The 144,179-nt window shown below is 41.7% G+C and overlaps 1 protein-coding gene across 4 annotated transcripts; it reads right to left on the bottom strand.

The window, feature by feature from the left end:
- Window positions 1-28,591: 28,591 nt before the first annotated feature.
- macc1 (MET transcriptional regulator MACC1) lies at window positions 28,592-81,122 on the bottom strand. Of its 4 annotated transcripts, none has more exons than XM_072253367.1 (6): window positions 80,953-81,122; window positions 46,529-46,646; window positions 46,091-46,201; window positions 43,429-45,491; window positions 30,032-30,220; window positions 28,592-29,936 (listed from the first exon to the last, which is right to left on the bottom strand). In XM_072253367.1, exons 3-6 carry the CDS (start codon window positions 46,188-46,190, stop codon window positions 29,727-29,729), a joined length of 2,562 nt encoding a protein of 853 aa, XP_072109468.1. In that variant the 5' UTR covers window positions 46,191-46,201; window positions 46,529-46,646; window positions 80,953-81,122; the 3' UTR covers window positions 28,592-29,726. The 4 variants fall into 4 exon arrangements, with proteins under 4 accessions (XP_072109468.1, XP_072109470.1, XP_072109467.1 ...); XM_072253369.1 differs by lacking the exon at window positions 80,953-81,122 and adding an exon at window positions 80,740-80,926 and having other exon boundaries at window positions 43,462-45,491; XM_072253366.1 differs by lacking the exon at window positions 80,953-81,122 and adding an exon at window positions 80,740-80,924.
- Between the last annotated feature and the right edge of the window lie 63,057 nt (window positions 81,123-144,179).

The raw sequence follows: 144,179 nt of genomic DNA, 5'->3' as shown, positions 1-144,179 counted from the left end.
GATTACTCTGAATAATAACAGGGGTCTATTGGGTATTGTAGAGATACATTTTTAAAACACGGTTCCTTCCTGTTCATTTTGTCTAGGCCTCTAGGTCATCACATAAACCAAATTCCACCTGTAATCCCCACTCCATTTCCCCTCACCCTGCTCTAGGGTTTAATCCAAAGACTTAAACCCCAGCCAAGCCAGTTTTCCTGATACCTAAATTTCTTGATTCTTGACAATATTCCTGCCAATTTCCTCTATTTCTTTGGAAGCATCACGTTGTGCTAATAGTAAAGAGAACTGCATTCTGTATAATACCTGTGACCTTAATACAGCTTTTTCAGCAGTTATAACATGAGCTCCCACATCTTATATGCTTTGGCAAGAGCCTTATCTGCCTTCTGTTTCTGTATCAACAGGATGTACGTATGTGTGTAAGGCCAAGGTCATATAAAAATCAGAGATACAAGAGATTGCAGATGCTGGAATTATCAAGGATCTTCCCTCCCCCCTTATCTACTTCCAGCTGTTTGCCCAGCCAACACCACTGTCTCCCAACACCACCCTTGCCCATCCAGCTCCTTCACCTGGTTCCTTATACCCATCATGTCATCCCTACTCATCACCTACAACCCTGACTCATTCCTCCCCACTCCTCTTTTTACTGACTGTCTTCCTTCTGCACTCAGTCCTGATGCAAGGCCTCAACCCAAAATGTGACAGTTCCTTTTCCTCCACAGACACTGCTCGACCGGTTGGAAGACAGAACAGTACAGCACTGGACAGGCCACTTGGCCAATGATGTTGTGCCAATCTTGGTGCCAATGTATACTAACTGTTCTCCTCATGTATCAAGTGTATCCCTCCATTTTCTTCATACTCATGTGTCAATCTAAAAGCACCTTAAACTCCACCAGACTGCCTCCTTCCCTTACTACTGCTGTGGAAAGTGGCCAGTGAGTGAGTGGGTCAGTGAAGGAGTGGAGCTTTAAGGCTTTGACTTGAGAGATTCTGGCAGTTTTGGCAGTTGGTCTGTGCAACCAAGTCAATCGAGATTTGAATAGATCAGCAGAAAGCTGTTGATTAGACAATCATGATTTGAATAGATCAGAATCGGCAGAAAGCAGCTGATTGGGCAGTCAAGGTCAGGTGACCAAACATTTTGAAAAGCTCAAACAGATAAATAGAGGGATAGCTCAAGAGAAGCGGCCTGTGGAAAGCGGCCAGTGATTGAGTGGGCTGGAGAAGGAGTGGAGCTTTGAGGCTTTGACTCGAGAGGCTTCAACGAGAAGAGACGGAGGACAAGCTTGCTCGCAGTTAGTCTTTACAATGTCTCCTGAGACGGTGATGTGCCTCTCATTTGAGATGTGGCAGTCTTGGGGGAACGCCCGTCTCCCGCAGAGTCACATCTGCTAGAAGTGCATACGGCTGGACGATCTGGAAGACCGTGTAAGGAATCTGGAGCAGCACCTGGATGACCTTCGACTCATAAGGGAGAATGAGGCAGTTATAGATGAGAGCTACCGGGAGGTAGTCACACCTAGGCTGTCGGAAGCAGGTCGTTGGGTGACAGTCAGAGGGGGGAAGTGAAGGTGAGCAGACAGGTAGTGCAGAGCACCCCTGTAACCATTCCCCTGAATAGTAAGTTTACCGTCCTGGATACTGTTGGCGGGGACGACCGACCAGGTGTGAGCCACGGTGGCAGGGCCTCCGGCACTGAGTCTGACCCTGTGGTGCAGAAGGGTGGGACGGAGAAGAGGAGAGCTGTCATCAATGGAGACTCTATAGTCAGGGGAGCAGACAGGTTTTGTGGACGTGAGAAGGACACCCACGTGGTTTGTTGCCTCCCGGTTGCCAGGGTCCGGGATGTCTCTGACCGGGTGCATGACATCCTGGTATGAGGGGGAAAGCAACCAGAAGTCGTGATACATGTTGGGACCAATGACATAGGCAGGAAGAGGGATGTGGTCCTGAAGTGTGAGTTTCGGGAACTAGGCAGAAGGCTGAAGAACAGGACCTCAAGGGTGGCTTTCTCAGGATTGCTGCCAGTGCTAAGAATTGGAGGAGATGGCAGTTGAATGCGTGGCTGAGGAGTTGGTGCAGGGAGCAGGATTTTAGATTTTTGGATCATTAGGATCTCTTCTGGGGAAGGTGGGACCTGTACAGATTCGATGGGTTGCACCTGAACTCGAGGGGAACAGTATACTTGCAGGTAGGTTTGCTGGCATGGTTCGGGAGGGTTTAAACTAATTTGCAAGGGGATGGGACCCAGAGCGATAGAGCAGTGAAAGAAGTGCATGGAGTAAAGCCAGATCTAACATATAGAGAGGCTTTGAGGAAAGAGAAGCAGAATAAACGGTGTAAAGACAGTAAGGTAGAAAGGCTGAAATGTGTGTACTTCAATGCAAGAAGCATCAGAAACAAAGGTGATAAACTGAGAGCTTGGATACATACATGGAATTATGATGTAGTGGCCATTACAGAGACTTGGCTGGCACCAGGGCAGGAATAGATTCTCAATATTCCTGGATTTCAGTGCTTTAAAAGGGATAGAGAGGGCGGAAAAAGGGGAGGAGGGGTGGCATTACTGGTCAGGGATACTATTACAGCTACAGAAAGGGTGGGTAATGTAGCAGGATCCTCTTTTGAGTCAGTATGGGTGGAAGTCGGGAACAGGAAGGGAGCAGTTACTCTATTGGGGGTATTCTATAGGCCCTCTGGTAGCAGTAGAGATACAGAGGAGCAGATTGGGAGGCAGATTTTGGAAAAGTGCAAAAATAACAGGGTTGTTATCATGGGTGACTTTAACTTCCCTAATATTGATTGGCACCTGATTAGTTCCAAGGGTTTAGATAGGGCAGAGTTTGTTAAGTGTGTCCAGGATGGATTCCTATCACAGTATGTGGACAGGCCGACTAGGGGGAATGCCATACTAGATCCAGTACTAGGTAATGAACTGGGTCAGGTCACAGATCTCTCAGTGGGTGAGCATCTGGGGGACAGTGACCACCGCTCCCTGGCCTTTAGCATTATCATAGAAATGCATAGAATCAGAGAGGACAGGAAATTTTTTAATTGCGGAAGGGCAAATCATGAGGCTATAAGGCTAGAACTTGCGAGTGTGAATTGGGATGATGGTTTTGCAGGAAAATGTACTATGGACATGTGGTCGATGTTTAGAGATCTCTTGCAGGATGTTAGGGATAAATTTGTCCCGGTGAGGAAGATAAAGAATGGTAGGTTGAAGGAACCATGGGTGACGAGTGAGGTGGAAAATCTAGTCAGGTGGAAGAAGGCAGCATACATGAGGTTTAGGAAGCAGGGATCAGATAGGGAAACAAGAAAGGAGCTTAAGAAGGGGCTGAGAAGAACAAGAAGGGGGCATGAGAAGGCCTTGGTGAGTAGGGTAAAGGAAAACCCCAAGGCATTCTTCAATTATGTGAAGAAAAAAAGGATGACAGGAGTGAAGGTAGGACCGATTAGAGATAAAGGTGGGAAGATGTGCCTGGAGGCTGTGGAAGTGAGCGAGGTCCTCAATGAATACTTCTCTTCGGTATTCACAAATGAGAATGAACTTGATGACGGTGAGGACAATATGAGTGAGGTTGATGTTCTGGAGCATGTTGATATTAAGGCAGAGGAGGTGTTGGAGTTGTTCAAATACATTAAGATGGATAAGTCCCCGGGGCCTGACGGTATGTTCCCCAGGCTGCTCCATGAGGCGAGGGAAGAGATTGCTGAGCCTCTGGCTAGGATCTTTATGTCCTCGTTGACCATGGGAATGGTACCGGAGGATTGGAGGGAGGCGAATGTTGTCTCCTTGTTCAAAAAAGGTAGTAGGGATAGTCCGGGTAATTATAGACCAGTGAGCCTTACGTCTGTGGTGGGAAAGCTGTTGGAAAAGAGTCTTAGAGATAGGATCTCTGGGCATTCAGAGAATCATGGTCTGATCAGGGACAGTCAGCATGGCTTTGTGAAGGGCAGATCGTGTCTAACAAGCCCGATAGAGTTCTTTGAGGAGGTGACCAGGCATATAGATGAGGGTAGTGCAGTGGATGTGATGTATATGGATTTTAGTAAGGCATTTGACGAGGTTCCACATGGTAGGCTTATTCAGAAAGTCAGAAGGCATGGGATCCAGGCAAGTTTGGCCAGGTGGATTCAGAATTGGCTTGCCTGCAGAAGGCAGAGGGTGGTGGTGGAGAGAGCACATTCAGATTGGAGGATTGTGACTAGTGGTGTCCCACAAGGATCAGTTCTGGGACCTCTACTTTTCGTGATTTGTATTAACAACCTGAATGTGGGGGGAGAAGGGTGGGTTGGCAAGTTTGCAGACGACACAAAAGTTGGTGGTGTTGTAGATAGTGTAGAGGATTGTCAAAGATTGCAGAGAGACATTAATAGGATGCAAAAGTGGGCTGAGAATTGGCAGATGGAGTTCAACCCAGAAAAGTGTGAGGTGGTACACTTCGGAAGGACAAACTCCAAGGCAGAGTACAAAGTAAATGGCAGGATACTTGGTAGTGTGGAGGAGCAGAGGGATCTGGGGGTACATGTCCACAGATCCTTGAAAGTTGCCTCACAGGTGGATAGGGTAGTTAAGAAAGCTTATGGGGTGTTAGCTTTCATAAGTCGAGGGATAGAGTTTAAGAGTCGCGATGTAATGATGCAGCTCTAGAAAACTCTGGTTAGGCCACACTTGGAGTATTGTGTCCAGTTCTGGTCACCTCATTATAGGAAGGATGTGGAAGCATTGGAAAGGGTACAGAGGAGATTTACCAGGATGCTGCCTGGTTTAGAGAGTATGCATTATGATCAGAGATTAAGGGAGCTAGGGTTTTACGCTTTGGAGAGAAGGAGGATGAGAGGAGACATGATAGAGATGTACAAGATAATAAGAGGAATAGATAGAGTGGATAGCCAGCGCCTCTTCCCCAGGGCACCACTGCTCAATACAAAAGGACATGGCTTTAAGGTAAGGGGTGGGAAGTTCAAGGGGGATATTAGAGGAAGATTTTTTACTCAGAGAGTGGTTGGTGCGTGGAATGCACTGCCTGAGTCAGTGGTGGAGGCAGATACACTAGTGAAGTGTAAGAGACTACTAGACAGGTATATGGAGGAATTTAAGGTGGGGGCTTATATGGGAGGCAGGGTTTGAGGGTCGGCACAACATTGTGGGCCGAAGGGCCTGTACTGTGCTGTACTATTCTATAATCTATAACTCATTCCAGACATCTACCCTTCCCTGCATAAAAAACTTGCCTTTATACTTCTGCCCCTCAAACCTTAAAAGTATGCCCCTGCCAGTGTTTGACGTTTTGTACTCCCATGAAAAGATTATATCTATCCTATCTATGCCTCTTGTAATAAAATTACCCACCCTCTTCCATCAGTCTCCAAACCCTCAGTGCAAACAATCCAAGTTTGTCCAATTTTTTTTTATATATAACTCATTCCCTCTAATCCATGGAGCATCCTAGTAAACCTATTCTGTACCATTTTCACAATCTCCATATCCTTCCTATAGTGATGTCCACCATCACGTGCATAATCCTTCTCACCATCAATGACATCTTTATGAGGCGGTGCCTCAATGATTTTCGCCATCCAGAACATACCCTCTTCTTGTTATTACTGTCAGCGAGGAGGTACAGCAGTCTGAGAACCCATGTGCGATGATTTAAGACCAGAATAATAGACCCCTCTGTTACCGGATTTCTGAATGGTCCTTGAACATGACTTCATTGTTCCTTTTATGTTACACTATTTATTTATTTTGTAATTGCTAGTAATCTTATGTCACTCTATTCTACTGCTTCCCCAAAACAACGAAATTCTCATCATCTAGACACTGATAATAAACCCAATTTTGATGGGATAACCAGAACTTCCGGTAAGATGGTGGTGTGTGTAGACGCAGCTGCTTCTTGGTGGTATACCAAAGACGCTGTTTACTTTAGTAAATGTGTTTTTTTTATTGTAAGTCTATACTGGAGTCCACTAACTATGAGTACAGCAGGTCTACCGTATCGGTGAGCTGCTCATTGTTCGGAGTAGCTGGTCAGGTTCTCATAAGAACCCAATAGTGGTTCAGAGAAGGGGAGTCAGGCTGGTGGGCCTTGACGGGAGAGTCGAGTTGGATTCAGAGGAGGTAACTCGAAGGCACAGGAGTTGGTTCAAGAAGGCCGTGTGCAGAGAAATCGTGAGTGACTGTCTTGGACATTTCTTCTGTGATCAAAAGACCTTGTTGGGCATTGATTGCTGCAGGCCTGTTTCCCTTGTTTGGTGCAGATACAGGAGGCACGGCAGCAGTGTCGCCTCTGTTGTAGTGAGGACTAGGCCTCAAGCCGTGGGCTTGCCTGTGGCTGCAGTCCAGGTGAGGAGGAGACGCTGAAGACAGTGTAACGTGGCATTTGTGCTCAGTTGGGGATAGCCTCTCCTGTTGGTGCTGCCCTCCAGTGTTGGATCTGTGGAATTACAGGCTAGACTGCCAAGAACCATCAGTTCATGGGACTTGTTTCTCATAGTCTTGGACTGAAAATGTGTTTTCTTGCGTGACTACGTTCTTTTTTTTTCTCTCTAATTACTTTCAATGCACGTGTATGTTTTTTGCATCTTGGCACCAGAGGAACGCTCTCACTCAGCTGTATCTGTGTCTGGCTTGAATGATAATTAAACTTAATTTGATTTGATTTTTTGCTGTTGAAGTAGAGTGGCCTGTGGGGGTGTGTCTTATTCTGATTGTCAAAGGTCACTTCTGTTGTGATTGGTTAGTTTAGAAGCTGCAGCTGTTTTTCCCATTGGATAGATACCTGGTGTCCAGTTTCAAATATCCTGGGTATATAAAATAGCACATGGAAAGGATTTGCTCTCTTCTTCCTTTGTTTAAGGTATTGAGAAGGTATGCTCTACGTGCACTTTTAACTAAGTATGATTGTTGAATATATGCATGTTTGTTGACTATTCAGTTTTGTAGTGTCTGTAACTTGGGGAACATGAATGTTCAGTCAAATCTTTACTGTTTGTAAATAAATGATTAATATGCCTATTCAAAGTCAGTGCATTTCCTATCACACTTGCCAGACGCATGAATCTAATTCAACAGTACAGTTGGCGCTGCGAGCAGGGTACGGCTTTTTGAGCCGAAATGCAAAAAACATACGCGTGCATTGGAAGTAATTAGAGAGAAAAAAAGGTTATTTAAAAGAGGGGACACTCCGTTTGAGAGATGCAAAGTCCCAGGCTGGTCAGATAATAGTGCAGGCTTTGGAAGTCTTGCTGATGGGTTATGGAATGCCTGTAGATTGCTTTGACTGGTTAGATTTTTCCAGGGTAGAAATGGGACGTCATGTTTTTCCTATACTTAAATCATTGGGTTTTCCCATGGGGAAAGAGAGCCAGCAGGATGCTTTCTGGCTGTTTGTAACAATTATAAGACATCAGTGTAAAAGGATAGCGAGTCTTAAGAATGAATTGGAAGATCTCAGTCAGCGCTATATTATTCTGAGTGAATCACTATTGATGGCTCACAGTAGAGCTATAAAGTTAGAAGATACAAATGTCAACTTATGACTTTAGAGGCCATTTGGGAGCCTGATCCCGTTAAGGTTCGAGCCACGTTGAGACAGGGTGATGATCCTACTGTGGGGCTAGGAGATTGGGATGTCTGGCTGGATGATGAAAACTAAAAAGAGGGAGTGGAGTGGAACCCTCAGTTTAATCCTTGAGATGATTGCCCACGCCTTTCTGTGTCCAAAACAGTATGGGCCAGGCCAGTGATTACCCCTACTGTGGGGTCATCAGCCTACAGCTTCTTCATCACGGGGGGTGGGGGGAGGGAGAGGAGGCTCGGGAATGTGTGGGGGTTGGTGTAATGGACACCTTTGAAACAACAGAGCTCAGAGAATTCTCTACTAAGGAATTGGCAAATTCAGGGGATAAGTACAGGCGAAAGGCTGGGGAGTCTTTGGCCACGTGGCTATTGAGATAAAGGGATGAGGGAGCTACCAAGGTGAGCCTAACTAATAGAGAGATAGATGCCTAAGGGAGCCTATTATCCTAACACATGTTCAATAATACCCTGAGAACACAGCTTGTTTCTCCTGAACAGAATGCATCACTATGGATTTGGGTAATTGCAACAGTTAAATTTAGATATCCCACCCTTACTGAATAGAGTTTAAAACCCCAAGCGGAGTGGGGCACTGAGGAGAATACTAAAGTTTTATGCCAGTGTGCTCTTATCACAGAAATATACTGCGATAGTGGTAGCCCACTAGAGAATGTTGAATTAACTTCTGGAATGGTAGAACACATGGTTACAGTGGCAATTTTCCCAATAAAAAGGGTAGCATTGTCTTTAATAGCACCAGCTGTTGGTCATCTTATAAGTACAGCAATTCAATTATTACAAAGTTTAGAGAATGTAGAAGAGGGTGCACATAGCCAAGTACAGAATGTAGATAAGCAGTCAGGTAGTGGGCAATCCTGCATATTCCATAAAGAAATGTTTTTAGTGTTGCTTAAAGCTGGGGTTCCGGAGGAGCAGGTAAATGGGGTTCCTACCCCCACCCACTATGCAATGCAGAGGAACTTCTGTACAGAAAAGCAAAAAGGGAGAGACTGTTGAGGGTAAGGGTCTTTCTTCAAGTCCTCTGCAGAAAAAGGTTCATTTTGTCCTTTGCAAGATTCCTTGCATTCCATTCAGGGTTCCCTGCAAAGGATTTCGGTTAACGTTCGCCAGCAGTGTGAATCAAGAGGCTGGTTAGTGCATTTGCGCCTCATTGTTGTGGGGAGGGGAGGCGGTTATTCAACCTGCAGCCCTCTTCTCTGTAAATAGAGTGTGAATGACTTGAATGTGTGAGGTGCGGCCAGACACGTCAGTTTGCCCACGTGTGTGTGTGAGAGGACTTTGCCTTTAAGTGACTCTGTGAATGTGTTGGGTCCCGCCCAGTTGCTTGTTCCATATCAGTTGTACTCTGATAAGCACCATTTCTCTGTGAGATATTAACTGTCTGTTTTAAGCATTTGTAGTTCCATAGGTAGCTATAAAGAAGAGGAGTATGCCTGGGCTTTGTGATTTGTGTTTATGTTTAATCTGTTCTTTTGTTTCTTATGTTCATTTAATCAGTTACTTGTTTCTCATTTTCTAAATCTGTTATGTGTTTATTGTCTTAACATGTTACTTTGTTACTTGTTTCCCATATAATTTGATTAGGGATGACTCATTTCATACTGGCCATATGAAATTTGAGTTGAACTTTGGTAGCAATTTGGGCAACTTTATTCTGGATATGGGATGCCCACATTTCAGAGGGAATTGTGCATTTGGAGAGCAATTCTTGCAGTTCTGTTGTTTTGTTTTCTAAATGTCCAGTAAGTAATCAGGCACGAGTGCACTTGTATCTTCCTGCATTACAGAATGGCAAAATAGTGGACACTGATTTGTGGTGGGATATCCTATGATACATTCCTGGAGATGATGTTCAAATTTGCACCACTGAAACAATGGGTCTGACTGCTTACTACATCACAGAAGGGAAGCCATTGGTATTGGTCCCTTTCATTACAAGAAAAGACTTTTGGGGGATGTTATCTGGCTTCTCAGGTTTGGCTTTCTGTTTTGAGGGGCCTGGGGAGGAGTAGTTTAATCCAGATAATCTTGACCCAGAGGATGGTAACAACCTTAAGGGACATGAGTCTTAATAGCCCTGGTGGAGTACGTACTTTAGGGGCTGGTAATTCTCTACGTATCATTTGTTTAATTGGAAGGTGCTGACTCCTAGTGATTTCCCCACCTGACAGAGTGTTGGTGCAGTTGGTATGTTGTGTACAGATACAAGGGGCAAGGTGGATGGCAGGTGTGAGCAGGAACACTGTCCTGGGATGGTTTTGCTTATGCCAAATGTTGCTGTGAAGCTGGGTACTCATTAGATGCTGAATTGCACTTACTGGATATGCAGTTCCTAAGCCTCCCTGTGGTTCCACAGAGTGGTGAGGTGGTTATGTGGTGCTGTAAGTATGCCACCCGAGTGCCCTGGATGAACACCCTGACCATGCTGACCATGCTGGACAGTAGAAGGGCTATACAAAGGAAGGGTGTTTTAAATGTTAGCTGTTCTCAGGATGGTACAGCCAGATTTCCCAGGAACTGGTACCTTGGGTTACCTACTCACCAAGGAAGATGGCACTTGTACTGTCATCGAAGTCGAACTCGAAGACGAACGCGATGTCGAACTCGAACTCGGACTCGAAGTCGAACTCCATCTCGAAGTCAAACTCGAAGTCGAACGCGAACTCGAACTGGAACTCCTGTACTACTTGTACAATCCTGGTGGGCTGAACATCACTCACCTGGTTGATCATATCTCACGGTCAGTGTATAAAATTAAGTGGAGGACCAGCTCATTGGCTATTATACTCCAGGGTGGGGTGGTGTCCCTCTGGGGCTCAGGGAGGTTGGTGGACTACTGGGAGGAGACTATTGGGTTTACGGTACTGGGTATTGCACTCTTGTGATTTATGTATAACTCAGTTGGGAATTCGTGAGAATCGTACCACTCTGAGGGTTAGATCATCACGTTTGCAACTTTCGAAGTGTATAAGTGTCCTTTGGTGGGGGGGTGGGGTGCCTTATTCTGATTGCCAAACGTCACTTCCATTCTGATTGGTTAGTTTAGAAGCTGCAGCTGTCTTTCCCATTGGATAACTGCCTGCTGCCCAGTTTCAAATATCCTGGGTATATAAAATAGCACATGGAAGAGATTTTTAAAATGCAAACAACAGGAATTCTGCAGATGCTGGAAATTCAAGCAACACACATCAAAGTTGCTGGTGAAGGCAGCAGGCCAGGCAGCATCTCTAAGAAGAGGTACAGTCGACATTTCAGGCCGAGACCCTTCGTCAGGACTAACTGAAGGAAGAGTTAGTAAGAGATTTGAAAGTGGGAGGGGGAGGGGGAAGATCCAAAATGATAGGAGAAGACAGGAGGGGGAGGGATGGAGCCAAGAGCTGGACAGGTGATTGGCAAAGGGGATATGAGAGGATCATGGGACAGGAGGCTCAGGGAGAAAGACGGGGGGGGGGGAACCCAGTGGATGGGCAAGGGTTAGGGTTACTCCTTTTTCTCCCTCTGTCCCTCTGACTATACCCCTTGCCCATCCTCTGGGTTCCCTACCCCCCCCCCCCCCCACTTGTCTTTCTCACCAGACTTTGTAGTGTCTGTAACTTGGGAAACATGAATGTTTGGTCGAATTTTTACTGTTTATAAATAAATGATTAATATACCTATTCAAAGTCAGTGCATTTCCTGTCTCACTTGCCAGTCCCACGAACCTAATTCAACATCACATAGGGTCTGCCTAGATTTCTATATAGCTGTGACACAACTTCCCTGCTCTAATACTCCACACCCTTACCAAAGATGGCAAGCGTTCCATATACCTTCTTAACTACCTTATCCACTTGCATCACCATTTTCAGTGGACATGAACCCAAAGTTCCCTCTGTACCTCAAAACTATTAAGTGGTCTACCATTAAACACATATATCTTCTTTTATTTGACCTAACACTTGCCTAGATTAAACTCCATCTACCAGTTCTCTTCCCATATCTATAAATATATAATGTATATTTATATACAGTACTGTGCAAAACTCTTAGGCACATATAAAAATTCAGTAAAGCGAAAAAGCTTTCAAAAATAATGAGGTTTCTAAATATCTATAAAAAAACTATAAAGAGCAGTAAACAGTAAAACAAACTGAAGCAAATCAAGCCCTGACGAAGGCTCTCAGCCCAAAATGTCGGCCTGGCCTGCTGTGTTCTACCAGCATTATGTGTGTGTTGCTTGAATTTCCAACATCTGCAGATTTTCTCGAGCTTGCATAAAGCAAGTCAATATTATTTTGATTCTTTTACGAATTTCCGGTTCAGTTAATCAGTTTAGTTCATTCAACTCATTGTGTCGTTAATCATTTGCACCAGTTTATTATCTGCTTAATCATGCACACTGGGCCATATAACTACAAAGTAATCAAGTTTTTATCTGAGAAGTGTTCTATGACTTAATTTACTTTCTTTAATGAAATGCAAAAAATTCCCTGTGACTTTTTTTTTGAAAATGAATATTTGGAAATCTAAAATGCCAACCCACTAAAGCAGAAAACAAAAAAAAACATCTAAAACTTAGAACTGTATATACACGACATTTCTAAACCAAACTTGTATTTCATTCTGGAATGCATATATCTTTACTTTCTGAATCAACCTACCATGAGTACTATGAGAGTCCTTATCAAATGATTTACTGAAGTCCACATAGTTAAGTATCTACTGCCTTATTAAGCGCCACTGTCACTTTCTGGAAAAACTCAGAGCGACACACACAAAATGCTGGAGGAACTCAGCAGGCTGGGCAGCATCTAGGAAAAAAGAGTACAGTCGAGGTTTCAGGCTGAAACCCTTTGGCAGGACTGGAGAAAAAAAAAGCTGAGGAGTAGATTTAAAAGCTGGGGTGGAGGGGTCAGTGGTGGGAGAGAGAGAGAGAAACACAAGGTGATAGGTGAAATCTGAAGGGTGAGGGGATAAAGAACATAGAATATAGAATTCTGCAGCACATTACGGATCTTCGGCCCACAATATTGTGCTGACCATGTAACCTACTGTGGAAGCAGCGTAGAAATTCCCTAGTGCATAGCCCTCTATTTTTCTAATCTCCATGTACCTGTCTAAGAGGCTCTTCAAAGACCTTATTGTATCTGCTTCCACCACTGTCACCAGTGATGCATTCCATGCACCCACCACAACCGACATCTCCTCGGCCAATTCAGCCCTGGGAAAAAGCCCCTGGCTATCCACATGATCAATGCTCCTCATCATCTTATACACCTCTATCAGGTTACGCCTCATCCTCTGTTGCTCCAAGGAGAAAAGACCGAGTTCACTCAACCGATTCTCATAAGGTACGCTCTCCAATCCAGGCAGCATCCTTGTAAATCTCCCCTGCACTCTCTCTATAGTATCCACATCCTTCCTGTAGTGAGGTGACCAGAACTGAACACAGTACTCCAAATGGGGTCTGACCAAGATCTCATATAGCTGTAACATCACCTCACGGCTCTTGAATTAAATTCCACGGTTGATGAATGCCAATACACCATACACCTTCTTAACAACACTGTCAACCTGCGTAGCAGCTTTGAGTGTCCTATCGACACGGACCCCAAGATCTCTCAGATCCTCCACACTGCCAAAAGCCTTACCATTAATATTATGTTGTCTTCAAATTTGACCTACCAAAATGAACCACTTCACGCTTCTGATGTTGATGTCCATCTGCCAATCCTCAGCCTAAGTTCCGGCCTAATAGCATCATATTTCTCCCCACCCCAATTAAGTGTTTTTCCACATTGTCTGCTCCTATCCCTCTCTAGTGCTATGGTTAAGGAGATAGAGTTATGGCCACTACCTCCAAAATGCTCTCTCACTGAGAGATCTGACACCTGACCAGGTTCATTTCCTAATAGCAGATTAAGTACAGCCTTTCCTCCAGCTAGCTTATCTACATATTGCGTCAGGATACCTTCCCAAACACACCTAACAAACTTCACCCCATCTAAACCTCTTGCGCTAAGGTGATGTCACTTATTGCACTGTTCCAGAATCTACCTCCCTATCTGCTCCTTGATATCCCTGTTACTATTGAGGGGTCTATAAAAACACCCAGTAGAGTTATTGCCCCTTCCCTGTTTCTGAATTACACCCAGACTAACTCAGTAGACCATCCCTCCATGACTTCCTCCTTTTCTGCAGCTGTGACACTATCGCTAATTAGCAATGTCATGCCCCACCACTTTTGCCTCCTGCTCTGTTCTTTTTAAAACTTCTAAAGCCTGGCACACTCAGCAGCCATTCCTGCTCCTGAGACATCCAAGTCTTTGTAATGGCCACAATGTCACAGTTCCACATATTGATCCACGCTCTAAGTTCATCCGCCTTGTTTATGATACTTCTTGCATTAAAATAGTTACAACTCAAACCATCAGGCTGAGTGCATCTTTGCTCTAACATCTGCTTATCCTTCCTCACAAACTCCCTACAAGCTGTTTCTACTTGTGCGGCAACCTCCCCATCCTCTGCCTCTTCACTTCGGTTCCCACCCCTCTGCAAATCTAGTTTAATCCCTCCCCAATAGCATTAGTAAACCTCACCACCAGGATATTGGTTCCCCTCAGATTCAAGTGCAACCCGTCCTTTTTGTACAGGTCACACCTGTCCCAGAAGAGGTCCCAGTGATCCAGAAATCTGAATCCCTGCTCCCTGCTCCAACCTCTCAGTCACGCATTTATCCTCCACCTCACTATATTCCCGTACTCACTGTCTCGTGGCACAGGCAGCAATCCCGAGATTACTACATTTGAGATCCTGCTTCTCAGCTTCCTTCCTAACTCCCTGTATTCTGCTTTCAGGATCTCCACCCTTTTTCTAACTATGTACGTACCATGACCTCTGGCTGATGACCCTCACATTTCAGGATATTGTGGACACACTCAGAAACATCACAAACACTGGCACCTGGGAGGCAAACTACCATATTTGCTTCCTTTTTGCACCCACAGAATTGCCTATCTGTCCCCCTAACTATAGAGTCCCCTATTACTGCTGCCCTCCTCTTCCTTTCCCTACCCTCTGAGCCACAGGGCCAGACTCAGTGCCAGAGACGCAGCCATTGTTGCTTCCCTGAGGTGAGTCCCCACCCCACCCCCCAACAGCACTCAGAATAGAGTACTTATCATTAAGGGGGACAGCCACAGGGGTGCTCTCCACCGCCCTTCCTTCTCCTGACGGTCACCCACTTATCTGACTCCTGTGGCCCTGGGGTGACTACCTGCCTGTAGCTCCTGTCTATCACCTCCTTACTCTCCCTAACAAGTTGAAGGTCATCCAGCTGCAACTCCGGTTCCCTAACTTGGTCACTAAGGAGCTGCAGCTCGATACAACTGGCATAGATGTGGCCATCAGGGAAGCTGGAAGTCTCCCAGACATCCCGCATCTGACACCCAGAACAGAAAACTGGCCTCGCAGTCATACCCACTATTCTTGTTAGAGCAGGGAAAAGAAGCATCCTACCTTGCCTAGGCCCATCCTCGCCAAAGCCCCGATAAACCAAAGCCCTACTACTCTGACTTACACAACTTCAACGACCGCTTCGCTAGATAGTGTCTCTCTTTTATTTTGGAGCTTTCTCAGTGTCTTTGCGCAATGATGAGCTCTGCGTCTGCACACTTCTCCTCGACCTGTGCAAAGCGACTCTCTCTCCGAATCGATTAGTCTGCTGCTAATGTGCCGAGCACCGTGAAATGCTCCTTTTTCAAACTTTTCTCCCCGACCTGCGTGAAGCTCACTCTCTCTTTGAATCAATTGGTCCGCCACTAATGCCAAAGTAACGAGCTGGGAAGTAAATTGGTGAAAGAAATGGAAGAAAGAAAGGGAGGAAGAGCACCAGAGGGAAGCGATAAGTTCAAGGATAAGTACCAGGAGGGAGATCAGTGGGGAGGGATGAAAAGACAAGGGATTTGTGGAGGACGCAACTCCTGCAGAAAGCAGAAAGTGGTGGGGAGGGAAAGGTGTGCTTGGTGGTGGGATCCCTTTGGAGGTGGCGGAAGTATTGGAGAATTATGTGCTGGATGCGGAGGCTGGTGGGCTAGTAGGTGAGGACAAGAGGAACTCTATTATTGCTAGAGTGGCGGGAGGATGGTGGAAGTGCAGACGTGCGTGCAATGGAAGAGACATGGTTGAGGGCAGCGTTGATGGTGGAGGAAGGGAAGCCCCTTTCTTTGAAAAAGGAGGACATCTCTTTCATTCTAGAATGAAAAGCCTCATCCTGAGAGCAGATGCGGAGGAATTGAGAGTAGGGGATGGCGTTTTTATTAGTAACAGGGTGGGAAGAAGTTAAGTCCAGGTAGCTGTGAGAGTCTGTGGGTTTGTAATAGACTTTGGTGGATAAGCTGTCTCCAGAAATAGAGACAGTGAGATCAAGAAAGAGGAGAGAGGTGTCGGAAATGGACCAGGTAAATTTAAGGGCAGGGTGGAAGTTGGAAGCAAAGTGAATGAAGTTGACAAGTTCACATGGAAGCAGAACCAATGCAGTCATCGATGTAGCATAGGAGAAGTGTGGGACAATCACCACTGTAGGCTGGGAACACCTACTGTTTCATGTAGCCAAAAAACAGGCAGGTATAGCTGGGACCCATGCAAGCACCCATTGCTACACCTTTTGTTTGAAGGAAGTGGGAGGAGACAAAGTAGAAATTGTTAAGAGTGAGGACTAAGATTGTAAGAGCTATAAAACAATTACAACATTGCCCTGCTTAACCAAACTGCTCAACACTGCTGCCAAGGATACTATATTAGAGGAGGGAGTGTTTTAGCCGGTTGCAATTCAAAGGAAAGGTGATAGTTATTCTTTTGAACCTGTGTGTTCGGTGATTAAATTGATGCTTTAGTAGCTTGAACAAGCCAAATATTCTCCCCATTGTCAAGCCACACTTCCTGATGAATTATTTGACAGCATGTAAATGGTAGTGGGACTAGTGCAGTATGGTCCCAATAGTAGTCTCCTCATGACACAGGCATTTTGTCTTATGACAACAGTAATTTCCAAAATACACTTTATTCAGCAGGCAAGATGACGTTTCTTCAGACCTCGTCACTGCCATGCTGAGATTGTGGATTGTGCTGGCTGATATTTAAAGATTAGGTGGCAATTATTAGTAACCATAAAGCTAGCAACTTTAATTCTCCACACGTGTTCCAACCATTGATCAAATTTCAAAAACACAACCTTAGCTGGAAATGAACACTTAGCTCAATATTTCACCATTCTTACTGAGTGGAACATCTCATGATCAAGTGTTGTAAATTTTATCTGCCGCAACAGTTTTCAGCCATCATCTTGCTGGTGGTGTACATCCCACCTCAGGCCTGTGTCAAACTGGCTCTAGACGAACTGAGTGACATAATCAACAAGCATGAAACAGCCCAACCTGATGCCTTCCCCATTATTTTGGGGGTTTTAACCAGGCCAGTTTGAAAAAAATCTCTCAATAATTATTACCAACAAATCACTTGTAGTATCAGAGGAAATAACACATTGGACCACTGTTACACCACAATCAAGGGAGGTTACCGTGCTATCCCACACCCACACTATGGAAAGTCTGCTAACCTGACTGTAATTCTACCCCCTGAGTATAGGCAGGGACTGAAGACTGCAGCACCGGTAGTGAGGACCAAGAAGGTACGGACAAGGGAGGTGCAGGAGCACTTACAAGACTGCTTTGAATTGGTGGACTGGACTGTGTTCATAGATTCGTCTTCGAGTCTGAATGAGTACGCCACACCTGTCACTGACTTCATTAAAACTTGTCTGGATGAGCGTGTGCCTACGAGAACATACTGTACATACCCAAATCAAAAGCTGTGGATGAAGCTGGAGGTTCGCAGTCTGCTGAGTGCTAGACCTGTTGCATTCAGGTCTGGTGACCCAGGTTTGTACAAGAAAACCGGGTACGATTTGCAGAGGCTATTTCAAGAGCAATGGAGCAATTCCGAATGAGGTTGGAGGCAGTATCGGACACACGTCAGCTCTGTCAGGGTTTGCAGTCTATTACCTCCTGCAAAGCAAAACGGAACATCCTGAATAGCAGTGATGCCTTAGCTCTAGATGAGCTCAACACCCTTTATGCACGCTTTGAAAGGGAGAGTAATGCTACAGTCATGAAGATCCCTGCAGCACCTGGTGACCCCGTGACCTCTGTCTTGGAGGCCGACATCAGGCTGTCTTTTGAGAGAGAGAACCCTCGCAAGGTGACAGACCGCAATGGGGTATCTGGCAGGGCCCTGATAACTTGTGCCGACCAACTGGCAGGGGTGTTCAAAGACATTTTCAATCTCTGATTGCTGGTCAGAAGTGAAAAGGGCTTCAATTATACCAGTGGCCAAGAAGAGCAGGATGAGATGCCTTAACGACTATCGTTCAGTAGCACTCACATCTACGGTGATGAAGTACTTTGAGAGGTTGGTAAAGTCTAGAATTAACTCCTGTCTCAGCAAGGACCTGGACCCACTGCAATTTTCCTACTGCCACAATAGGCCTACGGCAGATGTGGTCTCATTAGCTCTTCTCATAGTCTTGGATCACCTGGGCAATACAAATACGTATGTCAGAATGCTGTTTATTGATGACAGCTCAGCGTTTCACACAATCGCTCCTACAGTTCTGATTGAAAAGCTCCAAAACCTGGGCCTCTGTGCCTCCCTCTGCAACCGGATCCTCAACGTCCTAACCGGAATACCACAACGTACGTGGATTGGGAATAACACGTCCACCTCGCTGACAACCAACCCTGGTGTGCTTCAGGGATATGCGTGTAGCCCACTGCTCCACTTTCTCTATACCTATGACAGTGTGGCCAGGCACAGGTCAAATGTCACCTATTGATCTCCTGATGATACGACTATTGTTGGCAGAATTTAATAAGGTGATGAGAGGGCATGAAGGAGCACGATATACTAACTAGTTGAGTGGCAAGAACCTTGCACTCAATGTCAGTAAAACCAAAGAACTGATTGCAGACTTCAGAAAGGTTGAGGGAATGCATACCAGTCCTCATAAAGGGATCAGAAGTGGAAAGATTTGTAAATACTTCCAAAAATTCCCTTTATCTACAAAATTATATTTCCTGTGCAAATCCACAGATGACAGACATAAAAATCCCATTCTCTTAGAGATCACCTACTGTATTTACACCTTTAATCTTCCATTCTTTCCAGTACACCATTCTTTTCCCAATGCATATCTCAGGGTTATTCCAGGTCGAGGAGTATAACTGCTTTCACAGTGAGAGCAAAGTGCAAGACGCATGGGATCAATTTTGGTTGTATGTTAATTAAAACAAATTAGAACTTCTTTCTGTTCTTCTTTAAGTTTTATTTGTTTTCCTGTCATGGAATGGCTGTGTAAATATGTTGTACTGTATCTGCTCTAAGATATGCTGTGCTGCTTTGTAAAATAAGAATAAATAATAATAAAAATTTGAATTATATAAAAAAATGAACTGGAAAGATTGAGCAATTTCAGGTTCCTGGCCGTCACTATCTCAGAGGACCAAACCTGGACCCAACATATCGGTGCAGCTACAAAGATGGCATGACAGTGGCTATATTTCATAAGGAGCTTGAGGAGATTTGGTTTGTCACCAAAGACACTGACAAATTTGTACAGATCTACATTCTAACTAGCTGCATCAGCATCTAGTATGGGGTGGGGGGTGCTACTGCACAGGAACACTTGAATATACTATGAGGATACATAAGCACAAATGTATGTCAAGTGAAAAAATGTAGAGCAGCCATATTGTTGCACTGAACTATTGGGCCCAGTACCTCATGGGTCTAGCACTATTTGCACAGGCTGACACTGTATTGGAGAAAAGGAACTCATAGGGTTAATTAGTACTGCACTGCCAGGGGAAGACTTACTGACTCACTTGCTTGAGCTCTCCACGATGCTGAAGGTGAGAAGCATGCCAGAACACAGGCATACGAAAGGCCAACGGCAAGAAGCAAGGTACTCTGCCATCCAGCTAAACAACATTACATTGCCTAGAGTACTCCAATATGTTGGTAAGAGAAATGGTTAGGCCATGATCCAAAGAGATGAATTTAATGCAGACATAATTTAATGGATATGAATTTAATTCCTACATGACAAGCAGAAAACTTAAATTCAACAAATTAAATAAATCTGCAATAAAAAGCTAGTACTTGTCCTGGTACATGTGAAATGAAAGGGTTGTCATAAAAACACACTGAACCGACCAAAGTACTTTAAAGAAAATCTGCCATCTTTAACTTGGCTGGCTTCTGTGCGAAATCCATCTGTTTGATACTTTATATGATTCACCAATGTCGTTGACATTTTATCTGTGTCCTTGGATCATGGGAGGGCAATAAATGTCCTGTGAAGGTTTAGATACAAAGATAATTTTTATGATATACGTAAGGGTGATAAACATATTGTGGTGGAACTCATTCCACAGCCTACTGATACGCTGCTATAAAGTATGACATAGAGAAGAATGGCTTCCAAGGAATACTCAAAGAATTTCTATTTGAACAGACACAAGCACAGCTGTGGCAGTGACTGCAAGAGTGCAGTCCTATATACCTCTATTCATTGCACAAAACAAATGAGATTATCTCAGACATCTGCTTCATTTCAGTGAATATAACAAGCAGTACATTGAAACAACATTTCCTTTTGTCTCTCCCCAGTGCCTCTTTCCAGTAATACCGGGCTCCCCCTGCAACCCTCAGTCTAGATGGAAAGCATTCATACAAAGTTCAGGGTTTATCCTCAGAACAAACATTTTTTTTACTACAAGTTTTTGTCAACAACGCAGTCACTTATCCTGGAATGAAAGCTCCCCATTTCAAAGTTTCCATTATTCTCATATTATTTCTTATCAATTTTCCCCCTATATCTCTACCCTGGATGCACTGTTCATACTTTGGTGAGCCACACTGCGTGCAGTATCAGGTTTCAGTACTTTGTGTGCTACATGATCCAGCTGCAGTTCTGTCTTTACCTTATATGTACAATTGTAAGCCTGTGGCCTGGCTTACGGGATAGTTGTCACATTGGTAGCCAGGCACAGATTCACTATAGTTCACTGTAGCCTGTAACCTGTGGTTCATGTGGGTTTGAACTAGTTCCAACTACTCTTGTCTGGTATCTGCCCTGCAGAGTCCAGCTACCCATCTGGTAGTTCCAGCTACCTGTCTGGTATCTGCCCTGCAGATTACAACTTCCCATATCTGGTGTCTGCCCTACAGGTTCTAACTACCGCTGTCTGTTATCTGCCCTGTGGATTTCAGCTACCCCTATCTGGTAGCTGTCCTGTGGATTTCTCCTATCTGTCTGGTATTTGCCCTGAAGAGTCCAACTTCCCCTGTCTGGTATCTGCCCTGCAGAGGCCAGATACCCCTATCTGGTATCTACCCTGCAGGGTCCAACTGCCTCTCTCTGGCAGTTCTAGCTACCCCTAACTGCTATCTGCCCTCTGGAGTCTAGTTAACCCTGTCTGATATCTGCCTTGTAGAGTCCAGCTACCCATCTGTTTGCTCCAGCTACCCATCTGTTTGCTCCAGCTACCCCTGTCTGGTATCAGACCTGCAGAGTCTCATTACCTTTCCAGGGCCATCCTACTATTTTCCCTGCTGTACTCATCCTAGGATATTGAACTCACCTGCTCCCTGTCCCATAGAGCTCCCAATTGGCCCAGACTCTGACTCACCTTTTTCCATACACAAAGGCCAACCCAAACTAATCCTTTTTCCTTTAAGAACCCAACAGAGGCTCTGACTGCCACACACTCTCTCCAGTCACACAGTTGCTCACCTGAGTCCCTGATGCCAGTTACCAGTAAAATTCTGCTTGGTGAGTTGACCTTACCACAGGTCCTAAATGAACTTACAGCCAATAGAGCTCTCTACATTGCCAACACCTACACATTTTCCGGACACAGGTTCAGCTCAGGTTTGTAGCTGTTTGCTGGTAAAATTTGGTACACCCATTTAGTAGAGTGAAGGTCTGAAGTTTGCAGTGGAAAAGCATTATAGAAAATAGCTGTCAAGTCTTTCCAATAAGCATAGAGTACAGATATTAGGACAGACTAAGATTTCTACAAACTGCAGAGTTAAAATGGGAAGCTGTCTCCATCTAAAAGGTGTACATCTCAACTTTTAAACAGAGAATATATATATTGGAACAAGGTTAAAAGAGGTAAGTATAATAAGGCATTTCAACTGCTAACACCCTTTTTTGTACCAGGCAGGCAACAAAAGTCAAAATGGAATGGAGGGTTGGAATTCCTTCCAGTATCATTTAATAAATATATTGTTTACATGACTTGGCAATGCACGTGTGCTATCAGATCCTAAATTAGAAAAGAAGGATTTTTAAAATTTACTGTGTTATTTACTTTTAAATGATCAAAAATGTGAAGAATATACAGTACATAAGAGAACTTGGCACTTTTTTGTAACTTATATTTTGTGATTGCTAACTTGCTGATGGAGTTTTTACTGGCTCTATTTGGAGAATGCAGTTGAGAGGGATAATAAATCAGCAATGATCAAATGGTGGAGCAGACTTGATGGGCTGAATGGCCTAATTCTGCTCCTATGTCTTACGGTCGAATGACATACTAACTATTAAATTGTCCCATTTTTCAACTGTTATTTTCTTATTTGGCAGTAGTAAAAGCTCTTCAACTTGTGAGGTCCGAATATTATCCATGTATATAAACTAAAATTAGCATATCAATGACATATGAATATATTGATTCAGGTGCATTCTTCATGTAACAGGAAATTCTAGAAAATTAACACCACCCAAGGGATCAAATCCGAAACAGCTCGGTCAAGTTCATCTAGCATACTTGCAGCTGTCGTTACAGAAGAAACATGACACTCAATCATGTTAACACATTACAGAGTCACTATGTGTATGACCCATTAGATAAAGAGCAATTTGATGGCATTTGAAGGAAGCAAATTAAATAATTGCTAGTAACACTGCTGATATTATTTTCATTTATGGTTATCGTTCCAAAGTTTTTCACTATTATACAAAGAAATATAAACACCACCACTAATTTTCTTGACAAAAAGGTGCAAGCTATAAAGAAAGCTGTCTCCATTTGATTCAAAATGCAAGATTGCCTTCATTGGTTTTGGATATGTGATTTGGAATTAAGGAAAGATACCTTAATTGTAAATGAAGAAAGATCCCACGATTTATGTTGATAAACATAATGGTAAAAGATGTTATGAATATAAAAATTGTGTTCAGTTAATCCCATCAACATTTTGTGCTGACATCACTTAGTAATAAAGTTAAATGCTTACTATTTGTAGAGTCATACAGCAGGGAAACAGGCCATTTGGGCCATCGCATGCATGACAACCTGTGTGCAATCATGCATTTTAATTCCATCTTCCATTCCTTGGCTCATGGCCATCATTTTCAAGTGCCTGCCTGGACACTTCTTAAGCAATTCTGCTCCCACCGCTTTCTCCAAAGGTATCTTCTGGCAATTCACCACTCTCAGGATGAGAAAGGTTATTCTCAGGTCCCGCTACATCTGATTTTCAAACTCGCTCCTATACGCTGATTCATCACCACCTTTGATATAGCCAGCGACAGAGGTGTCATTAGCAGACATTAGTATGGCTTTGGTGCTGCACTTAGCCTCATCAATACCTATGGGTCATAAATTTTTGGTAATATTGGTAAACATTTAGTAGATATATTTTGAAGTTTTTTATTTATCATCAATCCTTAAGATATTGTTGCACCCATGTGTTTACTCTTGTCCCCATGACATGGTTATGGAGTACTGCATGTGTGTATTACCTTAGTTAACACTGATTACTAGAATAATCAACAGGATTAATAGATTCACAGACACGATTCTGTATTGAATTTAACACACATTTTACTTTCTGCAGTTTCACAAGATCTTATTAAAAACCCAAAGACAGCTTCCAGCAGCTTTATACGTACGCAATGTGAAGGCAGTAGAGCTTGTGTGCCCCTGTGTATTAATCAGTACAAGCTAACTGGTATGTAGATTAAGGAGGAATATATATGTTGACCTTTATTGCAGGAAATTTGATTACAAGGGTACCAGTTGTATAGAGCCCTGGCAAGACCACATCTGAAACATTGTACATCTGATAGCTTTGAGAAGTTAGAGGTTTTCTCATTGAACCATACAATATTCTTACAAGGCTTGACAGAGTAAATGCTAGCTCATGTTTTTTTTCCTGGATGAACCGTATAGAAGCAGGAGCCAGAGTTGATCCTTCAGGAGAGAGACAATCGACAATAGGTGCAGGAGTAGGCCATTCGGCCCTTTGAGCCAGTACCACCATTCACTGTGATCGTGGCTGATCATCCACAATCAGTATCCAGTTCCTGCCTTGTCCCCATTACCTTTGATTCCGCTATCTTTAAGAGCTCTATTCATCTCTTTCTTGAAAGCACTCAGAGACTTGGCCTCCACAGCCTTCTGAGGCAGAGCATTCCATATATCCACCACTCTCTGGGTGAAAAAGTTTTTCCTCAACTCGTACTAAATGGCCAACCCCTTATTCTTAAACTGTGGCCTCTGGTTCTGGACTCACCCATCAGCGGGAATATGCTTCCTGCCTCCAGCGTGTCCAATCCCTAAATAATCTTATATGTTTCAATAAGATCCCCTCTCAGCCTTCTAAATTCCAGAGTATACAAGCCCAGTCGCTCCAATCTTTCGACATATGACAGTCCCGCCATCCCGGGAATTAACCTTGTGAACCTATGCTGCACTCCGTCAATAACAAGAATGTCCTTCCTCAAATTTGGAGACCAAAACTGCACATAGTACTCCAGGTGTGGTCTCACCAGGGCCCTGTACAGCTGCAGAAGGACCTCTTTGCTCTCATACTCAATTCCCCTTGTTATGAAGGCCAGCATGCCATTAGCTTTCTTCACAGCCTGCTGTACTTGCATGCTTGCTTTCAGTGACTGATGTACAAGAACACCTAGATCTCATTGTACTTCCTGGTTTCCTAACTTGACTCCATTTAGTTTATAATCCGCCTTCCTGTTCTTACCACCAAAGTGAATAACCTCACATTTATCCACATTAAACTGCATCTGCCATGCATCTGCCCACTCACCCAGCCTGTCCAAGTCACCCTGTATTCTCATAACATCCTCCTCACATTTCACATTGCCACCCAGCTGTGTCATCTGCAAATTTGCTAATGTTACTTTTAATTCCCTCATCTAAATCATTAATATATATTGTAAACAGCTGCGGTCCCAGTACCCCACTGGTCACTGCCTGCCATTCCCAAAGGGACCCATTAATCGCTACTCTTTGTTTTCTGTCAGCCAGCCAATTTTCAATCCATGTCAGTACTCCGCCCCCAATACCATGTGCCCTAATTTTGTCCACTAATCTCCTATGTGGGACTTTATCAAAGGCTTTCTGAAAGTCCAGGTACACTATATTCACTGGCTCTCCCTTGTCCATTTTCATTGTTACATCCTCAAAAAATTCCAGATTAGTCAAGCAAGATTTCCCCTTCGTAAATCCATGCCGACTCAGACCGATCCTGTTACTGCTATCCAGATGTGTCGTAATTTCATCTTTTATAATTGACTCCAGCATCTTTCCCACCACCGACGTCAGGCTAACCGGTCTATAATTCCATTTTCTCTTTTCCTCCCTTCTTGAAGAGAGGGAAGAAATTAGCCACCCTCCAATCCAAAGGAACTGATCCTCAATCTATAGAACATTGGAAAATGATTACCAATGCATCCACGATTTCTAAAGCCACCTCCTCAAGTACCCTGGGATGCAGACCATCAGGTCCCGGGGACTTATCAGCCTTCAGACCCAACAGTCTATCCAACACCCTTTCCTGCCTAATATAAATTTCCTTTAGTTCATCCATTACCCTAGGTCCTTTGGCCACTATTATATCTGGGAGACTGTTTGTGTCTTCCCTAGTGAAGGCAGATCCAAAGTACCTGTTCAACTTGTCTGCCATTTCCTTGTTCCCCACAATAAATTCACCCGTTTCTGTCTTCAAGGGTCCAATTTTGGTCTTAACTATCTTTTTCCTTTTCACATACCTAAAGCAGCTTTTACTATCCTCCTTTATATTCTTGGCTAGTTTACCTTCGTACCTCATTTTTTCTCTGCGTATTGCCTTTTTAGTTACCTTCTGTTGCTCTTTAAAAGTTTCCCAATCCTCTGGCTTCCCACTCGTCTTTGCTATGTTATAGTTCTTCTCTTTTATTTTTATACTGTCCATTACTTCCCTTGTCAGAGGAGGGAAGAAATTTCATTATTTGGAGAGGAGTGAATATTTGGAATTGTGTAAGAGTATAGAATTCCAAGAATGCTGTGGAGGTGCAATCAGTATATTCAAGAAACAAATCAGCTTATTTGGAATACTAAGGCAAGGGTGGTTAATGCAAGGAAGTGATCAGACATGTATGAAGGGCAGTGAAGCAGAAATACAGGCCTATTTGACTGCTCCTGTTTCAATGTTCTAAATTCCATTAAACAGTTTACCTGGACAGCTTTGTCTAATTCCTGTCCTGATTGCATGAGTGGTAAAAAATCTGCACAAGGTCATGGAGAGAAGATTTCTTCTTTGTGGACTGATGTCATTTCTGATTGTCACTTGCTGACAATGACCCAAACTCCTGATTCAGTAGTGAAGGTGGTACCGCTAACTATGGCTGGCCAGTACTATGGCAACACTAATGCCACTTCCAAAATCTGATGATGCGGTGGCAATTTCTATCAGCATCTGAAATTTACATCGGTGTTTTATTATTACAGTCTACCCTGTTTCTACCCTTAATTTAAGTTGTATATTTTATCTAATCTTTTGTGACTGACAACAGCTATGAGGAAAAAGGAATTATCAACATTTCTGGCCAAGAACTTGCAGTAGATATCTCCCTCCCGCTCCTCTTCCCCCCTCCCCAACCACTGGAATAGTAGGTTATCTAGAACATGAAATTCTGGATTTTCACATTTAGAAACACAGAAAACCTACAGCACAATACAGGCTCTTCGGCCCACAAAACTGTGCTGAACTTGTCCTTATTTTAGAAATTGCCTAGGGTTGCCCGCAGCCTTCTGTTTTTCTAAGCTCCATGTACCTATCCAGGAGTCTCTTAAAACAGTGGTCCCCAATCACTGGGCCGTGAGGAAACGATAAGATTTGGCGATATGAACCGATATGAGTCAGTTGCACCTTTCCTCATTCTCTGTCATGCACTGCTGAACTTGAACACCTCCCCCTACCCCCGTCAGCCAGTCCGCAAGAATATTGTCAATATTAAACCGGTCCGCGGTACGTAAAAGGTTGGGGACCCTCGTCTTAAAAGACCCCATCATATCTGCCTCCATCACAGTCATCGGCAGCCCATTCCACACACTCACCACTCTCTGCGTAAACAACTTGCCCCTGGCATCTCATCTGTACCTACTTCCAAGCACCTTAAAACTGTGCCCTCTCATGTTAGCCATTTCAGACGTGGGAAAAAGCCTCTGATTATCCACACAATCAATGCCTCTCATCATCTTTTACACCTCTATCAGATCACCTCTCATCCTCCGTTGCTCCAAGGAGAAAAGGCTGAGTTCACTCAACCTATTCTCAAAGGCATGCTCCCCAATCCAGGCAACATCCTTGTAAATCTCCTCTGCACCCTTTCTATGGTTTCTACTTCCTTCCCGTAGTGAGGCAACCAGAATTGAGCACAATACTCCAAGTGGGGTCTGACCAGGGTCCTATATAGCTGCAACATTACCTCTCGGCTCTTAAACTCAATCCCACGGTTGATGAAAGCCAATTCACCACATGCCTTCTTAACCATAGATTCAACCTGTGCTGCAGCCTTGAGTGTCCTATGGACTCGGACCCCAAAATCCCTTTGATCTTCCACACTGCCAAGTGTCTTACAATTAATACTATATTCTGCCATCATATATGACCTATCAAAATGAACCACCTCACACTTATCTGGGTTGAACCCCATCTGCCCAGTTTTGCATTCTATCAATGTCCCACTGTAACCTCTGACAGCCCTCCACACCATCCACAACACCTCCAACTTTTGTTTCATCAGCAAATTTACTAAACTACACTTCCTCATCCAGGTCATTTATAATAATTACAAAAAGGGGTCCCAGAACAGATCCCTGAGGCATACCACTGGTTACTAACCACCATGAAGAATATGACCCATCTACAACCACACTTTGCCTTCTGTGAGCAAGCCAATTCTGGATTCCATAAGGAAATGTCCCCTTGAATCCTATGCCTCCTTATTTTCTCAATAAGACTTGCATGGGGTACCTTTATCAAATGCCTTGTTGAAATCCATATACACTACATCTACTGCTCTACCTTCATCAATGTGTTTAGTTACATCCTCAAGAAATTCTACCAGGCTCGTAAGGCACAACCTGCCTTTGAAAAAGCTATGCTGACTATTCCTAATCATATTATGCCTCTCCAAATGTTCATAAATCCTGCCTCTCAGGATCTTCTCTATTATCTTACCAACCACTGAAGTAACACTCATTGGTCTATAATTTCCTGGGCTATATCTACTCCCTTTCTTGAATAAGGGAACAACATGTGTATTTAATTATCATGTGTATCACATGATGTTGTTGTAGAATTCACTCCAATAATCATAAGCATGGTGAGATGCTAGCTGCTGTTTAATCTGGACAATTAAATTATAGATAAATGTCATTTGTAAAACTTTTATTGATAAACACTTAAATATTACAATTGCCCCATAACATTTTTGCACAATACCTGCATGAAAAATGGTTTCATTCATAACCCCATTAAGTCCTGTTATACCTAGTACTGTAAGATGCAGTTTGTGTATGCTGTGCATCAAAATAGCTTTTACATATTATAAAAATGAGACATTTCTGATATTCATATTTTCTAATAATAAGATACATTATCTTTATTAAACTCAAAAGTAGATAATCTTGTCCTAAAGTACAACCAGGAATAAGGGAAAATGAATAAAATAGGTGAACACAAAAATGAATACAACATTATCTTTCACAAATTATTTTGAAAAGATTTTAAGCCATTCTCCTGCACACCTGTTAATGAAAGTCAGCATAGCCAATTGGCAGACAACTTTTCAGTTAGAAATGCTACAAATCAGGCATGTCAGTAAAGGTGGAAGCAGTTACCAAAAAAAACAATTTGTCAAATGTCCTCCACATCTCCATTTTCTCTGTAGTTCAATTTGCATTTTATTTCTACTTTAGTAAGTTCTGGGAAATAACTTAAACCCACTATTCACGTTTTTGTGTGTTTCATCCAGCACATTAGATATTTTGGCAGTAATCATCTGGACGCAATGGAAAAAAACAAGGGGATTATCATGGTAATTCATGACCCAAAGATTTATAACAAGTTCAGGTAGAAGCCTGGTTGGGAATAAGTATCAACATGAATACATACAGTAGCTATAATTGCACATATAAATCAATAGTCACACACACATATAAAGCCAACATATTAGTAATATCAAGTAAAATTGCAAAAAAAGCAAACTTGAGTTAGGTGGAATAGGTGATCATCCTGTTTAAGACCAGCAATTGCATGCATGTACAGTATAAAAGATCTTTGCATGCTTCCATTACTTTAAACATTAGGAACATCAATGTTTAATTTGAATGTAATAGTAATTTTCTGAACTTAAATGTAAATTTTAAAGAGCAAATGTGGCCCAAAAGAAAAGTGAAACTGAATTGCACATAGCCACTTTTCCCTTGTGTTTTCCAAAGCATGGTAAAATGCTTCCTCAATAAAATGTCATCCTACATGAAAGTTGAACTGGAAATCGTTAAGAATACCAGACTCAACTAAATTTTTTAAATTGATGACTTTCAGCTGTTCATTCAAGTCACAGCAGGCAAATAGGTATCCAAAATCTCAACCCTATTCATACTCTAAATCTAAATCATCAACCAAGCAATTACATAAACTTTCTCATTCTCCAGAGGTTAAGAACTGATATTGTTTGTATTTCATAATGATTTAAATAAATAATCTATTACTCTTCCCGTCTGGGGAACGCACTGGCCCTTAATATTTCCAAACAATTCACCAAAATGAGCACACCAGTTAGATGTCTCCAATGCCTTGTAACTGGGCTTTTCATTTTATCCAGAGCATTTTGTAGTTCTTGTAGTACATCTTGGTATCCATCTCCAAACTTTATGCTCCACGTGTAAAGAAAGTCATGTGCAGGTTTCCACATGGTCTAGAAAAAATAAACAAATAGTGTATGAATTTTTTTGAAGAAATAGTAATAGTTGCACAATCTATAGCACGGAATTGCAAAAATCAGCATCCCACCTCCTGACTGACTTCTCCACTTCTAGTTCTGTGAGGCGCTTCATATGCATCTATTTGATGTTTTGAGAGTTTGGCTAGCTTTTCTGCCAGCTCCCTCCAACGAACACCGAGCTCCACGGCTGCAGAAAGCATAACAACATCCTGCAGAAGACGAACCACTATCCCTTGGTAATCTAGTTTTAACAATCCCTAAACAAAAGAGCATCAATCAGCAAAATAAGTTAGCACAAAGTTTAAGTCTGTTTATCTTTGTGATTTCTAGATCAAAAACTTTGTTTATAATCACAACCACTGGTTAGCAAGAAAAGTGTGCATTTAGCTGAAAACATCACAGCAACATCAAGTCTATTTTCACATTCAAATCAAATTAATTTAGCTTATTGAACTCCAGATTCTTAGAGTTTGGAGGTGCAAAGGAATGCAATTATTAATTTAAATATGGATATTTCCACAGCATACGCTTTCAATCACAGTCTCTTGGGATTCTTCCCCCTCCCCCCCCCAATATTTTCTCTACAACTGATGCAAGTTTACTGGCCTGAGGTTTCTGTCCATTTCTCTTTTTTTGTCTGTTAGTGTCTGGCTGCAGTTATGAGAATGGATCGCAGGTCAGTGCATGCTCTTCATGCAAGCAGTGCTAGAACGACAGTCTCCCCGATAGCTGCATCTGAGAGAAGTGCATCTAGATGCAACTCCTTACAGTGCGTGTCAGGGAACTGGGGCTGGATGACCTTCCCCTCATTCAGGAGGATATGGAAGTGATAGATTTGTTTACCACAGTTCTTGGGGAGACATTGGACTGCGTGGAGGGAGGGAGAGCGAGTTCAAAAGCGAAAGGGGTGAGTTGGGACATTGTGCACACCATAGTTCCCAAGATGTTGGATTGTGCATAATTAGGCACTTGGCAAGGGCCAACAGAAAGTTAGGTTTAAGTGGAGGGGCAATTGTTCGCGTGGGCCAGTGTTACCGTGGGGAGTTCAAGCCTTGGCTCAGAGCTTCGGAGAGAAGGCTGTAGGTAGATTTTTTTTCCCCTCATTGCAGAGTTAGAGCAGTAGGGATGCCAGGCAGGAGAGTGGAATGCTCTTCTTGCAGGATGTGGAAAGGCAGGGAGACCTATGGTGTCCTGATACCTGCACCTGCAAGAAGTACATTCAGTTGCAGCTTCTTTCAGGACGTGTTAAGGAAAGGGAGCGGGAACTGGATGAACTCCACAATCAGTAGAGGCGGAGGGGTTTATCAACAGGACATACAGGGAGGTAGTTACACAGCGAATTGGGTGACCATGAGGACAGGGAAGGGGATAGGCCGCCTGTGTCCAGTGCCCTCACAACCACTTTGGACCTGTTGGGGGTTGGGTGGGTGGGTAGGTGGGGTGAAGAAATATGACCTAGCAGAGGAAAGCCACAGTGGTTAGGTCTATGGCAGAGTCTGATCTTGTGGCTCAAAAGGGAAGGTGGGAGAAGAGGATAGCTGTAGTGATAGGAGATTCACTGGTTAAGGGAACAGACAGGCAGTTCTGTGGACAAGAGCGAGATTTTGGGATGGTACATTGCGGATCAAGCCCATAGCATTCTTAAGTAGAGAATAAGCAGCCAGAGGTTGTGCGACATATCAGTACCAAATTCATAGGTAGGAAGGTTGATGAGGTTCCATAAAGTAAGTTCAGGGAGCTAGGTGCTAAGTTAAAGGACAGGATGTCCAGGGATGCTACCCATGCGACATGCTAGTGAAACCATAAATGGAAAGATCATAGAATTGAACATGTGGCTAAGGAGGTGTGGCAGTAGGGAATGGTTCAGATTTTTGGATCATTGGGCTCTCTGCCAGGGACGGTGGGACCTGTACAAAAGAGGCTGTTTGCACCTGAAGAGGGGGACAAATATCCTTGCAGAAACGTTTACTAGTGCTGCACAGGATCAGAATTAATATCACCGGCGTATGTCATGAAATTCATTAGCTTTATGGCAGTAGTACATGGATCAGCACGTGGAATTATGACACTATAGCAATTAAATAGGCTGGGTTGCGGGGGGTGTGGGATTGGCAGCTTAAAGTTCCAGGGTTCAGCTGTTTTAGACACAAGAGTGGGAGGGACTAAATGGGGAAGGGTGACATTACTAGTCAGGTCATGGGAGTGCTCAGACAGCAGAACTGGGTAAAACTATAGAATAAAGGGATAACCATGTTAATGGAATTATATTAAAGACCACCCAACAGTCCGTGGGATTTAGAGGAGCAAACTTGTAGAGAGATCACAGACTATTGCAAGAAACAGAAGGTTGTTATAGTAGGTGATTTTAATTTTACACGTATTGACTGGAACGACCTTACTGTAAAAGGACTAGATGTGGGGTGTAGAGTTTGTCAAATGTTTTCAAGAAAGCTTCCTTAATCAATAAATATACACAGGGTGGGTGGTAGATATTTGTTTAGGGAAACACTTTGCATCTAATGATCATAATGCCATTAGTTTCAAGATAGTTATGGAGAAGGATAGGTCTGCTCCTTGGGTTAGATTCTAAATTGGAGAAGGACCAATTTTGATGGTATTAGAAAGGGTGTGGCAAATGTGAATTCGGACAAGATATTTTCTGGCAAAGGTGTACTTGGTAAGTGGGAGGCCTTCAAAAGTGAAACTTTCAGAATACAGAGTTTGCATGTTCCCATGAGAATAAAAGCAAAGGATTAAAGGTTTGGGGTACCTGGGTTTCCAAGAGATATTGAACCCCTGATTAACAAAAAGGAGATGCACAGCACATACAAGAGAAAAATGAATTACTTGAGCAGTACAAAAATGCAAGGGAATACTTAAGGAAAAAGATGACATGAGATTGCTCTAGTAGACAAGGTGAAGGATAATCTCAAAGGCTTCTACAGATATTGTAAGAGAAAAGGGATAGCAAGGGGCAAAATTGGTCCTATGGAAGGTCAGAGCAGTTATCCATGCATGAAGCCAAAAGAGATGAAGGAGATCATATATGGATATTTTGCATCTATCGGCGTTTGGGAGATGGACACAGTCTATAGAAGTGAGACAAAGCAGCAATGAGGTCATGGATCATATGTGGATTACAGAGCTGGAGGTAATTGGTTTCTTGAGATAAATTAGGATGGACAAATCCCCAGTGCTCAACAAGGTGCTCCCTTGGACCCCTTGGGAGGCTACTGCAGACATTACAGGGGCCCTAGCAGAGATATTTAGAACATCTTTGTTGAGGTGACAGAAGATTGGAGGATAGCTAATGTTGGTTCATTGTTTAAGAATGGTCATCCGAATAGGACAGGAAATTATAGGACCTTAAACTAGAGATCAAGAGAACAATAGTGGATAAGTTATTGGAAGATATTCTAAGGGACCGGATATACAAGTATTCGGATAGATAGGGACTGATTAGGGACAATTAACGTGGCTTTACGTGTGGAAGCTTGTGTCAAAGTGAAAGTACATATATCTCACCATATACAACCCTGAGATGCGTTTCTTGCGGGCATACTCAACAAATCTATAGAATGGCATCAATGAAATAGTATCAATAGACCAGGATCAATGGAAGTCCACCCAACTTGGGCATTCAACCAGAGTGCAGAAGACAACAAGATGTGCAAAATAAGTAGCATTAAGTATGAAGAACATGAGATGAAGAGCCCTTGAAAGTGAGTCCATGGGTTGTGGAACATTTTAATAATGAAGTAGGGTGAAATTATCCCCTTTTCTTCAAGACCCTGATGGTCGAGAGGGAGCAACTGTTCTTGAACCTGGTGAACTAGACCCGAGGCTCTTGTACCTGAACACAACAGTGAGAAGGCAGCATTACCTTGGTGGTGGGGTTTCCCTGATGATGGATGCTGTTTTCCATCAACAATGTTTCCTATACATTAGAAGAGCTCAATGGTTGCGAGGGCTCTACCCATGATTGGCCGGGCCCTGTCCACAACTTTTAATAGGATTTTCTGTTCAAAGACATTGATGTTTCCATACTGGCTGTGATGCCGAGAGTCAGTACACTCTCTCCAGCACACACACAACATAGAGAACCTACAGCACAATACAGTCCTTTGGCCCACAAAGCTGTACTGAACATGTACTTATTTTAGAAATTACCTAGGGTTACCCATAGCCCTCTATTTTTCTAAGCTCCATGTTCCTATCCAGGAGTCTCTTAAAAGACCTGATCGCATCCACTTCTACCACCATCACCGGCAGCCCATTCCACGCACCCGCTGCTCTCTGCGTAAAAAAACGTACCCCTGACATCACCTCTTTACCTACTTTCAAGCACCTTAAAACTGTATCCTCTCTGCTAGCCATTTTAGCCCTGGGAAAAAGCCTCTGACTATCCACACGATCAATGCCTATCATCTTATACACTTCTATTAGGTCACCTCTCATTCTCTGACCTTCCAAGGAGAAAAGGCCGAGTTCACTCAACCTAGTCTCATGAGGCATGCTCCCCAGTCCAGACAACATCCTTGTAAATCTCTTCATCTTTTCTATGGTTTCCACATCCTTCCTGTAGTGAGGCGACTAGAACTGAGCACAGTACTCCAAGTGAGGTCTGACCAGGGTCCTATATAGCTGCAACATTACCTCTCGGCTCCTAAACTCAATCTCACAACTGACAAAGGCCAAGATACCGTATGCCTTCTTAACCACAGAGTCAACCTGTGCAGCAGCTTTGAGTATCCTATGGCCTCGGACCCAAAGGGTTTAGTTTAGTCACATCCTCAAAAAATTCAATCAGGCTCATAAGACACAACTGCCTTTGACAAACCCATGCTGACTATTCCTAATCATATTATGCCTCTCCAAATATTCATAAATCCTGCCTCTCAGGATCTTCTCCATCAACTTACCAACACTGAGGTAAGACTCACTGGTCTATAGTTTTCCGGGCTATCTCTACACCTTTTCTTGAATTAGGGAACAATATCTGCAACCCTCTAATCCTCTGGAACCTCTCCCATCCCCACTGATGATGCAAAGATCATCACCAGAGGCTCAGCAATCTCCTCTCTCACCTCCCACAGTAACCCGGAGTACACCTCCTTTGATCCCAGTGACTTATCTAACTTGATGCTTTCTAAAAGCTCCAGCACATCGTCTTTAATATCTACATGCTCAAGCTTTTCAGTCCGTTGTAAGTCATCCCTACAATCGCCAAGATCCTTTTTTGTAGTGAATACTGAAGCAAAGTATTCATTAAGACCTCTGCCATCTCTTCGGTTCCATACACACTTTTCCACTGTCACACTTGATTGGTCCTATTCTCTCACGTCTTGTCCTCTTGCTCTTCATATACTTGTGTACATCTATAGAAATTCATCAAAGTTTTAGATGTCATGCCAAATCCCTGTAAACTCTTAGGAAGTAGAGGCATTGCAATGCTTTCTACACAATTGCACGTACTGAAATAGTAATACCTAGGAATTTAAAGTTGCTGACCCTCTCCACCTTTGCTAAGGACTGGCTCATGGATCTCTGGTTTCGCTCTCCTGAAGCCTACAATCAGTTCCTTGGCCTTGCTGACCTCGAGTGAGAGGTTGTTGTTATGATACCACTCATCGAAATTTTCAATCTCTCTCCTATGCTAAATCACCACCACTTATGACTCAGCCCAAAAACAGTGGTGTCATCAGAAGACTTGAATATGGCATTGGAGCTGTACATAACTACACAGTCCTAAGTGTAAAGCAAGTAGAGCAGGGGGTTAAGCACGCAGTATTGTTGCACGTGTTGGTATAAATTGTGGAGGAGATGTTCCTAATCTGAACTGACTGGGGTCTACAAGTGAGGAAATCTAGGACCCAATTGTACAAGGAGGTATTGTGGCCAAGGTCTTGGAGTTTATTGATTAGTTCTGAAGGAATGATGGTATTGAATGCTGAGCTGCATTCAATAAACAGCATCCTGATGTATGCATCTTTGCTGCCCAGATGTTACAGGATTGAGTGAAGAGCCAACGAGGTGGCATTTGCTATGGGGCTGTTGCTCCCGTAGGCAAATTGGAGCAGATCAAGTCGCCTCAGAGGCAGAAGCTGAAATTTTCCATTACCAACCTCTCAGAACACTTCATCTCGATGGATGCCAGTGCGATTGAGTGATATTCATCTTGAGCTCCTGCCTGAGGCAGGTGTGTGCCACACTCTGCCAAACCAAGAGGTCAAAGACGTCTGTGAACACTCTAGCCAGTTGATCAGCACAGGTCTTTAGTGTGTGGCCAGATACCCTGTCCAGTCTGGATGTTTCTTGTGGGTTCACCCTCCTGCAGGCAACCCACATGTTCGCTTTAGAGACTGAAATCTAAGAGGATTTGGGAGTTTGCAATGGCACCTCCATGTTCTGATGGTCAAAGCGAGCATAGAAGACATCGAGCTCATCTGGAGGTGAAGCCCTTCTGTCTCCCATGTCCATTGATTTAACTTTATAAGAGGTGATAGCACTCAAACCCTGCCACAACTGTTGAACATCCCTCACTGATTCAAGTTTGGTCCAGAATTTCCACTCCGCCTATTTGGTTGCTTCTTGGTTGGTGCATTCTCGACCTCACAGGCATCTTTGTATGAAGTTCTGCAGGCATCCTTTTCATACAAATATTTTAAAGATATCTTTCTCCTCTTTATTCTTTAGTTCCACTGTGCCACAGTGCATCTCTGCTCTTCGGAACAAAGTTTCGATACCACTGTTGTGTGCATTTGGGGGGGGGGGTTGCTGTACTAATTTAGGACCTGATCTGGACGTGTTTCCTTATGATAAATGGAAGTTTCCAAAGTGCTGTCTGTTTCTATTAACAATCACATCCAAAGAATGCTAGTTTCCCCTTGGTTTCTGTTTCCATTGTGAACTTAATATCGTTGAACACATCATTGATCAGTTTACAAGTTCTTTCAATTTCTCTGTCTTTTACTATTGCAAAGGTATCATCAATGTAACACACCCAAATTTTAAAGTTTATGATTGGCAACACTGCCTTTTCTAACTTTTGTATGACAGCTTCTACTATGAATCCAGAAATGGAGGAACCCATTGGTGTCCCTTTCAGCTGTTTGTAAAGCATATTGTTAAATTTAAAACAGGTGCACATGAAGAATTCTGCCAGTTTGCATATGCTGACTTGGCATAGTCTCTCATTTAGTTCTCTGGTGCAGTTCCAGAGTTGAAGCAGTTTTGTAAGGAGGAATGGCTTAAAATTCCTCTGAGCAAGACTGATCAACAGTTACCTGAAATGTTTGGTTGAAGTTATTGCTGTGCAAGGTGTCACACCAATTATTGAAAGCAAAGGTTCACATACTTTTTCCAACAAATACATTTGTTTCTTGAGATTGTTTTTCTCAAGAAACAAATGAACTATAATGTTTTTTGTTTTATTTATTTAATTGGGTTCTCTTCATCTAGTTTTGGGACTAGTGAAGATCCATCACATTTTAGGTCATATTTAAGCAGAAATAGAGAAAATTCTACAGGGTTCACAAACTTCCTAGCACAACTGTATGCTGGTGGTATTTGGGCAGGGTTTCCTTCAAACAAGTCTATGATTTGCAATGTGTCAGGATGGGCTGTTTCTTGCTTAGATAGGGCACCATGCAGTGGCGTGGGCATTTGATTTTAGTCGGCCATTGATGGTATGCAAATTGCAGTCAGGATTACGAGAATTCCCTTGGTAAGTAGAATAAGCAGCATTCGATCATTAGGTATTCAAGTTTGGGAGAACACAAGTTTGACAAAATCGTCACATCAGAGCACCAATGAGAGTATATAAAACACACACTTTCCAAATCAGCAGTTTAGTCCATTCTGTAAATTGAGATTTCTTCTGCTTTGACTGCTGAAACCGGCGTAGCCAGAGAATGCCATGCTTCAATAAAGCATCCAATAGACAGGCTCTCTGTTCTCTTCAATAGATTAGTCTTGCTCTCAGGTCCTCAATTTTGTTCTCCAGTGTCTGCACATTTTCCAATGAGATCCTGTGTAGAATGCCTCATCTCTGTTTCAGCCTGGTTTCGCATTTCTTCCCCCACCCGCCACCCCCTCCTGCCTCACGTTCAGTCATGGTGATAACCCTTAAAGATGGTGTGCCTGATTGGTCAGGGTTTTTCAGCCCATCCTGAGGTATGAAGGTCATTGAGTTGATTTTCAAGTACATTGCTTGACAGGAAACAACATACTGCAGACTGCAGTGAAATTAATTCCAGAGCCGAATAAACTTCCCTCGGGCTTCCAGCTGGGTACAGGTATCGATTATAACTGATGTCTTGATGAAAAAAGTATCTTTTTCAGGGATGTCACCTGGGCAAGTCTAGTCCAGTGGTATTTATACCCCTGTATTCCATCCTGCTTGATAGGTTACTCCTTATCCAATCAGGTTTCCGCTCTCCTAGCTTGTTTACAATTGAATTCCAGTTCCGAATTAGAGTGAGACCTTTGTCTTTGTTAAAATTCTTTTTCTCTCATTTTATTTCAATGGCTTCCTTAACCAAGTGGACCCAAAAGCCATTGGCGCGGCACAGTAGTTCTGTGCCATCAAAGTCAATCCTATAGCCATTGCAAAGACAGTGTTCTACCACCAATTTACTCCAGGTAACCCAAATGGATAGACCTCCTGTGCTCCTTGATGCAGGTTTCCACCATGCATCCCGTCTGGCCAATACACACTGCTCTGCATTCACAGCGAATCCTATAAACGCCAACCAATATGAGTCTCAGGTCAGCTTTGACCTGCATAAGCTGTGACTCGAACTTCTTTACAGGTTCGTGGCTGGTATTAATCCAGTATTTCTTCAGGACCCCGGCGATCCTTCCAGAAACCATGAAAATGTACGGAAGACAGGCAGTGGCAATGGGTTCCTCCTCGTTAGTAGGTTTCCTGGTTTTTCCCAAAAGAGGTATATTGAAGAGAATTTTTGGAACAATTTCCTGCAACCGACAGAACACCAATGCTTGCCTGTGCCATCTTGTCCTGTGTCTAACCAATTTTATAAAGAGTTTTTCCAGAAGGTTATCAGGAAAGTGGATGAAGGCAAGGTAGTGGATGTTGTATACATGGACTTTAGCAAGATATTTGACAAAGTCCTAGATGAAAGTTTGGTCAAGAAGATTCAGTCACCTGGCATTCAAAATATGGTACTAAATTGGATTAGACATTGGTTTCATGAGAAAAGCCACAGAGTAGTAGTGGAATAGTTGCCTCTCTGACTGGAGGCTTGTGACTCATGATGTGCTACAGGGATCAGTTCTGGGGCTAGTCTGTTGTTGTTTGTCATCTACATCAATGATCTGGATGATAACGTGGTAAACTGGCTAACATAAGAGGGCACAGTTTTAAGGTGCTTGGAAGTAGGTACAGAGGAGATGTCAGGGGTAAGATTTTTTTTTAAATGCAAAGAGTGGTGAGGTCATGGAATGGGCTGCCGGCGATGGTGGTGGAGGCGGATACGATAGGGTCTTTTAAGATACTCCTGGATAGGTACATGGAGCTTAAAAAAATAGAGGGCTATGGGTAACCCTACATAATTTCTAAAGTACGTACATGTTTGGTACAACATTGTGTGCTGAAGGGCCTGCATAGTGCTGTAGGTTTTCTATGTTCTATGTTTCTATACAAATACAAACATCCCTCTTTCTAGATCAACTTCAGTCTATATGCATGCAAATATTGCAATGATTGTTTTCTTGATAGAGTTTTGAACTCATGTTGGAATGTTACTTCCTTTAGCTCAATATAGGTATGTCTGTTGTGGAGAATCTTTGTTTGGTGAATATATTCATGGTCCAGGTAGGGTCATCAGTACTGACACACCCACCACCAAGATCAATTTTCAAATGGAAAAATCACACTTAGTTTGGTTTAACAGAGTACTGTCCACAATCAATGTCAAATTGCACATTATCCAACACCTTCATTTGTCAAATAATCTCTTCATTTAGTAATACATCCCCAGATTACTCAGTACTTTGTTTTTGTGGCTGAACATATAACATATAAACATGAACAAATCATGGAAACAAAGTACAATTAATACCCAACATGCAACTTTGAAAGCTGAGAAAGGAAATTTATCATGCTAACCAGAATTAGCTGAAGTATCTACAAGTAGTCAGTAATAATTTTCTGGTCCTCCTTTTAACTTTTGTTTACAAATCAAACATTGCTCTTTACCTGCCTGTGACTGGACTGGATCAAGTGAAACAGAGTACATCAATTGCCATCAATTCGTTAAGTCTCATATCCAAACATCAACACAAGATAAATTATAAACATAACACTGCTGGTTGCAAGAAGTAGAAGATAAACATTTCTTGTTCCAGTATTAACAGTGAACTCGTTAAAAAGATGTGAGTGCTTCTGTATAAAATTAAGTTTTCTCTTGAACATTGCTAGTTTAAGATGCAGGGCATAGAGTTGCAAATCGAAATATTGCACTTGGAAAGTTATTCTTTAAATCAGAATTGTACAGTATAGAAATGGATCCTTTGGCCTACTACATCTATGTTAACCTTTATACTCACCTTGACTAATCCCACGAGCAGCCTGAATCGGATCCATTCGGCTCTATGACTTGTCCATTCAAGTACTTGCCTAAATATCCCTTAAACATAGTGATTGTATCCACCATCTCCTCTGGCAACAAATTAGTTAGCAACCACTTTTTGTAGGAACTGTCCCCTCAAGTCAGCTTTAAATCTCATTACTCCCACCTTACATCTATGCTCCCCATTTTTGATACTCTTAACAATGGGAAAAGATTCTGATTACTTACCTATTGATGTACATGACATCCAGTCACCCCACCACTTCCTTTGTTCCAGGGAAAGCAAGCCCACATATCTAATCTCTCTCCCCCCAAAACTGAAGCCCTCTAACCCAGGCTACATCCTGGTGAATTATTTCTGCACTCTCTCTAGCACAAGCACATTTTTCTTATGGTGTAGTGAGCAGTACCATATACAATTCAACCAGTGTTTCTAATGTTGCATTCATTTTCTCTTCTTTTAAAACTTTATTAAAACAAATTTGCTCCAATGAATTGCTTTGGAATGTATTAAACATTAAGGGCTTTTATTATTAAAGAAATCCATGTTGTTGTGATTGTGATTGACAGATACAGACCAAGACAGTATTTGGAAACTGCAGCATGGTTAAAATTAGTTGAATCCACTCATGCATTAATTATCTTTAATTGCTATTTTTGAAATATCTGAAAGGAACTCAGTCCTCATGCAAGCTCATTTTGAAACTTGAACAAACAAGCCTTGATAATGCAGGTAAAATGCCCATGTTCAGATTCTGTTTAAATTCTCAACACTTGCAAATCTGCTGTTGGCAACTAGTACATCAGAAGTTATCAAATTTTAGAATTTAGAAATTTTCCGAGGTGATACAGAAAGTTCCATTGGAGTATATGGCTTTTCTGGGGGAAAAAATCTTCTTGATTAAGATATCTTAACGTTAGGTTTCTGATATCAGGCAAATCATAAGGCATTGAGCAAGACATTACTATCGGCATACCAAACTAACCACATCATCTTGAGCCTAGACAGGTTCTTCACTTGCATCGAGTACTAAGTACAAAATTCTCTCATTTATCATCAGATGGTATTTTTCACCAGCTCAGTGATTATTGTCTTTGAAATGCATGACTACATTATTGCACAAAAGAATTCATCATACATTAAACCACATTGAACTGTGGTACTGGGCAAAATTAAAATATGCCCATGTTCAAACACAAACAACTCTAAAACATGAACGAACAGTTTCCCTTCTCAACCATTTTCATTACCAAATTTAGTGTACTGTATATTTTGGAATATACACTATATTCAGGAAGTGTTTTGTTGGTAAAACAGAGCCCAGCAAAACCCTACTGATTTGGTAAATAACAGAATATTTAACCCAAAGGTTGCTCGGTCAAAGTAATTTTACCTCGTAGTGAACAAATCGCACGAAACAAATAGCATGAATACAAAGTGCAAGAATGCAAATAACAAAAAGGTTGGAGCTCTCACTCAATGGATAACCATTCACAGAATCTCAAATCTTTCAGCTTGGATGTCCATTTGGCCTAATGTCTCTATCAACTCTGTGCAAGACCATTCCAGTTGGCCGCAATCATCTGCCCTCTTCCACAGCCCTGCAAATTTTAACCTCTCAGATACTAATCCAGTTTCTTTATAAATTTCATAATTGAATGTGCCTTCATTACGACATCTGGCAGAACATTGCAGACCACAACCATTCATTTTTAAAAAAAAGGTATCCCACATTAATTTAAAGGATAATAGTAGTATTACATTCATTTGTAATAATTTCTATTATGGTTACTTAAATATGTCACCATTAAATCTACTTTCTATTTCCACTAATTCATTTTCAAGCTAATTATCAGCAAAGATACCAATATGCCATTATATATCTTTGAGTTAAGGACAAAAAGAGCTAGGGTGTAAAGCTAAGGCTTTACAAGGCATTGGTCACAATGCACTTGGAATATTGAGAGCAGTTTTTGGCCTCTTACCTAAGAAATAACGGCACTGGTGAGGGTTCAGGAGGTTCACGAGAATTATTCTGGAAATGAAAGGGTTAATGCACAAGGAACATTTGATAGCTCTGGGCCTGTATTCACTGGATTTTAGAAGAATGAGGGAAAAGTCTAGGACCAGAAGGCACAGGGGAATTTCTTCAGCCAGAGGGTGGTGAATCCATCAATTCACTGCCACAGACAGCTCTGGAGGCCAAGTTATTGGGTATGCATAGAGCAGAGGTTGACAGGTTCTTGATTAGTAAAAGTGTCAAAAGTTATGGGGAGAATGCAGGAGAGTAGGGTTGAGAGGGATAATAAATCAGCCATTATTGAAATCGAAAGCAGTCTCAACGGGCCAAGTGGCCTAATTCTGTTCCCATGTCTTATGGTCTTATCTACCTTCCTCTGACACAAAGATATGAGAATTAGGAATGGCAGGCTCTCTTACCTTTCAGTCCACGTCGCCATTTATTACTATGGCTGATAGACGTGCTGGTCTCAATTCTACTGACCTGACTCATCTTCATAACATTTATTCTTTTTCTGCAGTCCAAAACATCTCTGAACCATGAACACACTTCGTGATTCAACAACTCTTCAGTTTTAAATAGGTAATCTTTTATCCTTTGAATTATTTCTATTAAGTGAATGCGATTGCTATTTTCCCCACATAGCAATGTACCACAAGCAGCAATAAGATTAATGAGCAAACCGGTTACTTTTGTGAATTCGCTTTGGGAAAAATAACTTGGATAGCCACAAAATGCCATATCATGCAACCTTTACTATTGACTGAACCACTTAAGTATTTCCAACTAAAGTTGCACCTAATATGCTGCCAGCTGCAATGAAGTGACAGACTTATTAAAAATACTTACCAGAACAACCTCATGCAGAAACTTTCTCTTTACCTTGTTACCACTAGCGTGGCAGTCTTCTTTTAATTTCTCCAGTATACATGCAACTCTTTCCAATTCGCTCTCAACTGGAGTCCTGGGGACTATATCCAATGGGAGATCAGTGTATCCAAGCACTTCAGCAAATGGCTTCCAACTAGTAATATTCTCTGTGATGATTTCACGGACAGATGAATACATATATGTCAATCTTTTAAAAGGAATGGTAACTTGATCAAGGAGAATCTTGGTTGTAACCTTCACTTCTGAATAGTCCATGACCTGCTCCTTAGAAATCACCTTCACATTTTTGCAATGCACAAGGCCAACCTTTCCACGCAAGACACCAACATACCATTCCTTGATCCTGGTTTGACCTATTACTTTGACTTTGTCCAACCCAAGAAGTGCTATAGTGTCACCTTTAAAATATTCCAATAAGTATTCAATTTTTGGTTGTCTCAACACAGGTTTCAGTGCCACTCCATAATTAATAATATTGATCTCTCTGTCCTTAAATACAGGATGCTTGACAGGTGAAGGTTCACGTGAAGTGATATGTGTCGGTGATTCTTTCCGTTTTTGATAACGTCTTTTCATACTTGACTTGCCTGTTGGCATGGGTGTCTGGATACTGAACTGTGTTATAAGATCGAGGTTGGTACCTTTAACCTGAATAACAAGTTGAAATGAATTAACTTCTCCAGTTTTACACATAGACAACGAGAATGGCTGTCGAATTGTCTTGCCCAATGTTAGCAAAGATTTATCAACTTGCATAGTCTGATCAGTTTCCTGTACTTCATACTTTGCCTCGGTGGGAATAACAGAAATTTGAATATCTTGTGGTCTGTCTAAATGAAACTGATGCTTTCCCCAAAGTTGAAGAACAACCGGCGGTAAATTTCTATTGTTTCTTTTCATATCTGTAAGTCTCTGTGGGATTTCATTGTGACAAAAGATTGTGCAAACTGCAGTAAAAACTGGATGAATGTGTTTGGGGCCATAAACACCAATAGTAATCATTTTGTCAAGATAATCCCATACTGTCAATGCTGAAGGATGAATACATCTTGCTTCAACCGCTGGTACAACATACATACAAGGACTCAATTTTTCAAGTTTTACTTGCATAACATCTTTGTATATGTAAATATTGTGCACCTTCTCAAAAGGGCCCTCTTTAGCATCACTACAAAGACATGCAACGTCAGTCATAACTTGACTCATCGGATCAGTTTTCACTTCGGCTGTCACCTTCATTTCTAAAGAAATAGAACCTTTAGTGTTGAAATTGCTTAGTTTCATCTCCAGTAATGGCCCAATTGTTGTACAAAAATCATTGTTAAGCAACTGAGGTGGTTCAAGCAAGGCCTTTATTGCCAGTTCTTGGATTTCACCAGGTGGAACATGACCTTCAGGTACATGGACACTTACATCTGATTCAGGCAAATGAAGTGATCCCCCTTTATGGTCTATCTTACAGACAATACATGTTTCAATAGCCTGAGTCTGCCCCCATCCAGGATTTTGACTCACCATGTCCAAATCAAGGCATGATCTAGTTAATTGTCTATGGTTCAACCATGCTGCTTTGTAAGCTTCTCTATCATTTTGAAAAGATTCTAAATTTGGGGCAATAAATTCACTCAATGGACGATTATTCTGAAGAACATCTTCTTTGTTTGAAAAATCCAAAATATCTGAAGCACTTTTCCACCTTCCATGCTGCTTTGCAAATGGTCTTCCAATATAGATCAGGTTGTCAACATCCAATTCATCAGCTGAGGAGCTAATGGACTCTGTAGTCCTTGGGTTTTCAAAACCCAGTGCATTCTCATTTAATGCAGATGATGGCTTTACGACATTATCATCACTTTCTTTGGCAATATCATCTAAAAATGGGTTTGATCCTGACAGACCATTCCAAAAAGGATTTGTGCTCTGAGTAACAGCATGGTTAGGCTGGTCAAATACTAGCAAATCCCAGTCTTGTAATAGATTAGATTCTTGTCCTTTTGAAATTCCTAGAAGATTGTTATTTTCTACAGAGGATAAGGTTGGAAATAAAATGTAGAAGAAAAACATGAATAAGTAATAAAGTGTCAGATGCCAAAAGAAAAATATGAATGCAAACATTTATTAAAAAAAACACCCACAAAATCCCAATTCTTTATTACAAAAACTGTATTTGGATTCTTGCCCAGGGTACAGAAACTTAACCGCCCTGATCTATCAGGATAAATAGAGTCCTACTCCTTACTTAGATTAGGGAGCTGCAGATCACCACTAAATTTGGCGATGGTTCACCAGTGATGGGACCATCAATCTCAGGCTGCAGCAAGACTGTCATCAGTATCTGCCCAAGTCCTACTGAGGGTAACAAAAATAAAATCAGCATTTGGGCAGATCCTGAGATGTTGGGGAGAAAAACCAAACACACAAGGACATCCCACTACCAGGTTGGTATGCATTGCCCTGATAATAAAAAAAAAGCAGGAATTTAACTTTCTGCAGCTAGATATTTAATCAACAGAAAATGAATCAATTAATTATTTATACACACACACACACACACACGTATCTCCAGAGGTAAACCAGAACTACATTAATAATTTATCATATAGTGTAATTATTTCAGTACCTTTTACAAACATGTGAGTTGACGGGCTCTCATCCAGGTCAATTAGCGTTCCTTCAGACTTACTGCGTGTATGTCTAGGAGAATGTGTTCTGACAGCCATTTTGATTGGTTCTGTTAACAAAGGGAAAACTAATAAGCATTTTTATTGTAATAGAAAAAAATGGATATTTAGCCAAATGTTTTATATTCCTGAAAATATTTTTAGCAGAACAACCTACTTTTAGTATAACAAATTTGCTGTTAAGTTACTCTTTTTAATGAAAACAGTCAAAAATTTCAAACCATACCATTAGAGATCAATTAAACTGACTCACATGATGATTCACACAATATTAACGTATCTGTTAAGTACATGAGCAAACAGCTGGAACAAAATGGCATAACTTCTGAATTCTGCATGTACCAGTATTTATACCAGAGATTAAAACATGACCTCACCAAATCTATCTGCTGCGCAGCAAGTCAAGATAGCTGTGAATGAACGACTGGGCACGGAAACAGGGCAGCTAATGATCTTCTGGCTTTTCCACTCATTACAGTCTTGGACTTAAGTTACCTACAGAGCAGACACAAGATCTGTTTGATCATTTTATGATATTTTATTAAATATTTTAAGTACACAACACATCCATATGGAAAAACTCTGCTTTTTAATAAACTAAAAACAAACTTTTTTAAAAAATTAAACAAACACATTAGGCTGTATATAATATACACTCCATTTATTCATTTATTTGTGAAAATGACTATAACCTCTTCCCACTCTGTCACTCGTAAAAATGCTATTCTTGTCTCTCAGTCCCTGTCTCCACCACACCCGTTCTCAGAATAAAGCTTTCCATTTCAGAGATGTCCTTCTCCCCCCTCCCCCAAAGAATACGGTTTTCCCCCATTGAAGCTGCCCTCGCCTCCATTCACCACACATCTGCCCTTACCCCAAACTTATAACAGAGATAGAGTTTTCCTTGTCTTTACGTATCACACCACAAGCCTCCATATCTAGTATGTCACTCTCCATAACTTCCACAACCTTCCTATAATGAGGCAACCAGACTAAACACAGCAACACACATAAAAGTTGCTGGTGAACGCAGCAGGCCAGGCAGCATCTCTAGGAAGAGGTGCAGTCGACATTTCAGGCCGAAACCCTTCGTCAGTCCTGACGAAGGGTCTCGGCCTGAAATGTCGACTGCACCTCTTCCTAGAGATGCCGCCTGGCCTGCTGCGTTCACCAGCAACTTTTATGTGTGTTGCTTGAATTTCCAGCATCTGCAGAATTCCTGTTGTTTGCGAGACTAAACACAGTGTTCCAAGTGTGGTCCAATTATGGTTTTATAAAATTCCAACATTACCTCATGGGTCCAGAACCGAATCAAGTTGATAAACTTGAGTACTGAAGACTAAAAGCTGATTTATACTTGTGCGTCAAATCGACGCCATAGGTACGACGCAGCTGCAAACCCTATGCAGTGCCTACGCGGATCCCTACACCGTAGCCTGATGCACACCTCTCCCAAAATGTAACTATGCATCGAGGCAACGCAGGCTGCAACAACTGTGATTGGTCCGCTTGGTAGCATCACATTTCCTCCTACACTGCAATAGCTTCCCATTGGGCGACTGAAGGGCAGGGAAGGAACTCTAGCTGCAATGCTTTCCATAAAGCTTTACAGACCACCGAAATTATGGAGGACACATTTCGCTTTTATGAAAAAAGATGCTCACTTTAAGCTTGTTTACCCCGAGAAAGTCTACCATGACCATGAAGCCTTGCACAGGCAGGTGAATACACATGCGTGACGTGCCCGAATTGCAGAGCAACGCAGACACACCAATGCACAAGTATAAGTGCTCATAACGGCGTAGCTCACTTGCATAGGCTACGGCGCAAGCTAGTATGCACAAGTGTAAATCAGCCTTAACACCCCATACACGTTCTTCACAACCCTATCACCTTCCACGGCAACTTTGAGGGATCAGTAGACGTGGATTCCAAGATTTTACCCTTCTACTTCCTCATCCACGTCATTTATAAAATTACAAACTGCACAGGTCCCAGAACAAATCTCTGCAGAACACCACTGGTTACCAGGAAGAACGTGCTCCACCTACAACCACCCTCTGCTTTCCATTGTTGCTTTCACGCAAGAAACTGATGGAGGCAAGAGAGGATTGCTAGACCTTTGACAGACATATTCATTGCTGTGGAGGCAACGCGAGAGTGAAAGGTTCTTCATTAGTAAAGGTGTTAAAAAAGTTTCAGGAAGAAGGCAGTAGAATGGGGTTGAGAGGATTTAAAATCAGATACAAGCGCATGGCGAAGTGGACTTGATGATCCAAATAGTCTAATTTCACTTCGAAGTTTTAGGGTCTTATTGTATGCTTGATGGTTGGCATTTAGACAGCCATCTAAGGGGCCCTTTTTCTGTGATGATGATGTTTCAAACAGGGTGGGTTTCATCCACAAGTATGTGATAATAGTCATCAGCATACAGCACAGATACAGGCCCTTTGGCCCAACAAGTCTAGGCCAACTATGGAGCCCACCCAGCTAGCCCAAGTTTCCTGTATTCAGCCCACATCTGTCTATGCCTTATCCCTCATGTACCTATCCAAGTGCTTTTGAAATTATACTACTGTACCCGCCTCAACCCCTTCCTCCGGCAACTCATTCCAGGCTAGGTCGTTATTCTTTTGGAACATAACAGAATAAGCGATGACCTTATATTGTCATAGATCAGACAGATGGAAATTTTCTCCCATGGTAGGGGAACCCAAATCTAATGGACAGAAGTTCAGTGGTTGGTAAGATGTTGGAGTCCATTATTAAGGACGATGTTTTGGAGTACTTGGACGCACATGATAAAATAAAACAGTCATAATTATCTTAAGGGGAAATCTTGCCTGACAAATCCATTGGAATTCTTTGAGGAAATAACAGGCAGGATAGACAAAGTAGAGTCAGTGGATGTTGTTTACTTGGATTTTCAGATGGCCTTTGACAAGGTGCAGAACATGAGGCTGATAAACAAGGTGATAGCCACTGTTATTACAGGAAAGATACTAGCATGAATAGAACATCAGCTGACTGGCAGGAAGCAAAAGAGTGGGAATAAAGAGAGACTTTTCTGGTTGGCTGTCAGTGACTAGTGGTGTTCGGTAGGAGTTGGTGTTGGGGCCGCTGCTTTTCATGTTATAGGTCAATGACTTAGATGGTGGAATTAATTGCTTTATGGCCAATTTGCAGACAGGACAAAAATTGGTGGAAAGGCAGGTGGTGGTGAGGAAGTACGGAGTCTGAAGGAGGTCAGTTTTAGGCCCCCTATTGAAGAAAGAATGTGCTAGCATTGCAGAGAATTCAAAGGAAGTTCATGAGAATGATTCCATAAATTAAAGGGTTAACGAATGAGGAGTGTTTGATGGCTCAAGGGCTGTACTCACTGGAGTTTAGAGGAATGGGGGGGCAAGGATGCAATGGCGGAGCAAATTCGATGGGTCTAATTCTGCTCCTATGGCTTATGGCTTGTCCTTTCTGCCCATCATATACAACAGAACAACCTTAACTATCTTCAGAAACTTGACCAGTGGCTAACAATGAAGCAAATATCTCCAAAGGCCTACACTTTCTTCTTTACCCTCCCACAAAATCTAAAAATGCACACAGTCAGGCCTTGAAGATTATCCACCTTAATTTACTGTAAGGCTGCCAAAATCCCCTCCTTTGTAATATGAATGCCCTCCTAAGCACTAAGGAGAAACATTCCTTAAATACCAGGGCTTCCTCAATGATATATAAAGTAGAGGAATCATTGTGGCAGAGGTTTAATGGCTTGGATGGACTTGAATAAAATTAAAAAACTCAGCATGGAAACACATATTGATGTCCATTATACTGAATATCAACAAATAATACTTGCATATCTTGTGTTCAGGAAAAAGCCATACTGGTAATCTCTTAATTCACTTCTCTTCATCAATCTGTTGTGTAGTTTGTTTCTTGTTTTTTGGTGCAAGCATTGAAGCCACTTGATTTCACCTTTAAGCTTCAATAAGTGTAACTAATTGGAAAAATAGGGGCTGCGTGCGTGATGTTGAAATAAATACATGGAAAGACTTGCAACATCATTCAGATATTTGTGGCTTTTTGCAGTTGACTTCCCTCACTGCAATTACCTTTCATGCTTGATTCCAGTTTGGTCACAATAACGTATATAAAGTAACAAGATGAACAGAATTAAGTAAAGGGCATGAGGACTACAAGAGCCCGAGATTCAAGAAAGGTGGAAGCTTAGAGAAATGAGATATAGATAATTAAGACCTCTTTCAAGCAAATCCTGAACTCTACTTTGTGCCTCTCCCTGAGCTGTGCTCTCAGATTCCCCTTCAAAACCTGCCCTCATCATTTTTTTGTTAAAATCCTTTGGTTTATCACCTCTGAAGCCTTTTTTTCCCCCCAGTGTTCTTCAGTACAACTTTGTATCTTCCTATCATTCTGCTCATTCATAGCCAGTATTCTACCTTGTCATTTCCCATTAACAATTTCAAATCACTTCTACCTTCTTCCAGTACTTCTTTCTACATCCATCAAAAAAACTGCACTTTCACAATATTATCCGTTTATCCTTTGGTCACAAATTAAGCATCAAAATCAGATTTATTATCACTGACATACGTCATGAAGTATGTTTTGTGGTAGCAGTAAAGTGCAAGACAAAAACTATTCAACATTTCTGCAGCTGTTGACGTGTATGATATTTCTTCACCTACAACTCTCCCATGTAAATTGCACATACTTGATTCTTCTTCAAGCATGGTCAAATATGATGGCAGAATATAGTATTAATGGTGAGACTCTTGGCAGCGTGGAGGATCAGAGGGATCTTGGGGTCCGAATCCATAGGACTCTCAAAGCAGCTGCACAGGTTGACTCTGTGGTTAAGGCAGCGTATGGTGTATTGGCTTTCATCAATAGTGGAATTGAATTTAGGAGCCGAGAGATAATGTTGTAGCTATATAGGACCCTGGTCAGACCCCACTTGGAGTGCTGTGCTCAGTTCTGGTCGCCTCACTACAGATAGGATGTGGAAGCCATAGAAAGTGTGCAGAGGAGATTTACAAGGATATTGCCTGGATTAGGGAGCATGCCTTATGAGAATAGGTTGAGTGAACTCGACCTTTTCTACTTGGAGCGACGGAGGATGAGAGGTGACCTGATAGCGGCGTATAAGATGATGAAGGCATTGATCATGTGGATAGTCAGAGGCTTTTTCCCCAGGGCTGAAATGATTGTCATAAGAGCTCACAGGTTTAAGGTGCTGGGGAGTAGGTACAGAGGAGACGTCAGGGTTAATTTTTTTTTTTACTCAGAGAGGTGAGCGCGTGGAATGGGCTACTGGCAACGGTGGTGGAGGCGGATATGATAGGGTCTTTTAAGAGACTTTTAAATAGGTACATGGAGCTTCAAAAAATAGAGGGCTGTAGGTAAGCCTAGTAATTTCTAAGGTAGGGACATGTTCCGCATAACTTTGTGGGCCGAAGGGCCTGTATTGTGCTGTAGGTTTTCTATGTTTCTAAGCTGTTCTCCTCCAAGAATGGAAATATTAGAATTTAGATTTTGCCATTATGCACCACGTCTTTAAAAATACTCCTGTGGTACTGGCATCATATTGTGAATGCACTGTGATCTTCTTCAGTTTCATATCACTATAACCAAAGCCAATTTTTCATCAATCTTGCCAAAATTTTAGTCTTCTGCCTCAGACCCTCAAAGGTTGTTTCCAGAACGTTGTTTCAATGCTTCTATTTAATTCAAAGATGACATGGTTCAGAACATTCATTTCCAACCATAGTGAGCGAGGTTCCGCTTCAGCTGAAAAGGCTAAAAGTTAATAAATCTCCAGGGCCACACAACATATATCCAAGGTTCTTCAAAAAGGTCTCTGATTATATATACAAACTCATAACTTGTATTTTTCAAAAGTCAGTCAAGACTGGTGCAATCTCAAAGAACTGGAAATGGGCTAGCATTTTCCCAGGATACAAGAAGGGTGGCCACAGTGACTCTGGTAACTTATAGACCAGTAAGCTTAATGTGTACAGGTGTCCCCCGCTTTTCGAACGTTCGCTTTACGAAACCTCACTGTTACGAAAGACCTACATTAGTACCCTATTTTCGCTTTCAGAAGGTGTTTTCACTGTTACAAAAAAAAATTCAGCACACAATAAAAGGCAACACGCCCCGGGCAGCCGCTCTCCCCTGGATTCTCGCCGGCATTGCTTAAACACGAGCCTATGAGCGGCTGTTTGCGAGATGAGTTCTATGGTATCTGAAAAGCCTGAAGGGGGGCTCATAAGGGTGTTACACTTAGGGTAATACTAGACATAATTAAGCGATTTGATCGTGGTGAACGGAGTAAGGACAGCTTAAGTTTGGCTTGTGGAAGTTGACGAAGATGTTGTTGAAGAGGTTTTGGCATCCCATCACCAAGAACTGACAGATGAAGAGCTGATGCAATTGGAAGAAAAAAGGATAACAATCGAAACCAAATGAGTAATGATAAAGTATGACTTTAATTTTGAAAGGGTACGTCGGTTTAGGAGATATTTGCAGGATGGTCTGAGTCCTTATTAAAGAACTGTGTGATAGAAAAATACGCGAGGCTCAGCAGTCAAGCAAGCCTTCCACATCAGCCACAGCAGACGACAAACCTCGACCTTTGACATCGAGGAAGGCAGTCATAGGAGATGAGTTGCCTGTTCTAATGGAAACAGACAACGAGATGACACCCCAGTGTCCCACCACCCCAACCCCCAGGCCACGGACAGATACCGATTCACGGAGAATGCAAAAGTAGCTGGGAGGCACACAGCACATCTTTAAGAAAAAAGCCGAAATAAACATGCTAATTAATTAGGTGCCGCCGACACGTAATTGTTGGCCCAGATCACAGACGACGCAATCAGATATCGGCACTGATCTGGGCCGACAATTACGGGCGGCACCTAATTAATTAGCATGTTTGTTTTGGCTTTTTTCTTAAAAGATGTGCTGTGTTCCTCCCGGCTACCGCTGGACCCCTGCGTCCTTCGCAGCAATGTATCGCTCAACGGCCTGGAGGGTGGGGGCTACTGCACCACCCAAACTCCAACAACTTTGTCTAACACACCATCATCAGTGTGCTCGGCGCTGTCCCGATTCCCATAAGTGATACTACACTGTACATACATTATTTCTACTTTATACTGGCTGTGTATTTTTATGTGTTATCTGGTATGATTTGGCAGCTTCATAGCTTAAAGGTTACTGGAGAGAGTGTTTTTGCCGAGAGCGCTTGCGTGAGATTTTCGCTACGGAGAACAGTTCAGTAATGATTGTGGAGAAGTATTTTTACTTTATATAGGCTGTGTATTTATCATATCATTCCTGCTTTTACCATATGTTACTGTTATTTTAGGTTTTATGTGTTATTTGGCATGATTTGGTAGGTTATTTCTGGGTCTGCGAACGCTCACAAAATTTTCCTATATAAATAAATGGTAATTGCTTCTTCGATTTACGACATTTTGGCTTACGAACCATTTCACAGGAACGCTCTACCTTCGGATTGCAGGGCAAACCTGTATTGTAGGTAAGATAATGGAAACATTAATAAAGAATGAGTTGGAAAAGCAGTTGATAAGAACAGGCATGTTAGCAGAATGCCAGCACAGGATCAGAAAGGGGAAATCATGTTTTACCAATATGCTAGAGTTCCATGAGGAGGCAACTAAAATGCATAAAAACAGTAAGAGCGGTTGATATCATTTACTTGGACTTTCAAAAGGCTTTTGACAAGGAATCCCACAAGAGTTTAATAATCAAATTACAGGAGGTAGGGATTTCGGATAAGGAGTACAAATGGTGCAGATTCGGCTCAAAAACAGAAAAACAGTTATGGTAAGAGGATCATTTTCACACCTAGAAGATGTTATAAGTCGGGCTCCGCAGTTCTAGGGCCGCTGCTGTTTTTAATCTGCATTAATTATTTGGATAAGTCAGTAGAGGCTGCAAAATTGGGGGAATGGGCTGATAACATTCAGGCAGCAGAAACAATACAGTTAGATCTAAACAAAATCCAGATTCGGGCAGATAAATGGCAGATGAAATTCAAAGTAAATGTAGAGTATTGCATATGGGAAGTAGAAATATTAGATATAAATATACAATTGGGGGTATTGAGTTGGACAGTGCAATGTATGAGAAGGACTTAGGTGTCCCGGCAATCTCATCACTATCAACATCTAAACAATGCAAACAAGCAATTAGGAAGACCAATAGAATGGTTGGACCATCTAATGCCCTCACTGGAGTTCAAGTTTACAGACATTCTCCTCAAGCTGAATAATGCACTTGTGAGAACACACTTTGATATTGTGTACAACTTTGGTCTCCATATTTCGTGAGGGACGTAAAGGCACTGGAGAGAGTTCAGAGCAGGAAGACTAGAGTCATTCCAGGTCTACAGAGTACAAGCTATGAAGAAAGATTAAAAGAATTAAACCATTTTAACCCAAGTAGACATAAAATGAGAGCAGACATGATAGAAGTGTTCAAAATCATTAGGGGTACAAGTAAGGAGGATGCTAGCAGCTACTTCAAAATTAATCCATCAACAAGATCTTGGGGCCATAGGTGGAGACTGGTTAAAGAGAGATTTCAGACAGACATCAGGAAGCATTTCTTTACACAGCAAGTTGTGGACACATGGAACAAACTACCTAGTTGTGCTGTTGAGAGTAGTACCTTAAAGACTTTCAAATTTAAACTTGATAGTTATTTCAACACACTATGTGAATAGGAATTTGGCAAGCTTTGTTGGGCCAAAGGGCATGTTCTTGTCAACAATTTTCTAATCTTCTAATACTGGGAATCCAACAGTCGTTCCAAGTAAAGCAATGAGTTCACTTGATCTTTGGTCTTGCTTTTGAATGATGCTGCTTCAACACAATTCCACGGTAACCTCTGTCCATAGTTGGTAGCCTCAGGATTCAATTCCAGCATTCTGATTTCTCCTATCCTTTTAAACTCAACATTTGCCTGATCTCTAACACTTCTTATCTAGCTGCAACTTTTCTGGTCTAACCACCATAATTTTTGTTTCATATACCATCTTTCTCACATATTCTTCCTGCCAGTTAAAAACATTAAGTTCCTCGTTCAATACACGTACAACTCAAGGATGTATAGTTGGCCCACTGCTCAACCCTCTATACTCATGGCTGTGCGGCTAGACATAGCCCAAATGCCATCTATAAATTCAGCAATGACACAACTGTGGCTGGCCGAATCTCAGATGGTGATTTGGAAGTGTACAGGAGTGACATAGATCGGCTGTGTGGGTGGCATTGCAGTAATAGCCTTGCATTCAATGCCATCAAGACCAAAAGACTGATTGTGGGCTTCAGAAAGAGAAAGTCATGAAAACACACAGCAGTCCTCATTGAGGAGTCAGTAATGAAAAGGGCGAGCAGCTTTAAGTTCCTTGGTGTCAACATCTGAGAGGATCAATCCTGGACCAAGCAGAATTATGCAATCCAGAAGGCATGTTAGTGACTATACTTCATTATGTGTTTGAGGAGATTTGGTATGTCAAAGACTCCAACAAATTTCTACAGACGTACCACGGAGAGCATTCTAACTCAGTTACATCACCACCTGGTATGGTGGCTTCCACGCACAGAAATCGGAAGAGGCCGTACAGCAGAGGTTCCTATCCTGGGGTCCATGGACCCCTTGCTTAATGGTAATGGTCAAAGGCAAAATAAAGGATGGAAACCCCTGCTGTAGAGGGTTTTAGTCTCAGCTAGTTACATAATGGGCACAAACCTCCTCATACCCAGGATATCTTCAAAAGGCAGTGCCTCGAGAAGTAACATCCATCATTCAGGACCCTCACCATCTGAGACATGTTTTCTTCATCTTACTACCATTAAGGAGGAGTTACAGGAGCCTAAAGATGAACACTCAATATTTTTGGAACAGCCTCAGCCCCCCCCCCCCCGCCCACTCCCACCATTAGATTTCTGAACAATCCATGAACTCATGAACACTACATCACTATTCCTCTTTTGCACTATTTTTACTGTAACACAATAGTTTTAAGTATTGCACTATATTACCTGCCGCAAAACAATAAATTTCAGAACATAGGTCAGTGATAATAAACCTGATTCTGACTTTGCTCAATATGCTTTACCTTTTTATCTCCCCCCACCCCCGCCCCACCTTCACTGACCATTTATCCATTTCCTAGACATAAAACACATTCCAAGTTCCATGCATGCAAGACATTGGAAGCCTGTTTGCTCTGACTAACTGGTCAATGTGCAATACAATGCACAAAGATATAGCTGATAGCATTGTCTACTCATGTTGCTTTTAAGCCCAAGGAGCAGAAATTTAAAACAGTCTGCACCCGTTCAATTCAACAGTTGAGTAATCAAACATTCATGCAATTTAAGTACAAGGGCATTTGAAACCGTTAAAGATTCACTTGGATGTTGAAATGCATTTTCTCTCTACAAGAATAGAAGTGTTCCTGGAGAAGGGTCTGCTAGATTATTAAAATTATGTACAGTTGCACTTTAGAACCTTCTGCTGCGTTATCTTGGACCTCCTGTTAGCCAGCTGCAAAAGAACAATGGTATTTTTCCACTAAGCCTTTCAGCCTGTGGTGTTATGGCTTACTTTTGAATAACAAGCCAAAAATTGTAATACTCAGATTTGTTCAGCTCACCAGAAATCCTTACAGTTGACATATTCTCATTAAATAAAAGAAAATTCAACTAGATTAAACACTCAAGCAAAACTTATGCTACCACTTTTCTGCACTTTTAATCATATTCATCCAATGATTTTTACTAGTTCCAATTTACCATTAAATACTCAAATTACAAAGAAAAATCATGACTAATATTTTTACTTTTATATATCGTCACTTCATAGTCTCCAAACATTTTGCTCCATGCAGAGACTAACGGCTGGTTACAGAAAGGAATCTTAAAACTAAATAATCACTATATATTTAGCAGATATTTGGGGTAAACTATATAACTTTTTAACTGGGGATAAATATGCAGAAAGATTGCCACTGGCATGGTATGAAGATCACATTTTTAAAAAAGTCTATGAATAACCCAAGACAAACAAAAATTCATTCAAATTTTGCAGATGCTACAAGCCATAACTTTCTGTATGGCAAACGACAGACATCAGATTCTAACATGTGAAGCTGTCTTATAGATCAATTCCTTCCCCATCTATAGGTACAAGTTCCTGAGAGGTGGGACTTGGAGTGATCTGATGGTATCACATGTCCAGCACACACATGCACACAAGTCCTGGCCATAAAACACTCAATAATCTCCGGCAGAACCTTTAAGCCATGGCCTCATTCCCGGATATTCAAAAGTATGGAACTGATAAACTTTTCTGATACTGTGCCTGATATAATGTAGCAGAGGTTCAGTACATTAAAAAAAAACAAGCTATTGCAGCAAACGGATTCTGTAGTTAAACTTCATACAGAATCTACGGAACACAGTCAGCACACTCATTGAAAAGGCGGCGGCAATATTTACATGAAAATTCTGTTCTTGAGTGTAGTTGTGCAGAGAAATAATTACAGATGGCACTAAGTGCCTATATTTCCCAGTAAATTTTAGCTTCATGAATACTGCACTGAACTGCTGGGTATTTCAGGGAAACAGGTGATCAGTTAATATTTCAGGCTGAAGACAAACTGTCTTGATCCTGAAATTAACTATTGATTCTGATTCCACAGGTGCTGCCTGACCTTCTGTTTCAAATGTATTCAAAATTTACATGACATTATTTTGATCAAAGTGGGGAACAGAGCAATCACATACTGCACATTTAAAGATTTTCAAAATTACTGTAGCAAGATGATAAATCACTTCAAAAAGATACACATTTAAGTATAGGAAATTGAATAAAATAACATAGCTATCCTGCTAAACTAAGTCAATCAGTCGTTTAGTTCAGCAGACATCCCATCCTGCAAAAACTCATTTCAGGGAGGTAGCACCATCAATTTGCGGGAGACTTCCGGGAGAGGTGGGATGTCTGCAATAGAGTAGCTCCTTAGCGGCTGGCCAGCTAGTTTAAATAATGTTAGCTATGCTAATGAATGAATTACACCTGTTAAATTCACCTCAACTTGTCTTTTACAGTCTTAACCCACCATGGGCAATAAAAAAGTCACTGTTGCAAACAGTGCAGCGAGCAACACTGTCATTATTTTGACCCCTATTAGGCAGGGGTACACTTTAGTGTAGTCTGGGGTCCGGGTGATGTACGTTTTATATATTTTTTTGGAACAATCTGCCATGGCGCGCTCTCGCTCTCTCTCAAGTGCTCCCACCTGCTTTCTCGCTCTCTCTCCCTCTCTCGCTTTCGCTCTTGCTCGCTTTCTCTCGCTCGCTTTCACTCGCATGCGCTCTCTCTCGTGGTCGCTCTTGCGCTCTCTCTTGCTTTTCTCTCGCTCGCTCTCAAAAAAATTGATTTCCGTGATATTGTATATAATTTGTGGGCATCAGGGAGCCACTATTCATATGCGGGAGACTCCCGGAAGTTCCAGGAGAGGTGGGATGTCTGGTTCAGTGGGACCATTCTTTGCATCGCAATTTAGGAAGGAGAAAGTGATCTTGGAAAAGTTTTCATCTGAGTAAATTTCCTATTTACAATCAATCAGGGCCTCCATTATGGGGAGAAATCAAAGCATTGAGGTTGCTTTCTTTAAAGCTCGAGGAGATTGGCAGACGGCAGGGGATCTGTAGTAGTCGTGAGGACTAGGCCTCAAGCCTTGGTGTCGCCTGTTTACAGCTGCCCAGGAGAGCCTGAGGCAGAGTTGGTGCATTCCACCGGCATGCTGGAGTCAATGCTGCTCTCTCTGGCTGTAGACTGTTGCAACATTTATGGACTCAAGGACTTGGGATTTCAATTTTGTTTATGTGTGACTGCATTTTACTGATATCTTATTGTGCTATATGTGGGAGGAAGGAGAAGACGGTGGCGCGACGCAACGCGCACGGCCATTCCGAATGAACGTGCATCAATCCGGATTTGATGGGGACAGCCGTGAAAGCGCAGAGGAACATCTGGAGCAACTTCTGAAATGCCTGCTGCGCTGCCGCTGCTACTGTGTGATCGAGAATCTCCGGAGACGTAGGCCCCAAATCCTCGGCTTTGTGTATCGCCTGTTGCCGGGGCCGGGGTCAAAACGCTCGGCAGAGATGGTGCTCGGTGCATTGGTGTCAGGAGGTGGTCGGATGCTTGGAGTTTTTCGGACGGACTCGGAGTCGAACTGTGGTCGGATGCTTGCGGGATGCCGCATCGGCAAGTTGGCGGCGCTGAGGGTTTACCGTCTGCGTGAGATGATGGGACTTTGAGAGACTCTGAGACTTCTACTGTGCCATGGTCTGTTCTCATCAAATTACGGTATTGTTTTGCACTGTTGTAACTATATGTCATAATTATGTGGTTTTTGTTAGTTTTTAAGTTGGTTTGTCATGTGTTTTCGTGATATCATTCTGGAAAAACATTTTTATCATTTCTTAATGCATTCATTACTAAATGACAATAAAAGGGGACTGCGTGTCCTCATAATCATAATAAACATGTGCCTTCTGTTGGTACTGTGTTTTGCTCCTTGTCCGCGGAGTAACACTGTTTCACCTGGCTGTATTCATGGGTATTTATGTATGGTTGAATGACTGAGAATCATAACAACACAAATTATGACTTTTGTTTTTGTCCCAGCAAAGAGGTAAGTGCACAATACAATTAAAAGAACAAGTATTTTGATACACATTTCAAACGCCTTTACTCAAAAAACTCATACACATTAGAACTGCTACAGTAATGTTTCAAAGCTTTAATGTTCTGCATCACTTGTTTCTCTCCAAACCAAAATTTAGTTAAAGTACTAATACTACCAATGGAAGGAAAACACTAATACTGCCTAAAATTATTTTGTTTGATTTCCAAAATATGCATTACAAAATGTGCACCGTGATTGTGTTGGGAGCATCCACATTTGCTGTCTGCCATGTCTCCTCTTAACTAGTTCCATTTATAACCATCAAGATTCAGATTTATCACTTGTACTATACATCAAAACATACAGTGAGGTGTGTTGTTTGCATTGACAATACAACCCAAGGATGTGCTGGCAGCAGTCTGCAAGTGCCATCACACATTCTGGCACCAACATAGCAAGCCCACAATTTTCAGCAAAACAACACACACAACAATTAAACAACAAAACAAGCCCCCTTCCTTCCTCCTGCCCAGTGATGCACACAGACTGTCCTCCAACACGAGGACAGGCCGCCTCCAGCAGACTTGTAGTCATCGGGCCTCTGACTTCCCCAGTGGACCAGTAGACACAGGGCTTTGGCCATCAACTTCCGGACTTCTGATCAACCTTCGTCTTCAATCTTAATGAACCCAAGGACCCAAAACTCCAGACCTCAAACACCTGACTTGCCCACTTGCACACCTAGGTGGTTACGTCCCTTATGCCTTCTGCCCGCCTGGACCACTCATCCCTGGACCCACCAACCAGGAGGTCTCACTGACCAGCCCTCGTCCTCGTTGTTCTCTGTCCACAGCACTTGCCAGCCCGACATCCACCTATGGATGTCCTTTGCCATACGTCTACATCGCTGGCTTTCTAATGTGGAGTGCAAAGTGGAGGCCTAGACTCTGGCCTAACCTCTACCTTCCCCACATCCCTGTTCCTAAACTTTAACCTAACTCTCCTCTATACCCCCAAAATCATCCCTATAAGCCTAGCAAACAATTAAGTCTAAGTTATGATCTCAACAGAGTATGCAGCTAGGGTTGCCAACTGTCCCATTATCAGCCAGGACATCCCATATATTGGGATAAATTGGTTTGTCCCATACAGGACCACCCATGTCCTGTATTTCCCCCGCTAAGGTAGAGCGTTCCGATGAAACTGTTCGTAAGCCGAAATGGCGTATAGTGCAGAAACAATTACCACTAATTTATATGGGAAAAATTTCTGAGCATTCCCAGACCCAAAAAATAACCTACCAAATCATACCACTAACACATAAAACCTGAAATAACACTAACATATAGTAAAAGCAGGAATGATATGATAAATACATAGCCTATATAAAGTAGAAATAATGTACATACAGTGTCTCAGAATCGGAAAGATTAAGCCAAATCCGATTTGTAGAGAAAAAAAATCGACACGTACACGCATGTGCACATCATGCATGCGCAAGGCTTCATGGTCATGGTGGTCTTTCTCGGGGTAAACACAAGTGTCCTGTATTTGACTGCTACTTTTGTCCCTCATTTGGGATTGAGAAAGTTGGCAACCCTATTTGCAGCTCAGCACCATCTTGACCAAAACAATATTATTATACACTTGGAACACAAGAAATTCTGCAGGTGCTGGAAATATGAATGAACACAAACACACACACACACACAAACACACACACACACACACACACGTGTGTGCTGTGGAACTCAGCAAGCCAAGCAGCATCTATGGAGGGGAATAAACAGTCAACGTTTCAGGCTGAGTCTCCTTATCAGGACTGGAAAAGAAGGGGGAAGAGTTCAGTTACTTGCATAATTTCAGGTCTCCAGCATTTAATCAAATTGGTATTCAGCTTTTTTTTTAAAAAAGTTTTTAGAAATGCTTTTCCACATGCTGCTGATTTTGTGCATTCCATTTATATAACTCAGCATTTCAGGGTTGAAATTAGAAGCTGTTGTTTGCATGCACAAAAGATAGTGGCATTCAGTACATCGTTACATGGGCATGGATTTGGAGAACACAATGAAAAGTTAACAGCTGCGGGGGAGAAAAAAAAGACAGATAAATCAGTCGACTGAATTTCGATGTAAAGAGTATTCAGTGAGAAGTATTCAATGTCTTGTTAAAGGAATAGATGTACCATGATTATTGTGGTTCCCATATCTTTTGTCTGAATGAATCTATGACAATGACACATCTGTTGCACACAATTATAGGAATTTGAAAAATGTTGGGTTTCTGAATAAAGAACAGCTAAATCAATATAGACTGTTTTTAAGCCTGTTGCTTCACTTTCTGCTTCATTTCCCAGACTTAACAAGCTATGTAATACATTCCACTTCATTTAAATCACTGAACCACTTAGTCTACAGAAAGTTAGGTTTAGTAACATGCAGAATTTACCTGAAAAGATAAATATACAATTTCTCATTGTTTCTAAAAACATTTGAGTCAAATCTCTGAAATAACCACTGAATTCATTCATGTAAAATTACCAGTTTCTTCAAGGCCACTATAGGATACATTGCTATAATCAAGATTTTAGCCACAAAGCAACTATATAGACTTCTTACTGCTTTCAAAAAAAAAGTAATGTATGCAAGTGCAAAGAATGAGCACAATAATTGTCTAAAAATACTTTGTCTATATTGGAGAAGCACATAAACATTTAACTTCTTTCTCCAAGCATGGACAAATTTAAATTCCCAAAAGCACTTGATCACTACTTACCTGACTATGATAAGGCAATTAATATCCGAAATTTTTATTTAAATTGACAGCTAACTAAAATAAGACTGACCTCTGCAGATTTAAGTAGACAATGTCTGAGAATACACTTCCCCTGTCTACAGCTGTCTAACGTGGTTCTCAGAAATAGAGGTGAATTGTGACTGAATGAAACAACCCTGCAAGTGACAATCCAAAATGAGATTAAAAATCAGCCTGTTTCAATGAAACCATCATGCAACATATCCTTCTGACAATGTTACAGATAATGAATTCTCAAATCGAAAATTTAATATACAAAGATTAAAGCATCCAAGTCAATACTCTTCCTCGATTACAATCATACAAGGTTAGAGCTTTTAACCAGGTTAATACAAATATCCAGATCCCTGAAGGAAAGCTATACATAGTCAGCAGGTTCAAAACTAAATGCAAGATCCAGGGGATATTTTTTAAATTTCGCAAACAATGCAACTCCTGCAAATGTATAATCATACATTTTACTACACCTCAAAGACCACTGATTTTCATTACATTAATGAATTGCACTTGAATTTGAGTCATTGGTATATAGCTTTCAAAATCCTTAAAATATGCCAATCACACAAAAGAAGGATAGTAATGGATCTCAAGGGATTACACCTGGCAGAATCAGCAAATGCATGGCAGAAGATTAACACAGACAATACAATGCTACATTTTAGTAATAATGAGATGAAATATAAACCAGAGGGGAAAAAGATAAAGGGTTCAAGACTACCATTTTGGAAGGGAAAATTGAGAAAGTAGTTAGAAAATATCTGAGATACTGATCTTTTTATTATAAATACAGAACAAAAGCTCTGATGACCTTTCATGAGTGGTACCCGGATCACATAGTATGACAAAGGATAAAGGAAGGAAAAACAGTAAAGTCAGAAAATGATGGGGAAACTGGAAAACTCTGCAAGGAAGAAAATACAGTAGATGTGGAGCTCATCAAGTGCTTTTGAGAAATTTCTTAATTCAAAGCAGTCTGGAAAAAGCAAAGAGCAGGCCGTACCAGATCTTGCGCTGTGCATTGTGATGGGGTCGATGAATGACTTCATTGTGAAGGCTTTCTTGAGTGATTGAGCAAGTCCTCCATTGGCCAGGGCGACCATGGATGTTGCGTCATAACTGTCTAGATATGCAAGCCTGAGCAGTACGATATGGAGAGCAAGCTGTTGACCATGTAGCAAGCTCCCCCTCTCCATGCTTCCGATAAATTCAAAAGAACAGCAGAAACCAATACAGTTTGGTACCAGCAGCGTCACAGGAGTTGCCAGTCAGCGTTGAACCCAACATAGGACTGCCTTAGGGACTTGAACTCCAGATTTTTCCCCATACAGTTTATCCTTGAAGCCTTCCCCGTGAGTGGGTATCGCCGCAAGGCAGGGGAGGTTTGAGATCAGAGCTTTCCTTCTTCTAGGTCAACTGCCAACCACTGTTAACGAGCTCCATCAGTCCGAAAGTCTTTCTTAGATAGCAAGGATCTGACTGGAAAGGGGCAATCCAAGAGCAGTATTTTAAAATTAAATAAAGGTATCCTCAGTAACGTGAAAGCAGACCTCAGTAAAGTGACCGTTCCAATTAGGTTAAGGGATCAGTCACTGTAAATGAACAGGAAAAACTTGTAGAGTAGATCTTTCAGAATAGAAAGAATAAATTAAATTCCATAAAGAAAGAAAAAAAAATCCTATCATGACATTTATAAATATTAAAATACCTCCAATGTCTGCAACCCTGCAAGGTCATCGCACTTCCAAGGTAAAATAATAATTGCACCAAGGCAGGTGGCAAATCATAAGATTGGAGTGAATACAAAAAACACAGCAGCAAATGATAAGGTTAATAATAAAAATAGAATGAAATAAAGCTACATAGAAATAGAAAAACAGATGGGCGTTATGGGCATTTAAAAAAAGAAAAATAAACAAAATGAATGGTGGTCATATAGAAAGTGAACCTGGATTATAATGGAAAATAAGGAAATGGCAAATGAAGTATAGATACTTCGTATTCATTTTCACTACAGAGGATATACAGCTTAGAAATAATTATAATACAAGAATCGGAAGGAAGGATGAAGGAAAAGTTCCAATCAAAGAGGAAGAGGTATTGAGCAAATTACTGAAGCTTTGAACTGAGAAGTTCCAAATTTTAATACATATCATCCAGATGTCTTAACAGTAATGGTTAGTGAGATAGTTGATTAGTTGTCTTTAATTTTCTAAAATTCCCTACAAATGGAGTAAGCTCCTTTTGATTGGAAAACAGCAAATTATAGTAACTCAAAATGGGCAAGGGCAGAAAGCAGCAAACTACAGACCATTAGGATAATAGCCACATGAGGAAAATTATTGGAGGCATTATATCTTGATCAATGAGTCAAATCAACTTGTTTGGCTGAGGCGGCACAAGTTTTAAAAAGAGCTCAGGGCCTTTTGGGACTTTATGGCGATCTGGAATCATAATGATATATGAGGTGGTGTGTAACCAAAGTAACCATCGTAAGAGAAGCCACTGTGGGAGTGGACAATATTAGAGTGGTCAGGCTTTGGCCTAACAGGCTTGGGCAAGAACAGGTAGAGGTTCTAAGTAAGTTTCTAATGAGCTCTATTTTTCTCCAGTTCTGTCTTTCAGTACGTATCTAGTGCAGTGAGAATAAGTCCAGGGTTTGTGGCATGTTCTTTGAGTGAGATGTGAGAACTCGTGGAGGCCGCCAGAGTTCATCTGCATGAAATGCACAGAGCCACAGTTCCTTCGAGAATGCTACGGAAATGAAGCCATAGCTCAGTAATATTCAGCTCATACAGGAAAATAAATAGGGATGACTATCTCCCTGTAGCTTCCAAGTTGCAGGAAGCAGGTACCTGGATGACTGTCAGGAGGGGAAAAAGGGGTACAGGCAGCCAGTGCAGAGAACTCCCGTGGCCATTTCCCTCAATGAGTATGCCATTTTGGATACAGTTGGGGGGTACAACCTGGCACTGAGTTTGGCTCTGTGGCTCAGAAGGGAAGGGGGAAAGAGGAGGAGTGCAGCAGCGAGAGGAGCAGACAGGAATTTCTGTGGACATGGAAGAGGCAACTGGATGGCACGTTGCCTTCCAAGTGTCAGGGCCAGGGATGTCTCAGATCAGGTCCACTGCACTCTAAAGGGGGAGAGTGAGCTATCGAAAGTGGTAGTACATATGGGTACCACTGATATTGGTAGGAAAAAAGAGGAGGTCCTGAAGTGAGAATATAGGGTAGTAATCACTGGATTTCTCCCTGTGCCACACACCAGTGAGGGTAAGAATGGGATGATTGGGCAAATGAACGCATGGCTGAAGAGTTGATGCAGGGGGCAGGGATTCAGATTTCTGGATCATTGTGATCTCTTCGAGGGAAGGTAGGACCAATATCCTTGTAGGCAGGTTTGCCAGAGCTGTTGGCGAGGGGGATAAATTAATTTGGCAGGTAGATGGAAACTGAAGTGATAGGACTGAGGATGGGCAATTGGCATACAAGCAGATGCAGTAAGACAATAGGGCAAAATTGCAGCCAGTGGAATGAATTGAAGTTTAACATGAGTCAAAATTGAAAAGGCTGATGAATATAGGATCAAAGGTATTATATTTAAATGCACACAGTATACAGAGCAAGGTAGATGATCTTGTAGTACAGTTAGAGATTAACAAGACAAAAGTCTACAAAAAAAGGTACTAGAATGGATGGAAAATTGACTGACAGGCAGGAAGCAAAGAGTGGGAATAAAGGGGCCTTTTCTGGTTGGCTGCCAGTGACTAATGGTGTTCCACAAGGGTCGGAGTTAGGACCGCTTCTTTTCACATTATACGTCAATGCCTTGGATGACGGACTTGATGGCTTTATGGCCAAGTGTGCAGACGATAGGTGGAGGGAAGGGTAGGTAATATTGAGGAAGCAGGGAGTCTGCAGAACTTAAACAGATTGGTATAATGGGCAAAGTAGTGGCAGGCGAAACATAGTGCAGGGAAGCGTATGGTCATGCACTATGGTAGAAGGAATAACGGTGTAGTCTTTTTTCTGAACGGGGATAAAATTCAGAAATCACAAGTGTAAATTGCCCTAGGTGCCTTCACGCAGGATTCCCTAAAATTAATTTGCAGGTCAAGTCGGTGGTAAGGAAGCCAAATGCAATGTAAGCATTCATTTCTTGAGGACTAGAATCTAAAAGCAAGAATGTAATGCTGAGGCTTTATAAGACCTCAGTCAGACTGGATTTGGAATATTGTGAGCTGCTTGGACCCTTTGTCTAAGAAAAGATAAGGCATTGGAGAGGGTCCAGAGGAGGTTCACAAGAGTTATTCTAGTAATAAAAGGATTAATATTTGAGGAGCGATTGATGGCTCTGGACCTGTACTTTTGGAACTTAGAAGAATGAGAGGTGATCCTATTGAAACTTATCAAATATTGGAAGGCCTAAATAGAGTGGATGTGGAGAGGGTGTTTCCTATAATGGGAGAGTCTAGGATCATGGGGCACAGCCTCAGAATAGAGGGACATCCATTTAAAACAGAGATGAGGAGGTATTTCTTTAGCCAGAGGACCTGTGGAATTCATTTCCACATACGTCTGTTGAGGCCAGGTCACTGGGTAAATTTAAAGTGGAGGCTGATAGGTTCTTGATTAGTCAAGGGCATCAAAGGGTCTGGGGAGAAGACAGGAGAAAGGTGTTAAATGTGATGCTAACTCAGCCTCAATGAGTCAAATGGCTTAATTCTGCTCACATGTAAACAGTCAACATCCCTGGTCAGCAGCTCTTTGCCAGAAATGGGAAAAGTTAGAAATTAATTTCCAGTAAGAGAGAAGGTAGAGGAGGGACATATAAAACAAAAAGTGAATGTTTGTGGTGAGGCAAGTTGAAATTGCTTAAAGGGCAGAAGTTACCAACACCAAATTTCTTGGCCTATTAATGTTAAGGTTTTTGAATCTGCCTGGTTAGCCTAACAACCATGCTAAGAAAAATTGAGACACCATGATATAAATGCAGAAAATGGAAAACCAGAAACAATGGGAAAACAATTCAGCAAGTTAGGGAGCATCTGCATGAATCTACTGGAATTTAGAATGAGGAAAATGAAAGGAGTTTTCACTTAAATATTAAAGTTTGAGGAATCATGATAAGCTGAATGTGGAGAGGATGTTTACTCTTTAAACATGAACATTACACCACACTACAAGCCTTTCAGCCCACGATATTATGCCAACATTTAAACTACTCTAATCTAATCCTTCCCTCCTACATAGCACACAATTTTTCTATCATTCATGTGCCTAAGGGTTTTTTAAATGCCCCTAATATATTGACCTCTACTACCACATTTGGCAGGGAGCTACACACACAAACCACTCTGTTAAAAACTTAACTCTGCCATTTCCCCTATGCTTTTTTGAATCACTTTAAAATTATGCATCCTTGCATTAACCACTTTTGCCCTGGAAGTCGTCTCTGGCTATCCACTTGATCTATGCCCCTTATTTTGTACACCTCAATCAAGTCACTTCTCATCCTCCTTCACTCCAGAGGAAAGCCTTAGCTCACTGAATCTATCATAGAGATGCTGTCTCATTCAGGCAGCATCCTAGTAAATCTCCTCTGCACCCTCTTTAAAGCTTCTACATCTTTCCTATGAGATGATTGTAACTTGGGCCCAGGGATTTTTCAAAAGTCACCGCACTTCCTCTTTCTTAATGTCAACATGGTCTAATATATCAGTCTGCTTTATGCTGATCTTACAAACATCAAGGATCCCTTCACTGGTGAATTCTGAAGCAAAGTATTCATCAAGGACCACCCCACGTCCTTTGAATCCAGGCACATGTTTCTTCCACTATCGCTGATCAGTTCCTACACTTACTCTAGCCATCCTCTTGTTCTTCACGTACATATTTTCAAAGCCTTGGTATCTTCCTTATTTGTACTAGCCAGGGCCTTCTCATGCCCCCTTCTTGCTCAAGAACTGTTATTCATCTCCTTCCTGTCTACCTTATAACTCTACAGAGCCCTGCCTGAGCCTTGTTTCCTAAACCTTAAGCAAGCTTCATTCTTCCTCTTGACTAGATATTCAAGATCTCTTGTCAACCATGGTTCCTTCACCCTACGACCTTTCTTCTTCCACAATTGGACAAACGTATCCAGAACCCCATAAGCAATCTCCACATTTCTAAATATGCATTTCCCTAAATACATCCGTTCCCAATTTATGCTCCCGTTCCTGTCTAATAACATTATCATTCCTCCTCCTCCAATTAAATATTTTCCATATCTCTGCTCATTTCCCTCTCCGAGGCTGTGGTAAAGATCAGGGAGTCTCCAATACACTGACCCAACAGATCTGACACTTGACCTGGGTAATTTCGCAGCACAAGAACCAGTACGGCTTTGCCTCTAGTCGGCCTGTCTACATACTGTGTCAAGAAACCTTCCTTCTCGTAGAAAATCTAGATCTTGGGAGTCACCGCCTAAAAATAAAGGTTTATGACAGAAACAGTGAATTTTCTTTTTCTCTCAGAGATTTAAGAGTATAATGAACCCTTCCTCAAAGGATAGAGGAGTTTTAGGATATTGCGAAGGCAAAAGGTACATAGATAGTTGATTAGTTGAACCTTTCCCATGGATAAACGGGCATATAGAGATGATGTGACAATCAGATTAGTCATGATCTTAACTCAATTTTGTATGTTTGGTCTTAAAATATTAGTTTAGCCACAAATGAATTCTGTTTTGCTTGCCAAAGCTCTGGATGGATGTGAAGGTCATATAAAAGGTGTAGAAGAAGCTTTTTAAAATTAACCCAGAGATGAGGAACTTGTCACAAACAAGAGAAGATCTGCAGATGCTGGAAATCTGAGCAACATACACAAAATACTAAAGGAACTCAGCAAGCCAGGCAGCATCTATGACTCTCCTGGCCTGCTGAGTTCCTCCAGCACTTTGTGTGTGTTGATGAAGAACTTGTGTTTGTTGGGTGCAGAGAAACTGGGCTTGTTTTTTCTTGGAACAAAGCAGGATAAACAGGAATTGCTGATGCATGTAAAACTGTGAAGAATCTATGAAAAGGAGATGAAAAGAAACTTCATGGCATGAAGCTTAAAATAATGGGTGTCTAAAATGTGAAATGCATCATCAGGTGGAGCAGCAGAGGCAGATTCAATTGTGCTGTTCAAAAGGGAATGGGAAAGGTATTAGAACAGAAACATTTGCAGCACCATGAGGAGAGTGTTACATTGTTCTTGTCCAGAGCCCGTGAAGCTTTCATGGATTAAGTGGCTTTTTTTCATGCTGTAGCCTATGATGCTGTAATGTTTGTTTTAAAAAAAATGATTGCCTTATAGGATGGATGCACTTTAATAGAGCTAACCCTGCAAATGACAGGCAATTATCGCAAAAATTATTGCAGAAGCAGTCAAATAAAGTGATAAGGCAAACCAACAACAGAAAGGAAATGCAAATAGTCAATGTGTCAGACAATACCAGCAAATTTGAATGTTATGCAAAATTAAGTTGACTAATAACTCCACTTTGCTATCTGTAGTCCTGTGTACTTGAGGTTGGCTCCTGTATCTACCTCAAACAACATTGAACAAATAGATTTGTTGTCATGTATACATTCCGTCTAAATATGGTGACTAGTTTCCAGACCACTTTTGTCAAGTGGCTTCCTTCCAATAGAAACTAGTTTTTGTTTATACAGCTGCACCTTAAAAATCACAACCACTGCCTTTGAACTAAATTTCACTCCAAGCAGTTGGTTAGTGAGTTTCATTTGTTTTTAGGCCTTTCAATGCTTTAATATGTTCATTATGTGCCCTTGGGACAAGATAGGGTACATTTACACTTAGAAGTACAAAGGAGAAACAATTAGCCATATCCGCATTTTTGTTATCTAGGGAAAGCATCTTATCCTTCACAGATAACAAGGACTCAATGTATTAACCTTATTCATATTTCTCCTAGGCATTTGCCTAGACAGGGAAAATAGCACTAGATATCTGGTTTCATATCAAATTACAAAAAAAACACCATACACACCAGCAAGTTTAGACAATTCAAACAGCTGCCTGCTCATTCCATTTAACTTATCTGTGACTCCTAAAGCTGTTTACATCAGTTTAAAATACATGGCAGCTGCCCTACCCATTTGAGTCACTCTGAACCTCCAGAATTCATAAGCACTATTTGCCAACTGAAAGCACTTTTTGTAAACTACAATTTAGTGATAAAGCAACAATGGATTTTTGTAGAGCAAAATCCAGTGGGGAAATTTCTCAAAAAGGATGATGGTTATTTCAACTTCCCAATATTAGCATTTGAAGCAAATAAATTCCTGCTAAAATATCAAAAATGATAACCTAATCTGGAATTCTGGGGGGAAATCCTAACATAATGCAACACTATAAGACATTGACCTCAAGGACATGAAGGCATTGAAGTGAGCATTGAAGAAGAATTATAAGAGAGTAATTCCTGGGGTTAAAAACTACAGTTTCAGGGATAAATTGGACAGGAGAAAGCTGACAAAAGATCTAATGGAACAACTTGTGATCTAGTGAAATAATGAGGTTCAACCAACTGAAGAAGTTGAATACAAGATAACATGGGAATAAAGGAAAGGGATATGCCTGTTATAAAGGAATACCTTTTTACCTCCCAATGTAATGCTTTCTGATCAATGCAACCTTAAAGAGGGAATGGGATAAATACATGGAGGAAAAAAGTGATAAGGTTATGAAGAATACACTAGTGTGTGGAACCATAAATTTGCTCTTATAAAGACCCTGTGTGGGTATGAATGGTCTCCTGGGTTGTAACTATTAATTGAAGAATGTGGAAGATCAGCAAAGGACAGATGAAAGGAAGCAACTACAAAAGCTAGAAATTGGAAATAAAAGCAGAAAATGCTGAGAGTACCCAGCAAGTTAGATGGCACCAGCTTTTAACTCAAAACATTGACTGGTTCACATTCTTTCAGCGTTGCCTAACCAAGAGTATTTCTAGAATAACAGAACAGGAAAACAGAAGCCTCAACCATTTGATGATAAAATTTCATTGAAATATTTTGCTATAGACTTCAGCCCAGCAAATGACTGAATTACCTAATCTGTATTTTGGGAGAATAACCAAGTGGCATGAGGCAACCCTACCAACGGCAACATAACAAGCGGTTTCTGTGGTACAATTCTGAGAGACAGGATAAAAAGGCGATTTGAGCAAAAGGCTGAAAGCTTACTTGTGGAGCTTGTGATAAACACTCCTACATCACACTAGCTGTGCTGAAAGAACCAATTAACCTATGAATTAGCATCTGGTTTATTATCACTGATATATGTCATAAAATTTGTTGTTTTGCAGCAGTAACTCAGACCATGGAGCTGTCATTTAAGGATAGATTTCTCTTTGCTTTATATTTTAAAACAGTCAAGACTGTGTCCTTCAATCGCAAAGTTTTAAGTCAACCAGATTCTTTTTAGGAATCGGTCATGACTGAATGGTAGCCTCATACCTAACTGAAAATTGGTTTAATCTCCCCTTTGCAGATATGAACAAACTATTGGAGGATATTCCTATATAGTATTAAAGGAACATGGCATTGCCAGAAGTGCTACCACTTGTTCAAATTAAAATGTTGACATCATTTATCCTCAATCACCATGCTGACAAACTGAAGCTATCTGCAGCGTATAACCAATATTTTTGCCCTGTTCAATACCACATACATGTTTCCTGTCATTGTAATGTTAATATTCTTTGACCTTTGATATGCATATATTGGGTGCCAGATTTTCCATGCACAAATTTTACTTGAAACATCCTTTACCACATTGTACTCTAGATTAACAAGAACACAATGCTGCAAAGGATATAAACCAAATGTACTGGAACTACTCATAAAAATTGTAGCAATCTGCACTGTTACCCTCAGGTAGGAGATATAGAAGCCTGAAAACACACACTCAGCAATTCAGGAACAGCTTCTTCCCCTCTGCCATCCGATTCCTAAATGGACATTGAACCCGTGAACACTACCTCCCTTCTTAAATATACCATTTCTGTTTTTGCATGATTTTTAATCTATTCAATATGTATACTGTAATTGATTTACTCATTATTTTTTCTTCTGTATTATGTATTGCATTGAACTGCTGCCGCTGAGTTAACAAATTTCACAACACATGCCAGTGATAACAAACCTGATTCTGATTTCTCCAATTACCACTGTTGTTCAACGTGTTGAATGTTTCCTGCAAATTCTTTACATTTCAGATTCAGTAGTATTTCAGTTTGCAGTATGTTGTTTGTTGTAGGATATTGACGACTTTATTTATACAATGCAAGTTATGAAGGTCAACACTGACTTTCACTACTAATTATTTCACCACTCTAATATTATGCTGGTTAAACTGTTTATTGTTACAACCAATCAGCTGGGGGATGAATGGCATGGAAGAACTCTCAAATACCTTTTATGCATTCATGATTTTGTCACTAGTCCAAGTATTTTTATTTTTATGCTATTACTATGCTTCCCTATCACTGTTGACAGTCCCAGAATTGCAACCATATATTAGTCAGTTCAAGTTATACAATACAAAATAGTTACCATTGTTGAGTGTTGGGCTGTATTATCAATGTGGTTACGGTAACAATGCATCAGAAATTACTGATCCAGGCCTGCTGGTGAACTAAACTTCCAATCCCAAATCATTCATAGAAGCTTTTGCGAGTCAAAATCCTTTCTTTGACACTCAAACACATTGTAAAATAATTTCAGTACCCCATTTATTGATTGAAAAATATTTTAAAAGTTTGGCAAAAAATGCAAAGAATAAAGAACCCTGCCTTCAGCGTTGCTACATAGAGCGACGTTCTTGATTTCCATGGCAAGAAAGTGCACTGATAAAATTGAAGATATCTGTCCTTCATTAAGTTTCTGACTTGTGTTTTTAACTCTGCATGTGTCAAATCCTAGATTTTCTGCCATTCAGAAATACCTGCAGTTCCCTTTGAAACTATTGATAACTATCTGGGAGCAAGATGCAGTTCAATATCTCAGTTAATTCTCACAATCTCTTCTAATGGATAATTTGTAACTAAACAAAAACGTTTCTAAAACTTCTCACTATATCAAGAGCACCTTAGAATCTTCTTTAACTCAATTTCACTATCAGAAAAGTGAAAAGTAGAAAGATGATTGCAAGAACTAAGTCAGACTGACATATCAATAGGGAATCAACTTGTCAACAAGCAATGGGACAGGGACCAAGATAATCTTCTCCCTTCATTCTCAGTCCTGAAGAAGGGTCTCAGCCCAAAATGTCAACTATCTGTTCATGTCCATAGATGCTGCTGACCTACTGAGTTCCTCCAGCATTTTGTCTGTGTTGCTTTATATTTTTACAGATGATTAAACATACAGTTTGTCCTAAAACATTTTAACTGAGACAAAACTACAAGATGGGGAACAGACAGGATTAAGAAGTGTTATAAAAATGGAATTAGGGCCAAGTCTTTGAGAATTGTTGCGAGATGGAGATAGCTGAAGATTCTATAACTACTGATGACACACATAAAAAGGTGAAGAGGACCAAAACATATGGTTGAAATTAAAGGTGAGGGCAAAATTCAATGATGTGAAGGAAACACATAGTTGGAGTTGAAGACATACCACTCTTTGTAAAAAAACTTTTCCCCTCAAGTTCCTATTAAATCTTTCCTTTCTCACTTTCAACCAATGCCTTCTAGTTCTTGAATCCCAAACCCTGGGAAAAAAACAAAGTATATTCACCCTATCTTTGTTCCTCATGATCTTATACACCTCTACAAACCACCACCATTCTCCTACAATCTAAGGGAAAAATAAAGTCCTCGCCTGTCCAACAACCCTATAACACAGTCTCTCTAGTTCCAGCAATACCCCTAAGTCTTTTCCGTACTCCTTCCAGTTTAATACATCTTTCCTATAGCAATAATTCAGTGATAATGTGTCTTTAAATATCAAGGGTCAATGCCTGAAATCTCTTGTTAAGTGGTCATTGTTTGGCATTTTTTGTGGCATGAAAGATATCTGCCAATTGTCAGACCATGTCGTTTTAATATGACGTGGCTCAATTCTAAGCCCACTGCACAGGATTATTTCACTCCTAAATGCGCTATTAGCCTATGGTGATTGTGTTTCACTCATTAAAAAAAATCATCTTGCAAGCCACGTTGAAAATCTATTCTCTTTTTATGCTGTGTACGTTAAGTTTCTAGCACTGGTTGAGCATCCCTTGTCCAAAGTGCTTCAGGCCGGAAGTGTTTCAGATTTTGGAGCATTTGTGTCTATATAATGAGATACCTTGGGAATGAGACCCAAGTCTAAACACAAAATCAACTTACATCACATATGCAGCATATGTACAGCAGGTGTGGGGCTCAGAGTGCACTGTCTGCAGCCACACAGACAGTGTGTGATGTGATGGGGCTGGGTCCTCCACAGACCGGGTTGAATGACTAACCCCAACTGTATCTATTACCAGGTTCCAAAGCTGTGACTGAAATCTGTGTCTGATAGGAAGCCAAACAGCCACCTGTTCCGTAGTAACTATGAACGGAGGGTAGCTTTGTATAATATTCTTAATAATTTTGTGAATGAAATAATTACCTCATATTGTCAGTTCATCCTGAGAGATCTTTGCTTGTTTCATGATCAGCATACAGTTAAGCAGCTTATGATCACTGGCACTGGTGAATTGGTACAAGACTGATCACTGGTACAAGACTGAGATTCTTCATTTTTCGCTCCATGCTACGTTTTTCTATTTTTCATTAACTTTTGGTTGCTACATACTTGAGGTCACTTCTTAGAACTGTGTGGCGTGGAGAGAACTGTGCATCGCCTGGGACGCGCAGTTCCCAGCGCCTTGTGGAATTTTAAATTTGTGACGTCATGTCAGCACTTTTTTTAAAAAAATCTGGATTTTGGAGGTTTTTCAGGTTTTGGAATTTCAGATCAGGGGCACTCAACCTATACTAACAAATCTCCACATTCTAATCTGATGTTAAATTACCATAATGTTCAAATGAAGAACATACATTTCCAAATATCTAGGTATGTGTAGATATTCAATGAATTTTCTGATCACGAAATGTAGGTACAAATAGAACACAGTCGTTTGGGCTTTGTGGGCTTGGGTACCAGAGCTCACAAGTCATTCTGTGACAGATGTCCATGCGATTTAATATATACATTTTTGTTAGTAAATATTGATATTTGTGTTAGTAGTATGGTCCTGTGTACCATTGCTTTAGGTATATGGTACCTTTGTTACGTTTACACTGGTGAGATTGTTCTACGAACCCACAACAAACAGAATTACAAAATAAATGTTAAAACGATACCAGTGCTGAACAGAACATCGACTTTCTCACGCACAACATAAACATTTCCAAACGAAAATGATGAAAGCTCTGTCAGAGGGTTTATGACCTGTAACATGGACTCTTTCTCTTACCACAGATCTTGCCTGCCTTCTGACTATTTCTTGTATTCTCCACTTTTTGCTCCAGTTTTCTAATATTTGTAGTTTGATTTTCACATTACAGAGTTTGCCGTGTCATTTTGATGACTATTAACTTGGCAGTCTAAGTGTTTATTTTCTGTAAATAGTCTCAAAATAGATAAAAGTACAAAATCAAATAATGTCATTTGAACATTTTGCATTTTAACAGAAATGACAAATGAAACGCTCTGTGCAGTTAGTTAATCAAGAATAATTAGCAAACTTTTATAAGTTGATGTTTCATGTGTTATAATGATAGAATTTCTTCCTTAAAATACTAAACCCTTAAACAGAATGTAAATTGCAAAATCAAGGTAGGTGCACATTTCTAACTAGTTATACCTTTTTACATGAGGGAGGTTGTGAAACCATTTAGTGGATAATCAATCTGCCAGATTCCTGTGTTTATGGCATCTGGACAGTAGCAAGTAAATGAGCAAATATCAAATCTCAATGATATCTCTTAAATAATCAGACTTTTCAGGAAACTGATCATAAAAATAATTGTTATATTACCAACCTTGCATACATTTCTATCTTAAGGTACAAAAATGAAACGTTTGCCTTTGTGAGCAAGCTTTTAACACAGCTGTTCAATTCTCTGGCTGAGAACAACTCAATTTAATAAAAATAAGTGACTTAAAGGCTTCACAAAACCCCTTCCCCCATTAATGTACAATATTCACTGTCTTAGAAACCAATTTCTAAGAAACTCAAAGTTTCTTAGTAACTCAATTATTTAAATGAACCTCCTAACATCTGAGAACAATTTCAAGACTCTTCCTCAACAGCATAATCTGACAACTTTGACTGAGGGGTTTGACCAATTTACCAATGACTAATCCCAACAAAATGAATCTTAAACCAGTATTGCTTTTGTGTTCAGTTCATTAACATTTAAAAATTCATAATCACTTAGTTCGCTCAACTGATTCAGTAGGTTCTGCTCAATACATCTGCTGGAAACAAGGGAAAACGAGACCACAAGGTTTTTATAGTCATAGAGCACTACAGCACAGAAATAGGTCCTTCAGCTCATCTAGTCTGTGCTGAACTATAACTCTGCCTCGTTCCATTCGGCTGCCCTTCATACCCCTCTCATCTATATAGATATCCATACTTCTTTTAAATATTGAAAATGAATCTGCATCCACTACTTCTGCTGGCAGCTTGTTCCACTACCCTCTGAGTGAAGTTCCGCCCATGCCTCCCTTAAACATTTCACCTTTCACCCTTAATCCATGACCTCCGGTTCTCACCTTACCCAATTTCAGTGGAAAAAGCCCGCTTGCATTACCCTAACTATTCATAATTTAATTATCATTATGCAACAATTTGCTTCTTCTTACAATCAGTGAAACAAATGCATTAATGCAAACAAGAGTTTCAAGCACGAAAAATTTCAGAACATGGGTACAGTGCCTATAAAAAGTATTCAACCCCATTGGAGGTTTTCATGTTTTATTGCTTTACAACATTGAATCACAGTGGATTTCATTTGGCTTTTTTCTTGACACTGATCAATAGAAAGAGACTTTCATGTCAAAATGAAAACAGATCTCTACAAAGTAATCGAAAATAATTACAAATATACAACACAAAATAATTGATTGCATAAGTATTCACCCTCCCCCCACTTTAATATGACACACCAAATCATCACTGGTGTAGCCAATTGGTTTTCGAAGTCAAATTAGTTAAATGGAGATCACCTATGTGCAGTCAAGGTATTTCAACTGATTGTAATAAAAATATACCACAACTAGTGAGTCAGTATCCTGTCAAAAATTATACCACGAGGTCAAAAAACACTCGAAGCAACTCTGTGAAATGGGTATTGAAAAGCACCAAGTCAAGGAGATAGATACAAGAAAATTTCCCAGACCCTGAATATCCCTTGAAGTACAGTTAATTGAATCATCAAGAAATGGAAAGACATGGCACAGCTGTAAATCTGCCTAGTGTAAACCGTCCTCAAAAACTGTGCGACCGTGCAAGGAGGGACAAGTGATGGAGGCCACCAAGAGAACAGAAGGCAACTCTAGAAGAGTTGCAGGCTTCAGTGGCTGAGATGGGAGAGACTGTGCATACAACAACTGTTGCCCGGGTGCTTCACCAGTCGCAGCTTTATGGGAGAGTGGCAAAGGGAAAGCAACTGTTCAAAAAAATAATCACATGAAATCTCGGCTAGAGTTTGCTGGAATGCATGTGGGAGACTCTGAAGTCAGCCAGTAGAAGATTCTCTGGTCCGATGAAACCAAAATTAAGCTTTTTGGCCATCAGACTAAATGCTATGTTTGGGGTAAGCTAAGTACTGCACATCAAAAACCCACGATTCCTACCGTGAAGCATGGTGGTGGCTGTATCATGCTGTGGGGATGCTTCACAGCAGCAGGCCCTGGAAGGCTTGTGAAGGTAGAGGGTAAAATGAATGCAGCAAAATACAGGGAAGTCCTGGATGAAAACCTGATGCAGTCTGCAAGAGAACTACAACTTGGGAGAAGATTTGTTTTCCAGCAAGACAACCCCAAGCATAAAGCCAAAGCTACACAGAAATAGCTCAAAACAACTAGGTTAATGCCCTGGAGTGGCCAAGTCACAGTTTAGACCTCAATCCAATTGAGAATTTGTGGCTGGACTTGAAAAGTGCTATTCACTCACGATCACCATGCAATCTGACAGAGCTTGAACAGTTTTGTAAAGAATGGGAAAACTTGCAATGTCCAGTTGTGCAAAACTAACAGAGACTGATCTACACAGACTCAAGGCTATAATTACTGCCAAAGGTGCATCTACTAAATACTGACTTCAAGTGGGTGAGCAATTATGAAATCAACTTTTGTTTAATAATTATAATAAATTTAGACCAATTTGTAGAAATTTGTTTTCACTTTGCCATGAAAAGAGTTTTTTCTGTTGATCAGTGTGGAAAAAAAATAGACAAGGAACACAATTATTAGAACTGTAAACAAGAAAACTAACTCCTTTGACAGGCAGGTCAATATCTATAGGTCACAGACAAAAATTAATTGGAAGAAGCATTTGAAAGTTTTTTTTCACCCAAAGATTAGCATCATCTGAAAGGAGAGAAAAACCAAAATCATTAAAAGAAAATCTGAACAAGCACTGGAAAAAAAACCCTAGCTTGAGCAGCAACAGACTGACACCTGGAGAGTAGATCACGTAAAATCTCTTGCAGATCTGATTCTTTGATTGACACTGTTTCCTATTGTCTGCAATAACTTCCTAGTGTTTGGACTGAACCCTCTATAACAGAATGGTTTCTTTCAACTTTCCCCTTGGATTTCAATGCCATTCAAGAAATGGGTGTGAATGTTTTGATTTCAAATATGGCAAACATTTTGAAATTAATTTATCTGTTTCTCAATTATTGGCCCACACAAACATACAAATGAACATTTCCTGCACTTATAATGTAAATTAGACCGTGTAAAGTTGGGAATCAAGCTAAGTTCTACATTTGCCTGAATACTTCAGAACTTTGTCTTCCATGTAGAAATTTACCAAAGTTATTTTACGAGGTAACACAATGTCAAAATTCCTGGTCTAGTACTAAAATAAAGTCACCTCGATAACTTACACTAAGCAGTAATAAACTCAGAATAATCCAGAATTACGTCATGAATTTTAAATTACCCTTGCTCCTCCTTTCTATAGCACAAAACAAGATCCAAGAAAGGGATTAAGTACAAGTTTGTCCGTCTTGTTGGACAATACCTCTACACTTACATCACATCCTGATTGATAAATAGATATTCTACACAAATATCTTAGGAAATAAAATCAGACGGCATCTGTACCGCTAGATACAAAAGCCTAACAGTTGATGGACTTTCTGAAATGATATATAAATTTTCCTTTCAATGCAAATGTTTAAAATCTCCGGTTATTTAATTGTCAACTCTTGCACGATTAAAGTGAACTCCAATACAATCCATCCTCATTTACTAACTTCACGGAAAAAGCAGAAAGTGACTCGGCCTGTTGTTGACAGAACGTGCCATGTTGTAATAACCTGAAAAAAGTACGAGATTTGTTTTCGACCAGCACAGTAGTACAGTAGTCTTTCATTTTGTATTTCAGATCTTAAAAAACACCCAAATCATTTAAAACGATCTTGGCAACATACAAGAAAGGAAAGTTTGGAAAAGTGGCTGAAAACCCAGACGTCCAAAAAAAAGGGAACCGAAATAATCGCCTCCTCGTTACCACTACAGCTATCATTAATCCAAAGTAATTTTCACTTCAAATTTACATAGAATATTTTAAAATCAATTTCCGATCACAAACACAACGTTAAAAACATAGAATTGACGAGAAGCATGCAGCAATGTCGTAGTTCACCATTCTCCTTACTACAAAAGAGTTCTTCATAGACTAACTTTAAACTCAGTGTTCTGGTAGATTAAATACCACTATGCAGCGCGGAGACTACTTCCCGGGACTTACCTCACATCTAAAACCCCATCGATCACCCCCACCCCCTCTCACTCGCGATGTTTTTTCCACTTCAATGAGGAAGAGTCCCTTAAGGTGCGGTTTCCGCCATGGTGATTTCCTCGTGGTATGCAGATTTTCGCTTCACCGCAATACTGACAACAGTGAACGCACCCAAATCCAGGTGAATGCGCCAACCGCACCCCGCTCACGGCGTCTGCCTACCTGCATCGCGCCCAGATGCATTGTGGAACTTAGAGTTCATTCACATTGATCCGCTGAGCGGAACAGCATCGCCATTCGTCAGTTTCAAACTACAAATCCCAGGATCCTCTGCGCGACGTAGTAACACACCTGGAAATGGGATGGGCATCGGAGAACTTTTGTTACGTGCCACTGAAGTACATTATCGGCACTAGTCAATTATGGTCTGGAGAAACAAGGATGAGTCACATACTCTGCTGTATGAAATATGTCGTTCTGTCGGAGAGGAGGAATAATAGTAGTTTGGAATTTAAAAAGAAATATATTTTTTTCACTCTAGCAGCGACCACACTAAAGTAATTCACTTTGTAACTCTTTAGACTTTACTGCATATGTGATCTCAGCCAGGCTTTGTAGAGTTGTAGCAAAGTTTGTTAATTTTTGTTCAGATTTCTTATCCACACGTCCATTAGTTCAAAACTTTAAAACATTAATGTAATCTTCCTGAACGCTTCCATCGTAAGCCTATTCAAAATTTGGCATCATGATTTCAGCATCTACTTTTCTTTTGTCTTAACCTATATCCTGTTCCATTCTTATCTTTTCTGATCTTCCGAAGTCCTAAAGCATCCAAAATAATGTCATTTTCCTTCCTTAAGGACTTGAATATGGACTACAAGACTGGATTGCTGTAAATTTTCTTCTCAAAGCTTTCATCCTTTAGTTGATAATAGAACTTGTTAAAACTTAAACAAAAATAACTTATTTACTATATTTCTTTCGTTAGTTAAAAACATTTTGAAACATCAGTTTATTCAACCTTCTGAACTCGTTATGCTTTCATTGATTTTGGTTCTGTGCACGGGGTTTGTGGGGGCAGGAAAGCAAAGCAAAAGGTAAAATCTGAAGTCGTGGTTAAAAATGAGCACATTTTATTTTCTAATGTCAATTCATTTAGATCTTGTGCAAAACCCCTGAGGGGTAATCAGCTTAATCAAGTTGTTGCAATAATAGTAAACTAATTGTGAACAACCTCAGACGTACTCATTAGCTCTATATTTTCCATTATCAGAAAATTTAGCAAGCAATGTTTGTTCTTATATGTGAAGTATGAGGGAAGTCATTTTGGGAGGGGAACCCAGCATAGTAGACACACAGTAACTGAATAGGCCCTAGGTAGTGTTGATGAACAGAGAGACTGTTTAAGTTTACTGTTAAAAGTTTACTGATCTCTGAAAGTGGAAAAACAGGTTCATAGTATGCTTGCCTTCATGGGGTATAGAACATAATCTTATGACTTCATTAAACATGGCTTAGGCCACAACTGGAGTATTATGAGCAGTTCTGGTTGCCACAGTATAGAAAGCATATGATTGTGTTGGAGAATATGCAGTGGGGACTCACTGGGACATCTGCCCAGATTGGAGCATTTCTCAGTAGAGACTGGATGGACGAACAGCAGAAAATCTGCAGATGCTGGAAATCCAAGCAACACGCAAAATGCTGGAAGAACTCAGCGTGCCTGGTAGCATCTGTGGAAAAGAGTACAGTCGACGTTTCAGGCCTAGACCCTTCAGCAGGACTGGAGAAAAAAATGATGAGGAGTAGTGTTAAAAGGTGGGGGAAGGGGAGGGAGAAACACAAGGTGATAAGTGAGACTGGGAGGGGGAGGGGTGAAGTAAAGAGCTGGGAAGTTGGTGAAAGAGGTACAGGGCTGGAGAAGGGGGAATCTCATAGGAGAGGACAGAAGGCCCTGGAAGAAAGAAAAGAGGGGTAGAAGCACCAGAGAGGTGTAGGCAAGAAGATAAGGTGAGAGAGGAAAAAGGGGATGAGGATTGGTGAAGAAGAGGAGGGGCATTACCAGAAGTTCGAGTAAATTGATGTTTCACAGACTAAGTTTGTTTTCCCTATGAAGGGAGGCTGTAGATGAACTGATAGAGGTATATAAAATTATTTGTCCTGTGGACATGGAAGACTTTAAAAATCTCTTTGTAATGGTGGTGGTGTCCAAGTGGGCATATGTATAAGGTAAGAGATAGGAAGTTTAGTGAGGTCAGAGAGATTTTTTTTCACACTAGGGTACTTGGAGTCTGGATTGTGTTACCTGAAGAGGTGATGGAGGCAGGTACTCTTACAACATTTAAGAAGCATGTGGACAAGTAACTGAATGACAAAGCTATTGAAGGCTTCAGACCTGATGTAAGTACGAGAATAATGTAGATAGATGGTCCTGGTTTTTGTGCTGTTCCGTATGACTTTGTGACATAAGTAACTTGACACTATTCGTGCTGTAAAACATGTTTTCCAGGAGAGATTCTGCACACTATCCAAAATAAAGTAAATGTTTTGCCACCTCAAAAGAAATAAATTTTGCCTTTGGTTTATTGAAGACATTTATTCAGTTATTGAGCAGATTCGAGAGTAATGCGTTTCTATCACTATGTCAGTTCAACAAAAAGAAGCTCAAAATGGTTCCTGAATAAATTAGCTCCCAAGGCTAATGCTTCCAGTATGTCCTTCCCATGTGCTGCCCATATTACTTGACTAGAATGTGGTTAACCACACTATCATTTCTGTCTTTTCATCTCAATAGGTTCCAATAGGTACATTTAATGTCAGAGAAATGTATACAATATACATCTTGAAACATCCACAAAAACGGAGGAGTGCCCCAAAGACACCAAAATGGCACTCAAATATTTTAAATCAGCATTGTCTGGTCTTCCAATTAAACGTGGTCCATGGTTCTTAGGAACCTACTGTTCAGAGCTGAATTTTAAATTTAATCTACAGATAACATTATATTGAAGGTTGTTGGCTGAAGTTAGTTGTTTAAGTTATTTGCGATATGTGCTAACCCCATCAACACCCTTAAAAGGCGTGTACTTGGGCATTTGTGTTCCTATACCAGGCCGTGATGCAACCAGTAAAGATACGCTCTCTGGTGCATCTCTAGGAGTTTGGCAAATTTTAGGTGAAATGCTTAATCCGCACAAACTTCTAATAAAGCAGAAGTGCTCTCTTGCTTGTTTTGTAATGGCGCTTACTTGCTGGTCACAGGAAAGATCCTCTGAGAAGGTAATGCCAAGGAATTTAAAGTTGCTGACCCTCTCCACCTCTGATCCCCTAATGAGTATGGCTCAGGGACCTCCAGATTTTGCCTCCTTATTAGTCAATAATTAGCTCTTTAGTTTTGCTGACACAGAGAGAGAGAAGTTGCTATTGTGGCACCATTCGATCAGATTTTCAGTGTCCCTTTATATCATTGTCGTACCTAAATTATTGTTGACTCAGGAGGCAAAGGCCTGCACAGATACAAAGCTGCACCAGGAGCTATGGATAATCATGGAATTCAATTTACAATGAAATGTTTGTATTATTAGCATGTTGTTTGTTTTGAACCATTTCTTAATTAGTTTAGATAACTAAATTAAATTTAGTTCATATGTGTTTACATATTAGATTCCCAGAAAAGGAAACTAATGTCTTGCCATGTATGTAATTATATTACCACAAACTTGGAAATGATTTTATTACTGTCATACTAGTTGGGAGGCTTTTATCTCATTAGAAAAAATATACAGAAGACAATATGTCTCTTACAGCTTGTAAATGACTCTTGATTTCTCCTTCAATATCCAGCCAAATTATTATTTAAAAAATCATTGATAGAAGAAAATATTCTTAGGAAACAAAGAAAATGAGGTTTGTATCATTGACCATTGCATTGATAATTGGAGTTTAGCACATATTTACTGTTATATTTTACTGTTAGGAGATGGAGCTAAAGAATTTTTGCCCAGTCATGATTGCTCCACTTTGTCACTATTGTGCCTCAACCATCAGCCTCACCTAATCCTTTGGCAACTAAATGAAGCAGATCCAGATCATACACAGTTTTGAATTTTATTTGACCCTGATAAAATTTTGGATCCTGTAACCAGGTCATTGTTAAAATCATCCACATTTTCTTCAGTAACCTTACTCCCATTATGCACTTCCAGAGATAATTTGCTGTTTAAGCCATCATCTATACTTTATGTGTAGACTTGTTTATTCCATTTCACTACTTGTTGAGTTTCCATTCTATTTCTCATAAACCTGTGCTATCCAAAATTGTACTGTCCATGTCCTAACTCATACCAGTATCCCTTTGCTGACCTACATTAATTGCTGGTTAAGCACTGACTTTATTTTAAAATTCTTATCCTTGTTTTCACCTCCTTCTAGGCTAGGATCTCATCCCTCCATATTAGTGTAATCTCCACCACCCTCAAAACTCTTATGGGATGTCTGCACATCGTTCTGACCATTATTATCTTAAAAGTAATTGCTTCAGCACTGCGGTATTTCAATGTTGTGGTGTTGGGACCTGTCCCCTGCCCTTATGAATGTACTTGGGCTTGAAATGTGAGTACCACCAGTGTTGCAGAAATCCTGATGAGCGAATATTTTAGTAAGTGCCCACAGGCCAGAATTCCTGATTCTGAAGTGAAATGTCTTTACTTAAGGTTAACAGATTAGTTTGCAGGACTCAATATCAAATTCTCCAACTCTAGATAACTTGCTCTTTCTTTCTTTTGGTCTGACAACTGACCAGTTTCGCCATCCTTTTTTTCCCCTTTCCATCTATTTTGTATAGGCAGTCTGTATAACATTAGCCACACATCAAACAGACAAAGGAGCCTAGTTTTATCTTCACTGCCCCCTTATTTCATCCTGTCAGAGAAATTCTCTCTGTTCCTTGAAACACCCTTCCTTACTTTCTCTGCTATGTCGATTCTTATTAACCAGACATAGAAACATAGAAATCTGCAGCACATTACAGGCCCTTCGGCCCACAATGTTGTGCCAACCATGTAACCTACTATGGAAACAGCGTAGAATTTCCCTATTGCATAGCCCTCTGTTTTTCTAAGCTCCATGTACCTATCTAAGAGTCTCTTAAAAGACCCTCTTGTATCTACCTCTACCACCTTTGTTGGCAGTGCATTCCACACTGGCAGGGCATGTCCTGGCAGATGGAGGTTCTTAATGAAGGATGCTGCCTTTTTGAGGCCTGGCCTTTTGAAGGTGTCCTCAAGGATCCATTTGCCGAGGGAGCAACATAGATGCAGGATTTGGAGCTTGTTGGTTAGAACTGCGGGTATGATTGTGTTGAATGCTGAGCTATAATCAATAAACAGCAGGTGTTGCTAACATCCAGGTGACCCAAGGCCAAGTAGAGAGACAGTGAGAGCGCATCTTCTGTAGACTTATTGTGAGGATAAGCAAATTGCAGAGAGTCCATGTCCATGCTTAAGGGAGAGTTGGTTCTGGCTATCACTAACCTCCCAGCACTTCATCACGTTGGATGTGAGTACTGCTGGGCGATAGTCATTGAGGCAGCTCACCCTGCTCCTCAGGTGTAATTGTCACCCTTTTGAAGCAGGTGGGAACATTCAACTACAGCAGTGAGAGATTGAAGCCTGAAAATATCTTGGAAGACTACAATGAGAACAACAAGAAGGTAGCGGCTCAGTAGAGCAGTGGGTAAGCATGCATGCTCAGGATTGCCCTACCTCCTCTGCCTCCAGAGGCGTTTTCTCCTTTACCTCTGTGTTTCCCTACATTTACTCTAGTCATCCTCCTATTTTCTGCATATATGTAGAACAGCTTGAGGTTTTTCTTTATCCTGCTTGCCAAGGCCTTCTCAAGTCCCCTTTTAGCTCTCACAAGCTCCTTTTGTATCTCTTAAGTATGCTTCCTTCTTCCTTTTGACTAAATGTTCCAGTTCTCTTATCAAGCATGGTTCCTTCACCCTACCATTTTTTCATTATCTCAATGGGACAAACATATTCAGAGCCCAATGCAAGTGTTCCTTAAGTAGCCTCCACATTGCTGCAGTGAATTTGTCTGAGAACTTTTGTTACCAGTTTATGCTCCCAAGTTCCTGCCTAATACTACTTGGATTAGCCCTCCCCTATTAAAGTCTTAAATATCTACTGTCCCGTGGACCTGACCTCACACATCAAGATGACCCTAGAGAGGCTTGTCCTGGCTGACCTCCATTCCCTGGTCGGATCAGCCCTTAATCCCCTGCAGGTTGCCAGGAGCACATTGGAGTCGGCGGTGCTGTCATCTACGTGCTGAACAGAGCCTACTCCCATTTGGATAAGCAAGGCAGCACTGTGAGGGTCATGTTTTTTGATTTCTCAAGTACCATACAGCCCACATTGCAGGGGTAAAAGCTTCGTTCAATGCAGGTTGGCACTTCCATTGTATACTGGATAATGGACTACCTGACTGGCAGACCACACTATGCGCAGTTTCAGAGCTGTGTGTCAGACGTGGCTATAAGCAGCAGTGGGGTCCCACAGAGGACTGTATTGGCTCCCTACCTGTTTACTCCGTATACCTTGGACTTTAGATACAACACTGAATCATGTCATCTGCTGAAATTCTCTGATGACTCAACAATAGTTGGATGCATAAAGAGAGGACAGGAGGATGAATACAGGAGCCCAGTGGAGGACTTTGTCAAATGGTGCAAACTAAATCATGTGCAGCTCAACATCAGTAATACAAAGGAGATGGTGATGGACTTTAGGAAGACTAAGCCTGCACTGCTCCCTGTTACTATTGATGGTGAGGACGTGAATGTGGTGAGGACCTACAAGTACCCGGGCATGCACCTGGATGACAGTTGAGTGGAGCGCCAATACAGGGGCTGTGTACAAGAACCGCCAGAGTCACCTCTGCTTCCTGAGGAGATTGGGGTCCTTTGGAGTATGCAGGCACCTACATGGGTCACCAGTGAAACCAACCCTGTTATTTTTGCACCTTTCCAAAATCTGCTACTTACCTGCTCTTCAGTGTCCTGGTTGCTATGGGGTGGGGCAGGCAGTCTATAGAATACTCAGAATCGGGTGTTTGCTTCCTTCAAGTTTCTGATTTCAGCCACAGTAACTCAGTTGTCAATCACTCCATGGTGTATTCCCTTTCTGCACAGATCCATTCTCAGTTCATCAGTCTTATTCTTAATACTTAATACATGAAAGTAGGTATACTTCAATTCATTCAACTGACTGCATTTATGTCTATCCACTGTCTATCCTTCCCACACGTCCTCCCCTCAGCTGGATTCATGTATAACCTGCAACCCTGTGTTCCTCCCACTCCCCTTACATTCTTATTCTGGCTACTAACCTCTTTCCTTCCAATCCTGCTAAAAGGTCTCAGCCGGAATTACCAACTTTTGATTCCCCTCTACAGAAGCTGCCCGACTTACTGAGTTCCTCCAGCACTTTGTGTGTGTGTGTGTGTGTGTTGCACTAGTTTTTGTATCAGCAATGTTTTTATTCTTGCATATTTGTATCCAGCTTTTCCATTAAGTTTCAGGATTTTATTTGGGCAGAACCTGCTTTGACAATATTGTTTTAACTGTATCATAAAGATGAAATACAGCTTTTAGGTCTATGGGAAATAAAAATAATTACTCGTATTAATTCCTAAAAGGTTTTTATTTGTCTAAATACAATTCCATTGAGAATGGTATTTTTGTAATAAAAACAAGAATGGTTCCCAGTATCAAAAACATCAAGCATCCAATTTTGTTTATTTAACAAGTTCTGGATTGCAGTTAAATTATTTACAAGAGGGAACATAAATCCTCATTGATTGAAAACAAAGGAATCAGGAAGTGAATGTTTCTGAAGTGCACACATCATCTTGTGATACTAGGAGTTTTTTTATAAACAACATTCCAATGTGAATACTAAGGAAAAAATAATGCATGTTTTCTCCTAAGATAAAATAATCACTATTTTAATACAACTAAGCACAGCATGGTAAATAAACTTTTGATGTCAAGTGTTAAAATTATTGTTGTTAATATTATTTATGGTAGTTTACCATTACAGTCACACAAACAGAAGTTTTCATTTCAGTAGTTTTTGATCAGGTAAATTTACACAATTCCAAACTTTAAACATCCATATTTTCTCATTATAAGAAGATATTTTGATATATTTCTAGTTATTTGAGACATATCAAGAGCAGTACATTTTTGCCAAATTAAGCTACTGCCCCAATTATCTGAAGTTTCATGGAAATAGTTATAAAGGCATAAAAAAAGATAAATTGCTGTTTTACTGATTAACAAATTATGTATTTAAATGAAACACAAATTAAAGCACTGCCTATACAACCTAGTACTATAAAACTGTGTATTAGTTCCTAATAGTTATTGACAAAGGAATTCATGCAGTGTATGCTGCTATGTTCTTTTTGATGACAGTAAATGAACAAAATTAGCATAGGCACCTAATGTAGATAATGGACTGCCTTCATACAATTCATTCAATGATTGCATTTTCCAAATCTTAATTTCCATTGTAATATTTAATACCTTCCAATTCTTCGTAGTTCTTAACTGCATTCCAGGTGGAATGCAGGGATTTGGGTGAAGCTCAGAGTCATACTGTACAGAAATGAATCCTTCAATCTAAGTCCATCCAGACCAAGATGCCAATACAAGCTCATCCCATTTGCTGTGTTGGTCTATTCCTCTCTGAACCATTCTTGTCCATGTACCTGTCTAAATGTTATTTAACATTGTAATTTACCCTTCTCTACCAGCTCATTCCATATACCTACCACTGTCTGTGTTGTCCCTCACATCTTTCCCCACCCAACTTCAACATATGCCACACACATAAAAGTTGCTGGTGAATGCAGCAGCCAGGCAGCATCGCTAGGAAGAGGTGCAGTCGACGTTTCAGGCCGAGACCCTTCGTCCTGACTCGTCCTGACGAAGGGTCTCGGCCTGAAACATCGACTGCACCTCTTCCTAGAGATGCTGCCTGGCCTGCTGCGTTCACCAGCAACTTTTATGTGTGTTGCTTGAATTTCCAGCATCTGCAGAATTCCTGTTGTTTGCGTTCAACCTATGCCTCTAGTTTTAGACTACTCTAGGAAAAAGACTGTGACTATCTACCCTATTTATGCCCCTCATAAGTTTTAAATATTCCATAAGATCTCCTTCTCCGCCCCCCCCCCCCTCCCGCCGCCCCACTGGCCTTCCTTCAATACAGAGAAAAAAGTCCCAGGCTGTCCAATTGTTCCTTATAGCTCAAGGTCCAGGCAACATGCCTGTGTTTATTTTTCTGCACCTCTCTAGCTCTATCACATCCTCCCTTAGGAGAGCGACCAGAACTGCACATAATACTACAAGTGCTGCCAACTCTTACGATTTGTTCACTGTAAAATGGCATCCCTGCTTTTGTACTTAGTGCCTTGGCTGACGAAAGCAAACAAATCATGCACCTTCTTCACAACTCTATCTACCTGTATCATAAGACCATAAGATATAGGAGCAGAATTAGAGTATTTGGCGCATTGAGTCTGCTCTGCCATTTCATCATAGCTGATCCTTTTTCAGCCCCAATCTCCCATCTTCTCCTCATATCCCTTTATGCACTGACCGGTCAAGAATCTATCAACCTCTGCCTTAGATCTGCAGAAAGACTTGGCTTCCACAGCTGCCTGAGGCAAAGAATCCACAGGTTCATCGGTCTCTGGCTAAAAAAGTTCCTCCTCATCTTCATTCAAAAAGGATGCCCCTCTATTCTGAGGCTGTGTCCTCTGGTCTTAGACTCTCCCATCACAGGGAATATTCACTCCACATCCACTCTATCAAGGCCTTTCACTATGAAAATTGTTTCGATTAGGTCACCCCTCATTCTTTTGAATTCTAGTGAATTTATGGGCTCAGAGCAATTAAACGCTCCTCGTATGATAAGCCTTTCAATCCCAGAATCATTTTCATGAAACTCCTTTAAACCCTTTCCAATGTCAGCACATCCTTTCTTACAAAAGGGGCCCAAAACTGCTTGCAATACTCCAAGTGAGGCCTCAACAGTGTCTTAAGAAGCCTCACCAGTGCCTTAAAAAGCCTCAACATTGCATCCTTGCTTTTATATTCCAGTCCTCTCAAAATGAATGCTAACATTGCATTTGCCTTCCTCACCACCAACTGAACCTACAAGTTAACCTTTAGGGAGTGCTGCACAAGAATTCCCAAGTCTCTTTGCACCTCTGATTTTTGAACTTTCTCACTATTTAGAAAATAGTCTATGCTTTTCCTCTTCTACCAAAGTGCATGACCATACACTTCCCGACACTATTCCATCAGCCACATTTTTGCCCATTCTCCTAATCTGACTAAGTCCTTCTGTAGCCTCTGTGCTTCCTCAACACTACTTGCTCCTCCACCTATCTTCATATCATTCACAAACTTGGCCACAAAGCCATCAATTCCATCATCCAAATCATTAACATATAACATTAAAAATATACCTAACACATATCATTTCTTTCATGGAACTATGTAATTGGAACCTAAGGTCTTGCTGTTCCATAACACTCCCTAGTGCCCTGCATTCACTGTGTATGTGCTAGCTTGGTTTAACTTTCCAAAGTGCATCATGGTGCCCTCCTGAGAGATAATCAGGCCACTTTTCCCAGTTGATCTAAATCTGGGTAACATGATGATGTGGATTAGCTTTGGTTATTGAAAAGAATAAATGGATTTTCCTTCAATTGGCAAAATGTCAGGCAATGCAGAGATCAGTACTCGCATCCCAGCAATGTTGTGTTTCTCTTGTGACCTACGGCGCCACCTTACAGTCAAAACTGTAATTATACCTCAGTGACTGGTACTTTATTTTCATCGGGACTACTTTATTTTGCTTAATGTAGTAGACTTTTTACCATAACAAATTTAATATTCCCAGTTTAAAAGCCAAAGTTTTATGTTAAACTGCAGAAAAGACATTTTCTAATTATTGCTAATCTGTACTATTTTATCATCTGGTACATGTGAATCTTGTTACTTCAAAGACTAATGTTAAAACATTTTTTAAAAATTAGATACTTCTGGCAAACAAACACTTTCAAACAAAAAGCCAAAAGATATATTTGATCATCAGATTCAAATTAGAGTCTAGATGTTGTGAGCTTAATAAGAACTAGGAGCAGGAGTAGGCAATCTGGCCTGTGAAGCATGCTCCACCATTCAACATCATGTCTGATCTGGCCATGGACTAAGCTCAACCTGTCTTTTCCTCATAACCCTTAGTTCCTCTGCTATGCAAAAATCTATCTAATTGTTTTAAACATGTTTAATATCATAGCCTCTACTGCTTATTTGGGTAGGGTCGAGAATTCCAAAGATTTACTACTCTCGGAGAAAAGAAGTTTCTCCTCATCTCTGCCCTAGATCTTGATTCTGTGTTCCCTTGACCTCCGGTAAGATGGACTGCGCACTTGGTCGCAGCAGCTTTTCCGGGTCCAACAAATGGCGCAAAGTTTTGTCTGATGAGTTTCTCTTGTCATTGAAAGACCCTGTTGGACACTGTAATTCAAAATACTACAAGTCTGGTTCATTGCTTCATTGGCAAAACCAACAATGGGGGAGTTGCATGGCCTTGGGTTGTTATATGGGCCAGGAACTCATGCCGCAGCATCACTCAGGGGAGGAGGCAGTGTGAGAGTGAAAGGAGATGCAGCCGGTGCATTAAAATCTGTGCTTTGTTGGGGCTGGCCCCTGCAGGCCATCCCTTCTGTCATTGTTGCTCTTCAGTTTTCACTCCCTAGAAAACAAGCTGGACTGCCTTTGTCTACAACTGACCCAGCACAAGATGAGGAACTGCTGCGTGCTTGTTCATGCAGAAGCATGACTCCAAAGCAAGATCCCATGAACCATCAATATTTAGGCCATGCCATTGAGAGACTTGTGCTAATATTATTTTGTGACTGTATGTGCGACTGTAGCTGTGTGCTGAGGATGACTGTATGTACTGTGTTTTGTACCTTGGCCCTGAAGGAACACTGTTTGTTTTGCTGTATACATGCATATGGTTGAATGACAATTAAAGTTGGACTTTAACTTGTTCTAGCTTTACTTACCAGTGGAAGCCACTTTCCTGCCTCTATCTTATCTATTGTTTTCATAACTCTATATGTTTCTATAAGATTCCCTCTCAGTCTTCAGAACTCCTGTGAGTATAGTCCCAGAAAACTCAGTCTCTCCTCATAGGTTAAACCCATCTTCTGAGGAATCAACCTTGCGAACCTCCTCTGCACTGACTCCAAAGACAGTATGTCTTTCCTTGAGTAAGGAGACCAGAGCTGCACGCCGTACTCTAAATATGACCTCTCTGGTGTCCTGTAGAGTTGCATCATAACCTCCCTGCTCCTAAATTCAATCCCTCTGGCAATGAAGACAGACATTTTATTTGCCTTCTTGAGAAGCTGTTGTACCTGCAAACCAACCTTTTGCAATTCATTCACAGCAGCATGCTGCAATCTTTCACTATTTGAACAATAATCTGATCTTTTATTTTTTTCTTCCAAAGTGGAAGACCTCCCTCTTACCAGCATTGTACCCCATCTTCCAACGTCTTGCCCACTCACTTAATCTATCTATATCTCTCTCCAGGCTCTATATATTCCGCACAATTCTTTTTTTCCATTCAATTCAGTTTTGTCAGCAACGTTAGATAACACTACACTCAGTCCCCTTTTCCAAATCATTAATGTATATTGTAAACAGTTGAAGACCCAGCAATAACGCTGCAGCACTCCACTTACTGCTGACTTCCATTCTTTCTCTGCCTTCTAATGGTCAACCAATCGTCTATCCATATCCCCAACCCCATGCCTTATCTCATATATGCAGCACCTATCTGGAAATCCAAGTATACAACATCCACCTTGTTCCTCTGCATCCACTGCGCTCGTTATATCCTCAAAGAACTCCCATAAGTTTGTCAAACAGGACTTGCCTTTTATGAATCCATGCTGTGTCTGACAGATGGAAACACTTAGAAACATAGAAACATAAAAAACCTACAGCACAATACAGACCCTTTGGCCCACAAAGCTGTGCCGAACATGCCCCTGCCTCAGAACCATCGAGGCTTTACCCACAGCCCTCTATTTTTCTAAGCTCCATGTAGCCATCCAGGAGTCTCTTAAAAGACCCTATCATTTCCACCTCCCCCACCGCCGCCGGCAGCCCATTCCATGCACTCACCACTCTCTGCGTAAAAAAACTTACCCCTGACATCTCCTCTGTCCCTACTTCCAAGCACCTTAAAATTATGCCCTCTTGTGCTAGCCATTTCAGCCCTGGGAAAAAGCCTCTGACTATCCACACGATCAATGCCTCTCATTATCTTGTACATCTCTATCAGGTTACCCCTCATCCTCCATCGCTCCAAGGAGAAAAGGCCGAGTTCACTCAACCTATTCTCATAAGGCATGCTCCCCATTCCAGGCAACATCCTTGTAAATCTCCTGTGCACCATTTCAATGGCTTCCACATCCTTCCTGTAGTAAGGCGACCAGAATTGAGCACTTCTATCCAGATTTTCGAAAGCTAGTACTGTACCCCAAAAGAAAGAGAACTTTGACATGCTTTATATCATTTGGTTTGGGAATTGACAGAATCATCATGAAACTGATTAAAATACTGTTGTTGCAATAGAATTAACCTCATTATTATCTTTAGTCCAAACTAATAATGAATGAGAGTATTGGGGAAGAGATGATGACCACTGCCAATGGAGAAGAATGACACTGATGAAGTACAGCTGGAAAAAATAATCACTGCCCTTGGATAGTGAAGACTAGATATATTGAGGAAGACCTGAGTGGATTATCAAACTTAGTAGTCAGTGAAGAGACCAATGAAGAGACCAAAATTTCATGCAGAAAATCTGGTATACATGAATATTGAATAAATAATAATTTGGAGTTAAAGGGAAATTATATATAAGACACTAAGAGTGAAGATGAGACAGCCGAAGTCCACTATCTGAAATGGATTATCATTAGTGCAGTAAGTGCCTTTCTCTGCTTGAGATACAGCTTAACATGTCTGAAGCAGCAGGAATTACTGAATGACATAAAGGAGCCTTGAAAGTTGTGGGTATATATTATAGAAAGTTTGGAAGTTTTCTGGATAAGTAGTGGTAGTCCATGGGAAGGAGCTGGGGAATGGAGAAACTCTGCAACATGACACACAAACTGATTTCAGTATTAAATTGATTTGCAGCAACTTCTCTGGGTCCCAACAAAGGTGAATCGTTCATCTTTTATGTCTTTTTTATGATTGTAAGATATTGCTGGATATTAAGAACATCAGGTACTGCAGGTCTGCCCCATAAACGAATTGTTGGACGGTGGTGAAGCTAGATATGTTGTTTACACTCTTGCTGTCTGCTACAGTCACCCAAGGAGAAAGGCGTCTGATGCAGTGCATAGCTCCAATAGACAGTGCAAGTGGTTGCTTTGTGACTGCAGACCCTGATGGACATCGCTAATGTAGAATATTGCAATTCTGGTTCATTGGCGAGATCAACGGCGGGGGTGCTGCGCGACCTCTGTTGCACCGACCAGGGCCTTGTGCCGCCAAGTAGCCTGTTGCAGCTGCCCAGGCGAGAAAATGCCAGAGGTGAGTGTGGGAGAGAGCAGGGGCGTGGCGGGCACGATGGAGCCATGTTGGGCTGGGGGCTGGCTCTTGCCGTCTATGCTGTTCTCCAGTACTCGCTCGGTGGGAGACAAGCTGGACTGCGCTTATTTGCGGCTGCACTAGCTCGTGATGAGGAATGCTGCATACTTGTTTTTGTAGAAATGTGCCTCCAGGACAACATCAGTCTGCAGGCCTTGTCACTCAGGGACTTGGCTATATGTTTTTTGTGACTGTGTGTTTACTGCCATCGTAATTGTATGTGCTGTACGCAGTGTGTGACTGTTGGTACCCAGAGGAACGCTGTTTCATTTGGGTATTTTCATGTGTATGGTTGAATGACAATTAAACTTGAACTTGATCTGGAATTGTGGTGAGAATGACAACTTGGAGACATGCATTCTGAAGTCTAATATTGTAAATCTAAATCTGTATGTATGGTGGATAGAAGTAGGAGTAAGAATGCAATAAATATTGGCAATTCCACACCCATGGAAAAGAATAAATGCTTATCCATCTATCACCAACATGTGTACTGACGGTTACGCTGCCTCACTGATTACAATGCAAACAACATCATCAAGAGAGTGCAGATCCATTTAAAAGTACAAAGTGTAAAAGTGAAGCAAATCAAAAGTTATCATTTCAATTGGGATTCCATTAAGCCTTTGAAAGTGTACTGTGATGTACCTTGACTGGTCAAATTCCCATGGGATCCAGAATATTTGACTTAGGAAGAGGATGTCTGAGGTTCTGCATTTGGAGTTCAAAAGCTAGGGATGAAGTTAAACATCTTTGGGTTCCTTTAAAGGACTGAAAAATATTATGAATTTGTTCCAATCAATGTTTTCAAGGAAGAGATGCATCTAGTTCTGGGAAACAAAGTGGGGGAATTACATCACTTTGAGATAGTTGACATTTGGAGAACAAAGTGATCAAGATTTCATGAAGTCCTGTCTGTGATGCATTGCACTTCTGGCATTTCTCACTACGGATACTAATAAGTCTCATGACTTGTACTCACGCAGAAGTTCCAAGATTGTTCTTTGAGTTTCATCAGCTGTTTGTTCAGAAGAACAGCTGGATCATGCTGAGATTCCTCATTGTTTTCACTGGGAGTTTCTCTTGGATCCTGTGCCAAATTAGTAAATGCACTGATCTGAATTGGGATTGTTGGGTTGCTGGGAAGAGAAACAATAGGGTATATGAAGCAACAAACACAAAACACTGGAGGAACTCTGCAGGCCAGGCAGCATCGATTTGCTTTTGTTTTCAGTTATTTCCTGCATACTTAATGTTTCAATTCTTTACCTTTTTAACTAATATTTTATTTATAATTGTATTTTTACTTTTCAAATCTTCAGAAAAGGCTCTTTATTCCTGAAGGACTGTGAATATTGAATCTTCACTCATAAAAAAAGGTCAGCAGAGATTCACCAACTAATTACAGACCGGGGAATCTAGCATCTACAACATGGAAATTATTGGAAAAAAATTCTGAAGGAGTCATCTGTATTTGAAGAGGCAGGGATAGGCAGCATAGATTTGTTAAAGGGAGATCTTGTATGATTTTATTGAAATTTTTGTAGAAGTGACTCATTTTTACCTAGTTCATGCGGACTCCATTAGGTACCTTAACTTTTCTAAAATTCCATGGGATCCAGAACAATTGGACAAATTGGATCCTAAATTAGGTTAGTAATAGGAGGCAAGGGGTGATAGTTTAGGGTTGCTTTTGCAGTTAGAAACCTGTGACTACTGGTGTCTGCAGTGATCAGTGTTTTAACCCAGACTGTTACGTACATTCACAATTCTGATTTCAAGGTAAGGGATGTGTTTGGTAAGTTCACAAGTGACACAAAAATTAGAGGAGTTGTTAGTGGTGAGGAGTGCAGTCTTTACCTACATGATGATGTTGATTAGATGAGCAGTGAAATGGCAGCTAGGTTTCAATACTTCTGGTAAGATGTGAGCGCGTGTAAATTCAGCGGCCTCTTGGGGGCCAACCAAAGGTGCTTTATTTCTTTGTTAAATTTGTTTTTTTTTATTATTGTAAGTCTATGCTGAACTCCAATAGCTACCTGTGCAGGAGGTCTACTGCATTACTGAGCTGCTGGTTGTTTGGAGAAGCTAGCTGGTGGTTCAGAGGGGAGGCTGGCCGGCGGGCTGCCGGAGGAAAGACGGGCTGCTGGACCATGACAGGAGTGTCAGGTTGCCAGGCTGTGGGAAGTGCCGGATTGGGTTTGGGGGAGCTGACTTGGATGCAGACCGTGCTGCTGGCTGCTGCTCAAAGGCACCGGAGTTGGTGGGCAAAGGCGGCGTGCAGAGAAACTGTGATTGACTGCCTTGGACGTTCCTTTTCCAATCACAGGACCCTGTTGGACATTGATTGCCGCAGGCCTGTTTTCCTTGTTTGGTGGGGAGACCAGAGGCAAAGCAGCAGTGTCACCTCTATTGTGGCAAGGACTAGGCCTCAAGCCATGAGCTTGCCCGCTGCTGGAGTCCAGGTGAGGAGGAGACGCTAGAGGCTGTGTAGCATGGTGTCCATGCTCAGTTGGGGCAGCCTCTTCCATTGGTGCTGCCCTCCAATGTTGGATCGGTGGAATCACAGGCTGGACTGCCAGGAACCATCGATTTGCAGGACTTGTCACTCAGGGTCTTGGACTAAAGAGGTGTTTTTTTTTTACTTGACTATACTCTTTTTTTCCCTCTCATTATTTTGAATCTGTATACCTTGGCCCCAGAGGAAGGCTGCCATGTTCAGCTGTATCCATGTATGGTTTGAAGGAAAATTAAATATGATTTGATTGAATTCTAAAAAAAAATGTGAGGAGACACAGTTTGGGAAGACTTCCTCGAAGGCCTACAATTTAATGTGTATATCTATTGTCTTATTAGAGGGCCTTGGTATACATATCTATGAAGACAATTGTCTTCTACACAAATACTGTAGATGCATTGGTTAAGTTACTTGCTTTCAATGTGTGATTGTCTTTGAGTTTTGAATGGTAATAGAAAAGGACAGGGATGTATCTGAAAAATTATAGAAAAGTGTTGATTTAAGTAAGTTGATAAGGCATCTGGCCTAATTAGATTGGAATTAAAATTTTATAAATAAGTAATTTTCCTCCAGGGAGTGGAAAAAAATTTACAGAACATACAAATACTCTGAAACAAAGGGCATTCAAAGGTAATGCGCACAACAGATAATATCAAGTAGTATACTGAAGTGTATGAAAATATCAAGTTCATAATATGGTAGCAAAGGGTAATGCAATTGATGGAAATGTACATAATTCACAACCACCGAGTTGGTGTTCACTTTAAAAGGCTAGTCTGATGTGATGACCCGCTTATGTAAAGGACAGTGACCGTGCTTTGTGTTCAGTGTTTGGATTACAATGCATGAGCTGTTACTGATTTTCTTAAACATAAAACACCTCTGCAGTTTTATTTGCAAAACCCTACGTTGGTGACCCCAGTGCTCTAGGATGATTCCAGAGTTATTGAACACGTCGGCCAACATAGTCACTTTGAAACTGAGGGAGTTTTCTGAGCACAGTGCTTTTGCTTGGTTTGTATAAGCCGAGGCCCCAATTCGCGCTGCGAGAAATCACCACTGATGACACCAAATTCTACTATGTGATATCATCGCTAGGCAACTCCACAGCTGCAAGAACGGTGAGTCTATTAGAACACCCACCTGAACACGATAAATACCGATCGTTGAACTCTCACGTTTTTCAGACTTTTGGACTATCGGGGTCTGAGTGAGCCAAACAGTTGCTCTCCTTGCCTGGCCTTGATGATGCTAAGCCATCAGAGCTAATGGACCACATGCTGTCTCTCCTGGGAAATCACCATCCTTGTTTTATTTTTAAAGAACTCTTCATGTAGCAAGTGCCTGATCAAGTTCATATAGCCCTCACTAATGAACCCATGAAGGACTATAGGGAGCTTCCTAAAATGGCTGATAGTCTACACTCAGCCCGGTAACGGTGCATTATTCCTCCTTTCTCTGCTTCAATAAACCCAGTCAACAAGGCTCCCAATACAGGGAAGCATCAGAACATCAAAGGTCTGTGAACACTGTGGGTTCAAGCTGCCAGGGCCGTCTACTGTGCATTACAGACGCCATTTCAGGGCAATGCTTCCTGCGTGACATGGGTGCTCAAATGAGTGTGCTGCCAGCATTGCCTATTGATGAGAAGACAAAGAGGGACAAAACCTCACTGGAGGCTGCCAATGGCAGCAGGATCCAGACTTACTGGACACGATGGGTGACACTCGGCTTCAGTGGGCGACATCACACATAGGGCTTCATCCTGGCTAAAGTGGCTGGACTTCTGCTTGGTGCAGATTTCCTGTGTGCCCAAGGAGTATTAATCGATCTTAAGAACTGCTGCTTGTGGATGTCAAGGATTTTGGCTTGTTACCCTGCTCCCCAGGTTAGTTCCCCACAATGGCTCTGTCAAGTGCATACAACATCGCATGTGAGTTCACTCGACTGCTGGGCGAATTCCCAAACTTTACCAAGCCCACATTCTCCAGTACGGCCCCAAAACATGGTGTTGAGCATATCATTTCTACAACTGGTCCTCAAGTCCATGCCTGTATGCATAGATTAGAGATAGAAAAGCTGGCAATCACAAAGGCTGAGTTTTCCAACACAGAAAGCCTTGGAATTATATGCCAATTGAATAGCCTTTGGGCTTTGCCCCTTCATATGGTTTCCTCGTCTGATGGTGGTTACTGCCCATGTGGCGATTACTGAAGCCTTAATGAGGCTAACACCTGATCATTACCACACCCAACACACATCAAATTTGCTGGTGAACGTAGCAGGCCAGGCAGCATCTCTAGGAAGAGGTACAGTCGACGTTTCGGGTTGAGACTCTTCGTCGCCAGTAGAGTTGCATGGGAAAAAGCTCGTTTGGTATCGTCAAATATCCTGGTCATGTCTGCTGACAAGCACGTGATTAGGGGCATTGGCTTTAAGTGCACTATATAAGGGGAGCATAAGTTCAGTAGCTTGCAGAATGAAGAGGTGATAGAAATTTACCGTGCCCAGAAACTCCTGTAGTATTTTAGTAGTATGGGGCGGTGGGAAATCGATAATAGCAGCTACTTTCGATGGGAAGGGTTTCACACCTTCTATGGAGATGTGATAGCCGAGATAGTCAATGCTACTATCAGGTGCTTGTGTGCCTGAAGTACGTACCCAAAATGGTTGTGATAACCCCATTTGGTCTCTTTGAGTTTCTGCACATGCCGTTTGGGTGAAAACGTGCAGCACAGACTTTAGAATGGCTGATGGACTCTGTATTAAAAGGTTTAGATTTTCTTTCTGTTTACCTGGATGACATACTTTTCGCCAGTGCAAAAATCCAAACATATATCTCATCTCCACATGTGCATAAGCCACCATGGGTTGATTATTAACCCTGCTAAATGCCAATCTGGGTTGTCAACCATTGACTATCTCGGCTGTCGCATCTCCATAGAAGTTGTGAAACCCTTCCCATCAAAAGTAGCTGCTATTATCGATTTCCCACCGCCTCATACTACTAAAATACTACAGGAGTTTCTGGGCATGGTGAATTTCTATCACCGCCTCATTCTGCGAGCTACTGAACTTATGCTCCCCCTGTATAGAGCACTTAAAGCCAATGCCCCAATCACGTGCTTGACTGGTCAGTGGACATGACCAGGACATTTGCTGATACCAAATGAGCTTTTTCCCATGCAACTCTACTGGCGCACCCCCTCCCTAATGCGCCCACAGCCATTACCACTGACGCTTCAGACTATACTGTGGGTGCTGTGCACGAGCAGTTGATCAGAGGCGTGTGGCAGCCGCTCACCTTCTTCAGCCGGCAGCTCTGTCCCCCCGAAAGGAAATACAGCAAGTTCAACTGTCAGCTTCTCAGTCTCTATCTGGCTGTCCACCATTTTCATTTTCTTTTAGAGGGTCGCCATTTCACAGTGTTCATTGACCAGAAAGCCCTTGTGCACGCGGTGGCCAAAATATCGGACTCTTGGTCTGCATGACAGCAATAAGAGCTAGCTCACATATCCGACATACAACACATCAAGGGGAAAACAATGCCGTGGCCAATTTCCTCTCATTGCCAGCTGTGAAGTCATACATATAGGGATTGACTATCCTGGCATGGCAACTAACCAAGTTACTTACCCAGAGGTCCAGGCTTACCGAACAGCAGTCATGGGCCTGCAGCTGGCTGACATCAGGTTCAGGGAATCTGGGGTTTCTCTCCTGTGCGATGTCTCAACCGTTCATCCTCGCCTCATAGTGCCCGCAAACTGGAAACAGACTGCTTTTGGCTCCATACATGGCCTCTCACTGCTCCTTAAAGGCTGCTCTGAGGGGTTCCCTAACCGATGAGTGTTGGTATGATTGTCTCCCGTAGGTCCTGCTGGGGCTCAGAACAGCTCCAAATGAGGACCTTGAGTTGTCTGTGGCTTTGGCATACATGAAGTCATTATGAATGCCAGCTGATTTTATTCCTGACCTCACGACTGCCTGGTTGTCTTCTCAACAGCATTTCACCCTCCGCAGTAAACTTAATTTCTTTTCACCTATTCCTACCTCGCATCATGGTGTACAGAACCATTGGGTTGCTGTTGACCTACATTCTGCCTCATTTGTTTTCATCTGCCATGATGCACACCAACATCCCCTTAGGCCCCCTTAAGATGGCCTGTTCTGTATTTTGGAATGGTGTCTTTTGACATACATAAGAGGGGTAAGCCTGAATGTATTTTGGTAGATTGCCTCACACAGGTCCCACCAAGATTTAGAGGATTTCGCTACCACGCCTCTGTCGTCACAACATGACTATGAGTGTGTCAACACACCTCTGGACAAGCCAGAGACACCTGCTCTTCCTCTACCCATGGAATATAGGGCCCGAGCTGGGCAGCTCATCCTAGCTCTAGAATGGCTCACAATGCCCCTTATAGTGAATTTAGTGTAGGACAGTGTAAATGGTGGAAACATACATAATTTTCAACCACCGACATTGAGTTGAGGTTCAGTTTAAGAGGCTGGTCTGACATGATGACGTAATTATGTAAAGTACTTTCACCGCACTTTGTGTCAGTGTTACGAGTACAACAAGTGAGTTGTTACAATTTTTCTTAAACATAAAATGCCTTTGCTGGTTTATTTGAAGATTAGCTGTATAAACAAAGTACTTAGATTTATAATCAGGCAGAAGAACAGAAGGGATTAGATATACCTTTTACATTAGAAGAGGTTGAAGAAGCTTTAGGATCACTCCAAAGTAATAAATCTCCAGGAGAAGATGGTTTTCCACCTGAATTTTATAAAAAGTTTAAAGATTTATTATTTCCTCCCTTTATGGAGTTAATACGTCAAGCAGAAAAAATACATAAACTTCCAGAATCTTTTTCAACAGCGATTGTAATAGTATTGGCAAAAAAAGACAGAGATCCTTTAAAACCAGCATCATACAGGCCTATTTCTTTGTTGAACACGGATTATAAAATAATAGCAAAAATTTTATCGAATAGATTATCTAAATATTTACCAAAATTAATACATATGGATCAAACAGGATTTATTAAAAATAGACAATTGGCAGATAATGTAACTCGGCTACTCAGTATAATTCATTTGGCACAGAAAAGGGAGAAGATGAGTATAGTAGCAGCCTTGGATGCAGAAAAAGCATTTGATAGATTGGAATGGGATTTTTTATTTAAAGTATTAGAAAAATATGGGTTAGGAACATCTTTTATAAACTGGATTAAAACCTTAAATACTAACCCTAATGCTAAAGTAGTGACAAATACTCAAATTTCAACACCATTCCAGTTAAAAAGGTCAACTGGACAGGGTTGTCCATTATCACCTGCTTTATTTGTACTGGCGATAGAGCCATTAGCAGAACTAATTAGAATTGATCCAGATATTATGGGTTTTAGAGTTAATCAGGAGGAATATAAAATTAATCTTTTTGCTGATGCTGTTTTGATTTACTTAACAAACCCACAGCATTCGTTACATAAATTATCTTCTAGATTGGATGAATATGGGAAGGTATCAGGGTATAAAATAAATTAGGATAAAAGTGAAATTTTACCTCTTACTAAAGGAGACTATAGCCAATGTGATTAGCAACCCAATTTAGATGGCCGGTAAATGGTATAAAGTATTTAGGTGTAAGACTTGATAATGATGTAAAGAATTTATATAAAGTTAATTATTTACCACTATTGAAAAAAATTCAAGAAGATCTTGACAAATGGATGATACTACCAATAACATTAGTGGGTAGAGTCAATGTTGTAAAAATGAATATATTTCCTGGATTACAGTATTTGTTTCAAACATTACCAATACAATTGCCACAGAAATTTTTTCAAGAGTTAAATAAATGTGTGAGAAAATTTCTTTGGCAAGGTAAGATGTCAAGAATAACATTGGAACAATTGACATGTAAATTTGGGTTAAGAGGGTTACAACTTCCAAACTTTAAGAATTATTATAAAGCAAATCAACTTAGATTTATTGCATCTTTCTTTGATGATCGAAAACCGGCATGGATTAGAATAGAATTAGATAAGATAGGAGAAAATATACCTGAAGATTTTATATATAAATGGGAATCTAAATGGATATGGGAAAAGAAAGAATCTCCTATATTAAAACATTTGATTGATCTATAGAATAAGATAAATGTTGATAATGAAATAAAGAAATCTTTATTAGCAATGAGACCTTTGTTCCAAAACAGACTTATTCCTTTTACAATGGATAATCAACTTTTATATAATTGGTACCAAAAAGGGATTAGATCTATAGGAGACTGTTATGAACGGGGTATATTGGTGTCATTTAAACAACTAAAGAATAAATATAAAATATCAGATAACACTTTCTTTTGTTACCTTCAATTAAGGACTTACTTAAAAGGCAAACTGGGTCAAACAATGTTTTTGCCAAAACCCAATGAAATTGAAATTTTAATTCAAAAAGGAAAAATTAAAACATTTATTTCTTGTATGCATAATTTGATTCAAAATCAAATGATTAAACAAGTCAAAACAAAAATGGGAAACGGATCTGAATATTAATATTGATGAAACAAATTGGTCAAGACTGTAAACAACAGGAATTCTGCAGATGCTGGAAATTCAAGCAACACACATAAAAGTTGCTGGTGAACGCAGCAGGCCAGGCAGCATCTCGAGGAAGAGGTGCAGTGGACGTTTCAGGCCGAGACCCTTCGTCAGGACTAACTGAAGGAAGAGTGAGTAAGGGATTTGAAAGTTGGAGGGGGAGGGGGAGATCCAAAATGATAGGAGAAGACAGGAGGGGGAGGGATGGAGCCAAGAGCTGGACAGGTGATAGGCAAAAGGGATACGAGAGGATCATGGGACAGGAGGTCCGGGAAGAAAGACAAGGAGGGCGGGGGGGGGGTGGACCCAGAGGATGGGAAAGGGGTATATTCAGAGGGACAGAGGGAGAAAAAGGAGAGTGAGAGAAAGAATGTGTGTATAAAAATAAGTAACAGATGGGGTACGAGGGGGAGGTGGGGCATTAGTGGAAGTTAGAGAAGTCGATGTTCATGCCATCAGGTTGGAGTCTACCCAGATGGAATATAAGGTGTTGTTCCTCCAAACTGAGTGTGGCTTCATCTTTACAGTAGAGGAGGCCGTGGATAGACATGTCAGAATGGGAATGGGATGTGGAATTAAAATGTGTGGCCACTGGGAGATCCTGCTTTCTCTGGCGGACAGAGCGTAAGTGTTCAGCAAAGCAGTCTCCCAGTCTGCGTCGGGTCTCGCCAATATATAAAGGGCCACATCGGGAGCACCGGACGCAGTATATCACTCCAGCCGACTCACAGGTGAAGTGTCGCCTCACCTGGAAGGACTGCTTGGGGCCCTGAATGGTGGTAAGGGAGGAAGTGTAAGGGCATGTGTAGCACGTGTTCCGCTTACACGGATAAGTGCCAGGAGGGAGATCAGTAGGGAGGGATGGGGGGGGCGCGAATGGACAAGGGAGTCGCGTAGGGAGCGATCCCTGTGGAATGCAGAGAGAGCAGGGGAGGGAAAGATGTGCTTAGTGGTGGGATCCCGTTGGAAGTGGCGGAAGTTACGGAGAATAATATGTTGGACCCAAAGGCTGGTGGAGTGGTAGGTGAGGACCAGGGGAACCCTATTCCTAGTGGGGTGGCGGGAGGATGGAGTGAGAGCAGATGTACGTGAAATGGGGGAGATGCGTTTAAGAGCAGAGTTGATAGTGGAGGAAAGGAAGCCCCTTTCTTTAAAAAAGGAAGATATCTCCCTTGTCCTAGAATGAAAAGCTTCATTCTGAGAGCAGATGCGGTGGAGATGGAGGAATTGCGAGAAGGGGATGGTGTTTTTGCAAGAGACAGGGTGGGAAGAAGAATAGTCCAGATAGCTGTGAGAGTCAGTAGGCTTATAGTAGACATCAGTGGATAAGCTGTCTCCAGAGACAGAGACAGAAAGATCTAGAAAGGGGAGGGAGGTGTTGGAAATGGACCAGGTAAACTTGAGGGCAGAGTGAAAGTTGGAGGCAAAGTTAATAAAGTCAATGAGCTCTGCATGCGTGCAGGAAGCAGCACCAATGCAGCCGTCGATGTAGCGAAGGAAAAGTGGGGGACAGATACCAGAATAGGCACGGAACATAGATTGTTCCACAAAGCCCACAAAAAGGCAGGCATAGCTAGGACCCATATGGGTGCCCATAGCTACACCTTTAGTTTGGAGGAAGTGGGAGGAGCCAAAGGAGAAATTATTAAGTGTAAGGACTAATTCCGCTAGACGGAGCAGAGTGGTGGTAGAGGGGAACTGATTAGGTCAAGACTGTGTCTTGATGGTATGACAAATACAATAAACGTTCGACTTAGATTAGTACAATATAATTTTTTACACCAATTATATATTACCCCACAAAAAATAAATAGACTAAATTCAAATTTATCTGATCAATGCTTTCGGTGTAATCAAGAAATTGGTACTTTCTTACATTCTACTTGGTCTTGTTCTAAAATTCAACCTTTTTGGATAAATTTAAGAGTCTTATTGGAACAAATTACTGGAACTCAACTTCCACATAACCCTGTATTATTTCTATTAGGTGATATTGAAGGGATAAAACTGAAACTTAAATTGAATAAATATCAGAAAGAATTTATAAAAATTGCATTGGCAGTAGCTAAGAAGGCTATAGCAGTTACTTGGAAATCCGATTCGAATTTAAGTATGAATCGTTGGAACAATGAAATGGCTAGTTCTATTTCACTCGAAAAAATTATAATTTTAGAGATAAATATGAAACATTTTTGAATATTTGGCGCCCATATTTACAAAAGATAGGATGGCATATTTAGTTGCTCCGATGATGAAGATCTTGGTCCCTTGGGGAAAGTAATAAATAAATATACTAAATTTATTTTGAATCCCATGGAGCATGTGGAAACCTTCCAATATCCAGGCAGTTCTTTTTTTTTCTTCTTTCTTTCTTTTTTTTTAGGTAGGAGTATATATCAGAGGGAAGGGTTAAGGGAAGAGGGGAGGGTAGACATCATCTTTTCATGTATTCACTTTGAAAACTCAATAAAAATTATATTAAAAAATTTAAAAAAAGATTTATAATCAGGAATAGGATGACAATTATCATATCTTTGGAGGTGGTATGTAAGGTAGTCTTGTAATATTAGTAACTAATATCTAAAATAATCTCTAGGAGTCACCTAAAGTTTCAGAGCTTGTTTTATACACATTATTGCAAATGAATAAATGAGTTCAAGTCGCATTTATCATGATGTCATTTTGTCACATATATTTGTGCTTGATTGACATGCAAATAAACTTATTTGCAACAGAATCTTTGGAACTCACACAAAACCTGTTTGTCTCCTCAGAAACTATTTAAGTCAAATAATCCTTGTCCTCTGTGTTCTGCTTAATAAAGGAGCAAGCATGTTTGATGAAGCTGACTAAATTTTTTTAAGTAAGTAATGGATAGGGTAATGTGAATAACTGCAGATGGTATTTAGTAATGACTGCCCTAGAGGGTTGCGTGCTCAAGGTAAAACTCATTGAACTGAATTCAAATTATTGTCCTGGTTAGAAAATAGCTTGAAGAGTTAGAGACTGTTATAATTGGCAGTGTTTGCGATTATATCTATTCACTGTGTTTATTAATAGCTTAGATTGTGATATATTAATTCATTGGTCCAGTTTGCAGTTGACAATAAGCAGCATTACCTAGAAGAATTAAATTACAACGATATATTAATTCATTCAGCAAACTAAGTTAATTTCAGTGAAGAAAAGCATGTTATCTAATTCTAATGTGAAAATAATTACTTAGTAAATATTGAGATAGAGCTACAAAGGTAAGTTTTATTCCATCTACGTAGACATCAAGTGTATTAAAATAATCAAAAAGGCCAAAGATTTTCTGTCTGGTATATTCCAGACTTATTGTATAGTCATGGTACTTTAAGTAGTTATGAACTCCATTCCTTTAGATGGGGACATTGGCATTGGCTGGAGATTGATTAGGTTAATCCAACCCAGGATTGTGTGTTGTCATTGATACCAGCAGTTCTAAGCTATTCCTGATAAATGCTTAGGAGAAAGTGGTGGTAAACTACTTTATTGAATTACTGCTGTCTTTCTGGTAAAGGTATTCCCACAATTCCTTTAGATGGTGGTGGTGGGGGGGGGAGGGGGGTGGAGTAGTTCCAGATTTTAGACTCTGCAGCTATGAAGAATCAATGATATATTTCCATATGAGGATGGTGTACAACCTGAGATGTTCTCATCTAGTTGCCATCCTTGTATTCGTTAGTAGAGGTCATTTGTTTGCGAGATGGTCTTGGATTACCTGGACCAAGTAATTAAAGTGTACTTTAGATATGATAGGATGATAGTCAGTTACGTTGCTCTTTCCTGGATAGTGTCAACTCTCTAGAGCATTATTGAGCTACAGTCATCCACCCCTGACTTGTAGCCTGTTGATTGTGGAATAAATTTGGGATATTCAGATGTGAGTGACTTACCAGAGGATACCCAGGCTTTGTGGTGCTCTTGTGGCCACAAACTTTATATGGTTGGTCCAGGTGAGTTTCTGGTTGGTGGTGACACCCAGGAATGTTGGTGAAAGGGGGGTTGGCAGTGAGGGGAAGTCTTCGGTAAGGAAGAATCTAGTCATTGAATTTCAAGGGTAGACTGCTAGACTCTTTCTTAGTGGAGATGATTATGGCTCATGACTTTGTGACTTAAATGTTAGTTGCCACTTATCAGCCCCTGTTTGAGAATTGTTCAGGTCTTGCTGGATAGAATTTGCTGAGTAGTTGCAATATGGACTTACCAGCAAACAATCCCACTTCTAACATAATGAAAGAAGGAAGGTAATTTCATCATCAATTCAGTGTTTTAGTCTACATTTGAACTAATGCTGTAATGAAGATAATTATCTCTTTCCAAAGTTTGAAATGTCAAATACCAGAAGGCATGCATTTGAGGTGAGAGGGGGTCATTTCAAAGAAGATGCGAGTGGCAACTTTTCACACGGAGAGTGGTGGGTGTCTGGAATGCACTACCTGGGGTGGTGGTAGAGACAAATACATCAGAATCTTGAGAGACAATTAGCAATCCCCATGTATGTGAGGAAAATTGACGGATATGGCTATTGTGTAGGCAGAAGAGATTAGTTTTGTTGGCCAACTGATTACCAACTTAATTGGTTGGTACAACATTGTGGGCTGAATGACCTGTTCTTGTGCTGTACTGTTCTATGTTCTATGAAGTCTGAATGAGTGTGGTCCCAGTAAAACACAAAGAAGGTAATTTCATTAACTTTGCCTCTAACATCCCCTTGGCCTTAAATTCATTATGTCTATTTCTGATAACTCTCTCCTCTTTCTCAATCTCTCTCTTTCTCCACCTCTGGAGGCAAACTGTCAACCGACAGCTTTTATAAACATACTCATTCTCATGATTATCTTGACAATACCTCTTTCCACCATGTCTCCAGTAAAGATGCTATTCCCTTTTCTCAGTTCCTTCGTCTCCACCCCATCTGTTCCTAGGATGCAGTTTTCCTTTTCAGGACATCAGTGATGTCCTCCTTCTTCGAAGAAAAAGATTTCCCTCCCTTCACCATTGATGCTGCCCTCGCCCACATCTCCTCCATTACCTGAACATCCACACTCACCCCATCTTCCCGCAGCATTAATAGTGATAGAGTTCCTCTTGTCTTTACCTACCACCCCATGAGCCTCCACATCCAGCATATCATCTTCTGCAATTTGCACCCTCTCCAAAGGGACTCTACCACTAAACATATCTTTATCTCCCCACTTCTCTCCACTTTCCACAAGGATTGCTCCCTTTGTGATTCCCTTGTCCATTCACCTCTCCTCACTAATCTCCCTCCGGTACTTAACCCTTCAAGTGGCCTAAGTGATACACCTGCCCATACACCTTCTCCCTCACCTCCATTCAGGGCCCGAAATGGTCCTTCCAGTTGAGGAAACAATTCACTCGCAAACCTGCTGGAGTTGTCTATTGTGTCTGGTGCTCAAGATGTAGCGTCCTCTATGTAGTGAGACCCATCGTAAATTGGGGGACCTCTTCATCGAGTACCTCCGCTACATCCCCCAAAAGCAGAACTAACCAGTGGCGAAACAGTTTAATTCAGATTCTCATTCCCATTCCAACTTGTCAGTCCATGGCCTCCTTTTGTGCCAGGGTGGAGGAGCAACACCTTTTCTTCTGTCTGGGGGTAGCATCCAACCTGATGGCATGAATATCGATTTCTCCTCATGGTAAAATAAATGTTTCCCTTCCCCTCCGCTCTTCTTCTATTCTCCACTCTGGCTTCTTACCTCTTCCCACCTGCCTATCACCTCCCCCTGTGTCCTCTCTTCTTTCCCTTTCTCCTGTGGAACACTCTGCTCTCCTATCAGGTTCCTTCTTCTCCAGCCCTTTACCTTTCCCACCTTCCTGGCTTCAACTGGCATCTTCTAGCTATCCTCCTTCTCCTCTCCCCACCTTTTCATTCTGGTGTCCCCCCCTTCCTTTTCAGCCTTGAATAAGGGTCTCAGTTCAAACATTGACTGTTTATTCATTTCCATAAATGCTACCCAAACTGTTGAGTTCCCCCAGCATTTTATGTGTGTTGCTTTTGCTGTATAAATTATTGATGAATTAGTGCCACTTGATGGCACTATTGACAATAGCTTCAAGCACTTTGCTGATAACTGACAGGGAAGTTTTAGCCAGATTGAATTTGTCCTGTTTTCACTGTGAACAAGACAGTTTTTCAGATAGTGCTCAATAGATTCCAGTACTGTAACTGAACTAGAGGTACAGATAGAGGTACAGAACAGACTGGAGACACTGAGGCGGCAATAGAGTTGCCAGGATTCTGTGTTGCCTTCCTGGTGTTAAGGTCCAGGATGTCACAGAGCAGCAGCAGAATATTCTCAAGAGGGAGGGTGAGCAAAGGGTGGCACAAATGTCATAGGTAGAAAGGAGGAAGAGGTCCTGTGCAGTGTATGGGAAGAGGCTGAAGTGCAGGAACTCCAAGGTAGTAGTCTTTGGATGACTCCCAGTACCACATATGCTCAGAACAGGAACAGGATGATAGTACAAATGAAAGGGAAGTCTGAGGGAGTGGCACAGGAGGCAGGGTTTCAGATTTCTGGATCACTAGGATCTTTTCTGAGGAAGGCACAACCTGTATAAAAAAGACCCGTTACATCTGAAGCAACACACATAAAAATTGCTCGTGAACGCAGCAGGCCAGGCAGCATCTCTAAGAAGCGGTACAGTCGACGTTTTGGGCCTAGACCCTTCGTCAGGACTAACTGAAAGCAGAGCTAGTTCGAGATTTGAAAGTGGGAGGGGGAGGGGGAGATCCAAAATGATAGGAGAAGACAGGAGGGGGAGGGATGGAGCCAAGAGCTGGACCGGTGATTGGCAAAAGGGATATGAGAGGCTCATGGGACAGGAGGTCCGGGGAGAAAGAAAAGGGGAGGGGTGAAGCTCAGAGGATGGGCAAGAGGTATAGTGAGTATATAAATAAATAAATAACCGATGGTTACATCTGAACTCGGAGACAAGTATCCTTTTGGGCAGACTTGCTAGAGCTGTTGGGGAGGATTTAACCTGTTTTGACAAGGGATGTGAACCAGAGCAATAGGGCGGAGGATGGGAGGTATAGACAGGCCTCCGAATCGTAGCCAGAATGTGGAATACAAATTGCAATGGGAAGTAGAAAAGGCATGTAATAAGGGCAATGTTACAATCGTCATGGAGGATTTCAGTATGAGGGTAGATTGGGAAAATCAGGTTGGTGCTTTATCCCAAGAGAGGGAATTTATAGAATGCCTACTTTAGAGCAGCTTGTGGTTGAGCCCACCAGCGAAAGGCATTTTGGATTGGGTGCAGTGTAATGAACCAGACTTGATCAGGGAGCTGAAGGTAAAGGAACCCTAAGGAGACAGTGATCATACAAAGACCATAAAAGCGAAAGGAGAATCAGTGAATGTTCTTTACTTAGATTTTCAGAAGGCCTTTGACAAGGTGCTGTACATGAAGCTGCTTCACAAGGTAAGAGCCCATGGTATTACACCAAAGATACTAACATGGATAGAGCATTGGATGATCGGCAGAAGGCAAAGAGTGGGAATAAAACCTTTTCTGGTTGTTGCTGGTGACTAGTGGTGTTCGCAAGGGTTGGTGTAGGGATTGCTTCTTTATAGGTTATAGGTCAATGACTTGGATGATGGAATTGATGGCTTTGTTGCCAAGTTTGTGGATGATACAAAGATAGGTGGAGGGGCAGTTAGTGTTGAGGAAATAGGGAGGCAACGGAGGGAATTAGACAAATTATGCCGATGGGCAAAAAAGGGACAAATGGAATACAGTGTTGGGAAGTGTATGGGCATACACTTTGGAAGAAGGAACAAAAGCATAGACTAATTTCTAAATGGGCAGAAAATTCAAAAATCCAAGGTGCAAAAGGACTTTGGTGTCTTCATGCAGGATTCCTGAAAGGTTAACTTGCAGGTTGAGTTGATGCAGTGTTAGCATTTATTTCTAGAGGAGTAGAGTATAAAGGCAAGGATGTAATAGTAATAGTTATGGTTTATAAGGCATTGGTGAGGCCTCACTTCAAGTACTGTGAACAGTTTTGGGCCCTTTATCTAAAAAAGAATGTGTTAACATTGGAGAGGGTTCAGAAGAGGTTCACAAGAATGATTCCAAAAATGAAAAGGTTATTGTATGAGAAGTGTTTGATGGCCCTGGGCCTCATTTACTGGAATTTAGAAAAATGTGTGCGGGGGGGTGGGGGAGGAGAATCTCATTAAACCTATCAAATGCTGAAAGACCTAGATGGAGTGGAAATGGAGAGGATGAGAGGATATCTCCTATAGTAAGGGTGTCTAGGAGCAGAGGCACATCCTCAGAATCAAGTCATGTCCATTTAGAAAGCAAATGAGGAGAATTTTCTTTAGCTAGAGGGCGGCGAATCTGTGGAATTCATTGCCACAGATGCATGTAGAGGCCAGGTCATTGGGTGTATTTAAGATATTGGTCTATAGCTTCCTGATTAGTCAGGGAGTGAAAGATTATGGGGAGTAATTGCTGTTGAGTGGGAAAATGGATCAGCCATGATGAAATGGCGGAGCAGACTCAAAGGGCCGAATGGCCTAAGTATGCTCCTAACACTGATTCACTAATTCACTGATTCTCCTTTGCCTATCCTGCTTGTTATTTCCTCAAACATATGATCGAATTCAGTTTGAGAGGGAGAAGATAAAGTTGTATGCATCAGTATTAAAGTGGGGTAAGATGAATTACAAAAGCATGAGAGGAGTTGGCTAGAGTTGATTGGAAGGGGACGCTAGAAGGGATGATGGCAGAACAGCAAAGCCTAGAGTTCCTGGAGGCAATTCGGAAGGTGCAAGATAATCAAATAAGTAACACAAATGCTTCATATAAATTACCCTCCCTGAAGCAATAGACTTCTAAACTCGCGTCAATCCATGAAAACAAGGAGACATAATGTATGAAATTGGTTTAGACATTTCTGGTTAACGTTAGATAAGAAGGGCTAATTATTGGTTGTTTTGTGTTGGGGTGTCGGATTATCCAAGTTGTGAGTTCATATCATTGTCGTGAATCTCAAAAACTCTGTTTGCAAGCTGTCAGAACTGATGGCTAGAAATTTAGCTCCTGCCATAAACCTGAAAAGTATCACAAAGCAATTAACTTGAGAACTTTCTTGTGCTATTAGAATTGGTCTACTGGTTCTACCTGGCCTTTTGATCTGTTCTCAGATGTTGAGTTGCTCTGTGTTTCAGACAACCTTCTTTTTATCTGCCTGTGCTTCTAATATTTCCAGTTGGTTCTTCAGATGAAAATACTTCTGGAGATACTTATTTTCCCTCCTTTGTTTAGTCACCATATTGTTGGATTGCCTGAAGGCACTGTCCTCTAGAAGGTACCACAAAAACCCATCAGACTTTTCTATGTCAAAACGTACTCTGGGAGCTGGAAGTTTTGCATTTTAATTGTGAAATGAAGCAACAAAATGGGTCCTCACTCTCCTGATAATGAGCTTTAGGTATAATTATAAACACACAATGACTTGCAGCCCAGAATCTTAGTCTACCACTAGGGGTAGATTTTCTTTGTGCATTTAACCTAGTTTTGCTTTATAAGCAGTTGTGATCTCACTACGGCTAATATGAACAAAATTTTCACCCAGAAATGTGTTTTTAGAATAGTGGCCGCTCTATTTTGGAAAGAGCAAGAAATGAATATGAAATTAAAACAGAAAATGCTGGTAATACTCAGCAAATCAGACAGCATTGTGGAGAGAAAGAAAACTAATTTTGCTCTGTGGTTTCAGCATTTTCTCTATACATTTCAGATTTCCTGTTGTTGTTTTATCAATATTCGCCATAGATTTATGAACATGAAATATGGTCTCGTCCTTGTCACGTATTTTTCCAATAATAAAGAAAAATCTATTCAAGCTTGAAACCAAAGAGGAACATTTTCTAATTTACCTTTAGTCTTTGCACGTCTCAATATCTTTGCCTTCCTCAAGAACTTCCTCCAACCTCAAAACTGTCTGAGAATTACCTGTTTCCCTCATTTAGCCACTTGTAGCAAAGAAAAAATCAAGGTTATACATTACTGACTTTTTTTATCTTTCCCTTAAACCAGAGAACAACTTTCCCAAACCTTTCTTTCAATTCCCTCCTCTTCTGAAACAGATAAACATTAACTCCTGAACAAACATGTGGTTAGTTCTGTTATATATCCATCTGAAGACATAAAAGCTCTGCGACTCAGAAGGGAAGGGAGGATAAGAGGCAAACTGCAGTGATAGGAAATTCATTAATTAGGGGAACAGAAAGGAGGTTCGGAATGCTGGATTTTTGGATCATTGGACTCTCTTCAGCCATAAGACCATAAGATAAAGGAGCAAAAGTAGGATATTTGGCCCATTGAGTCTGCTCTGTCATTCAATCATGGGCTGATCCAATTCTTCCAGTCATCCCCACTTCCCTGCCTTCATCCCATAACCTTTGATGCCCTGGCTAATCAAGAACCTATCTATTTCTGCCCTAAATACACCCAAATACATGGCCTCCACAGCCACTCATAGCAAAAAATTCCACAGATTTACCACCCCCTGACTAAAGTAATTTCTCCACATCTCAGTTCTAAAAGGATGACCTTCAATACTGAAGTCGTGCCCTCTTGTCCTAGAATCTCCTACCATGGGAAATAACTTTGCCATTTCTAATCTGTTCAGGTCTTTTAACATTCGGAATTTTTCTACGAGATCCCCCCTCATTCTCCTGAACTCCAGGGAATACAGCTCAAGAGCTGCCAGATGTTCCTCAAATGATAACCCTTTCATTCCTGGAACCATTCTTGTGGATCTTCTCTGAACCCTCTCCGATGTCAGTATATCCTTTCTAAAATAAGGAGCCCAAAACTGCACACAATACTCCAAGTGTGGTCTCACAAGTGCCTTATACAGCCTCAACATCACACTCCTGCTCTTATATTCTATGCCTCTAGAAGTGAATGTCAACATTGCAATCCCCTTCTTCACAACCGACTCAACCTGGAGGTTAATCTTTAGGGTATCTTGCATAAGGACTCCCAAGTCCCTTTCCATCTCTGCATCTTGAATTCTCTCCCCCATCTAAATAATAGTCTGGCAGTTTATTTCTTCCACCAAAATGCATGGCCATAGTTTCCAACATTGAATTCATTTGCCACTTCTTTGCCCATTCCCCTAATCTATCTAAAACTCTCTGCAGGCTCTCTGTTTCCTCAACACTACCCGCTCCTCCACCTATTTTTGTATCATCGGCAAATTTAGCCACAAATCCATTATACCGTAGTCTAAATCATTGATATACATCGTAAAAAGCAGCAGTACCAATACCGACCCCTGTGGAACTCCACTGGTAACCGGCAGCCAGCCAGAGTAGGATCCCTTTATTCCCACTCTCTGTTTTCTGCCAACCAGCCAATGCTCTGCCCACGCTAGTAACTTCCCTGTAATTCCATGGGCTCTTATCTTGCTAAGCAGCCTCATGTGCGGCAACTTGTCAAAGGCCTTCTGAAAATCCAAGTACACCATGTCTACTGCATCTCCTTTGTCTACCCTGCTTGTAATTTCCTCAAAGAATTGCAGTTGGTTTGTCAGGCTGGTAGGTGGGACCAGCACTGGAAGGAGACTAATATCCTGGCAGGAACATTTGCTAATGCCGCATGGTGGGGTTTAAACTAGAGTTGCAGGGGGGATGGAAACCAGAATGCCAGAACAGTTAGTGGAGAGGTTGTTGAGACCAGATGTTGGTAAGACCTCAGACAAAGTCAGGAATCAAAAGGTTCAGCACGTTGCGGCTAACATCCTGAGCTGCATATACTTCAATCCAAATAGTATTGTGGAAAAAGCAAATGAGCTGAGGGTATGGATCAACACCTTGAATAATGATATTGTAGCCAATAACGAGATTTGGTTACAGGAAGTGGCAGGAATGGCAGCACAATATTCCAGGGTTCTGTTGCTTTAGACATGACAGAGTGGGAGGCATTAAAGGAGGAGTGGTGGCCTTGCTAGTCAGGGAAAATATCACAGCAGTGCTCCATGAGAACAGATTGGAGAACTCGTCTAATGAGACGTTATGAGTGGAACTGAGAAATAAGAAAGGTATGATCACGTTAAAGCAGCTATATTACAGACCACACAACAGTCTGAGGGATATAGAGGAACAAATTTGTAAAAAGATCACAGTCTGTTGCAAGAAACATAATGTTGTTATAGTAGGTGATATTAACTTTCCACATATTGACTGGAACTCTCATACTATAAAAGGACCAGATGCGCCGGACTTTGTCAAACGTGTTCAGGAATGTTTCTAGTAGGTAGAAGTCCCAATGAAGAAGTGGGCAATACTGGATCTGCTATTAGGGAATGAGACAGGGAAGGTGACAAAAGTTTGTTTAGGGGAACACTTTGCATCTAGTGACCACTATGCCATTAGTTTCAGAGTAAATCTGCAAAAAGATAGGTCTGGTCCATGGGCTAAGATTCTAAGTTGGAGAACGGCTAATTTTGATGGTATCAAAAAGGATCTGGCCAGTGTGGATTGGGACGGGCTGTTTTCTGGCAAAAATGTACTTGGAAAGTGTAAGGCCTTCAGAAGCGAAGTTTTGAGAGTACAAAGCTTGTATGTGCTTGGAGGAATAAACGATACAGGTAACAGGTGTAGGGAACCTTGGTTTTCGATAGATATTGAGGCCCTGGTTAAGAGAAAAATGGAGGTGCATAGCAGTATAGGCAGGTAAGAACTGCTTATGGAGTATAAGAAATGCAAGAGACCACATAAGAAAGAAATCCAGAAGGCTGAAAGAAGGTATGAAGTTACTCTAGCAGACAAGGTGAAGGGGGATTCTACAGCTATATTAAGAACAATAGGATTGCAAGTGACATAATTCGTTCTCTGGAAGGAGACAGACTGAGAGTCTTTAGAAGCAAGACAAAGCAGCATCAACTTCATGGACCCTGTACAGATGACAGAGGAGGAGATGTTTGCTATCCTGAGACAAATCAGGGTGAATAAGATGTGATAAGGTGTTCCCTCAGACCCTACGGGAGACAAGTGCAGAAATTGCTGGGGCCCTAGCTGAGATATTCATAGTCATAGTCATACTTTACTGATCCCGAAGGAAATTGGTTTTCGTTACAGTTGCACCATAAATAATTAAATAGTAATAAAACCATAAATAATTAAATAGTAATATGTAAATTATTCCAGGAAATAAGTCCAGGACCAGCCCTTTGGCTCAGGGTGTCTGACCCGCCAAGGGAGGAGTTCTAAAGTTTGATGGCCGCAGACAGGAATGACTTCCTATGACGCTCTGTGTTGAATCTCGGTGGAATGAGTCTCTGGCTGAATGTACTCCTGTGCCCACCCAATACATTATGTAGTGGATGGGAGACATTGTCCAAGGTGGCATGCAACTTAGACAGCATCCTCTTTTCAGACACCACCGTCAGAGAGTCCAGTTCCATCCCCACAACATCACTGGCCTTACGAATGAGTTTGTTGATTCTGTTCTTCAGTAAGAGGAGAAGTACCAGAGCATTGAAGGATAGCCAACGTTGTTCTGCTGTTTAAGAAAGGCTCTAAAGATAAACCAGGAACTTATTGGCCTGTGAGTCTGATATTAGTTGTGGGAAAGTTATTGGAAGCTATTCTAAGGGACTGGATAGATAAGTACTTGGATAGACGTAGACTGATTAAGGATAGTCAGTATGGCTTTGTGTATGGTAGGCTATGTCATAGTCATAATCATAGTCATAGTCATACTTTATCGATCCCAGGGGAAATTGGTATTTGTTACAGTTGCACCATAAATAATAAATAGTAATAGAACCATAAATAGTTAAATAGTAATATGTAACTTATGAAATAAGTCCAGGACCAGCCTATCGACTCAGGGTGTCTGACCCTCCAAGGGAGGAGTTGTAAAGTTTGATGCCCACAGGCAGGAATGACTTCCTATGATGCTCTGTGCTGCATCTCGGAGGAATGAGTCTCTGGCTGAATGTACTCCTGCGCCCACCCAGTACATTATGTAGTGGATGGGAGACATTGACCAAGATGGCATGCAACTTAGACAGCATCCTCTTTTCAGACACCACCGTGAGAGAGTCCAGTTCCATCCCCACAACATCACTGGCCTTACGAATGAGTTTGTTGATTCTGTTGGTGTCTGCTACCCTCAGCCTGCTGCCCCAGCACACAACAGCAAACATGATCACACTGGCCACCACAGACTCGTAGAACATCCTCAGCATCGTCCGGCAGATGTTAAAGGACTTCAGTCTCCTCAGGTAATAGAGACGGCTCTGACCCTTCTTGTAGACAGCCTCAGTGTTCTTAGACCAGTCCAGTTTATTGTCAATTCATATCTCCAGGTATTTGTAATCCTCCACCATGTCCGCACTGACTCCCTGGATGGAAACGGGGGTCACCGGTACCTTAGCTCTCCTCAGGTCTACCACCAGCCCCTTAGTCTTTTTCCCATTAAGCTGCAGATAATTCTGCTCACACCATGTGACAAAGTTTCCTACCGTATCCCTGTACTCAACCTCATCTCCCGTGCTGATGCATCCAACTATGGCAGAGTCATCCGAAAACTTCCGAAGATGACAAGACTCTGTGCAGTAGTTGAAGTCCGAGGTGTAAATGGTGGAGAAAGGGAGACAAGACAGTCCCCTGTGGAGCCCCAGTGCTGCTGATCACTCTGTCGGACACACAGTGTTGCAAGCACACGTACTGTGGTCTGCCAGTCAGGTAATCAAGAATCCATGATACCAGGGAAGCATCCACCTGCATCGCTGTCAGCTTCTCCCCCAGCAGAGCAGGGCGGATGGTGTTGAACGCACTGGAGAAGTCAAAAAACATGACCCTCTCAGTGCTCGCTGGCTTGTCCAGGTGGGTGTAGACACTGTTCAGCAGGGAGACGATGGCATCCTCAACTCCTAGTCGGGGCTGGTAGGCGAACTGGAGGCGATCTAAGAGTGGCCTGACCATAGGCCGGAGCAGCTCCAGAACAAGTCTCTCCAGGGTCTTCATGATGTGGGAGGTCAATGCCACCGGTCTGTAGTCATTGAGGCCGCTGGGGCGCAGCGTCTTCGGCACAGGGACAAGGCAGGACATCTTCCACAGTACAGGAACCCTCCGGAGCCTCAGGCTCATGTTGAATACATGGCGAAGTACTCCACATAGCTGAGGGGCACAGGCTTTGAGCACCCTGGTACTGACACCATCCGGTCCTGCAGCCTTGCTTGGGTTGAGACATTTCAGCTGTCTTCTCACTTGTTAAGCTGTGAAGCCCACCATGGTGGTTTCGTGTGGGGGAGGGGTATAGTCATGAGAGTAGGGTGGGGGACTGTGAGGAGGGGTAGGAGGAGAGAGTGGAATATGTGTTGGTTGGGGGCCGACAACAGATGGCTCATGTGGGGGATGGGCAGGGGTCACAATGTCAAATCTGTTAAAGAACAGGTTAAGTTCGTTGGCCCTGTCCACACTGCCTTCCGCTCCTCTGTTGCTATGTCTAACTAATTTTAGAGTTTTTTGAGGAAGTTACCAGGAAAGTGGATGAAGGCAGGACAGTAGATGCTGTCTACATGGACATTTGACAAGGTTCCACATAGGAGATTGGTCAAGAAGGTCAGTCATTGGTTTTGTGGGAGAAACCAGAGAATGGTCATAAGTGCTTGCCTCTCTGACTGGAGACTTGTGACTAGTGCTGGGGTCGGTGCTGGGTCCATTATTGTTTGTCATGTATATCAATGATCTAGATGATAACGTGGTTAACTGGATCAGCAAATTTACAGATGACACCAAGATTGTGGGCGTAGTGGAAGGCACCCACAGAGGGATCTGAATCAGTTGCAAAAATGAGCTGAAAATAGCAGATCGAATGTAATGCAGACAAGTGCAAGGTATTGCACTTGAGTAGGACCAACCAGGGTCCAGGGTAGGTCTTACACAGTGAATGGTAGGACACGGAGGAGTGTGGTAGAACAAAGGGATGTGGGAATACAGGTCCATAATTCATTGGAAGGGGTCATCTGGTGTTTTCGGTCTTTCAACACTCAGGTGACCCAGCTGTGGTTGATCAAGCCACGACTTATGTTCAGGTAGCATGTTCTGCAGATCCCCATGGACTTGTTCCCTTCATCCAGAGCCACCCTGAGGCTTTCCCTACGGCCTCAGTAATGTTGCCAACAGTTCTCTGCCTCCTTGTAACATGTGATGCCCAATACGCTGAGGGCTCTGTGAAGAGACTGTCCAGTCGAAGCCCCGGCAGACCATTTCAGTGGCTATGCACCTTGCCTTCCATCCCTGCCTCCGACAGTCGCTGACCAATTCCTCATATCCGGCAAGCTTCTTTCTCATGGGCCTCCTCCAGACACCCCTCCCATGGCACTGTCATCTGCTGCAGGATGATGTGTTTTGCTGCCTCTTGAGACCAGGAGGATGTCTGGTCTCAAGGTAGTTGCTGTGGGAACTTTAGATCTTTCTCCAAGTCAGTCATGAGCTGCCAGTCGTGAGCGGGCGCCAAAATCCCTGTGGGTGGCTTTACTCTTACTTCTGGTTGCTCTCTTACTCGTAAAAAGGTGGTGGCTCAATTGCAGGGTTGTGCTCATTTGCTGTTACTGATTCTTAAGAAGATTGTTTCTGCGAGGGTCTTCAATACCTGATCATGTCTCCGGCGATATCATCCCTCTTCAAGAGCTTTTGAGCAGCAGCTTAGGTTGTGCTCCAAGGTTCCTCTCCTGGGACACAACAGACAGTCTGGGACATCAACCTTTCCCTAGCTATGCAGGTTGGATGGGCTGGGCAAAACTTCATACACCGCTTGGACAAGGAACTTGATTTGGTGTGGCTCTGCTCACCATGATCAGTCCATGTCACTTTCCTTTCCATGGCCTACTCCCACCTGGTCCAAGCTCCCTGCTGCTTCATGCCTACTGTTTTGGTGGATCTCTCTTCATCCACGGCTGCTCTCACTGCCTCTGGGATGAGCCTGTGCTTCTCCCTCCCCTTAGCCGCGTTATAACTGGGGACTGGGAGGCTTCCCAGGTCAACTCTTTCTCAGGTCACTGACCTCCTCCCCCCCCCCCCCCAGGACATTGTGACACAGCTAAGATTCAGCCCGTATCATGGCCTTTTCCGCTTTCAACTGTCTCCCAGTCTTCACAATGTCCCCTGCCTGGGCCACCTTTGAGTCGCTGGACACTCTATACTGTATCACCTCCCTTGCTCTTGTCAGCTTGAACTCTTCCTCCAAGGATTTCAAGGGCAGCCGCAGTTTTTCATTCTTTCCATAGAGGGTGACGCTTCTGGCAATCCCAGACACCTTTACAGAAAGCTGCTGACCTTGCTCTCTACCTTCTCAACAGTGGAAATTGGAACTTCATATACCAACAGTGGCCAAAGAATCCTTGGTAGGATGCTGTACTGGTATATCCAGACCTTGAACTTTCCAGGTAGTCCTGACTGCTCATCTCCTTCTCCTGACAGGTTGCCTGGATTGATGATGTGACTTTCAGGCAGCCTTCAAACACCTGCTCCAAACACCCGGGCACTCCTGGAACACCTCCCTTCTGCGCAGGTGCATCGGTGTAGCCATTGTTGGAGAGGAAAGCTGCCAGCCACCTTGCGACCATGCTGAAAAAGATCTTTCCTTTGACACTAAGCAAGGAGATGATTCTGAACTGGTTGATGCTTCTGGAGTCTTCTTCCTTTGGGATTAACTCCATCAGCAAAACACCACTGCTCAGCCTCCCTTCTTTTCCCCCAAATGACTCTCAGTATCCCCACAGCCACTGAAACAGTCAGAGACAATGCTTATAGACTTTGTATGGACAAAGTCCATGTGCGGATCTGGACCTGGCCTTCCTCACCACATCTTGCAGATCTTTCGGTAATGGTTCCTTGCTATCAAATTCAGTGCTGAGTGGAGGTGGATCTACCAAGATGCTACGGTAAAACAAATTTCTTCCTCTGTTGGGGTCATTGTAAGTGGACTGTATATGTAGGTCTAGTTCCTCCTTTGGAGTACACCAAGATCCCACTTAGCTTCTGCCCCAGTAGTTGTTTGGTGAGCCCAAAAGGATTGGCCATGAAGGCTACTCACCTCCTGGCTTTCTCCATGCAGCATCTTCTCTGCCACTCGGCTCTGCACAGGGTCATAGGACTCTTCCTGAGGATGCTAAGCAGCTCTGCCAGAGGTAGTCGCTGCTCCTCACTGTCCTGCTCATGTCGGCATTTCAGGGACTTCAATTCCTGGTGGGTTTTGTGGATCTTGCCCGCTCTCTGGTTCATTGTGTGTTGTGCTCTGGCTGACTTCTGTTCCCCTGCACCAAACCTTCCTCAGCAAAATTGGCTATGATTGTCGTCCTTGCCAGCATTCGTCTTTCAGCGTCTCCCTTTGTTGTTGGGTCCAGCACCCTGTCGACATCCTCATCAAACTGCCCCCAGCCTGTCGTCTCACAGACCTGTGGCTATTTTATTTTGAACTTTCTCAGATATTCTGCTTGTATGGTTTGCTGCAACACATGGAGGCTCTGGGCATTGTGGGGTGACTCCGGGCCTGGTTCCTCCTGCATCTCACCAGGTGCTCTCCCTGTGGACTGTGTCGCTGCTTCACCCACCCGGCAATTCATCCGGGCCTTGTGAATCTTCAAGCCTCGGTGTTCTTGCAGATCTTCCGCAAATGCCTTCCACACTTGTCAGTTTTCCATTTCCATGCTCCGTTAACTTTGGGTCTGTCAGATTGGGGTGCTCATCCTCCACCCCAATCACTGACTCTCTCAAGCTCCCCTGGGAGTGTTTTTCCATTAGATGTTTTCCACAGTTAAGGGTGAGACTATGTTTCTGTATGTGTGAAAGGAGGGAGAGAGGAATGACTCAATATTGAATCTGGGTACAAAAATAATGGAATCCATGACAAAGTTAGCCAGCTGGTTTCTCAGTGAAAGGTATTAACTTCCCTGTTAGATATGTTAAATCCCTTTTTTTTGTTGCTGTGGTACATGAAAGGAACAAAATTATTTAATCACCTTCTGGCTAGAGGTAAAATGGAATACTGAGGGTTCAACTTTTAACTCACTGGGACTGGAGAAAACAAGTTGAGCCAGCAGAGCTCCTTATAAGTATTCAGGTTCTTCCACAGCTGTTAGAGATATGATCTGTCTTCACAATAAATTGAGCACTAAATGAGGAAAGCTATTAATAGCAAGTTCACACTGGGATCCAAAGCCGAAGACAGGACTATTTTTAACATGCATTTGTCATTTCCTGTAGGTGCAGTGAGGGAGCTGTTCTCCTCCATTATCTGCAAAAGGAGGTTTTGGATCCTTCCTGCCCTGCACTTCCCATCTGCTTCTCCATATCAAGGTTCCAAACATCAACACTGCTTGCATCATCTTGCTCACTTTTGGTTGTCCATCAAACCTTATCCAAATGATTATGACTTATTCACCCAATAGGGGATATTTTCCAGGGTCTGTTCTCAGTTTTGCTAAAGCTTCAGTGTGCAGAGTGTGACATTCCAGAGAGTTTTGCTTATATCAATGAATGAACATCTCCCACTTGAACACCCATTGATTTTATTTCTAATCCTTTACACCTATATCAAGTAATTGTGTTTATTGATGAACGTGTTCCGATTTTGCAGTTATGTTTTCATTTGAATCATATAATTTAAACTTCACCTTAGCATTTCAACTTGTTCTACAGTAGGTATGCTAAAAAATCTCATTGACTCAATGGAAAACTTTAAAATGTTAAAAACGAATTGGTCTTTAGATGCAGGAGAATAGCCAGAACTATTTGGCATTTAGTTTCTTAGAAATGAATAGGGTTTCCAATGTCTTAGTTTAAAAATAAGTCTGAAAATAGAAAGTATCCTCCTACTGTCAGACTATTTACCCTGCACAGACAAGTAGAATTAATAAGACTGCTGATATTCATTAAATATCACTGTCGCAGAAGGAAGACAACATGGTACTCTCCACTTTGTAAAGGAAATTTCATAATGACTATATTGCAGTCAACATATGATGTACGTGAGCCTCTTTAGTTTCTCTTTGAGTGTGTGACCTTAATTAATTGATGTCATTTCAGTAACCATGACATCTCAAATTTCTATCAAGATGACTTATTCAAAGCCTACCTCTAATGCACCTTCACACTGCTCGCCAGCATCCCTGTCTTTTCCCAAAATCTTCACTTCTCCTCTCCCACTAATTTCTCAATGCATTATTGTTAGAAATAGAGATAGTTTATGCAATATATTTTGCTTGAAGCATATAGAGAGTTTACATTTAAAAAGCTTGTAGATTCGGTTGGAAATTTTAGAGCAATTGCTTCTTTCTAGGTTAATGATGCTCATTGGGGAAGTGAGAGAAGTATAGTCTGTGTAACCATATCTGAGTGTGTTCAAGAACTATTTGCTTCAATCTTTGTCAGTATAGTAGGGACTTAAAGCTTAAGGTAGGCTCTCACCTTTACAGTTGGTTTCTCATAAATAAGGAGTGTTCTTTGTTCCATATTTCAACTAATAAACTTGTAAAATTTACAAGTTTATTGCAAGTAAGAATACATTTTCACAAAACTAACAAAATAAAATTGTATGCAATACTAAGTGTAGTTATTAATTAATTGGAATTGTCTTAGATTAAATACAAGATCAAGGATGTTTATTTTATTATGCACAGGTTCAAATAAACTTTTATCGATGCAAGTTATTGAAATACTTGATCACACAGTTTGAAGGTTAAGAGCACATGTAGAAGGAGAAGTATATGGGTTATGGGTATGTATCCCCAGTTGTTTTAATGAACAACTAAATGAAATGGTTTGAATGATATTATGTAACAATGAAAATTGTCGAGCCACCAACAAGTCTGATTGAAAATGCATGCATAATAAAACCTTCAAATTCCACATCTTTCCATGTTATTTAAAAAAATCTGTCATTCATTAAATCAAATGGCATTTTATCTAAACTAGTAGTTCAATGATTCTATTTCTTATCAGACAAATGTATGTAATATACATACCGAAATTCTTGTTCTTTGCAAATATCCACAAAAACAGAAGAGTGCCCAAGGAATGTGTGACAGTAAAAATGTTAGAACCCCAAAGGCCCCCTACTCCCCCCCCACACACAAGCTGCAGCCAAAGAAAACCTTCCCCATCCCTACCCACTTGTGCAAAAAAGCATCAACACACTTCAACCAACAAGCATGCAATGGTAAAACCTCCAATAAAGACCATGATCTGCAATACAACAAACACTAATTGTCCACCTGACAATTTGACATACCACAGGCTCTCTCTCTCTTCCTAAGAAAGGGAAAAACAGGTGTCCCATTTCACAGCAAGAAGGGAACAAAACAATTCACTGAATTATGGTGTTAAAAGTCTGTAGTGCTGTTTTTTTTCTGAGTTCTGTGACCCGAGAATCAGCAACAATCTCTCATCCACCAACGAGAGAAAGAGAGCACAGTTTGCCAAGTACAGAGACTCTGTCAGCTGATCCACAGTTCTCTCCTGCTATGCTTCAGTCGCAGCACCGGCTTAGAATCAGCCTGTCAGAACTCCAAAGGCATATTCATCTTCTAGGTTGCGTCCTTGGGATATCGAAAAGCAGTCGGCCCCAAACTCCCGAGAGCGGGTCCCACCATCGTAAGGAACCAAAGTCAAAGTGTAACTCCATGTTAGGGTCCTCGACAGAACACCATCCATCTTGAAACAGAAAAGGAGAAACATCAAAGGTAGAAGTTAAGCTGTTTTTGTAGATGGACATGAAGTGGTCACAAATTAGCACCGTCACACTCTGCCTCTGCCTATGTGAGAATCATAGTATCATAAAGGCGTTTGCAGTGAGCCAGTGTCAGTGTTTTGGCATTTTTATAATGTACTAAAAACAGGAGCGGGCTCAGAAACGTCAACTACAATAACAATAACACAAATTTATCATTGCAATTAGGGTAAAGGAACAACCCAAACCTTTCACAATGGGAAGAACAAGTAATGAACCAGAATGTGAAAGATTCAATGAGATGGCATGGAACATGGTGAGCGAGATGTGTCTCATTGTGTTTAAAGCTGAGGAAAAGAGAGTGAACTCAGTAATCCAAATACTCCACCACCAATGAGATATTAGAAAGGAAGAAGGAAATGCATGGAGCCTGAGTTTGAAGAAAGTGAGCTATTCAGGAGATCATATTGGTCAAGAAGGGAAATGTTGAGGAAAGGCATGATACGATTTTTAAGCGACAGTGAATATGAATGTATGGGATAGGAGAGAGTAGTAAGGACTTCAGTTGAAATCAGCAGTGAAGAGGAGAGCATGTAGATGGTCCGAGTGTGTGCAAGAACTATTTGCATTAATCTTTATCAGTATCGTGGAGACTTGAAGCTGGTGGTAGGCTGTCACCTGGTGCTGCACAGAAAATGTGTGGTAGTTCATGGAGTTTAGTTCATGAATGCTGCCAAGAAGAGCATCAGAATTGTTATTTGTTGGTGAAGAGGAAGGTCAAGGGTTTTGATTTTAAGGATAATAACTTAACTACAGGCAAGGTGGAAACAATTTGAGAATACCCTACTGGAGGTGTTATATTTAAATGCATGCAGTACTCTAAACAAACTGGATGAGTTTTATAGTGCATTTGGAAATTGGCAGGTATGATGTTGTGGGCATCATAGAATCACGGCTGAGAGAAGATTGCAGCTGGAACCTAAACATCCAACGATACATATTCTAACAAAATGACAAGTAGGTGGGCAGAGGGGGGGTAGAGTGGCCCTGTTAGCCAAAAATAAATCAGGAAGTTAAATGGAGTCAAAAGGAATTTTCGTACATTAAATACAGGATACAGATATTAATCTTATTATGCAAGGGTTCAAATGAACTTTTATCCATGCAAGTTATTGAAATACCTGATCACAGTTTGAAGGTTAAGTATGGTCCACCATGCAGAAGAAGTATTATATAGGTTGACTATGTTTCCCCAGTAACTCTACTGAACTAGTCCTTGTGTGTAGAGTTAAGGAACTGCAAGGCGAAAATTAGCCTTATGGGAGATATTTGCAGGACTCCAATTAGTAGCGAGAACTTTGGGTGAAAAATGCAACAGGAGATAGAAATGACATATAAGAAAGACAACGTTATGGTGTTCATGGAGGACCTCAACGTGCACATAGACTGGGAAAATTAGGTCAGCGCTGAATCCCAAGAGAAGGAATTTGTAGAATGCCTATGAGATGGGTTTTGAGAGCAGATTGTGGTTCCACTAGGGAAAAATGCATTTCTGGATTTGGAATTAATTACTGAGCTTGAGGTAAAGGAAATCTTAGAGACAGTCCTCATAATAGAGAATTCATCCCGCAGTTTGAGAGGGAGAAACTAAAATCAGATTGATCGATATTACAGTTGAGTAAAAGTAACTACACAGGCATGAGAAAGGAACTGGGTGACATTCATTGCAAATGGACCCCAGCAGGGATTACAGTGGAGCAGCAGTGGCTGGAGTTTGAGGGAGTAACTCGGAAGATGCAGGATCATTTCATCCTAAAGAGGAAGTATTCTAAAGGGAGGATGAGGATATTGTGATTGATAAGGACAGCATACTCTCTAAAGAGAAAGCATTAAATATTACAGAAACTAGTAGAAAACTAGAGGATTGGGAAGCTTTCAAAAACCAACAGGAAGCAACTAAAAATAGCAATAAGGGGAGAAAAGATGATATATCAATGCATGCTATCTAATAATATAAAATAGGATGCTCTTTTATATTACTATTATTGTTTTTATATTTTATTCTCTTAAGAGAATAAAAGAATATTCCTTTAAATCAGAGATGAATGAAATTTCTTCAGCCAGTGTGTGGCGAATCTGTGGAATTTATTGCCACAAATTGCGGTGGAGACTAAGTTGCTGGGTATATTTGAAGTGTAGGTTGATAGGCTCTTGATTAATGAGACACAAGACATAGGAGCAGAATTAGATCATTTGGCCCATTGAGCCTGCTCCGCCATTTTATTGTGGCACATTTAGATTCACAGTGCCACAGAAAAGTACAGCACGGAAACAGGCCCTTTGGCCCATCTAGTCTATGCTGAACCATTTAAATTGCCTAGTTCCATCAACCTGCATCCAGACCATAGCCTTATGTTCCTCACCCATCCATGTACCTTGACAGACTTCCTTTAAACATTGAGATCAAGATCGCATCTGTCACTTGCGCTGGCAGTTTGTTCTACACTCTCACCACACTCAGTAAAGATGTTCCCCTTAAACATTTCACCTTTCACCCTTAACCTATGACCTCTAGTTGTAGCATCACCCAACCTCAATGGAAAATTCTTGCTTGCATTTACCCTATCTATACTCCTCATAATTTTGTATACCTCTAACAAATCACCTCTCAATCTTCTATGTCCTAGGGAATGAAGTCCTAATCTACTCAATCTTTCATTATAACTCAGGTCCTCCAGTCCCAGCAGCATCCTTATAAATTTTCTCTGTACTCTTTCAATCTTATTTACATCTTTCCTGTAGTTGGGTGATCAAGACTGCATTCTTGGCCTCACCAATGTCTTGTACAACTTAAACATAACATTCCAACTCCTGTACTCAAAACTTTCACCTATGAAGGCCAATGTGCCAAGAGCTCTCCTTATGACCCTATCTACCTGTGACACCACTTTCAATGAATAATGGACCTTTATTCCCAGATCACTTTGTTCCACTGCACTCCACAGTGCCCTACTGCTCACTGTGTAAGACGTGCCCTGGTTGGTCCTCCCAAAGTGCAAAACCTCAACCTTGTCTACATTAAGTTCCACCTGACATTTTTAGCCCATTTTTCCAGCTGGTCCAGATCCTGCTGCAAGCTTTGACAGAGTTCCTTGCTGTCCACTACACCCCCAAACTTGGTGTCATCTGCAGTTTTGCTGATCCAGTCAACCACATTATCATCTAGCTCATTGATATAGATGGCAAACAACAATGGACCCAGCATCGATCCATGTGATACACTACTAGATACAGGCCTCCAGTCAGAGTGGCAACCATCTACTATCACTTTCTGGTATCTCCCACAAAGCCAGTGTCCAATCAACTATACTACTTCATCAGTTGCTTGACATTGAAAATATCAAGCAACTGAGCCTTCTTGACCAACTTCCCATGTGGAACCTTGTCAAATGTCTTGCTGAAGTTTATGTAGACAACATCCATTGCTTTGTGTTCATCAACTTTCCTGGTAACTTCCTCAAAAGTCTCTATAAGATTTGTCAGACATGACCTACCACACACAAAGCCATGTTGACAGTCCCTAATCAGTCCCTGTCTACCCAAATATTCATATATCCGGTCCCATAGAATACCTTCCAGTACTTTTCTGACTACTAATGTCAGGCTCACCGGTCTATAATTTCTAGTTTTATATTTAGAGCCTTTCTTAAACAGCAGAACATCATTAACTCTCAAATCCTCCGGTACAATACCTGTCGCTAACAATGACTTAAATATCTCTGCTAGAGTCCACTGTAATTTCTGCACTTGCCTCATACAGGATCTGAGGGAACACCTTGTGAGGCCCTGGGGATTTGTTCACGCTGATTTGTCTCAAGACAGCAAACACCTCCTCCTCTGTAATCTGTGTAAGGTCCATGACCTCGCTGTGCTTTGCCTCACTTCTATCAACTCTGTGTCCGTCACCCAAGTAACAGAGGAGCGTATCGCCCCAGGGTCCTCACTCTTGAGTGGCGATGATGCTCTGAATGTGCTAGAAATATGATACATAGAACAGCTACACTGAATGTGTAGAATGAATGACACTAAGAATGTAAAGAATATTGCACTCTTCTTTTGTACATTTTTTATTATGAATAAAGTTTATTTTTGGAAATTAAAAAAAACATTTATTGAGTTATTCAAGTGGAGGCAACACATGGAAAGGTACTTCAGTCAGTCTAGGACACCATTAGTCATATGTGTACTGTGTGTAACACTTTATAATACTCAATTCACTTTGAAATACTTAATACTTCCCACAGAACTATTTGCAGCATAGACATTTCTGTTCAAAGTGCAGCTGTACTGCTTCTATAAAAACTTTAAGACGTGATATTGGAAGTCTTTCCCATTTAGGTTGACATGATATGGATAGATTTACACATTACAGAGCAAGCCTAAAAGGGGTATGGCATGGGTTGCTCAAAGCACCAAAAAAGAAGGGAATGCAACAGGCATCGTGAGTTCAGGGTACAGAAGTGGAAAATTGCAGAGTACGTACTCTGCTGTTTTAAGTATGTACTGTTTAATTTTAATCCATCCCTTATATCTTGCTTAATATGGAAATTAGAGTGGAAATATTTGTAGGAGAGGATATGCTGTTGGGACGGTACCTATTGAGATCAGACAATAGCAAGTCGAGAAATCTGACAGACCCAACTAGCCTTCGACTCTGATTACTACCATCCATACCTTTCACCCCCTGGAAGAAGCAAAGCATTTTGTCTGAGCTGCCCTCACTTAAAGATGCTTGGGGGAATTCAGAATTATGCCACAAGTTTGATGAAATTATTGAAATTCACCAGGTACATCCAAAGGATATGCACATGCCGGTGTGCCCAAACAATGAAGGTACTACACTGTGGACAGACACACTAGATAAGGCAGGTGCGATCATAGACGGAGGAAAAGGAAAAATACTATGGACAAAGCAGGGATAGTGAACACGTGCTATCCATAGAGCAGACAACATGGCCCACAGCAAGACAGCAATGCCAGGCAAGAACAGGAGATGAGACAACGTTCGTGAATCATGTCAAGATGTCCCAAGGGTAGTGGACAACAGAAGCAGTGAAGCTGCCTGCACAGGTAGCAACAGTCAAAGTGAAGAACAAAGACTTCTATAACACCAGCTTCAGTTTTCTCCGGTGACCCTGAACACAGTCACAAAGCATAGTCAGAGTAGTTTTAAGGCATTGGGTTTAAGATGAAAGAGAGGAGAATTAAAGGGGATTTGAAGGGGAAATATTTCGCACAGAGTAGTTGGTATCTAGTATGAGCAGTGGAGGTAGATCTGTTGGGATGGTACCTTCTGAGGTCAGACAATGGCGAGTGTCAGCCCCAGCTAACATTTGACTCTGCTTACTACCATCTGGGGAGAAGCGAAGCATTTTGTGTGAGCTGCCCTCACTTAAAGGTGCAGCTGCAGAGGCAGAGGCAGATTCTGTAATAATGTTTAAGATGTTCAGATATCCGAATGAGTGAGGCACAGAGGGAAATGAGATCAATGCCTACAAGTCGGATTAGAATAGTCATCATGGTTGGCATAGAAGTCGTCAGCCAAGGGGCCAGTTTCTTTGACGGACAATTTTATGGCTCCTGTGTGCTTTGGAGAATATAACAATGTAACATCATTAAACAATTATATCACATTTGTAGAAAAATATAGGTCTTTGATTGAGAATGTATATGATTTCAACGATAACCAAATAAAAATGAATAGATCTCAGTTTTTGTGGCAGTGGGGGCTGTTGATCACTGTTTGGGAAAGTAACTGTTTGAGTCTTGCCGTCTGGCATGGATGCTTCATAGTCTCCTCCTTGATGATTGGGACAAACAGTCTATGAACAGGGTGGATGGGATCCCTCACGTGATTGCTGGCCTTTTCCCGGCACTCTTCTGGGTTTATGGTATCTGTCCTTGATGGTGCGTTTGTTGGTGCCGGTGATGCATTGGGCAGTTTTGAGTGTCTGTTGTACAGCCTTCCTGTCCACGGCTGTCTAGTTTCCGTACCATGCAGAGATGCAGCTTGGTAGCATGTTCTCTACTAGAATATCATCAGTATTGATGTGCATAGTCCAGCTCTCTTCAGCCTCCCCAGAAATTAGAGGAACTGAGGAGCTTTCTTGATTCTGTAGAATGTGTTCTGAGACCATGAGAGTTTGCGTGAAATGTGCACTCCCAGGAGTCTGAAACTGCTTGCCATTTCCACTGCTGTGCCACTGATGTAAAGAGGGGTGTGAGGAGTGCGAGTTTTCCTGACGTCAGTAACCATCTCCTTTGTCTTGTCGGCATTGGGAAAGAGGTTATTTGCCTGGCACCTGGCACCAGGTCTCTTCCACCTCCTCTCTACAGGCCATTTCATAGTTGTTGGTGATGAGCATCACCACATCAGTGAACTTGACAATGTGATCATCTGAATCAGGTTTAATATCACTGGCATATGTTGTGAAATTCATTAAATTTATGACAGCAGTACAATAAAATGCATGGTAAGTGTAGAGGAGAAACTGAATTACAGTAAGTATATATAAGTAGTTAATTTAAAAGAAGTAGTGCAAAAATAAACAGAAATAAAAGAAAAGTAGTGTTCATGGGTTCAACATCTGGATGTTTGGCCCTGCAGTCATGTGTACAGCAGTGGGCTCATCACTGATGCACGCAGAGATGAAGCAACTTTGTATTACAGAAAATCATGATACAATCTGTTTACAAAGAACACAGCACCTCTAGCCAGAAGCACAAACAAGAGAAAATCTGCAGATGCTGGAAATCCGAGCAACACGCACAAAATGCTGGAGGAACTCAGCAGTTCAGGCAGCATCTAGGAAAAGAGTACAGTTGATGCTTCAGGCTGGACCCCAGGCTGTATCAGTACATTTTTACAAATTTGCCTTTCAAATAGAACTAAACTTAAGGTTTGAAAGTATTCCTTAAGTGCTTGAAAACTCTTACATACAAGTCAATCTTGAAAATGAGCGAGGAATGTATATTTATAAAAGAGAGGTGCATAAACATCATACTTAAACTGGATTTTTAGATTGAAATCTGCTTACTGGATGTTGCTGTTCATTGTACACCCAAACATTAGTGAAAACTATTCCCTTCACTATTATTTTTTACTGTAGAATCCAGACCAACATCTTCGCTACCACTTCCTTCCTGTGGCATTCCACTGTAGTTGCATTATCGTCAGATATGACAGAAGTAAATTGCACTTGAGTTGGTAATAATCCGATTCAATTTACAGAAGTAGATTCTGTTGTTAGAATGTTACTAACTAGTACAATTGTTAAATAGTGGCAACAGTTTTGGAGGACTGTGAATGTCACTTGTTGGTAAACTTAAATAAACACTGAAATGTATTGAGACCATTCAAATTATTAATTAGGTGAAATTGCCAAGCCTTCAGGTACTACAAGAGGTTAAAAGAAACCGCTTACAAAAACTAAAGCTGCAAAGATGCAATTTAAAATGCGGTCTCAAAACTGAGAGCTAGCCATTTTGAAATGAATAATTGTAAAACAAACATGGTAATTTCTAAGTATGAAGAGTTGTGTGTGTGTTAGAACCTGGTTTACCTTCAGCATTATTATTTTGCTGTTAGAAGGTACCTGGCTTCCTCCCATGATTTCACACATGTGCAGTTTTGTTCAGGAGATAGTCCTGCATTATTTTGATATGGCCTGAATGTTAAAATGATCAGAACCTCATTCCGAAATGTTCATGTATTCAGCTCACCAACAACATTGTCCTAATAATGAACTTTCACTTGCATTCACTATAAATTACTGCAGTCTCCAGAAAAAACAATTCCGGCTGGGGAAAGTTTTGCAATATTTCATTACCAAGGTGGCCTCTTCAGTGTAATAACCAGGGTTATCCTGAAGCCAAAGAACACATCGTCCAAAATCGGTTCATATCCCAACTGACCCGCAGCTGTGTCTGTGCTAGTCTAATGCCAGCTAGCTGCTCTCCAGTGTAATTTCCAATTGACTCCTCCTCACTGTTCACTTACTGTGCAGTTGTAGCCAACTCTTCTTAAAGTACAGATGTACAGCCCTGTGGTTTCCAGTCACGTGTTTGGTAGCAACTTCTGCAAGTGATAGTGAAATGCTGCTATGCTATTTCAAAGTACTTTTTTGGGGTCAATAACTTCAGGAAGCTATAAAGAAGCCTGCCTGACTATCAAAGCTAAGAGAGCACCCACCCTCCATACAATTATGTATGCAGAAATAAAATTTGACCAATTTCTACTTAATGCAATTCATAAAAAATGCATTTATTTTTTGTAAACGTGATTGCCTCATTTACCCTTCCTCCCACTCTACCTTTACCTGGCCGTCCCCCACTCTGCCTCTCTGATTGCCAAAGAGCCTATATCTGTTGCCTGTTGCTCTATGAATCCTCCTCTTGCCCACCCGACTGCCTCTGTGACCTTAGTCTGATGTAGCAGGATTGATGAGCTCTGCATGACTGGAGCTGTATCACCTTAAGTAATTTGTTATTACTGCTGCATCCAGTGATCGTTTTGCCTATCTTAATGATGTTTTCACCCTAGTCCCACTTACAGTACAGTACTTGGGTACTCACTCACCCGCTCACCCATGGCAGGTGTGTCTTTTTGCACAAACTCTGGACATGACAGAGAGAATTATTGGAGCTAGCACAGCTGAGCTGGCAAAAGAGGTGTCTCTGGAGAACCTCTGAGAGATAAATACAGGCAGCAAGAAACTTACCATTATCAGTTTAAAGCCGATTGACATGGCTAATATTCAATGGAGGCGTGAGCCCAGGCATGTAAAGTCTATCCTATTTCTTGAAAACTCCTTTGAGGAATAATGGTATAGACCATAAAGTGAACAGTGAACAGTGAACAGCAGAACAAATAATTATCTAACAAAGATAAAGCAGCTACAGCCTGTAAACTTGTCTATTTTACATTTTAATTGAACACTGGTCCTACACAGTTACAGGAACTAAGGAAGAAATAAAAAATCCAATTTGAGCAACACCAATAAACTGTCATTTTCCTTTTCACAAAGTCTTTCACACAGTCAAGACTTTGCATACTATCTGTGTAGAGTTTGCAGGTTCTCTTGATGGCCATGTAATTTTCTTTGAGATAGTCTGGTTTGAAAGTCTAAATAAATATATTATTCAAGTACGTATGCGTCATCTTGGTTCATAAGGTTGTCATAGCCAGAGGTGGTAGTGGGGATAAGCTCCCACTGCCTATAAAGTGCTCCATATGGCATGCGTCACTAGCAGCCTCCGACATCCAAGTCCAACTCTTGGCCTACAGGTGTGGCTTACCTACTAGGCCTGGCAGAACTGTTTTCATTGACAAGAGAAAGAGCAAAGGCAGATCACCAGTGCCTCAAAACCAGTTGCTTCGGGCAGGTGGGGCTCGTCAGCCTTGTATGGCAGCCAGCCTAGGAGAAGGAAAACTCTGATTTTAAACCTCCGCTGCCTCGCTGCCATACCCACCCATGGGAAAAGGCTTCGGGAGTAAACTCCTTTGAGCAATAATGGTATAGACCATAAAGTGAACAGTGAACAGCAGAACAAATAATTATCTAACAAAGACAGAGCTAAGGCAGTTTGATGTTGTTTACAACTTCACTCTGGCAACCTCTGCGACAACACTGGTGCCAAGCTCTATCGGCACTTGCCCTTCCCTTGGACTACATCAGTGACGTGGAGAGGGGGCACTTGCTGCATGGGCAACAGCCAGTTCTTCCCACCCAGGCTTATGCCCTGGAGAGGACACAGTCCACCAGGGGCGCATCCCATGATCCCCTGGGATCAACAGCTGCCTACTATACATCATCTTATATGACAACCTTGAGATTCATTTTCTAGCAGGTGTTTACAGGAGAATAAAGAAGTACAACAGAATTTAAGAAAACTATGCATAAAAACCAATGTGTGAATAAAAAAAATACTGAGAGCATGAGTTGTGGAGACTTTGAGAGGGATTCTGTAGGTAGTTCAGAGCTGAGATGAGTGAAGTTCTTCGTGCTGGTTTAGGAGGCTGATATTTGCAGGGTAATAACTGTTCCTGAACCTGGCGGTGTGGGACCTAAGGCTCCTTTACTTCCTGCCTAATGGTAGCAGTGAGAAGAGTGCATGGCCTTTATGGTGGGGGTCCTAGATGATTAATGCCAGAAGAGTGCAGCGGTGCTCCTTGTAAAAGTGCAAAATGGCGGGGAAAGCTCTGCCTGTGATGGACCAGGCTGTATCCACCACTTTCTATCTGCTTTCCGTTCCTGGGCATTGGTAATTCCATACCAGGCCATGATGCATCCTGTCAGGATACTCTCCACTGTGCATCTATACAAGTTTGTCAAAATTTTAGATGGCATGCCAAATTTATGCAGACTTTGAAGGGAGTAGAGGTGCTGTTGTACCTCCGCTGATATAATAATGGCACGGAATTTTTAAGTTGCTGCAAAAAGTTGGGTCTGTTCTGTGGGTTTATGTTCTAATTTGGAGAATGGCCAATTTTGATGGTATCAGAAATGATCTGGCAAGAGTGGATCCGGACAGGCTGTTTTCTGGCAAAAGTATTCTTGGAAAGTGGGAGGCCTTCAAAAACAAAATTTTAAGAGTGCAAAGCTTGTACGTGTCTGTCAGAATAAAAGGTAAAGTTAATGCATGTAGGGAACCTTAGTTTTCAAGAGATGTTGAACCCTGGTTAAGAGAAAAAAAGGAGGTGCCTAGAGGTATCAGCAAGTAGAGAAAATGAGCTGCTTACAGAGTACAAGGAATGCAAGACAGCAGTTAAGAAAGATATCAGGAAGACTAGAAGAAGACATGAAGTTGCTCTGGCAGACAAGGTGAAGGAGAATCCTAAGGGATTCTACAGATATGCTAAGAGCAAAAGGATTGCAAGGGACAAATTTGGTCCTCTAGAAGATCAGAATGGTAATCTATGTGAGGAGCCAAAACAAATAGGGGAGATCTTTGCAATTTTTGCATCGATATTTACTTGGGAGATGGATACAGAGTCTATAGAAATGAGGCACAGCGGCATCAAGTTCATAGACCCTGTGCAGATTACGAGGAGGAGGTGTTTGCTACCAGTAGGCAAATCAGGGTGGATAAATCCCCAGAGCCTGACAAGGTATTCCCTCAGACACTGTGGGAGGCAAGTGCAGAAATTTTAGGGACCCTAGAAGAGATATTTAAATCATCCTTAGCAACCGGAGAAATACCAGAGGATTGGGGGATAGCCAATATTGTTTCATTGCTTTAAAAAGGCTCTAAACATAAAGCAGTTAATTATAGGGCGGTGAATCTGACATTAGTTGTGGGAAATTTATTGGAAAGTATTCTAAGGGATCGGATATATAAATATTTGGATAGACGTGGACTGATTACGGATAGTCAGCATAGCTTTGTGCAGGGTAGGCCATGTCTAACCAATCTTAGAGTTTTTAATGAAGTTACCAGGAAAGTGGATGAAGACATGGCAGTGGATGTTGTCTACATGGACTTCAGCAAGGTATTTGACAAGGTTTAGCATGGGAGGTTGGTTATGAAAGTTCAGTTGCTCGGCATTCAGGATGAGGTAGTAAATTGGATTAAGCATTTGCTTTGTGGGAGAAGCCAGAGAGTGGTAGTAGATGATTGCCTCTCTGACTGCAGGCCTGTGACTAGTGGAGTGCCGCAGGTATTAGTGCTATGTCCTCTGTTGTTTGTCATCTATATCAATGAATTGGATGATAATATGGTAAACTGGATCAGCAAATTTGAGGATGACACCAAGATTGGGGGTGTAGTGGCAGTAAGGAAGGCTATCGTGGCTTTCAGAGGGATCTGCATCAGCTGAAAAAATGGGCTGGAAAATGGCACATGGAATTTAATGCAGACAAGTGTGAGGTTTTGCACTTTTGTAGGACCAACTAAAGTAAGCCTTATACAGTTAACGGTAGGGTACTGAGGAGTATGGTAGAGCAAAGAGATATGGGAATACAGGTACATTTTTAACTGAAAGTGTCATCGCAGGTAGGTAGGTTTGCTAAGAAAGCTTTTGGCACATTGGCCTTCATAAGTCAATGTATCGAGTTCAGAGGATGGCATGTTACATTGTGTGCAGTTTTGGTCACCTACCTACGGCAAAGATTTGGACAACGTTGAAAGAATGCAGAGGAAATTTACAATGATGTTGCTGGGCCTGGAGGACCTTAGTTATAAGGAAAGAGTGAACAGGTTAGGACTGTATTCTTTAGGGTGCATACGATTAAGGAGAGATTTGATAGAGATATACAAAATTATGAGGGGTATAGATAGGGTAAGGCAAGCGGGCTTTTTCCACTGAGGTTGGATGGGACTACAACTGGAGGTTATGGTTTAAGGGTGAAAGGTGAAAAGTTTAAGGGGAAAATGAGGGAAAACTTCTCCACTCAGAGGGTCAAGTGAGTGGAGATTGAGTCGCCAGCACAGGACATGTATGTGAGCTTGATTTTAATGTGGAACCAAAATTTAGATAGGTATATGGACAGTAAGGAATCAGGAGGCCTATGGTGCTGATGCAGATCATTGGGAGTTAGCTGTTTAAGTGGTTTCAGGATGGCCGCAGGTCCTGTTTTTGTGCTATACTTCTCTATGACTCTAAGGGCCTTTTTGTGTTGTATACATCATTTAATGACTATGACTGAAAATCTACATATTAAAATATGTCTTTAAAAATATTTTACGATTCATTAGCTCAGTAGATCTATTTAGTATCAGGGAACATACACAATATACAACCTGAAATTCTTACTCTCTGAAGACATCAGTGAAACAGAAGAAAAACCCCAAAGGATGAATGGCAGAGAAAATGTAACAACCCTGAAGCCCCCTGTTCCCCTCCCACAAACAAGCAATGGCAAGCAGCATCAATCCTTCATCTCACCCCACTTACTCTAGCATAAAGTTTCAGCATTCCCACCTCCCTCCATGCCAGCAACAGCGAAGTCTCCAAAGAGAGGCCATGGCCAACAGTATATCAAAAACTAACTGTTCACTCCAACTTTTTTGACATGCCACAGGCACTCTCTCTCACTAAGAAGGGAGGGACAGATATTGCTCCTTTCACAGTGAGGAGAGACAACTATTTCAATGTTATAGACATCGTCTACTTCAGACGAAGCATTGCTTTTTATCTCAAGTTCCCCGGCTCGAGAATTGGCAGCAAACTCTCCCTCACCATCAAGAGATTACCAATTGCAGAGCCCTCCAATAGCCACTCATGCTGTCTTTGATGTTCCAGCTGCCGCTACACTATAGTTCACGACATTGCCAAAAGTTTGTGCCCACAGAGCCACATGTGGCCCCAAAGGCACCTGACTTCAGGCTGAATGTGGACATACCTGTTGTGTCTGTGCAGTTGTGCTAGGAAGTTTATGAACCCTGTAACCCTTTCTCTGTTTCTGCATAAATATGACCTAAAACGTGATCAGATCGTCACGTAAGTCCTAAAACTAGATAAAGAGAACCCGATTAAATAAATAACACAAAAAACATAATACATTACACCGAGCGAGAATGGTATTCATGGAAGGACACCAGGAGAGAAAACACTGCTCTCCAAAAAAAATCATTGCTACACATCTCAGGATTGCAAAACACCACCTGGATGTTCTCCAATGCTTCTGGGACAATGTTCTGTGCACAGATGAGACAAAAGTTGAACTTTTTGGCAGAAATGCACTTTGCTATGTTTGGAAGAAACAAGGCATTGCATACCAACACCAAAATCTCATCCCAACTGCAAAGCATGGTAGAAGGATCATCATGGTTTGGGGTTTCTTTACTGCTTCAGGGCCTGGACAGCTTGCAATTGTTGAGGGAACAATAAATTCAAAATTGTATCAAGACATTTTACAGGAGGATGTAGCAGTCCATCGCCTGAAGCTTAATAGAAGTTGGATAATGCAACAAGACAATGATCCAAAAAACAAGAATAAATCAACAAAAACAGAAAGGTTTAAAAAGAAGAAAATTTGTGTTTTAGAACATAGAACATAGAATAGTACAGGCCCTTCGGCCCACAATGTTGTGCCGACCCTTGAACCCTGCCTCCCAAATAACCCCCCTACTTAAATTCCTCCATATACCTGTCTAGCTGAAAGTTAAAGTTAAAGTCTGTCCCAAGCCATGTGGCCCATCAGGCCAGTGCTTATGCTGGTTTCTGTGGCGTGAAGCAACTGAGAGTTTGAGACACCTCGCCACGCACCCCCCCCCCCCCCGCCGGATAGGACGCCAGTCTATCGCGAGGTTAACCCCCAGCATTTGCCGGTACCCATTTTCAGCTGGGTGGACTGGATAAGTGTGTGGTTAAGTGCCTTGCGCAAAGACATAACACGCTGCCTTGGCCGAGACTCAAACACACGACCTTCAGATCGTGAGCCCAACGACCTAACCACGTGGCCACGCGCCACACTATACCTGTCTAGTAGTCTCTTAAATTTCACTAGTGTCTCTGCCTCCACCACTGACTCAGGCAGTGCATTCCATGCACCAACCACTCTCTGAGTAAAAAAACCTTCCTCTAATATCCCCCTTGAACTTCCCACCCTTTACTTTAAAGCCATATCCTCTTGTATTGAGCAGTGGTGCCCTGGGGAAGAGGTGCTGGCTGTTCACTCTATCTATTCCTCTTAATAGCTTGTATACCTCTATCATGTCTCCTCTCATCCTCCTTCTCTCCAGAGAGTAAAACCCTAACTTCCTTAATCTCTGATCATAATGCATACTCTCTAAACCAGGCAGCATGCTGGTAAATCTCCTCTGTACCCTTTCCAGTGCATCCACATCCTTCCTATAGTGAGGCAACCAGAACTGGACACAGTACTCCAAGTGTGGCCTAATCAGGGTTTTATAGAGCTGCATCATTACCCCGCGACTCTTAAATTCTATCCCTTGACTTATGAAAGCTAACACTCCATAAGCTTTCTTAACTACCCTATCCACCTGTGAGGCAACTTTCAGGGATCTGTGGCCATGTACCCCCAGGTCCCCCTGTTCCTCCTTACTATCAAGTAACCTGCCATTTACCTTGTACTCTGCCTTGGAGTTCGTCCTTCCAAAGTGTACCACCTCACACTTCTCCGGGCTGAACTCCATCTGCCACTCCTCAGCCCACTTCTGCATCCTATCAATGTCTCTCTGCAATCTTCGACAATGCTCTACACTATCCTCAAAACCACCAACCTTTGTGCCATCTGCAAACTTGCCAACCCACCCTTCTACCCCCACTTCCAGGTCATTAATAAAAATCACGAAAAGTAGTGGTACCAGAACCGATCCTTGTGGGACACCACTAGTCACAACCCTCCAATCCGAATGTACAACCTCCACCATGACCCTCTGCTCTCTATAGGCAAGCCAATTCTGAATCCACCTGGCCAAACTTCCCTGAATCCCATGCCTACTGACTTTCTGAATAAGCCTACTGTGTGGAACCTTGTCAAATCCCTTACTAAGATCCATGTAGATCACATTCACCGCTCTACCCTCATCAATATGCCTGGTCACGTCCTCAAAGAACTCTATCAGGCTTGCTAGACACCATCTGCCCTTCACAAAGCCATGCTGACTGTCCCTGATCAGACCATGATTCTCTAAATGTCCGTAGATCCTATCTCTAAGAATCTTTTCCAACAGCTTTCCCACCACAGACGTAAGGCTCACTGGTCTATAATTACCCGGACTATCCCTACTACCTTTTTTGAACAAGGGGTCAACATTTGCTTCCCTCCAATCCTCCAGTACCATTCCTGTGGACAACGAGGACATAAAGATCCTAGCCAGAGGCTCAGCAATCTCTTCCCTCGTCTCGTGGAGCAGCCTGGGGAATATTCCATTAGGACCCGGGGACTTATCCATCCTAATGTATTTTAACAACTGCAACACCTCCTCTGCCTTAATATCAACATGCTCCAGAACATCAACCTCACTCATATTGTCCTCACCGTCATCAAGTTCCCTCTCATTGGTGAATATCGAAGAGAAGTATTTATTGAGGACCTCGCTCACTTCCACAGCCTCCAGGCACATCTTCCCACCTTTATCTCTAATCAGTCCTACCTTCACTCCTGTCATCATTTTGTTCTTCACATAATTGAAGAATGCCTTGGGGTTTTCCTTTACCCTACTCGCCAAGGCCTTCTCATGCCCCCTTCTTGCTCTCCACAGCCCCTTCTTAAACTCCTTTCTTTCTACCCTATATTCCTCAATAGACCCATCTGACCCTTGCTTCCTAAACCCCATGTATGCTGCCTTCTTCCACCTGACTAGATTCTCCACCTCACTTGTCACCGATGGTTCCTTCACCCTACTATTCTTTATCTTCCTTACTGGGACAAATTTATCCCTAACATCCTGCAAGAGATCTCTAAACATCGACCACATGTCCATAGTACATTTCCCTGCAAAAACATCATCCCAATTCACACCCGGAAGTTCTAGCCTTATAGCCTTTCTTCCCTTCTCCAATTAGAAATTTTCCTGTCCTCTCTGATTCTATCCTTTTCTGTGATAATGTTCAAGGCCAGGGAGCAGTGGTCACTGTCCCCCAGATGCTCACCCACTGAGAGATCTGTGACCTGACCTGGTTCGTTACCTAATACTAGATCTAGTATGGCATTCCCCCTAGTCGACATGTCAACATACTGAGACAGGAATCCATCCTAGACACACTTAACAAACTCTGCCCCGTCTAAACCATTGGAACTAATCAGGTGCCAATCAATATTAAGGATGTTAAATTCACCCATGATAACAACCTTGTTATTTTTGCACCTTTCCAAAATCTTCCTCCCAATCTTCTCCTTGGTATCTCTGCTGCTACCAGGGGGCCAATAGAATACTCCCAATGGAGCAACTGCTCCCATCCTGTTCCTGACTTCTACCCATACTGACTCAGGAGGATCCTGCTACATTACCCACCCTTTCTGTAGCTGTAATAGTATCCCTGAAGAGTGATGCCACCCCTCCTCCCCTGTCCCCCCTCTCTATCCCTTTTAAAGCACTGAAGTCCAGGAATATTGAGAATCCATTCCTGCCCTGGTGCCAGCCAAGTCTCTGTAATGGCCACTACATCATAATTCCATGTACATATCCAAGCTCTCAGTTCATCACCTTTGTTCCTGATGCTTCTCGCATTGGAGTACACGCACTTTAGCCCTTCTACCTTACTACCTTTAGACCCTTTATTCTGTTTCTCTTTCCTCAAAGCCTCTTTATATTTTAGATCTGGCTTTACTCCATGCACTATTCTTACAGTTCTCGCATGACCTTTATCCTCCTCCACCTCACTATCTGGTCTAACACTCTGGTTCCCTTTCCCCTGCAAATCTAGTTTAAACCCCCCAGAGCAGCACTAGCAAACCTTCCCGCAAGGATGTTAGTCCCCTCCAGTTCAAGTGCAACCCATCCTATCGGAACAGGTCCCATCTTCCCTGGAACAAGGCCCAATTGTCCAGAAACATGAAGCCCTCCCTCCTGCACCAACTCCTTAGCCATATATTTAGCTGCATTACCTTCCTATTTCTAGCCTCACTAGCGTCTGGCACGGGTAACAATCCTAAGATTGCAACCCTGGAGGTCCTGTCCTTCAACTTTGCACCTAACTCCCTAAATTCTCTTTGCAGAACCTCCTCCTTCTTCCTATTCATGTCATTGGTCCCTACGTGGACCACGACATCTGGCTGCTCACACTCCCTCTTGAGAATATTGAGAACTCGATCTGAAATATCGGATTTGGGATGTC

The sequence above is a fragment of the Mobula birostris genome, chromosome 3, assembly GCF_030028105.1.
Source record: "Mobula birostris isolate sMobBir1 chromosome 3, sMobBir1.hap1, whole genome shotgun sequence".
Lineage (NCBI taxonomy): Eukaryota > Metazoa > Chordata > Chondrichthyes > Myliobatiformes > Myliobatidae > Mobula > Mobula birostris.
Note: the sequence above shows the minus strand (reverse complement) of the source record. Positions and strands in the feature narration are given on the sequence as shown.

Bases quoted from the DNA above. Each gene is read 5' to 3' on its own strand.
- macc1 (XM_072253367.1), bottom strand. From the start codon at position 46,190: ATGGCTGTCAGAACACATTCTCCTAGACATACACGCAGTAAGTCTGAA. The intron at 45,492-46,090 runs GTACTGAAATAA...TATCCTCTGTAG, and splicing joins AACTCACATGTTTGTAAAAG to AAAATAACAATCTTCTAGGA. The intron at 29,937-30,031 runs GTGGGATGCTGA...TATTTTTTCTAG, and splicing joins GTGGAGAAGTCAGTCAGGAG to ACCATGTGGAAACCTGCACA.